Raw genomic sequence first — 144179 nt, 5'->3', positions numbered from 1 at the left:
ATTGGCCCAATTTCCTTCAGAAATCTTTATGTGCAACTTGCTCAATGATAGTAACACATTGTTTAACTGCACATGGGTCACAATAAAATCAGAAAGGCATTCTATTTATGGTTTAGCCATTAATGAAAAGGATAGGAAAAATGCAATATCTGAATCCATCTCAATCTCTGCTGGTCCTCTCCCTTTTGAGTTTTGGAAGCCCAATGCTATTGATGGCTCTAAATTACCATCCTTTAGAATGCAAAGAAATGATCAAAAGACTCCAGAAATTACTTCACTTGCCTGCAACACTGCCTGACATTCTGCCAACTCTTCTTGAATATTCTCTTCTGCTGTGTTCCGGGCTCGTTCTTCTATCTGTACTCGCTGTCTCAGGGTAAACATATCGCAGCGGTAAAGCCAAGGCTAAATGTGCAAAAGCTGCCTGCCAAAAAAGGAAGATCATCCAAATTGTACTACTGATGGAATAATGTTGATTGATGGAATATGATTGATCAATCACATTCCATATTTTTCAAAATCCTTTGGGGGAAACTATTAATGAATAGACACTAAGTCAAATGTTCTAATTTTCTCTAGGAAACAGAAAAGATAGTGTAAAATCTTGGACTTTTATCAGTTCTTATCAGCAATCCAGTTTCAAGAGAAAGTCAAGATGTTGTGCATATGTATCTATGTATTTGTATTTCTGTGTTAAACTAGCATGAAATTCATCCATGTTGTAACAAAAAGACAGAAACCAGTTGCTATAATGGTCAAAGGCTCTCAGCTTTGAGATGCGAGGTCCAGTTCTGTCTTTGGCACAAAGTCCAGTTGTGGGCCATTCTTTTTCAATATTAGGAAGAAGGCAATGCAAATCACTTCTGAAAATGTTGTCCCAAAAACCCAACGCCCCTTTTTTTTCATAAGACAACTGGACTTCCTTGGTTTTTCTCCTTTGAACATGTTTAGCTTCTCATCCAAGAAGATTCTTTAGTTCTTGGTTGAGAAACAAAATGTTTTCAAAGGAAAAGAACCAAGAAGGTCTAGTTACCCTTTGAGGAGGAAAAAGAACATTTGGGGCAATCATGACCTGAATCTCCATAGACGTTGCCCAAAAAACTGCATGGACCTGTTTGGGCAGTTTGCCAGGAACTTTGATTGACTAAAAGACACTGATATGAAATATCACCTTTCATGATGACCTGGTCATCTTAAATTATATTAATTGTTTCAGACAGTTTCCCAGGACTCATACCTTTAACTAAGAAAACAATGGTGCCTTCCAACCAATAACGTATTATTGTTTCGTTGTTGGGAAATTGAAATACAAATGTTTCATTTCCCTGCTGAAAAATGTCTAGTGTCACATGCATTTATCCATTGTATGCTTTCTAGTGACACTGTAATGCAATGAAAAAGGAATATAAATCACTTGAGGTCCTCTGGTACATAGGAAAATTTGCCAACCCGGCCAATGTTATTATGGAAGTTGAACTTAAGGCTACAATTATGCAAACATCTTTGATGAAGGGAAATGTTCGTCACTAAGACAATACTCGGGGTGGGCTTCAAAACTACAGCAAGAGGTTCCTCTGCCCAGTTGCTGGGTGGGCATAGCCTAGTTGGCCTCCTCCACCACAGGAGGGGGTGGGCATTTTCACCTTTCCCAGACTCCAGAGGCTTTCCTTGAGGGCAAAAACTGCCTCTCCTGTGCTCCGGAGGCACTCCAGAGGCCAGAAACAGGCCTGTTTCTGGCTTTTTGAAACTTCCAGAAGGCTCATTTCCCTCCTCCCGGAGCCTCTGCACGGGCACTGCACTTATCTTGCATCCAAAATGGGCCATGTGTAAAGTCCTGGGAGAGGTGGGGCAGGGTGGGAGGGGCAAGGTGGGCAGGGCAGGGCAAGGGATGGGATTTGGAGGTTCTCTGAACTGCCCATAATGTTAGCTACAAGTTCTCCTGAACCTGGGCGAACCTGTAGTAGCCCACCCCTGAGTCAATACTGTAGTAGATAGATGTAGTTGAGCCTCAGAACAAATAATGTTCTACAGGTTAGAAAAAGAAGACTCCAAGCTAGACAAGAAGCCAATTATTTTAGAACATCTATCTCAATAAGCATCAGAATATCTTCTGAAAAAGCTAATATGCTATGAATTAGAAAGAATTCAGCTGCATGGACAACAACACTTACCTCCACATCTTGCTCTGTCAGAGATGCCCTGCATTGAAAATACAAAATCATACACAGTAGATATTACTAATATCTGATCTGGCAAAGGTCAAACAACTTAGCAGAGGAAAGGTTCTGTAGCTTCCAACCTGAATAACTTCACCCATGAAGCTGGAGAGAATGCATAAAGACATCCCCCACTATTGCAACCTTGATCTCTGATTTACAGAACCTGTGAGCAAACATATTCAGATTGGTATAGTTCAGAGGGATGTTAAGTGCAAGACGTAACTCAAATATACAAGGGGAAATACCTTGTAAATGATATGGAAAGATTATTTATAATAATTGATACTGATTTCAGAAATGTTGTTGCTAAGGTTGGTACAAGCAATTAAAGGTAAAGGTAAAAAGTCGCCCTTGCACATATGTGCTAGTTGTTCCCGACTCTAGTGGGCAGTGCTCATATCTGTTTCAAAGCCGAAGAGCCAGCGCTGTCCAAAGACGTCTCCATGATCATTTCGCCAGCATGACTAAACATTTAAGGTGCATAGAACGCTGTTATCTTCCCACAAAAGGTTGTCCCTATTTTTTCTACTTGCATTTTACATGCTTTCGAACTGCTATGTTGGTAAAAGCTGGGACAAGTAAGGGGAGCTCACTCCATTATGCGGTGCTAGGGATTCAAAACCGCTGAACTGCCGACCTTTCTGATCAACAAGCTCAGCATCTTACCCATTGAGCCACTGCATCCCACAATTATTGGAGTTCAATTGTGTTTGTTTGGATTTTAAGGCCATTTTAAAGCCATCTAGGAATTACTGGCTTATTTTAGAGAGCTTTCCCTACTCACAAAACAAACAAACAAACAGATAAGCAAGAAGGCCTATGAAAGAGTTCTGTCAGACATGTGGACGGCTCTTACCTATGCAGGCCCAGCCTCTGAAGCACAGAAACCTCCACTTGTGAAGTGTTCAATTCATCTTCAGAAGAATCTGATTCTAGATAAGAAAAGTTTAACAAATAAAGTGGAAACAACACAAATTAGGAACAGATTAGAAAAAAAATAAAGACATTTAGTCATCCCTTGAGATTATTTTGCCAAGAAATTTATTGCAAAGGTATGGCAGGCCAGTAACTGCAGACTGTTCAAAAGCACTTGAAATTTAAGTTACATTCCTGATAAAACAATTTGCCCTAACAGTTCGTGGCCATTTGTTTTTACACAGATTACAGTAAAAATCATTCAGATAGGGCATTAAACTGGATCCTTTTTTCTAGGCTAAATAGCCATTCTACACAGTCTCAGAACATGAATATGGGGTTTGCTTATTTCAATAGAAATTTCAATATATGGTTAACTTGCAGCACTCATAATTCTCGAGATGCACACTTGAAGAAAATTCCTGATGAATATAAAAATGGAGAAAATGCTAATCTTTTGGAGATGGAAAAATTGGAATTGGGGAAGAAAAGGAAGTCAACTAGTCGTTCCTGGAAGGTTAGGAGCATAAATTAAATAGATATACAAAAGGGAAAACAAAATTGGAAGAAACAAAATGAAAGGTAGGGAACTATAGAAAACAAATGGAGGGTGGTGAATTCTGAAAGATATTTGAATATGAAATAAAAATAAGGAGGGGGGGAGAAAATTTGGACAATATGGAAGGGCAACAATGAAAAGAAAGGAGAACACAAGATAAATCTAGCACTCATTCACCAACCTTCGTAGCTGTCACCACTATCTTTGAAACACACTGCTTGGACTCTGCTCCTCTTTGCCAGCTCTTGGGATCCCACCACAGAAAGCTGCAAAGGAACTAGTGTAGTTACAACCAAGTAACAGAAATCTACACACACATTCATTCCTCAACATGGATTAGATCCTCTTAGGGAAATAGAGTTAACTTGGAAAGAAGTACCATGATACCACCCCAACTATACACAGCAGAGTGGGCTGTTATGAATAACACCAGCTGAAGAGAAAACCTTCCTTCATACTTTTTTCATTTAGAACATTGGTTTTGTTTCAAGCCTCACATCATGTTACATTAAGTAAAAGAGATTCTAATTGAATAATATGTTCCAATAAAGTTTTCTCCACCCTGGTATTCTCCATATACATCTTGGATTACGACTCTCAGAATGCCCAGTCAGCCCATCTCCAAGATACTGAACTGAAGGAACATGTTTTGGAAAATACTCTGATGACAATGCATACAGTTCTAAAGCCAAAGCTAAGCCATTCGGGGCCTGATCAATTCCTAGTACTAAAAGCTGGGAAGCCCCTCTTGAAAAAAAGGCAGCAATTGTAAAACCATGCCAGTCTTACTTACTTTGGCTTTGCCATCAGAGTTTTGGCTTCTTTCATTCACCATTCTTTCTGATTCTCCTTCTGAAGTGGCCGTTGTTTCTGAAGGAACAAATACAGAAACATACTCTTCTCTTCTTGCATCTATTGTGTTCACGAGAAAATTTCCCATTCAACCTAAACCCAAAATTTGACAACAGGATTGGCATCATCATTTTGGGCATCTTAGGAACAAGATCTGGATGCTAGAGGACTCAGAATAGAAAATGAGAGAAGTAGCAGGTCCTGACATTTCTCCTTGCTAAGTGGGTTCCTTCCAGAAGGAACAATATGAGTTCTAATATGCAAGTCAAAGATGAGTTATCAGAGTACTTTGGGCCTTTATTCAGAGAATTGACAATGATGATGGGAGAATAGGCTGACAATACATGTATTCTAAAGCAAGTAGAAAATCTTAGTTCAGCTATCTCCTATCTAATGTTTTTGAAACATTTTTTTGAAGTTGGGGTCTGGGCTCCCAGAAATTCCACCTGTTGCAGGGATGGCAGCATAGTATTCTTGAGACTTGATCACAGAAGAGTAATCACACAACTGACAGATAAATATATTGAATCCACAAAATATTTTTTATTTGAAGCAAAGACATATTGAAACAGCAGTAACTTTGTAGCACCACTTGTGAAACTCTATTTGCAGGGGTGACCAACCGTGGCAATTTTAAAACTGGGGAATTCTGGATTTGAAGTCCACAAGTCTTAAGGTTGGCACGATTGGACACCCCTGCTGTAGAGGAATACAGAGATGACCTTGGTGAAGGAACAGATGAGCCTTGAAGGGAAGGCAAATTACAATTCAGTCCTGATAAAGTGGAAAGCATGAGAAAGAGACTCACAATAACCCTGTCTTAGTTTCATTTGGTATAAGATGGGACAGAGAGAAACGCTGACAAGTTTTCAAGGTTCTGTTATTAAATCCTACTGTGATAAAGTAGCTTTCCTGGGATCCTTTTGGTCTCTGTTTCCTGACTTAGCCTAGCTCAAAGCAATGACATAACCTTCCATCTAGCATGGAGAATGTCCAAACCAGTTTTAGCCAAGTGATCAGAGCAAGGCCTTCTGGTGTGAATCTAATGCCTAAGCATAGTACATAAAATTGTGTGCTACAACATCCAACTCTCAACGATTACTTCAGCTTCAACCTCAATAATACATGGGCAAACAATAGATACAAACTCAAGGTAAACCGCTCAAAACTCTATTGTAGAAAATATGACTTCAGCAACACAGTGGTCAACGCCTGAAATGCTCTACCTGACTCCATTGTTAAATCCTCAAACCCCCACAGCTTCAACCTCAAACTGTCTACCGTGGACCTCACCCCATTCCTAAAAGGTCCGTAAAGGAGGCGTGCATAAGAGCACCAACGTGCCTTCCATCCCTGTCCTACTGTCTCCATTTAATTGTACTCATTTCCTTTGTTCACCCCCATGTTTATACTTATATCTGTTATCTTGTACATGTTTGACAAACTAACTAACTAAAATAAATAAATGAACATGCTGTACACGGGGCAGAGGAATAAACAAGGAGGGGTGCTGTTGTTAAAGTGACAGAGAAAAAACAGCCACTGCATCCAGAATAGGTTGTGACATTAAACTGGATCTGTTGCAACTGAGAAATGTTCCAGTGATAGGCCAGAATAGAAGGAAATAAGAATGAAAAGAAAATGTGGGAGCCAGAGTGGGTTGTGTTCTTTCTCCCTTTTAATAGGAGCCAGAAGGGTTCTCTAAGTCCTAGACTTGTGACTGTTCCATTAGATGCAGGGGCATTTGCTCTCTTTGAGATAGTTACATCTGTTGAAAGCTGCTAACTTTGTGTAGTGAAGACCTACCAGCCACTAACGATACCAAGCTCTGATTAATCTTAATAGATCACATAAGGCTAGCACCCCATAAAATTAGGAGACAGCCCCCTTCCCTACCCCAAGGCTGGTCGTTACTCCATCCAATCCATGCCCAAGCTGCTTACCGGCATCCAAAGACAGCACAGGTCCATCCAGATCTCCCAGATGCTGTATCTGCATTTCTCTGCTGAAAGGATAATTAGGCTTGATTAATTACTATGAAGCTTGACCGGCAAGGAGACAGGCTCCTTAATGAAGTGAGCGACCAGTTCCCCAGTTGAGTGTGGAAGTGAAAATTGTATGAAGATTGTCACTCCAGGAGGGATAACCTTGGAATATCTGGCAGGATGTGTGGTCAGAGGGGGCTTCTGACTGAACCCTCTTCTGCAGTGTGATCTAATCATATGGAGTGCAGTAGGCATCCTTCAATCCTTCTTTCCCGCCTAAGCCTCACCATCTCCACAGGCACCGCTTGGCATGGAATCAGCTATTTTACCTCTGCAGAAGCCTGCCATTCTCTTGGCTGGATCAGGCTGGCAGCCAACACTGCAGTCTGCTGTGCCTTTTGCCTCCCTGGTAAATAAACTGAAGGGAACTCCCTGTAAATGTATTCCCCCAAAATCTGTGAGTCACAGAATCACAGAAAATCATCACATTTTAACCCTGCTAACAGCTTCCCAAGCTGACTCTCTTGTCTAATTCAGGAAGGAGGAAAAAGAATTTTTAAAAATCTACAAGGCCATCTGCTGGGGAAGGCTCAGAACTGAGTGGAAAGAATAAGCAAGGAATTGAGTGCAATGGAATACTAAGGGTAAAATTTAGCAATTACCGGTAAAAACAAGACATACCATTGAGCATGTTTATTGCTCAGTACAGTTACCTATGATTTGGAAATCAAATGTTTTTGACTCTATTCTTGGTTCAGCTGGAGAGGGACTACAAATCCCAACATGTTAAGAATGTTGGGAATTATAGTTCAAACATATTCCAGAGGCTACCAACTGGAGGAAGAAAAGTATTGCGAGTTTGCATTGTGGATATGCCACAAGATTCTTCCATTCTCTTTTTCACACAGCTATCCAAGCATGACACTATCAGAGGTGGGGTTCAGCCAGTTCTGTCAGGTTTGGGCAAACCAGTAGTGGTGGCTGTAGGAGGTTCTGCCCATCTGCCCCGACCTAATGCGCCAGCACTGCGCATGTGTAGAAGGTCATGCGCATGTGCAGATGAGGCATGTGCACTCACAGTTGCAAACTGGTAGGAAAGGCAAGTGAATCCCACCTCTGGGCACCATGTAAACTACAGTGAACTTGGCTCAATTAGACAACTTGCAGTGTAATGTGCCATGCAAACTCTGAATAGAATTGATTCATATGTAAGTAAATGATTGATGAAGTCATTGTATGACTAAAATTTCTGATGTTGCATCTCCATATTAATCTTGAAGCCATCTTTGTAGAGGTTCGAGTGAAAAAGAAAACACTGTTTGTTGTTATCTAAGAGTGTACTCCAGAACAGAATAGGACAATTCACCGCAGCCAACTCACCATGGCCAATTTGCCATTTGACAACTAGCTGCAGGAACAATTTAATAATCTAATTTAATTATTTAAAATAATTTGAAAATTATTTTAGTTTTTGTCATTCACATTTCATTTTCTCCCTCCTTTGGCATCCTTTCTTTAATGATTTAAGGAGCCGTGGCAGCACAATGGTTAGAATGCCGTATTGCAGGCTAAGCAGTTTGATTCTCACTGGCTCAAGGTTGACGTAGCTTCCCATCCTTCCAAAGTGGGTAAAATAAGGACCCAGATTGTTGGGGGCCATATGCTGACTCTGTAAACAGCTTAGAGAGGGCTGTAGAGCACTGGGAAGTGGCATATGTCTAAGTGCTATTGCTATTCTATTCCACTATTTCCTCAATATTAGTGTAACTCTATTTCCTGCAGTGAGTTGTCACATAATGAGTTGCCCATGGCAAGTTGTCCTGTAGCAAGTTGGCCACAGATAGTTAGCTGCGGCAAGTTGTGCAGATTTTGTTTGCCCTTTTATCAGCAGCTTCTTTTGTCATTCTGTATCATTCCCCCACCCCTGCTGCCCTTGCAAAACTATAACATTTAATATTTACATTTGGTAATAAAACAAACAGGGGACAGAATCTAAATCAAACTTTCTTAATGAAATTGGGGGAAGAACTGTGGGGAAGAGTGGTCCTCTGTCTAGCACTTCTATAGTCTAAACAGCTCATGCCATTACCAAGGTTTCTACTCCAAATAGCTCTTGAAATCCAGAAAGAAAAAGTAAAAGGGTCTGATACTGCTCAGCTTATTAACACAGAGTCATTAGAGCAGTGGTGGGTTCCGGATCCCATTCCAACCATTACGGTTGGAACAGGCTCAGAATCGCCCACATGGACACTCGCAGCGTGCGCATGTGTTGCAACTGCCAGCAACGCTTTTGCAAGCCTCCGAGACACTCCAGCTGCTCGGTAGAGCGTTGCACAGGCACTGTACGCACCATGCACATGTGCATAAGCGCCAAAGGCTTTAAAGGACAGGTAAGGAGCTTGGGCGGGCAGGTGAGCCCTCCGGAGCACCATACTGGAACGGTACCCGATGCTCCGGGCAGGCTCTGGTACGCCCTTACCGGGGCATACCACCTGCAACCCACCACTGCATTGGAGTCATTGGAGCTAAAACTGCTCCACTTCAACATAATTTCTGGGAGAACAATGAGTATCCCACAAGTGGTTATATCCACCGCCCTTCCCACAACTCCATTGACATGAGTCCTCTACAAAATCCACTTCCACCAGAAGGTCAGAGAAGTTAGGATTACTTTTTATATCTTCTTAATATTTGAAAAGACATTATTTAGGATTACTTTTTATCTACCTATTATTTGAAAAGACATTATTTTCAAAGGCGGCAACTTTATCTTAGGAGGAGGAGGTCCCTTCCACTTTATCTGTGGAAGCTCCCAGGCTGGCATCTCCAGGCAGGGTTGCCAATAAGTACAGGTAGTCCTCAATTTACAACAGTTCAATTAGTTCTGTTCGAAGTTACAACAGCATTGAAAAAAAGTGACTTATGACCATTTTTCAAACTTATGGCAGCTGCAGCATCCCCATTCATTTAACAACCGTGTAACTAACCTAACTTCTACAATGATTTCCTTAACAACTATGGCAAGAAAGGTCATAAAATGGGGCAAAACTCACTTAACATCTGTCTAGCTTATTATATTGCAATATTATATTGCAATAGGAACAGAAATTTGGGGCTGTGTTGTAGTCATAAGTTGAGGACTTAATTTGTCTTAATAAGACAAATGATAAACGAGATGAAATGAACAGTCTACACAGAATGTAGTTTCCTAATAGGCAGTAAATTTGCACTTATTACAAGTGCAAAAAGAATCGAATCGAATAAAATATATATTTTATATATTAGACTATATTAAAATATCATAACTTGTTTTGTTTAGGAGAAGAATAGGCAAAATAACCAAGAAAGGGGACAAGAATGTATGTGGAGACATTATTTCTGGCCATTTTTTGTTAAATACTTCAGGTGGATGAATATCAGCAAGCCTAACGTCAATTCATAGATACTGATGGTGAGATGGTTTCAGTGAGCTACATTGACAAACAGCTCTGCAGACTACATTCAGTTCAGCGCTGATCCACGGAGAAAAGAGAAGTATTTGGGGCCTCCCAACAGAAAACTGCCATCACCTGGAAACTATCCAAAACTGCCTCAACATCAGAGCTTCCCTACATGGCAATTTATTACAGGGCAACAGCTTGACATGCAAATCAGGTCATCGTGCGCAGACAATTTTGGAGCTTTGAAAATGCAGAAGAAATGCTGTAGGGCTTAAGCAACTAGATAAACACAGAAGCCAGATGAAACAAGAGTTGAAATATAAGAATGCAGAGGGCTACATGGAAAAGGGGGAAATGCTTTAAGACAAAGTGAAAGGACTAGGGCAGTTGGGAGTAAATACATTTTTTTTAAAAGCCAGTAAGGTTGATATGCAATGAAAATTCATGTTTATTTCATAATAGGAAAATATTTTCATTCCATTTTTCCAATGTGCTGCATAGTTTAACAACTCATAAACTATGAGATGCAACAGAAACAGCCATCAACATCTTAATTTGTGCCCCTATTTGGAGGCCAAATAGTCCTAGTATCCGAAGCAGCACGGAGGAGAGACCAACAGGAACTCCTTTTGTTTCAGATTAAATTGAGAAGTAAAAAAAAATATTCTGGAAGAAGGCAATGGTAAATTATTTCCATATTGTTGCTGCAACACAGAGGCATCCATGAAGTCACATAGTGAAGCTCAACTGCAAGAAGACTCTATATTGTTTATTGTTGTCCTACTCAGTTTATATTTATATTGTTGCCCTACTCAGCACATACCTCAGGGAGCTGTAATCAGTACAGGGAGTCTTCAGGTTACAATGGCAATTGGGTTGGAAATTGCCATTGCTAAGAGACTCTATAAAGTGCAATTTCACATGTCTGAGTCACTTAGTGATGGCAGTTTTGGCAATCCCAAGTTGCCATTGTTAAGGATGAGCGAGAACCTCATATGACTGTGACTTCCAGGTTCCTGCTGGCTTTCCCATTAACCTTCCTTGTGGGAAGCTGTCAGAGAACATTAGAAACCACAATTATGTGACTGCAGGGGCGCTGCAATGGCTGGAACTCTGAGGACTGATTGTAAGTGCCCCTCATTTAGCACTGTTGTGAGTTAAAATGGTTGCTGAATCAATGAACACAGGCAGAGAACTATCTGTATCAGTAAAATCAATAGAAAACACATAATGGAACAAAATATAAAGAATAATTCAAACATTAAAAGCCAAATCCAGAGTGCTGAAGGAAAAAAAAATCATGCAATGGGTCGTACATTCTCAGAAGCAAGGGGGAGGGAAGGAGGATGTCATAACGTGCAGTCTCGATACTCCAAGACCGCCGTTGACACTTTTGCCACTGGACGGTCCATTGAGACCTAAACTGTCCCATAGAGATGGTGATCAGGAAGATGAAGCCTTGCTGGTCTCAGGGACATCACAAAGTCCCTGATCGACCCAAGGGAAGCGCTTCAAGCTGGTGGTAAACAGGCAGCCCCCAGGCTGATGAAATTGGGACGCTCCGGAAGGAAGGAAGTGAAAAGAGAAAATGAGTCCATCTGGTGAGGTATTTTTTCTATTTTGCAAAAGACTGCTGAAAGAAAATTTTCTTTAAAGCCAAATTAGATCATTAAGCAAAAGTCCTGAGCGGCAAAATTAACTCTAATTTGATTGCCGTGGAAAGCTTTTTTTTCTTTGTAACTATTCTTTGTGGATGGAAGTGCTTGCAATGTTTTTCATGTTTCCTATTAAAGTGAATGGATTGATTTTTTTTTCTTCTGCTTTTTGTTGCTTTATTTTTTGACTTCTGGGTTAAAACCTTCCTTCTTATTTTAACAATTCTTCCTATTACTTGTTATTAAATTTCACTAAAATAAATGTAAAGAACTTTGTTTCCTATAAGCCAGAGATAAATATTGGAAAGTGAAAAGTAGCACATTGCCACTTGGAGGTCAGAGGCTGGGGTTTTTGAAAAAATGTATGTGTTTTCTTTCTTTCTTTGACTTCAATGACTTTGTAGCTGAAGGGTTTGCAACTTGTTTACAAAAACTGATAAAGAGCCAAGGGCAGGAATTGTTTTCACAGGTCCCTTTGAGAACTATTTTGGCAGGGGAAAGAAATGGGGGGGAGGAAACAGAACCCTTCTCCTTTGAAGAGCATAAAATAACTTGTGTTCCAGTCAATCTAAAATAAAAAATAAAAGAGCCCTGGAAGGCTAGAGTGGCAGTGGCTATTAGGTTTGTTTTCTTTCTTTCTTTCTTTCTTTCTTTCTTTCTTTCTTTCTTTCTTTCTTTCTTTCTTTCTTTCTTCTGTTTTGGAAACATGGATCAATATTCAGATGAGGAAACCTTAAAATTCCAAAATATCTTGGATGGAATTCAAAATCTATTGGAAGGATATGGGAGAATTGAGAAGAAGTTGGAAAGACTAATATTCTTCACAGCAAAAGATGATGTAGAAAGCGTGTCGAGTTTTCTGGAATCAATCGACACGCTTTCTACAAGATGTAATGAAGGATGATTCTTTTTTGTGTTTTTGTTCAATTAAAATTCAAACAAATTCAAAAAAAAAAGAAACGAGGAGAAAAACCAGGTCTTCCAAAAGTCATGCATCGAACTGCTGGCAGTCTCAGAATTAGCCTGCAATAGTCCATTCTAATCACTGCACCAACACGGCTCTTACACCTGATTCAGTGCATTTATTTAATAATATGCAAATTCAGATATGTCTTTTTCCCAGGCTTGGTTGATATGGTCCTGAAAGCCAATAGGAGCCTTATACTAGTGCTGCAGTGGTGGAACTGAGTTAATAAAATCCAATCTAACCCATGCATTCACAAAAACAGAAGCCATGTGTGAGCGACTGTGTGCTGTGAATACTATAACACTAATATCAACACACTCACAGGATCCATGCAGAATCTCTGTTTCGTTCAACTTTTTCACTTCTCTCCTCAAAACAATTTTCAGAATCCCTGAAAGTACCATTTACTCTTTTAAGAGTGGCTGACCTGTCATTGACTTACCTCTGGGCAGTCTTTAGGAGCTCCTAGAAGGACTTGAAAGAATGGGGAAAACAAAGGCGAGGGGGCATGAAGATATTTTGAGCGGCACTGCCACCACCACTGCATTCTTGTTTGCTGAGAGTATGAAGTACCTATGAAAAGTTTGCTCCTTCCAGCCTGTTTATCATCACTGTAATGAAGAAGCTCCTTGCTGTGTTGTTCCTTTTAAACCTGTCCCATAAAAAGCAGTTGTAATCCAGACCAGTTATAATCCAGTCTGCATGAGTCAAACCAGAAGCAGCAGGAAAGGAGGGGCCACTAAATACTCTTTTATCTCACTCTTGCTATCTGACTGTCATGCCAGGCTCCGAAGTGCTAACCCCTTTAAGTAAGTAAGGAGTATGATAAAGAGGCATAGGCTTAATTCAGGAAATTGTTATTACCACCCTCAAATTATGCTTTTCAGTCTCCAGAGAAGATCTCTTCCTCTAGAGTCTAGATTCACTCGGGTTTCTCCCACGTTAACCCCAAGTCTGTAAGAATTCTGACTCCCTTTTGACTTCAGAACACAATCTGCATTTGTATATCATATCGTTCAAATTCGATAATGTGAGGAAAAGTGATTCGAATTGATTGAATGACATCTATCTATTATTTTTTTTTAGATTTCTACAGAATATCAAAGAGACATTTGCTACTCAAATAATTCTACCGTACGGTTCAGAAAGTGACATATACAACGTGTCGTTTTAAATCCATAGTGCACAAAATACACTCACCAATAAAAGCAAATAAATCACAAGAAAGGAAGGAAAGCAGAACAGGAACAGTTAAATACGGTATCTACTCACAGTTGTTCTTTCCCCTCAGGCCCAGTCATGCACATTGTTACTTAGCATATTTAAGTGTTTTTTAATGATATTAAGGTCTTTTATTTGGCATAACACGGCATTGCTTGGAGAAAGATATTCTTTATTTCAAAACTCCTTTAAAGAGAGTAAAAAACGAGAGAGGAAAAAAGGCGAAGTTTGTTGATCTTTCTTTGTGCATTACTTTCCCCGCTTGTATATCAAATATTTAAATAGCTGACTTACCCTCAACAGGATTTTGAGTGTCATCAAGCAAAGAGGGTCTAAAGTGTGATGAGCCAAGAGGAACGAATGCTCTCAGAAAGGGTCTTCCTCTTTGTCTAGAGGTACCCAAGGAGAGAAGCCACAGCAACACCGGTCCCTGCTCTGCCCTTAAGCAAAGCTGCCGACTTCGGAAGATCAGGTTCCTCCTGCTCTAAGGCAGATGCTCTACTAACTAGACTCTGCTTCTCTGGAATGCACTTTTTCTGCTGCTGGAGAAGCCCCTTGTTTATAGGAGGGATGACGGCTGTCTTGTAAACACTGCCTGCTTGTGATGGTTTAGCTCTTTCTGGTTGTATGCTAACAGAGGTTAACCTGGAACAAAGAATTAACCCTCTCTCGTGCTGCAGGAAATAAATTCCCCTCGGCTGCTCAAGGCACAAGAGAATATTTTTCCAAGGCTGGGAATACCATGAAAGGAGACCTGTAAAGAACATTACTGTTATTCCTCAAAACTTATCATTTTTGGAATCACATCAACATACTTGAGACATCACAACTGCTGCTGTTTACCCCCAATCAGGGCTTAATAGAGCTCCAATTTAATCATGTTCAACACCCATTGCAAACCTGCTAAAAGGCAACAGCTTATTCCTAAAACATACAAGTATGCCTCTGAGCACTCATTGAATGAGATTGCAAAATTTAGTTGATGAATAATAATGTGATCTAGATTAAATGGGCATCAATTAAAAAAAACAAATGCAGAACTAGCAAAGACTGAGATGGAAAAATGCATTTCTTCTCTTTTTCTAATTCACATAGATGAGAATGCTTCTCCTAATGCTTTTGTGATGTATGTGTGCAGAATCCAAACAAAATATATATACTGCTGGAACTTTTAAAATCAGTAGTATTGCTGTCAATGATATGCACATTTATGCAGATGGGCTCTCCCGACCAGTGCTCTCAAAATTGGTTAGAATATAACTCCCAGGCACAGTAGCTAAGAATGATTTGAGATGTTTCCAAAACAGTACAACATATAATTAATGGACAGGTAGCTTTTCTCTTTTCTTGTGACAATCCTTAGGCAGTTCCAATAGAAAGGAAATTATATAGCCTTTATGATATGTTGACACCAGGAACCAAATATCAAATGCCCATTTCCTGACCTAATTTCACTGGCACTGAGCTATAGCCACACAGCATCTATATTGCTTTCAACAAACTTCCCTGTACTATTTCAATCCTCCCTTAAAGCAGCTTTGCTACTTTTAATCAGACTTAACCTGCAGTGATATCTGGGCACAAAGACCTTCACTGGTTCCCAGATGTCACACACCTAACATTTTAGACTCTTCAGGTGAAGAGTTGAAGCCCTGCAGAATCATCTCAGCAGTTTGGGATGACTAGTCTACTTTTCTTATAGAATCCTGAAATTTACTCATGCTGCTGCCATTTCTGTCATAAGAATGAAGCTTACCACTTTGTGCTTAGGTTGGAAGTACAGTATGAACCTTGAACAGTATGCACTGATCATCACCATGTGACACGAACCCCATTATATGATGCCCTCTGGTGCACCATGAGGATAACAATTAGACTTTTTTTTTTGAAGTTTTTGTAATCATGTAGAGTCCCAGTTTGATTTAAATTTATACTTGAAATGCTCATAAAATCTACTGGGTCTTCAGGAATTGTGCAGACAGTGCAAACTTTATCTCATGCTTTTTAATCAAGGCAAAGTACACATTCTCTCAAGCATTCTGTCCCCCAGTTATCTATCTCTATCCGTTATAATTCTGGAAATCCCTCGAGGCCCGCAGTCTCGGGGGAATAGTCTTAGAGGGCTCGGTTGTGGTTGATCTTTTTTACTTTCTGTGTGGTTGTATATTGGTTTTATTGATGTTTTTAAAAGCTTTTAATGACTTTATATTTTTTAAATGAATTTTTAAGTATATTTGTGATTATTGACTGATGAATTCCATTCAAAATCACTTTTTTATGAGATGAACAGCCATGTAAATGTGAGGAATAAATTTATTTTTCTCTCTTAAGTATTTCCTCAGGAACCATCTCTGGGGAAGCTGGATAGGCAAGAACCATATTTAAACCAGGAGTTAAAAACATATTTGTTCAGTTAAACTGTTCCTGAGGAAAATGATTCAATGCCTCTTTATCTAGTTTTAGGACTTGTATGGAGAATAGATCACATTTTAAGTCACACCTATGCAAAAATGTTGAAAATCCAAAAGGATTCACAAAGATTTAAATATCAGTGTATCTTTCTAGTGTTCACTCTCCCTCTTTTCTCTTTCACAACTTATTTTCCTTTCTCTTTTTCCTGAGATACCCTTGGAACAGAAGATTGCAGGAAAACTGTTTCTTTTATCATGATTTTGAACAGAACTCTTGCAATGGATTTTGAAATAAGAACTAGGGGACACTCAGGAGTGCACTGACAATTCATTTTCAAGGGATATAAGACTGTTCTATCATCACAAAATAAGGGAACTTTCAAATTAACTAACTTGATTTTTGTTGTTTTGCTAGATTTGTTATGAAATACCAATTTCAAGCTTTACTCTTAGTTTCTCAATCTGTGCATGTAATTTTCTTGCTATCTTTTACCAATATCCCCCCCCCCCCCATCAGTGTTATTTCTTCAGTTCCCCAATCTAGTCTACATTTGTGAGCTTCCTTATGGCTTCTCATCCAACTTCTAACCTAATTTGAACTTGTTTCTTCCTATTAGCAGAAATCAGCTAGAGGTTGCCATCTGCCATCACTAAATTAGATACTGCACTTTAAAATATAGTTCTTTATAATTAGCAGAATACAGCAGGCCCAAAATAAGTAGTATTTATAACTTGTTAATTTCTCAGCACATTCTGGCAGAATGGTGCACAATTTTACAAGATCTTCAAGTTAAAATGATGCACCTCAACTCTGAAGACTGTTTCCCTCATAAAGTTTTCTTTGTATGATTCAGTGCTTTTTGGAATGTTTATTTTCTAATGAGTCTATCTGTAAACGCCAGTTCCTTTTATAAAATTAATAGGCCCTGCATTGTAGAAACAAGCAAACCAGACAATCTGGGTTGGGTTCTCAAGTGCCAATACATCCATAATCATAATATGGATATGAGACTTATGAGGTGTTTAGGAAATTTGGAATCGGTGTTAAGGTCGCTCCCCCAAATTACTTATATTTAGGGGTTTCACTGAAAACATACCATTTCCTTCTTTGGACATTCAAGACCTTGCAAAATTCAGAATATTCCAAACAAATTTGAAATGGCTCAAGTACAACTAGCTCAGAAGACCCAGAAATGTTTTGGTTTGAATGTAAGTGTCGTTTCATAGTCAGAATGCCTTGCACTCCCCAACTTCACCCATATAAAGGGCAGGATTCTTTTCCTCTTAAAGTCAACTTCATTCAATTAGATATGATAAATTGTAGCCTGGTGCATTTCAGTAGCCCTGCAACACAATCTCTGCATATAGGAAACTGTCACGTATAATGTAGTAAACAATATACTCATTTTTTTCACATATTTGCCCATTGCATATTCTTTACCTGCAAAGCTTCCAAATCAAATAATGGTCTAATATGGCAAACTGATGTCTTGAAATTTTATTGCTGCTAATGTAAATACCAAGATAAAGTTTATCTCCTTTTCCAGCAAACTGTCTCCTGGAGTAGGCAAAGCTAAAAAACTAGGTTACTCTTTACTGACAGTACAAGCAAAATTGGTCTTGAAGCATCATCTCAAGCTATAATCGAAAAAAATACTAATGAATAGTTTAGTAAATAGCATATGCTTCATATGTAAAACTACCTCTGGCGATCAAAAACTATTTCAGGCCCAATTCAATTTATGGTCTCACCTCATAAAAGCTTTCCATCAGCTGTGATTTGCTTTGTGTACCATGCAAAACAAAAGGTAGGCAACTTGAAGACAAGGCCTGCATGAACCTCCCAAATCCCCTTCTGTGGTTCTTACTGCCAAGGTCAGTTTTTTATTACTTTGAAATGAGAAGTGGTGAAGTATGAATAAGGATTAACTTCCTCCATCCAATGCATACTTTTTCCTACTTTCCAACCTGTTCATTTTTTTCTCTTCCAACATTGGTAAGTATGGCCATCCAAATATTGCCTATCAATCCCTACAAACAAGACTGCTATAATAAAACCCCCTATTCTGGCACTTCAGGTTTTGGAAAATTACTCACTATCATATTGTGAAGCAGGCTTTGGGTTTACGCAACTCATGTTGTCACTTATTTGTACCCCATTTATTTTTACAAATAATCCAAGGCAGTGAATATATCCAACACACCTTTTTCCTCCCATTTCCCCCACAACTGTGTGAAATGTGTTGGACTGAGTGAATCTTTGATAACAAAATATTAAATAAATCAGATATTTTTTACCATATTGGTTCCAATAAAGGAGCTGTACGTGTTCTAATCCACTATGTTTTTCTGCTCACAGCCAACACAATATCTAGTTTGGACATGTGAAGGCACACATTCTTTCATTTATGGGAAAGCAAAATATCAGTAGTTCTTGAGTTATGACCACAATTGAGTCCAAAATTCCAATTGCTAAGCAAGACAGTTAAGTGAGTTTTACCGCATTTTACCATCTTTTTTTGCTAGCTGTTAAGTGAATCTCTGCAGTTAGCAACAGTTGTTCACCAAGTCACAAAGATAATCACATGACCTGGAACACTGCAACTGTCATAAATACTTGCCAGTTGCCAGGCATCTAATTTTGCTCACATGACCACAGGAATGCTGCAATTGACTTAATTTGTGAAAGACAGCACTTTTGTCTAGTGACCATTCAAAATTAAAAATGGCACTTTTTCAGTGCTGTTTTAACTTCAAATGGTCACAAGACAAATGGTATTAAATCAAGGGCATGCATGCTTTCATAAATCCTGAATACATAAATGCCAGTTCACAATATGCCAGCATTTTCTGAAATTTAATTTATCATTTTGAACATGAACATTTCTCAGATTAAGAGGAGTTAAACATTCAGTGATTCCATGTAATGTAATTTTATAAAAATCAAAACACACACTAGTAAATTAGCTCAAAAGAACTGTATTGTTAGCTGAAACATATGTATCTATATAGCCATCAGTATAGGCGCTGGGGCTTCCCCATGGTGCTCTTAATGTACAAGGCACGCACATTTTGCCAATTTTTCTTCAGCAGAGATACAAGGAAGTTGACTGCCAAATGAATGTTGTAGACCAACTCATCCTCAGTCATCTTCACATGACCAACCGCCACAGCAAGACATAGTACCTAGAACACAAAAAAAACACTCAAATGTGTTACAATTGAATAGGAATAGAAATGATTTGTTCTAAAAACAAATCAATCTCAAGTTGGTATGGTTAGGATGTTCCAATTTTCTACAAAACTGGATAGATACAAATAACTGAAGCCTTCAGGAAAACAACTGCAGAGTTTCTGGGAATCTTGTAAATATTTGTAATGAAGAATACAGTATTGTTCTTCTAATACAAAATATGGTACCATTGTGCAAATAATCACTGATATTGAAGAGAAAACCTAATTCAGTAGATGCATTATTTTATTTTATTCATTAAATTTATATGGTGCCATCTCACTCTGCAAAGTGACTCTTTCTCTAGATATTTGTTGAAATATGCTTTCCCCCTTCAGCTAGATAATTTTCTGTGGGCCTGCTTTACTTTAGAAAACACTAGAAACTACCCTCCCCCCCAGTAAAAATACATATTGCCAAATGTAAGGAGTTAAAAAAAATACCTTTTTCATTTGAAACTTGATTGTGGATTTCACTTCATCTACTTTGCCCACCATGTTCTCATTGTGAGTGAGAAGAGAAGGGAACTTGCCAGCCTTGTTCAGTCCTGGCCCCAGGATTCGAGGAATTTGCTTAATCAAGGATTCAGAGGCCAGGAAAGCATCATATTTCTTGGCTGTATAAAATAAAAATACACAATACTGAAAACACTCAAGACTCATCTCAAATATCTGCAAACAGGTATACATGTTAACAATATGGAATGCAGCAATCTAGACTCTTCTGTGTGCTTGTGTATATGGTCTCTTAACTACACACTTTTTTCAAAGATAAAAACAAAAAATGTATTCTGCATGCCCAGCAACATTTCAGATGTGCTTCTCTCAGGCACAAAGAGATTCAATCTGCTCTCGGAATCACCGCATTTTGTTTAGTCAACATAAACACTTCAGTGTTTGTTTGCAAGTTCAGGTGTGTTCTTACATGATCTAGAACAGTGGTTCTTACACTGTTTGACCTATATACTCCTTTTCCTGGTCTTGATATCATTACCCCCCTCCCCACCCACAGAGACTGTTGTTTTAGCTCAGCAATAATTCCAAATTGGGCCCTCAGGATATGCCAAATATTCCCTTAGGAGTAGCTGTAAAGAACCTTGACTATCAGAACAGGAGCCTGTCATAGTAGATACTCCACAACAACTGCTGCAGAAACAGGCATGTAAACAGTTCCAAACCCATCAACACATAGGACAGAAGGAATTTAGATTAGTGGATCCAAGTTTCACTATGCTAGAAGGCGTACGTTTATACTAAGGGGTGCTTTTATATTTCAAGGGAATAGATATGGATGTTGTTCATGTACCAATTGAAACCGTATTCCAATAAAATATTTTAAAACCCAATTAATATTTATTGGGTTCATAACCCACAGCAATCAAGCATCTCTTAATGGCTTAAAAAGAACAAAACAATTTAAATGTTTGTATGACCTACCAACATAAATGCAAACAAATAAAACAAATTAATAAAAATGCCTCAATAGATTAGGTTGTCCAAATCAGTAAAATATTCTCTAGTATAATTTGGTTTTAAATAGCTTCCTTAAGGCCAGTATCAAACTATTTACTGAGGCTACTAAAATAAGGACCAGGTGCTAGACTGCTGGAAATAGTTAACATATATTTGCAGAACTCCTTATAGGATAACATAATTGGAAAGCAATTTACAGCATAATTATTAGAGTACAAAGTTCTTTGAGATCTGGGCTGAAATAAACCACAATGCTAATATGCTTCCCCTTTTGCCACATTACCATAATATGGAGACCTCTGGCTTCATCCCTTTTCAGTCCCAAAAACTCAAATTATATGCCTCTACTTCTTTATTTGCAGTTGTTGGAGGGGGATGGGTGGGAATATATCATATTTTTCACGATTAGCCACAAGAATGTTAAACCAAAGTGCATCTAACATCGTACACAAAAAAGAGAGATAATTCAATTTTATCAGATGTTAAAATCTTGGACATTCTTTTTTATTTTGCTCACCTAGTTTCTTCACTAGCTTTTTGTTCTTATTCAGTTTTTTAAGGGCCTCTATATCCATGTGTGGGATGTCAACGGCCTTGGCTTCATCACAATGCTGCTGATCCCCCAGGACACAGACAGAGAACTTAGGTCTCGGAGCCGACTTGAGCCTGAAAAAGCAAAAAAATCACAATAGCAACCTCCTATCAACAAAACTTATACAAAATAGAACATTCAAGACTGGTGCTGACAAATCTTACCGGACAGCTAGTACTTCTCTGTGCACCAGGATCTACCTCAGGCTTCTTAAAAATGATCGGCAGGGTCAGCACAAGAGCCTCACCATACCTCCCCTCGTGTTTTAAGACCCAGGGTAGGGGTCCGTCCAGCCACACCCGCTGCATTCAGTGAGGTGAACTGAACTACCCTGGCAATTCAGCATTGCACCCAGCTACCACAGATTTTACAAGCCAACAGGCTGTCTGAATGTGAACCAAATTCAAAGGCTTCTAACAGGGAGAAGGGTGCAAGCAGAAGGCTGGGTGGTACAAGAAGAGTGCCAAACCTGACAGTGCCAGAAAAACGCTTGTCCTTTTGTGGGTCATAGTTTTTCAGACTGATCTGCAACTCCACAGTCTCCAAGAACCTAGGTAAAGAAAACAGAATATACATTTGAGTAAAAACTGAGGACAATTGAATGCAGTAGGAGAAAACAATCAGATGGCCTTCAGAAGTTTTGGATTGCAGCCTCTATTCAGATTGCATGCTTATGACTGCATTTAATTGGAGTTCAATCCGAAACATCTAGAGGCCACTGAATACATGAAATGGTATTTCATTTAAGACGAACTTTACTTACTAAAGGAAAGCATTTTGCACAAACATATCAGTACTGAGTAAATTACCTCTTCTATGAATTTTATTTATATACATTTTTTATAAATAGCTCAAGACAGCAAACACCTACTACTTTTTCTTCCTCCTACATGTCCGACAACATCCCTGTGAGATGGGTAGAACTGACAGAGAATGACTGGCCCATTCACCCAGCTGGTTTTTCATGGCTAAAATGGGACTAGAACTCAGTCTCTTGATTTTTAGCCTGATGCCTTAACCACTAGACCAAATTGGCTATTAATTATTCAATTACTCCAAAGAACCTGTTTTCATCATGTAAGGTTATAAAAACTTTTTATTAAAAACTAATAAAAAACCAGTTTTCTGTTCAGTGTAGACACTGTTTTGTTTTCCTATAGGAAAACCAAGCAAAACCATATTTGTAATGTTTACAATAATTTACATCTGCAATTGATTTTAATACTATCCAAGAGAGATGTAATTGAACTATTGTCTTATATTGTTACAGAGAACTTTCCAATATGAGCTGACAATGAGCTTCTTGGAGAACTAAGTAACATCTACTGTTTTTCCAGAAGATTCAGGATTTCAGAGTGGCCATGTGCTGATTCCAGCTCCTGCTAATCTGTATTCATATAGTGACGCAAACACTCCAATCCATGATCAAATGCAGCTCCTTTTTCCTTCCAATTGCAGAGAAATTCTGTCAAATGCTAATCTCACTCTGTGACAAAGGCAGTGACATGCTCCCTGCTGCTATAGCAAACTTTGGTGTTTGGTTTACTCAAATTAACTTTATTTCATAGTCTTCTGAAGTTTTTGCAGTTTTTTTTATTTTTTCCCTTCAAATAATTTACAAATATACATTCTTGTAAATACTATTTACATTTATCTATTAAACATTTATCACTATCTTCTTACAAATATAGAAAATACAGTTGGGCTCACTTTCTTGCCACCCCATACCTCCATCTTGTTTTGCAACAATCCTACTACTCTCTTCTCAACCTCCCTTACTCTACTTCTCTCCTTTCCCTCTCTTTCCCCCACTCCTCTCTTCTTCTCGTTCCCTCTCTCCTACTCTTTCTTCCCTCTCTTATTTCCTCTGCCTTTCCCTTTCTTCCTTTCCCTCCTCATCCTCCCTCCTTTCCGTTGTTGCTTATTTTCTTTCTCTGATGGATTCTCGGGGTGGCATTCCAGTGATCCCAACTTTACATACAAATGTAAATGAAGTTCTGAAGTTCTTACTTGCGGGGCTTTGTCTGACTCCCCTGAAGGACTTCCTTCACAGCTTCATAAAGCGTGTCACGGGAGACCTTGCTGTTGTGGAAAAACGTATCTTAATTTAAACTCATACAGACTTTCAGATTCGTGTCAACGTGTTTCTGGAGACCAAAGAGACGCAAACCCACCCACCCTATATGCTATCTATAGGCAGGCGCTTCCCTTGATATGGCTCTTGACGTTCATATTGGAAGGGAGTAAGTGAATGAAGACAAATTATGCTCTCATGATGCATCAAAGGCTAGTTAACAACCACTACTGTGCAATGTGCTATCGAGAAGAACAATGTCACCCAAGGGAGGTTTATGCAACTTTAATACAGAACCTACTCGCATCCGACTCCATTGCAAAGAGCAGCTTAAAAGCTGCTGTTTTGATTGCTGAATTAATCGCATATCGAAGCAGCCCGTTTCAATGGAAGGCAGATCGGCAGAAACGGCTTTGGATCGTGATCTGAGAATCACGGCATGCGAATATGGCCCTCGGGGATGACTTAACCCGCAAGACCGACGGTCCCTTTCCGTGCCAGGCCTGCCCCGCTGGCTCACCATCCACGATCCCTATTCAACGCCACTCAACTAGACCCCGAGAGGAAGGATGGCGGCGGATTCTATCTAAGGCCTCAGAGCAGATCCACACGTACCTCATCTTGGCGTCTCACTTCAGCTGGAAAAGGACCAGGCCCTCACTTCCGCCGGTATTACAGCGCTCAGTCTCGCGGGATGAGAGATCAGGCGAGCCACGTGATTAGCGGGGTCAGGTTTGGAGCGGGGTTTCTTCTAATCGAGGCCGCCAGGAGGCGGTACTTATGGAGTGACGTGATACATCCCCCTCCCACCCCCGATTGTAAGGAGGTTCGTAGCTAAATATGCTCGCGATCAAGTTCGCAGCCCGCGGTACTTTGGAGCAGGGCAGCTCTCCAACCTTGGCCACTTTAAGACTTGTGGACTTCAACTCCCAGAATTACTCAGCTGAGGAATTCTGGGAGTTGAAGTCCACAAGTCTTAAAGTGGCCAAGGTTGGAGAGCTGTACTTTGGAGACCGAAGAGTGGCGAAGGCTCTCAATGAATTAAGAAATTGTTATTTTCTAAATGCCCTTAACTGGAGAGTTTGAGTTATCCCTTGAATGGATTCTGGATATAACTCCCGGAGTTCAGTCCCCAGAACATCAGCTCATCAGATCCATCCATCCGTCCACTCACCCACCGATCCATCCATCGATGATCACTTCTCATAAACGAGCTTCTGGAGAGGGCAACAATGCTGCAATAATTGACTGCCGAGTTTAAGATGACTAAACCATCTTTGACCTGCATCTTTTCAGATTGTATCATTGGTGAAATGGGAGACATTTAATCCACTTGTTTTGGTTTGCAGGTAGTCCTTGATTTACAACAGTTCATTTAGTGACTGTTCCAAAGTTACAACAGCACTGAAAAAACGTTCTTTATGACCATTTTTCATAGTTATGACTTTCATAAAATCACCATGATCATGTGATCAAAATTCAGATGCTTGGCAACTGGTTCATACTTATGGCTTGTTGTGTCCCAGGATCAGGTGATCACCTTTTGTGACCAACTGCAGTGATGCACTTAACAACTGTGGCAAAATGTGACAAAATTCACTTTAACAAATATCTCACTTAACAGTGATGAAAGAAATGTCCTTCTGGGTTCAGCTCCAAGTGGAGAAAAAGACACTGGAGACATGGAGGCTGCTTGGAAAAATGGTTTATTGTTGGACAGGGCCACATGGCTTGAGCCCTGAACAGAAAAGGTGATCACATACTTCAATGTCGGTGGAGAAGAAGAGAAAGGGCTGAAGGAGGGGCTTGCTAGGCTTTTTATATCCTGTTTAGTCCCACCTCTCTGTTTCCTGTTCCTGTGTAAGAAATGTATTCTGATTGGTTGTCAGACTCCCATGGGGCCATGCAGGGGCTACTCTAGGCTGTTTTGAATCCAGGTATAGATGAGTTCTCAGATGCCATGTGATCAGTTGAGTAAAGTTCCAACATTCCTTCCCCCTGCAGCTGCAGTGGAGAAGTCTTTATTATGTAAAAGGGACTAGCCGGCCTTCTCAATGGCCCAGTGGGGATGGGCAGGAAGCTACAGGCAACTATTCTGTCTTTTAAAACTGTTTCTTTCTTTTCACATCCAGAGAAATATTCTTCCTTTTCAATATTTCCTAGGATATTTCATTTTTCTGGGAGAGGGCTGGATGATAACTTCCCACAACAGAATTTTTGGGTTCAATTGTCGTAAATCGAGGACTAGCTATATTGGTTTTAAGCTTCTAATCCTATCTGGGTTTCTACTGCAATTACGATTGCTTGATTCTCTGTCAGGTGTCTTCTATTACATCAATATCTACTTCTCAATGGTGTCTCAGGGTAGAATAATTGTAGTTCTGGGCTTAATGCTATTATTCTCCCCAGTTGCTACTCCTCTTCTGCTTCCAGGAACATTACATCTTATGCCTAAAATATTGCCAGTAATTTTGCTGACTGATCATAATCCTTATTTTGCTTGCTCCACAGCAACTGCAATCCCTAACACAATCCTAAGAGAAACTTGGGTTATAAAACTGGGTAAAGAACGATTTTATACCTGGACTTTATTCCAGGCCAGTCACAGGTATATTCTGAAATTCCAATGAAACTAAATGAAATTCTTAATCTGCTGCAGTGACTACTTAAAGTATTTATTTAATAGTTTGGATTTTGGTTCTGCCATTCCACTTGATTGGGGATAACCTGGACTACAGTGTATTAATTTTAATTCCAAGATCTTCCAAATTGTTCATTTTCTTTACTGGCCAATGAAACATTTAAGCATCTTATTGCAGAATACTGTATCTAGGAAATAGAAATTTTCATTTTAAAATAAAAGATTAGTAAAAAATTAAATTGACTAAACGAGGACATTCTGAATACTTTAAATAATAATCTTCTAGAATTTGTCAGAAGAATAATTTGGAGTCCCAATTTGAGTTTGGATTGCAGAAGAACAAATCAGAATAAAATCCAGACATGTTATGAGGAAAGGAGATTTATTTATTCCTAAAAGCAAAAAGGTTTGCTTCTGTGAGTAGCAACAGGGAAAATGAGGTACGGAGAGATTGCTTTATGGGGGGACAGGGGCTAGTCCTTGGTGTAGACTTGAGGGATATGAGCGTGTCTACATGTTGATTCTAGTGTGTGACTGTCAAAGGGTCAATCTTAATTTTCTTTCCTTGTGTCTGTCAGTTTGTCTCCGTTGTGTGGATGAGTGTCTGGGCAGCTGATTTGTGGGTTTGGGGAGGAGTGAATGAATGGGTTTGCTGATTAATGTTGCCCAGGTAATTGGTTTTACTAATTATCTGTTAAAATTCTTCCCCACAAAGTAAATTCCAAAGACTACCAAATTAAAAATATTAGCAGATATTTTATAATTTGGAATTTCACAGGATATTGATGACTCTTTTGGATTACTTAGCCTCTGTTCCTGACAATTCTTCCTTATTAAATGTTCAAAGTAACAGAATAACAGAGCTCCCTCAACTTCTGAAGACAAGTTGTTCCACTGGTTAATGGTTCTCACTGTCAGAAAGTTTCTCCTTAATTCCAGGGTGCTTCTCTCCTTGATTTGTTTCCACCATTGCTTCTTGTCCTGCCTTCAAGTGCTCTGGATAATAAGTTGATCCCCTTTTCTTTGTGGCAGCCCCTTAGATATTGGAACACTGCTATCCTGTCACTCCTACTTCTTCTTTCCATTAAACCAGACATCCCCAATTCCTGCAACCTAAGCATTCCTAGAATGCTTAGATGTCCTTGCAAAACCTGTGTGTTAGTAATAACATAATCTCTTGTGGCCTTTTACTTTCTGAATACTCGGAAGCAACTTGCAAAGATAACTATGCATTTCTGTCCACATATTATTAGCGGTAATGACTTTATCTTCTGACATCAAGGAACCTTCCTATATGTTTTTCATTGGCAGTATCAGCAAAGGGCAGGACTTACTGCTTTCCCCATTGAGGCCATCTTAAAGTATACAATTCTAAAAAAGACCTGCAACTCAGCATCTTGATTTGTCTGATATCTCAACTGAAACAACATAGCTGCTTCCAGGTTAAATACAGAATTAAATAAATCCCAATGCAATCTGACAATACCATTTACTTCCTCAATATTTGATAGTTCTACGTTAGGTAATATATCTGCAGTAAACATTTGCTTTCTAGAAACACTCTGAAGGTTCATACCATACTTCTGCAACGAAGCCGGTGTGGCCATTGTATTTTTTGTTCACTCCAAGAATTCAGAAATTTTTTGCCTCGGGTGGTTTGTAATCTGTTTGTACTCTTATACTCCATACTTGTACTGATGAATTTTATTCCTAGCAAAAAGCCATGAGCTTTTTTTCTATATGAACATAACTCTATTCTGCCTCACTAGGAACCTGCAATGCATATGAAAAAGGAGCACGTTCCCGGAATACATGATTCCAATCCATCCCTAGAGGCATCTGCTTGAATAATTGATTTAGTAAAATCATAAAACTTCATTTCTGAAATACTAGTCACACACTACTTCCTGAGTGCAACACTTTGCAAATGTGCACTGTGTCCCATGTTTTCTAGCTTTGATTCAATGCTGTTGTTTTTTGACCCAGCTCTGATTGGCTGGAGTGCATGGATCATCATCTTCCTTGCAGCAATTGATCATTGCCCAGGACAGGGGTTTCATCCTGGACTGCCAGACTGCTATGTTCTCCAGGTTTATCATAAACTTACAGTTGATCTAAGCAGTGGCCTGATAAATGAACTATCCTCGACTTGAAAACTTATCCATTCAACCGTTCTGTCTTCAGCTGGGCATACTTTTAGCTTCTGTTCCGCCTCCCCTTGCTTTCCTAGCTCCTGCCTACAGCAGTGCAAAAATTCCCTTCTCTTCCTTTACATTGCAATTAGGAAAATTGCTAATTTGTTCCTATGAAGTTGCATATTACTAGAGATGTTATTGTATAGGACCGTGATGGTAAACATATGGCACATATGTCACATGTGGCATATGGAGGCCTCTCTGCCGGCACGCGAGCCCCAGCTGAGCTCTATCAAGCATGCGTCACCAACCAGCTGGTTTTTGGGTCTCTGCAAAACACTATACAAGTCATCCATATATATCCAACAGGAACAGGATATGCCTCACAGGAGCAGATAGAGGTAAATCCTAGAGAGGCAGGAATGCACCACTGAATAATGGAAATGGATGCTAGAGAGGAATAAACTGCATACAAGGCCGAGATAACTCCCGTAATAGCGCAGGCATACATGGGGGGGGGATGCGGGGTGTGTGTCCCCCACTCCATTTTTGGTCCCAGGAGGCTTCAGGGAGGCCTGCTAGGCCCAAATGGGGTGTGGGAGAGGCATGCACATATGCTGGGGTACACATTGTATTGGTGTGGGCACATGCACATGCGCTGTCATGCGCATGCACATGCTTTTGGTATGCGAGGACAAAAAGGTTAGCCATCACTGGGATAGGATATCTTCACACAATACCTTGCCCTCTAAGTGAGCTAACTAAATAAATGAAATCTGTGGATTCGTCCACATAGTTTTCAGGAATCAAGTCTGACTCCAAAGTGCATGTGTATACACATTCTCACACATACACAGCAACCACAATATGGCATGCTATGTATGAGAGTTTCTGCAGAATTAAAATTTAAATTCCCCTCAGGGTGCCAAAGCAATCAAATGCCTGCTACTGAAATATCAGTTGGAAGGAAGGGAGGGGTGGTAACTCAAAATTTAAATCATAGTCTATGGAGACATCTACTGGAATGCCCAAAGATAGCAGTGGTGAGGATAAAAATGCAGAAGGGGGATATTCCTATCAATACTTTGTTTTAAAAGGGAATGAATTTGGAAAATGGTACTCTTTGACTTACAATCATTCTTTTATAATCATTTAAAGTTACAACAGCACCGAAAAAAGGGACTTACAACCGGTTTTCTCACAATTATAGTAGCATCCCCATGCTCATGTGATCAGAGTTTGGGTGTTGGCAACCGGCTATGTATTTATGATGGTTGCATTGTCCCAGGCTCATGGGATTACCATTTATAATCTTTTCAACCTGCTTTTGACAAGCAGGTTGGAGACAAGTCAGATTTGCTTAACATCTGCATGATTCACTTAACAAATGCAGTGATTCACTTAACAACTGTAGCACGAAAGGTCATAAAGTGGGGCAAAACTAATTTAGAGCACACATAAGTTATGTCATCTTAGTTCTTTATGTATTATTTAACATTATTCAATAATATTATTGGTAGAAGGAGGTAGAAAAGCTCAGTTACAAAGAAGAAGCTGTGGCTGAAGGCTGGCTACGGAACAGGTCACAAATTACTCATGGATAAGTTTCACCTTAAGTTTAAGTGGAAAAAGAAAGCTAAGCAGTTTCCATATGATATTGAGCATATCCCTACACTTCAGGGGCACCTCCAGGAAGTGCTGTGAATCCTGCATTTCATTGATAAAAAGCCAGAGTAACTTTAGAATTTAAATTAAAGTTGTCAATGATATATATGAAATAAGTCTGCCCAAGATCAAGAAAAAGAAGAAAGCAAACTGGATGTCAGAACAAACCATGGAGATTGCCAAGAAGAGAAGCCAAAGCCAAGAAAGACAATGATCTCAGGAAGGAACTTAACCAAGAATTTAAGAGAGCTGTTAAAAGAGACAAGAAGCAGGGTTACAACTATAATAAAGTCACTGAAGATAGAAACAGACATGTAAAAGCAAGGAAAGTCTTCCAAAAATTCTCTGGTGGTTCCAACCTCAAATTGATATACTGAAAGATGCCAATGGGATGATGGCAAGTGATTCAAAAAGATCAAAGATGGGAGGGTGTACTGAAATTATGTACAGCAATGATGTCAACATCCAAACCACCTTGGATAGGAGCTATTCCTAATTTATAAGAAATTCCAGTACTGAAAGATGAAATTAAATCAACATTCTGATTGTTGCCAGGTTGGAAAGAATACAAGAATTCCCCACTGTACAAGGGAATTTGGAGAATACAGCAAACAAGAGATGGAGAATCAGTAAAGGTTCTAACAAAGCTATCAAGAATACCATGAATCACTAAGAAAAAACCCACAAATATGTCATTAAACAAATCAACCCTAAATGCTCGCTTGAGGCACAAATGACTAGGCTAAAATTGTCATACCTTAGACCAGTGATGGCGAACCTTTTTGGCACCAAGTGTTGAAAAGGGACCGTGCATGTGCTCGCTCGTCTGGGCCGCAATATGGGAGAGGAACTGCCCAGGGGGCATGCAGATGAACTGGAAAATGAACTTCTGGTTTCCGGTGCATGCATGCGCATCGGCCAGCTAGTCTTCTGGTTACTGGAGCGCATGCATGTGCGACGATCAACTGGCCAGTGTGCATACTCACTCTGGAAAATGGAAAACCAGCTCTTCCAGTTTCTAGCACTACCGCACGCACAAAGGCCAGCTGATCATTGCGTGCACATGCATGCCAAAAACCCAGAAGGGGAATGGGCAATGCCACTTTGGGCACACGTGCCATAGGTTTGCCATCATGGCCTTAGACACATGCAAATATATAGCTTTCTTGAAAGATCCATAAAGCTAGAAATGGTGAAAGGAAAGAGAAGAGAATGCTAGAAAAATAGTTTGACTCTATTACAATGTAAAAGTAGCTGCATCATTGGAAGACCCGAAGAACCAGACTGGGGACAGATCACTCTGAAAAAAACTCTGTCTATATGGTCAATAAGAGTTTAGACTGATCTGATGGCACATAGTCAGAGAAAGAGTTAGATAGATGTAGACATAAACATTTATTTTCTGAACAGAGATTCACTCCAATCTCGTCCTGTTACTTGTAGCCCATAAGATAACATCTTGGTCTGAACAGATGCTGCAGATTATAGTCCATATTCTTCTGACTGATTGTGAGATCTGTTTATTAATGAAAACTACAGACCCATCCATCATGATAATCTCCCTTGGGGCTAAAAATTACCTGGAATAACATGCAGTGGGGAAGGGCTCTTTATAAATAACAGGGACTTTGCAAGCAAATTTATCACTATAGAAGTGTTTGGGTTAAGATCACACTGGGTGTATCCATGGGGATTGAATGATTAAGAGTATTTACTGGGCAAGTGAATTGAGGAAACACTTTGCAAGGCTACCTCATTATCACATTTGCTCCTGATTTTGGAGTTTCTAGAGAGGATGATCGCTGTTCTGCACAACATGCAGGTCAAGGACATAATTTTTACCCTTTTAGAACAGAGCTTTGGATTCCCTTCTTGCAACAAGGTGATAGACTAGAACAGCTGTAAGTTCCTCCATCAGCATCTCATGCATCTGGCTGCCAATCAAAATGCCTATGGTTGTTCCACTCTTAGGACTGTCAGTCTGAGGCTACTGGCACTTTTGCAGGGAAACTGCCCACACGATCCATTCAGTGGTGATGAAATGACCACACTGGTGTGCCCTGGAGCATAATGTGTTGTGTAGTACAGTGTAATTCAATGTGGGAAAGAGTAGTTTTTCTTGGTTCTGTTCCTAGGTTGTCTTTTGGCAGAGGGAGCAAACATGACATATCCTCATAGATTTGGCAAGAGAGAAGGGGCAGAAAGCCAAAGGAAGGGAACACAATATTATTTGAAATATTCTGAAGCAGTATTGCTCAGAAGCAAATTCAGCTGTAAGAGTGTCTTGCATCCACTAATTTGCAAGCATATAGTACCTGAACATTTCAATTTTTTTTAGCCTATGGGTTTGAAATAGAAAGCAATAGTACAGCTAGTGAATTTAGACTCTAGACTTAATGTTCCTATGCTTCATGCTCATTTCATGCAGCCCCAGCACCCACTTTATGTCCCCAAGTTCAGTCGTGGGAGTCAATGTTTTTTACTACCGGTTTTGTGGGCGTGGTTTGGTGGACATGGCATGGCATGGTGGGCATGGCAGGGGAAGGGTACTGTAAAATCCCCATTCCCTCCCAATCAGCTGGGACTTGGAGGGAGAGAATAGATGGGGGCAGGGCCAGTCAGAGGTGGTATTTACCGGTTTTCCGAACTACTCAAAATTTCCACTACTGGTTCTCCAGAACTGATCAAAACCTGCTGAATACCACCTCTGCCCAGGTTCCTACAACCTTCTGACTAGTTTCCCAAAGTTAGCAAGCCCAAGAATTTATTTTCAGAGAAGGTGAGCAGTTTTAAGAGATGAAACAAGATGAAACTTTCAGGGGCTTAAAGTACTTGTGATATTCTAAACACTTGGAACACCTTACTCTCCAAATTGAGGTGACTTTTTTTTTAAAAAGGAAGAATTTTTTTGGGAGGAAATTGTTCCTCAAGATTCCAAAGGTACATTTTGGTCCTATTACTACCACCCCATTCATGATCCAAAACTAAAAAAACAACCAGATCCATCAATGTTGGGCCTACCTATTTCAATTGGACCTTTGAGGGCCCTCTGTTTTAGATAAGTTAGTTATTTCAAACTACCTTAACTAGCCTTATTATGCTTGTGGCTCTTCTCTTTTTTGGAACCTTGAACACAAAAGTGTCCACGTAGTGTGGTTTAAAAAAAAGAAGTCAAGATGGCAACCACAAGGCACGCAAAAAAATAGGTAGCACTTTTGGTTACATTGTTGTAGATGCCATCTTGATTTCATCACTCCGTGCAGATACTCTTGCTTTGATGTTTGACACAGATTTTCCTCAGATTTTATCTTTGTTACAAGCTCCCTAACCTGCCTTTGACAAGCTATCAGTATCTTGGTCCTTTTCCTTGTAATACGATCATAAAAATATTGATCTATTTTAAAGCATTATTCTCAGGATGAATTAATTCTTGCAAAGTGTATTGAACACTGAGAGAGCTATATATAATTATTTCTATCACTGATGTGATCATCAGCATCAACACGTCAGTGAACCAGTCAGCATGTGTTAAATTTCATTAGAAAGTAAGAGATGGTTTATATTTGTATCAAATGTCAGTTTTACTGGGATTTGAACCTGGGCTATATTACATACTAGGCAGACTTCTTAGTCATTAGGCCACAGGCTCTTATCCGTTATCAGCGAAGCCAGGGTGAAAGGTATCTATTAGATTTTTGCAACCCCTGGTAAGGCCCAATTATGGGAGGAAGCTAACTGCTTCCATCATCTGTCAATCGGCTCGTCACAAGAGTCCATCACAACAGAAACCCAATATTGCCTTTGTTATATTTGTGGTTTTTTTATTTGTGCTGATAAATAAATAAAGGGAGACTAGTATAGATCTATTTCAAGCTATTTAGCTCTCATCAGCTAGCCATACCCTTACTGGGATTTGAACCTGGGCTATATTACATACTAGGCAGACTTCTTAGCCATTAGGCCACAGGCTCTTATCCGTTATCAGCGAAGCCAGGGTGAAAGGTATCTATTAGATTTTTACAACCCCTGGTAAGCCCCAATTATGGGAGGAAGCTAACTGCTTCCATCATCTGTCAATCGGCTCGTCACAAGAGTCCATCACGACAGAAACCCAATAGTTTTTTTACTGTTGCCTTTGTTATATTTGTATTTTTTTAAATTTGTGCTGATAAATAAATAAAGGGAGACTAGTATAGATCTATTTCAAGCTATTTAGCTCTCATCAGCTAGCCATACCCTTACTGGGATTTGAACCTGGGCTATATTACATACTAGGCAGACTTCTTAGCCATTAGGCCACAGGCTCTTATCCGTTATCAGCGAAGCCAGGGTGAAAGGTATCTATTAGATTTTTACAACCCCTGGTAAGCCCCAATTATGGGAGGAAGCTAACTGCTTCCATCATCTGTCAATCGGCTCATCACAAGAGTCCATCACGACAGAAACCCAATATTTTTACTGTTGCCTTTGTTATATTTGTGTGTGTTTTTTTTAATTTGTGCTGATAAATAAATAAAGGGAGACTAGTATAGATCTATTTCAAGCTATTTAGCTCTCATCAGCTAGCCATACCCTTACTGGGATTTGAACCTGGGCTATATTACATACTAGGCAGACTTCTTAGCCATTAGGCCACAGGCTCTTATCCGTTATCAGCGAAGCCAGGGTGAAAGGTATCTATTAGATTTTTACAACCCCTGGTAAGCCCCAATTATGGGATTATTATTTCATTATTTCAAAGTATTTGAGATATTTGAAATGGGAGTGAATGTGTCTTTCCAGACTACACCATCCAGGAATATTATACTTGTAATCCCATCAGAGAAGGCATCACTTTGGGCAAAGTTCAATCATAACAAACATTGGATGATTAATCTATTTAGAACATGGGAGTTCTCTTTAGATATCACTAGCAAGTGAAGAATACATATGTCCACTCAGATTTAGATACACAATAAAGGTTTTAAATTTATATTGGGAATAAATCCACATATTAGAAGTTGGCATGGAAGGTCATGTCCTTTTCAGCCCCCAATAAATAATTTCCTCCAGACTTCAGAAGGCAGCCACATTTCTGGGACAGAATATTATCTGCTTCCTTCTTTTTACTCTTCTTAGCACCAAAAAAGCAAAAATACTCAGCCTAACATTGGTTTGTTTGTTCCTTTTTATATTGATGTTTCAGTAAAGTTGATGAAAAATAAGAACCACATGATATATGTCACATGCCCAGTATGCATCAAACTACTTCAACATTTTGTAGTAGAGGTTTCATTCCAGATTACGTTAAGTAATTTAAAAGCAGCAACCATACTCATGTTCCTGGGAACTAGAAAATTATGGAATTTGTCTTGAAAGTATGCATTACCTAAGTTCCTATTAATGCATACAATTTGCTTGCTTGCTTGTATATAAAACATATTTCCAAGGCTGTCAGGTTCAGAATTATTCTGGACAGTATACAAAAAAAAATAGTGTAAAAAAAAAAGGCAAGATGCCTCACAATATCAGGGGGAAAAATGATAGCAACCCAAAGAAAACAATAAAAACCATTTTCTCATACAACATTTAGCCTAAAGGAACCTGACAGCCATTTTATCCCAAGGCTTGAGGAAAGTGTCTGGTTTTCAGGACTTGTTTAAGGACAACTAGGATAGAAGCAGTTCAGATTTTAGGGGGATGCTGTTCCAAAGAGAGGGTGCTGCAACAGAGAGGAACATTTCCTAGATCCCATTAAATGGTACTGTTTATCCAATAGGAACCAGATCATGCCAATTATGTAGGATGCATAGAAATCACAGAGACAGATGATCCCTCATATAACCAACCCCTATGCATTGTTGCACTTGATAAGTGATAACTAACACCATTAATTGTACCTGGAAGCTGTTGGTAACCAGTGCAGCTTATGCAGCAGAAATGTTTCCTGGGCATAGGAGATCTGCAGATAACTGAAGCATTCTGGACCAACTGTAATGTTGGGCAGGACTGGGATGGGAATAGTGGCTCACCTTGATCTCTCAGTGTTTTTAAGTATCATCATTCACTGTATCCTTCTGAGCCAGCTTAGAGAATTGAGAAGGGGGACCAAAGTGTTATAATGATATTCTTCCTTTCTTCAGAATCTGTTTCAGTTGGTGTTAGTAGTAGAGGAGAAATTTAACTTTAGACCCTTGGCCTGTTGTGTGGCTCAGGGCTCTACTTTCTTCCTGATCCTCTTTGGCATCTACATGAAGCTGTGGATGACATCATTTGCCAACCTGGGGGGAGGCACCATGACTATATTGAAGATACTCAATTGTACAACTTAGCCCCATGTCACCTAAATGATGCTACAACATTTCTTTATCAGTGTGGCTGGGAAAATCTAGTTAGGGAAAGCGGTCTTCAGCTCAATCTTAGCAGGTCCAAATAAATGTGGATTTTCAAGTCTCCCAGATCTGGAGATTTTCCATCTTTAACTCTGGAGAGTCCCCAGACAGAATTGGTGTTCAATTTGGCAGTCCTCTTAGGCACACAGCTCCTGTTTAAGAAACAAGTGACAGTCATGACTAGGAGGTCCTTTGCATAAATCCATCTTTGGGTATTAATTATGCTCATCTGTGGATTGGAAGACTCTCCTTGCAGTCACTCACATGTTAGTCACCTCCCTTTGAGACTACTGCAGTGCACTGTACATGGAACTCCCCTTGAAGAGCATATGGAAGCTTCACGTGTGCAGAGTGGGGCAACACAGACAATTTTGAGCATGTCATGATACATTTAGGTAATGCAAGAGCCCTGGTGAAACAGTGTTGCAGGTTAACTCTGCCTACAGCCTGTAGTTTGATCCTGATGGGCTCTAGATTGACTTAGCCTTCCATCCTTCCAAGGGCAGTAAAATGAGGACCCGGGTTGTTGTGTCCAATATGCTGACATTTATAAACCACCCAGAGAGTGTTATAAAGCACAGTGGAACAATATATAAGTCTAAGTATTATTGCTACTGCTATAGCACTACATCATGAACTACGTAACTCTTAGTCATGTGATCAAAATTCAGATGCTTAGCAACTGGTTCATATTTATGATGGTTGCAGTGTTCCGGGGTCATACAGTCACCTTTTGCAACCTGAGCAAAGTCAGTTGGGAAGCCAGATTCACTTAACCTTGATACTAATTTAATAACTGCAGTGATTCATTTAACAATTATGGCAAGAAAGGTTGTAAACTACTCATTCAGTGGGACAAAATTCACTAACAAGTGTCTCACATAGCAACAAAAACTTTGGGTTCAATTGTGGTTGTAAATCGAGGACCATCTGGAGAGAGGAATTCCCTCTTCATTATCAGTTTCAACCCTAGAAAACTGAGAGTATATCCCTCTTCAAATAATTGAATTGTGGAAATAATTCCTTAATTAAAAAAAAGAATTCTTAGCTAAAAAGCTCTGTTTCCCTTTAAACAATTTATAACCAGCCAAACCTGAGAAACTGTTGCCAGCAAAGAAATTGTAATGTAAGAAAAGATCGACAAAAGTGCATTTTGGCCAAAAACAAAATGTAATCAACTTGGCAAAAGAAATTAAAAACCTATGCCCATACTTCCCTTCACCACAAAGAGATAATTAGAAAGCATACATATGATAAAACATAACAGAATAACAGAATAAGAAGGGACCTTGGAGGTCAAGCAGGAAATCTTATATAATTTCAGACAAATGGTTGTCCAATCTCTTCTTAATAACCACCAGTGTTGGAGCACTCAAAACTTCTGGAAACAAGTCGTTCCACTGACTAATTGTTCTAACTGTCAGGAAATTTCTCTTTAGTTCCAGGTTACTTCTCTCCTTGATTAATTTCCATCCATTGCTTCTTGTCCTGCCTTCAGGTGCTTTGGATAATAGGCTGACCCTCTTCTTTGTGGCTGCCCCTGAGATATTGGAACACTGCTATCATGTCATCCCTGTTGTTTTTATCTTTAACCCACACACCCAATTCCTGCAACCGTTCTTCATATGTTTTTACCTTCAGTCCTCTAATCATCTTTGTTGCTCTTCTCTGCACTCTTTCTAGAGTCTCAACATCATTTGTTATATCGTGACAACCAAAACTGAATGCCATATTCCAAGTGCAGTCTTAGCAAGGCATTATAGAACAAAACCTACAGTGAGGGGAAAGAACAATTAGGATTGCCCCCTGGTCAAATGGGACAACAGAATGATCATATTCATAGCTAGCTCACACACAAATATGACCACATTCCCAACTCAAACACAAAGAACCATGTTCAAAGCATGTTCAAAGTACCCCATTTCTCGTAGCTACCCCTATGAAATGAACCTCTTTGCTCCCTAGAATAAACAGATCACCTCCTAGCACCATGCCGTGTGTCTTATTTGCGATACTATGGATTGGAAAAGAAACCCAGAAAATTCTTTTAACAGAATGAATAGTACACAGAGAAAAATAATAATTTGTTCTCCATTGTCCCAGAGTACAGGACACAGAACAATGGATTTAATTCACAAAAACCTAAATTGGAACCGAGTGCTAGGAAAACTGTCTAAAAGTAAGAGCAATTCAGCAGTGGAATTAATTATCCAAAGTGGTAGATGTCGATGGAGATTCTCAGACATCCAGGTCATGGTTATCCCAAAGGTGCTTTTCAAGAGGCAAGTGGACTTTCTGGTTTTTCTTTGAACAAACACATTTCTCTTCTCATCCAAGAAGTTTCTTCAGCTTCTTAGTAGTGGATTCCCAGTTCAGAGACTGGATAACCTTGTTTCCAGAATGAAGAGGTTCATGCCTGGAACAAGGGGTTTGGATTTGATGTCCTCACTCTCAAAATCTATTATAATAACCAGGAGTTATGATGTTTCTGGGGAAAGTTGTATTCAACTATGGGTATGGCTTTTTAGGCAGAGGCCATTACAGGGTATTTGTTTAGTGTGTCTTTAAAAATAAAATATGGTTGTAAGGGCCACATTTATGAATTAATAGGAATTAAAAACATTTAACTTTAAGACTGATGGGAGAAACCCACCTCCTTTCCTCTGACCTGGATTGGTAGCTCAAAAATGCCAATGTACCGAGTATGAAGAAGGAACAGCTGCTGAGGCCCTTTTGCTGTCTCAGGAAATCTGACAGCCCTGGGAGCCAGGCTGATGGCTAATTATAAACACATGCTTGGTGTACTTGTGTCTGGGGGAGGGCAACTGCCAGCCCCGCAGCCCTACACTACTCTGAGAAGATTGGGTCAACCGAAGCAAGGGATTCAGAGGGGGCTTGAGCTTCCCTGGGGCTGGGGAAGGGGGCCTAGCTGTGGGGCAAAGAAGAGGCAGAAGAGACAAGAGAAGTCTGGTTCAAGGAGGCAAGAAGGAAAGTTATTATGGAGCCCACATCTGTCCAAGAGGATAGCCTGAAGAAGAAACAGCAGAAGGAAAAGGCTAAGAAAACTGCTCTGGAACTTCCTCCTAGGCCACCCCGCTCTTTGCTGTGCCTCACCCTCAAGAACCCAGTGCGGAAGGCTTGCATTGCCATTGTGGAATGGAAGTATCCTTTGGGGGGAAATGTTGGGGTAGCTTCTGGAATGATTTGTGCTTGGCCTGGGGCCCAACAACCAGGTGTAAACATCTGAAACTTGGAGGAAACAAAGGCAAAGAGGAAAGGCTGAGAAATATTGCCTAACAACGCAGCTCTTTGGTGACCACGATCTATAGAGCAAATTCTGTTTATGTTCTCTAGAAATGCAGGGATGGAGTCAGATTAGGTGTTGGTCTTTGTCTCTTTTAAGACAGGCATCAACAAACAGGGAAGAACTCAAGCATTTATGTTGACCCTGCCTTCAATTGATCCGTAACTCGGGAATGACTATAATAGCATGTGTTTACTGATGTTGTAATTTCTCATTTCTCTAAAGCGGTCATAAATGCTGGTTTTGAAATAGAAGACCTGAATGCAGTCGAGATGGTTAATTTGTCTGTCTCCTCCACTGAATTACGTTGAGTTCAGAAATAGCTTCCTGTCCCTCCTCAACGGATTTTATAACTGAGAGGATATAATAGCCAGGGTCAGAGAATCTTAAGCAGGAAGGTTCTTTACAAAAGCACCAACATTTTCCCTCCTCTAAGGCTGCAGGGTAGTTTTGTTCTGATTCAAAAACTAATTGATCATCGTACAATGTCTTTTTAAAAAAATTCTGTTCAATTTGACTCATTTGCTTGCGTCACATGAGTTATTTTATCCTAGTGTTTGTTGAATGGACAAAGCATTCTGTGATACGGTTTCTTATTCTCTCTTACTCTTTGTGTTGGACTATAATCTGGATAAGATTGATTTGTTCAGACATATTATAAGAAATTTATCTAGACTAAAGTTAGAAGAATAAGGTATATGGGCAGAGGTTTGGATGAGGTGATCTTTCTAGACTCCTGTTGAACATCCTAGTTGTAATCTGAATGTAAAAACAGATTATCAATCAGAAAAATAATCATACTGGTATGAATCATAGAATATAGTGTACACCCAGTAAGCTATTTCAATGAAACAAATGAAATAGGGCAAATATTAATATAGATAATTCTCAATTTATCACAGTTCATTTAGTGACCAAAGTTACAACAGCACTGAAAAAAGTGACTTATGACCATTTTTCACACTTATGACCATTGCAGGATCCCCATGCTTAGATGATCAAAATTCAGATACTTGGCAGCTGATTCATATTTATGATGGTTGCAAGGTTCTGGGATGTGTGATCCCCTTCTGTAACCTGACAACCAAAGTAAATGGGGAAGGCAGATTCACTTTAAAACCATGTTACTTTTAATAAGTGCCATGATTGACTTAACAACTGTGGCAAAAAATGTCATAAAATGGGACAAAACTCAAATGTCTCACTTAGTACATAGATATTTTGGGCTTAATTTTGGTCATAGGTCGAGATCTACCTGTATTACTTAATGGATAGATGAAAGAAAATGAATTTTTATCCTTTCCCTGCGTATACTTGGATAAAAACATGTGGCAAAACAAGCAGACTTTAAATTGTCTCATAATCTGAACACTGAAGCAACTAATTCTACGTGATGCCATGTTTCAGGCATGTGGTATGGTAGAAAAGTGGAGAATTGTTCAGTTCTTCCCTGAAAGAAATATATAAATCTTGGGCCAGCTATGGATAACCAACAGCAAAAATTTTATTCTCCTGGAAAACTGCCGCAAATGATTCTGTAGGAAAGAGATATTAGCAAATTATTGACAAATTAGCTGCAGGTCTTAGACTGCAACTGGGAATGTGAATATATAGATCCAGTTTGGTGAAGTGGTTAAGGCACCAGTCTAAAAAGCAGGAGATTGTGATAGTACTAACCCTTCGGGCATGAAATCAGCTGAGTGATTTGGGTCAGTCACTTTGTTTCAACCTAATCACTTCATAGGGTTGCTGTCATGGGGAAAATAGAAGGAGAAAGGAGTATTAGGTGTGTTAATAACCCTTTGAGTTATTTATCAAAATAATAAAAGCAGGAAATATATAAGTAAACTAGGTTATTTCTTGTTCATATTACACATTCCTTCTTTCCACCCTAGTTCCCTAATCCCTTGAACCAAGTAGAAATACCTCCCTCCAAATCTCAGCCCTATCCTTCTAGTAGTACCATAATGGCCTTCTATGGTCCTGCCCCTCAAATGTTGCCCACCCTTGACTTAGTGTAATGTGCGAACCCACCATATTTCAAATAGTGACTCTGCTAGCGGCTAGAAAGGGACAACAGATCGATGCCATGATAAACTGGTTTGATAATAGCATCTAGGCCAGTTTGAATATGCCAAGACTCATCGGCACTAATGCTGGTCACTATGGTATTCTTTCTTCTTTGTAAAATAATGTTTGCAGATAGGCATACATAAGGGAAAAATTAAATGAGATCTTTCACAGCTAGAGTCATGCATATGACTATCTAAAGTTTACTTCTTGCCTGGCATTGGTAAAATAATAAGTTCAAGGTCTATAATTGTCATTTTCACAGGGATAGATTTGGGACTTGCTGGATACATCTGGAATTTTGAGAGCGTCTGTGATTTTAGAGGGGAAACTCTTAGGCCTTCATGAAATGGCTGTCATGGTAGCAACTATCAGTTATAAAATGCCATCTATATTGGAAGACATTTTGATGAGATTTGTCTTTGTTCATAATTCTAGGCTTCCAGGAAATGCTATTTTTCACTTTACTTCTTTTTTTTTCTAATAATGCCTGTAAGAGCCAATATGGAGCTCTAAAGCAACCTGGGAAATAAAGACGATGCCGGAAGTAAAGTGATGCTTTACTGAAAAGTGAGGGAGAGAAGGTAGCTAGGCCTAAACGAGGAATACATAGCCAGGATACACTGGGGCATGAAGTTTCCTATCTCTGCTAGACTAATTTGAAATGCTTCAAGCCGTTCAAGGGGGCTATGTAAGTATTTTTAAAGTACGGGTAGTCTTCAACTTACGACCACAATGGAGCCCAAAATTTCTGTTGCTAAGCGAGATACTTGTTAAGTGGGTTTTGCTCCATTTTACAACTTTTCTCACCTCATTTGTTAAGTGAATCCCTGCAGTTACTAACATGGTTGTTAAATTAATCTGGCTTCCCCATTGAGTTCACTTTTCAGAAGGTCTCAAAAAATGATTACATGACCCTGGGACACTGCAACCACCATAAATATGAGACAGTTGCCACCCTGATGTGACCATGAGGATGCTGCAAGGGTCATAAGAGTGAAAAATGGTCATTCATAAGTCATTTTTTTCAGTACTGTTCTAACTTTGAATGCTCACTGTTGTAAGTTGAGGACTATGTGTAATATCGATGAACTGATCCTGCTGCATATTTTGATGTAAAGACTGTGGGCAGAAATTTCAGGACTTAACAACAGGGAATTCTAAATGGAAGGCAGTGATGTTTGTCTTTAGGATCAACCAGAAGAGCAGATGCAAATACTATCAGCCTTGAAAAGGCAAGACAATGGCCTGATAAATGTCTTGTCTGGAGCCCTGTCTCAAAGTATTTGTGCATCTCACATACACACACCAGCTTTATATGCCCCCGTTTCTCTCTTTATCACAGCTGCTTGGTGCTTTCACTGTCCATCATTTTACTAATTACTCTTAACACATCTCTTCTCCTAATTTAGCCATATGGATATAGTGCCTAGTCTTCATTCTTCATGCAAGCAATCAGTTTGCAGTGAATGTAGAATCTAATCTTAGAGCTCATTCAGTGGGTACAATATTCCCTCTTTTAAAGGGCGTTACACCCCAATTCCTTTACTTTTGGTCACTGATGGTATGAAATTTGGAATGGGACACCAATTTATAAACTGAGTACTTTTAAATTGAAAATATATATTACATACAGTATGGCAATAATTTTATTGTTCACATTTCATAAGGTTTCTTCTTATGAACTATTTATTTCTTGTGTAATTGAACAATTGCTTCTTCCCCGGGATAATGCAAATGCTATTTCTCACCTTAGTATTTTCAATTTCTGTTTGACTTTCCATGTTTCTCTAAAGTCCAGTTTATGGTGCTGAACTTGGTAAGAATAAATCAGAAAATCTGAGACCAGAACAATAATTTATGTTCTGTATGTTGAGCTATTCATCCATTTGTGGCAATGTCCTTCTAATGCTTATTCCATTCTTCTTCCTTTCTTATTTTTTTGTCAATCAATTCCTTTCCTTGCCATTATTTGTGTTTTATTTAATCAGCATTTTCAGGATTTTCTAGGACATAAATTATTTTCTTATCCTTGAAAGATTAGTTGCTTATTCTTTCTTAGGATCTTTTGTTATTGAAGCATAATATTTCATATTGAGGAAAATATAATATTTCATATTACTTAAAGTAAAAAGTTTTTCAGTTATGACCTTTGCAGATCCCCATAATCATTTGATCAAGATTCATATGTTTGGCACCTGGTTCATATTTAGGACCATTGCTGTCTCCCAAGGTCATATAATCATCATTTGTTACCTTCTAACAAGCAAAGTTAATGGGAAAATCAGATTGACTTAACAATGGATTACTAATTTATCAACTGCAGTGATTCACTTAACAACTATGGCAACAAAGTTGTAAAATGGGGCAAAACTCACTTAACAAATGTCTCACTTAACAAGAGAAATTTTGGGCTCCATTGTGGTTGTAAGTCGAGGACTACTATATATCTCTATCTCTATAAACATATACATTGAAGTTCTTTTGCTTTATTATTTCTCAATTGTAGAAAAAAGGAGAGTTTAACTTTTAAACAATAGCCACCTGGCATTCTGAAGTCAAATTAGTTGGTCATAGTTTCTGTTTCTGAGTGATTTTTGACATTTCTCTTGGATATTAGTTGCCTGCATGGCAACACCACAAGCTGCTATATCTTAGTTTCTCAGAATTTCTCTTTTCATTCTTCATAGGTACAAAAAGCTAAATGACTCTGAGAGCTACCTAGAATTAAATAGTGAAATCTTTTCTTCTGTATCGAAAAGCAGCTATGTAGAGTCATTTTAAATGGAAGGGTTGTGAGGGGGAAAATGCTTATTTACTATGTCATTTCATGTTTTTAACATCATTTTTATCTAGTCGCAATCTGATGCTTAACTATTAATCTATCAGTCATAACCTTCTGGCTGAGATTGTTTGGGGTCATAGTCAAAACATTGGTGGAAAGCAACCACCACATATTATAAATGTGACAACAGCTACTGTATTAAGAAAATTTAGACTCACATTTGAGAACGCACTGAAACCCTATCAGTCACCATTTCATTTATGGTTGGATTCATCTCACTATTTACCATGCATACTTACGTTATTATATACCCAGTCTGTGCATCATGTTGAGTCTCTGGGGTAGGAATGAGTTTTTAACAGTGGTAAAATTCTTTTTTTTTTTACTACCAGTTCTGTGAGCGTGGCTTGGTGGGCATGATAGGGGAAGGATATTGCAAAATCTCCATTCCCACCCCACTCTGGGGCCAGCCAGAGGTGGTATTTGCCAGTTCTCCAAACTACTCAAAATTTCCACTACCAGTTCTCCAGAAGCTGTCATAACATGCTGAATTTCACCCCTGGTTTTTAACCTCTTTGTTGTGGAGATAAATCACATTTATCACTCCTAAAGCCAAGAGTTCTCTCATGACAAGCAGAAAAGGGGAGAGTGAAATGTGTGTGAGAGTAAGAGAGAATTAGAGAAAGCCTTTTGCATCAAATTACATTATATGTATCTCAAAGACCCTCACATGCCTGCAGCTAATAAACTATGTCACAGTCAGAAAATGTTTTATCATAGATTAGAGATGCTTCTGCTCCAGCCAGGAAAGTAACCTTTCCGAGTGTTGCCAGAATAAAGTGTGTTTGGGTTCTAGTGTAGCCAAGGATCACCACACCCCTGAGTGCTAACTAGGGCACTCTTTCCACAGTATCATTTTCACAATAAATTACGTATAATTTAATTTAAAGGTAGTTTAAAACAAAGGCAATTAAGTGCTATAGCTCTTAATTGGATAATCCCTTGCAAACCTAAGCAGGGTAAAACGGGATTATAATTTGGATGGGGGAACCACTAAAAATCTCCCAGCTGTAGACCAGAGTGGGAAGTTCCCAAAACATCCTGGGAGAAATCAGTGGCAACTGACTTATGTATGGTTGCCAAGGAAACAATATGGTTGTGTCCATGAAGTCACCAGCAGTTGCATTCAATTCAAGTTAGTCTTTATTTTTTACCTAAATATGGAAAAAGGGAAGAGTTTTATGCAATAGAATTCAACAGAATATACTGTTATACAGCTTACGACCATAATTGAGCCCAAAATTTATGTTGCTAAGTGAGAAATTTGCTAAGTGAGTTTGCTCCATTTTACAACTTTTCTTGCCTCATTTGTTAAGTGAATCCCTGCAGTTCTTAACTGTTGTTAAGTGAATCTGACTTCCCGATTGACTTTGCTTGTCAGAAGGTCACAAAAGGAGATCACGTGACTCTGGGACATTGGAATTGTCTCTCATAAATGTGAGACAGTTGCCAAGCCTCTGAATGTAAATCACATGACCATGTGGATGCTGGAAAGGTCATAAGTGTGAAAAATGGTCATAAGTCACTTTTTTCAGGGACTTTGAATAGTCACTAAATGAACTGTTGTAAGTCGAGGACTACCTGGAGTTACTTTTTTCTACCTGTGTCTTTTTGCAGTCTACAAATCCTCAATAATTAGTGTTTGTTATCAACCAACATAGTTATAGTCTAATATGCATGCCAGAGTAGACTTTTGAACCCATTCTTTCATCCAAATATTTGAAGTACAGTTCCCAGAATCCTCAGCAAGAATGGCTGACTTAAGTGGTAAGCACTAGGATGTAGACAGACAGACTAACGTATCATTACTGTTTCTATTATTTACTGTTATTCCTATTATTACAGTCTTTGCCACAAACTACACAATCTAACCCAATATTCCTTAACAAGCATCTTTAGGCCCTTTGAAATCATCATCCTATTAACTATCTTTGCCAACTGTATTGCACTGGCTATCTATCTGCCCATGCCTGAAGATGATACCAACAAAATGAATTCCAGACTCGTAAGTCACTCCAATTTCTTTTATTCACCTTTTTTTTAAAAACTGTTAACCTATACATGACTAACCCAGGGGTAGTCAACCTTTTTATACCTACCGCCCACTTTTGTATCACTGTTAGTAGTAAAATTTTCTAACCGCCCACCGGTTCCACAGTAACGGTGATTTATAAAGTAGGGAAGTAACTTTATAAAATTTATAAAGCAGAGTTACAGCAAAACCCTACTGCCCACCATGAAAGCTGGAACGCCCACTAGTGGGCGGTAGGGACCAGGTTGACTACCACTGGTCTAACCTATACAGAGCATGCTAGCTGAGGAATTCTGGGAGTTGAAGTCCACACATCTTAAATTTGCTAAGGTTGAAAAATTTTGCTTAAAGTGTGCTGAAGAATAGACTACTGTATTTCTTTGGAGCAGGGCAAAATAGACTGGTATTTTCTTTTCACTAGCAGAGAAGGAAACAGGTTTAAATCCTGATGTTTGAACTGTATATCTGTAAAAATGAAGGAAAGCTTGGGGGCTTTCTAAAGAATTGTTGTGTTAATTCTCTCATGTCTCATAATAACTAGGGATATTGGTTTCAGACAGCGGTGGGTTTCACATTTTGTTACCACCAGTTTGCCCAGGGCGCACCCACCCACTTCGCACATCTGTGCCAGCTTTACAGGCGCATGTACCCCTTCCATACATGTGCCTGGCTTTTCCGTGCATGTGCCTTGCTCATGTGTGTGCCTTCCGCACATGCACCCAGCATTAAAAACGTGCCTAAATAGGATGGCATAGAGCCGGGGCGGGTGGGTGATTTCCTCTACCAGTTCGGGTGTACCAGTCCAAATTGGCTGAATACCACCTCTGGTTTCATAAAATGTAAGAGTTTGTGTAGTTGTGTGCAAATTTGTAAAAGAGAGGGACATCCCCCTCCTTTTTTATTACGTAGGAGTAAACTATCTAGGTACAAAATGTCTTGCCAAAGATCCATGGGACTTTTTTCTTTTATAGATGGAGGTGGTTTTACTATCTGCAGTAGTGTTCCATCCTTCCTTTGTTCATTAGCATTTGGGAGGAGGTGTGCAGATGCTTTATATAGCTGCTTGCAAAGTTTTTTTTGAATTGCAAAATAGCTATTGTTTTTCATTTGGAAATGTGTTGTGTAGTTTCCCGCTCCTCCTGCTTATCTTCTAATCTTTCCTACTCCGTATAGAACATTTTTCCTAGGTATATACAGAGGGGGAAGTTATCTGTAAATGTAGATTGAAAAAGAGAAACCTGGTTGAATTCTACCAGATGGAGAGATTTAATTTGGGGAATTTAATGAAAGGGAGTCTTGCATTTGGCTTCTCGTGCTGAAAACTACATATCTTTCACTGTCCTTAGCATTAAAATAAGCCTTTATTTTATTTATTTTATTAGAGGGATGCGGTGGCTCAGTGGCTAAGACACTGAGCTTGTTGATCAGAAAGGTTGGCAGTTCAGCGGTTCAAATCCCTAGCGCCGCATAATGTTACTTGTCCCAGCTTCTGCCAACCGCAGTTTGAAAGCAGTTTGAAAGCAGTTTGAAAGCATGTAAAAATGCAAGTAAAAAAATGGGAACCACCTTTGGTGGGAAGGTAACAGCCTGTGAGCTTTCGGCATTTAGTCATGCCAGCCACATGACCACGCAGATGTCTTCGGCCAGCACTGGCTCTTTGGCTTTGAAACGGAAATGAGCATTGCCCACTAGAGTCAGAAACAACTAGCACATATGTGCGAGGGGAACCTTTACCATTATCTTTTTTGTTAAAATAGAGTAGTTGGGTATAATCTTCTGTGCAGTACCGAATACTGTCTTTGCATGAAAGGATGATGCTTTCATATATTTGAGGTGGACTCTTGCTCATGTGGCAATCATGATTTTGAGGCAGGAAAAAGATGCACAGAGCATGTCTAGAATTATCTCCAAATGCTTCTCCCTTGGATCACCCCCTCCCAATAGAATAGAATTCTTTATTGGCCAAGTGTGATTGGACACACAAGGAATTTGTCTTTGGTGCATATGCTCTCAGTAAAAGGAAAAAAAGAAAAAATACATTCATCAAGAATCATAAGATACAACATTTAGTGATAGTCATAGGTTACTAATAGAAATCAAATCATACTAGTAAACAAACAGAACAATATAAATTGTAAAAAATACAAGCAACATGGTTATAGTCATAAGTGGGAGGAGATAGGTAATAGGAAGGATGAGAAGAATAATAGTAATACAGTCTTAGTAAATAGTTTTACAGTGGTGTGGGAATTAGTTGTTTAGCAGAGTGATGGCATTCGGGGAAAAACTGTCCTTGTGTCTAGTTGTTCTGGTGTGCAGTGCCCTATAGTGTCGTTTTGAGGGTAGAAATTGAAACAAGTTATGTCCAGGATGTGAGGGGTCTGTAGATATTTGCACAACCCTCTAATCTAATCTGTACACTAATCTATACAAGGTGTATTCACAGGGCCAGCTATTATAGGTTTTGCTTCAGATATCAGCATATATATATATTGTGACAGAACTCTGGAAGACTTGTATTACAATATTATAATAGAGCAGCCAAAATATTTGGAATGGATATAAGGATGCAATGAAAAACAGTAGAGTAGAAAGTATGTAAGGATCCAAATTCAGGCTGTTATATTGACACATTGAAATGGAAAGATAATGGAAGATTTATCACAATAAAACATTAGATGGGAACAATTGATGATGTTCCATCATCACCTTCATCTCAAAGAAAAAAAGAAAAGAAAGTAAACATAGTGACATAAACCATATTAAACCAGAACTGCAACTCGGTACCGTAATTGCCTGGTTTATGGTCTGTTAATCCATTGCTTATAACTTAGCGCTATGAGGACTTGGCACTTTTTAGGAAGAAAAGATATTTGCATCTGGTGGCAACATCTCAATTTTTTAGAAGCATTGGAATAGGAAAGGGATGAGTAGAGTGACCAGCAATGCTATGTAAGCTATTTAAAGGCACAGTGGGGCTATTTAAAACCTGTCCACCGATTCAGCTGAGAAAGCCAAACTAGGTTTCATGGAGTTCCTGGAAATGCTGATTCAGAGGGTCTAGCAGCTAAGAAGCCATCACAAACTAGAAAAAAATGCCTCTTTACTTGGAAGAGGAAATAGCAGAGAGGTGGGTGGAGGGGACCACAGTCTCATCCTTAACTCTCCCTCATTATTGCCAGATTGTGTCTACTTTCTTCTTTGTTAAAATTCTGGTAACAGTCACTCAGGAGATGATTAGATATGACAAGCATCTTCTCAGCCCTTCTGTTAATTCAAACTGTGGGGTAGTCAAAACTCCTGTATAATTGATTGACTGTTTTAGTAGATATTCCCCCACCACCAGGAATTAGTTCACTAAACTTTTTTATTTGTTTATATTTATTGTCAAATGTATGCAGCCATCCAAAACAAGTGACTTAAGACAGAATACAACAAAGCTAGTTAATTAGTGAATGCTAAACAGCAACCACTATTTTTATTATTATCATTAAAAACATTGCTAGCTATAAAAAGGAAACTAAAAAGAGGAACTGTTGGGCAAATGATTGTTAATAATAACAGAGACACCTCAATAATTCACCTGGAATCTCCAGGACTGATGGCACAATCAGGCCTTGAGACGTCTTCAGAATATCAAAGGTGATGAAACCAACCTGACTTCAAGCGGGAAAGATATTCCATAACAGGTGCAACAGCAGAAAAAGCCGGCTGCCTAGGGCCCACCAAATGTAGCTCACTAGTTGATGGAATCCATGCCCTCTCTTCTGGATCTAAGGAGACAGGTAACTGTAATCGGGGAAGATAACTCTGTCACCTTCATGTTACTCATCAGTGTCAGCTTCAATTTCAAGCTAAAATTTGCCTAACCCTGAAAAAGGCCCTGGATATTCTAAGTGTGTGTGGGGGTGTGTGGTGTGTGTGTGTGTGTGTGTGTGTATTGATTGGGAATTGCAGCTGTAAGAAGCTGAAAGAGTCCTCTGCAGCACTGAGGGGTTGAAAATGGACTTGTTTTGAAGTTAGCCAGCTACTCTTTCCCTGGGTGACATCAGTGGGGGGATATGACCGGTACGCCCCGTACCGGGGCGTACCGGTGCCTGCTGGGAGCACCAGGTACCATTCTGGTACGGTGCTCAGGACGGCCCACCCACCTGCCCGCCCTCCTTATCTGTATTAGAGCCAATCGGGGCTTACGTGCATGCCCATGGAGCATACAGCGCCTGTGTGACGCTCCACCGAGCAGCTGGAACGTCGCGGAGTGTTGTGGACGGTAAGTATGCATGTGCGCACTGTGCACATGCTGTGCGCATGCATGTGGTGGACGTCCGGCCCCGTTGCACTGTACCGGTTGCAACGGGATCTGGAACCCACCACTGGGTGACATCTTCCATATCACAACTTCCTCCATTTCTGCCAGAAATCCACATTGACTCAATACTTTAAAAAAAAAAAACACATGTTGAGACTTTAAGAAAAGTGCAGAGAAGAGCAACAAAAATGACAAGAAATCTGGACTCTAAACTCTATGAAGAACAGCTAAAGGAACTAGGTATGCTTATGTTAAGGAATAGAATATTGAGAGGCAACGTGATAGCAGTCTTCCAATACTTGAAGGGTTGCCACAGGGAAGAAGGCAACCATTTATTTTCCCTATCACCTGAGGTCAGGAGAAGAAGCAATGGATGGAAGTTCGTCAGAGGGAGAGCCAACTTGGAAGTAAGGAGGAATTTCCTGACAGTGACAAAGATTAAACAGGGAACCATTGCTGGAGGTTTTCTAGAAAAGATTAGGTGATCATTTATCCAAGACATTCTGAGGACGCCTCCCTTGGTCATGGGTTGGACTAAAAGACCTCCAAGGTCCCTTCTTACCCTATGATTGAATAGGCACTGGAGTCCATTGGTTTCCCTACAAAATATGCAAAAACAAATTTGATTTCCTACCAAGCATGTTGTGTCTACTTTTTCTGATTTTCTACAACTTCTTGGTGTATGTGTGTGTGTGGGGGGGGCACCGTTTTGGAATGTTTCATGTAGAGATAGTGAAATTTGGAGGAATCTAGGAGATCTTTTTTAAAATTAATATTCTCAGCGCCAGATATGCAAGGGATAGTAGTATAGTGAGCAGATTGGGCAGAATGAATTTTCAGAAATGTTTTAGGGGAGGTTTCTTATAATAGGTATGTGAAATTAGATTACTGCTTTGGGGGAGTAGAGTTTTTCATCTCTATGTTTTATCTAATGGTTGTCTAGAGTTGACTCCTGCAGCCCAGGTCTCCTAGCCTTAAACAGCTCAGATAAATACACCTTTTTAGAACTTAATCATTTAGGAAAACAGAACAATGTTTGTGCCACCAAAATTGCCATTTTGCAACTCCTTTTTCTTCTGTCACAGAAATAAGTTGTATGAGTTATATAGTATTTACATCTCAGAGTTTGATTAAAAACTCAATTTTAGTACAGTGTGTCAGCTGAATTTTGTACTTACTATTTTCTATTCCTATTTTTCATAACTATTCACTATTAATTTGTATCAGAAAATAGTTTACAGTAGGATAGTTCTTTTATTTAGCTGTACTTTAAGGTTGGTATAAAATCATAATGTCATGATTTAAACTGTAAGAACGTACTATACATTGTAGCGGTGCAGTGATTAAAATGCAGTATTGCAGACTAATTCTGCTAACTGCTGACATTTTGATCCTGCCCGGCTCAAGGTTGACTCAACCTTCCATCCTTCCGAGGTTGGTAAAATGAGGAGCCAGTTTGTTGGAGACAATATGCTGATTATTTACTACTTAGAGAGGGCTGTAAAGCACTATGAAGTGGTATCTATATCTAAGGGCTATTGCTGCTGTATATTTATTACTGTCATACATATATGCAACCATAGCATATCGGTATGAGTAAATGTAAATTATTATCACACTATATGAGCTGCTAGATCATTAAACTATCTATCTATCTATCTATCTATCTATCTATCTATCTATCTATCTATCTATCTAGCTATCTAGCTATCTAGCTATCTAGCTATCTAGCTATCTATCATCTATCTATCTATCTATCTATCTATCTATCTATCTATCTATCTATCTATCTATCTATCTATCTACCTACCTACCTACCTACCTACCTACCTACCTACCTACCTACCTACCTACCTACCTACCTACCAGGGGTGGGTTTCTCGCCCCGTTCCAACTGGTTCGGTTGGAACGAGGCCGGCGGCGTCCTCGCGCATGCGCGTGGTGCGCGTGTGCACACGCACAGCGCGCGCATGCGTACTAGCATCTGTGCGATGCTCCAGCTGCTCCTGGAGGATCGCGCAGGCGCTGTATGCGTCCTGCGCATGCGTGGAAGCGCAGAATTCGGCAAAACCGGGTAAGGAGCGGGCGCGTGCGGGCGCAGGGCGGGCCTTCGCCGTTCCCGGAAGTTACTTACTTCCGGGTTCGGCGACCAACCGGATCGCGGGGACCGCCGCGAACCGGTTGAAACCCACCCCTGCTACCTACCTACCTACCTGTGATGTGCTGTGATGTTCACGGCCGGTGAGGCAAGCGGGCAGGACCTCCTCCCCCCACCCCTCCAATCTAGGCAGGGTCCAAGCGGCTCCGTAAAAAGAAAACCTGCCTGCCTCTTGCCTTTGAAGGAGAGGAGGAGGAGGAGGAGGGCACCCCCTTCGGGAGGGGGGTAGGACAAGCTGCGGGGTTCATCTCCCCACCGCATAAGGATCGGAGGGCTCGCCTTGGAGTCTGCCTCTCTGAGCGCGCACTCGCTCGCTCGCTATAGCTGGGGGAGGGGGGCAGTGGGGGGCTTTAAGCCAAGCGTCTGAACGCAAGAAATGAATAATCTCCTCGAGCAGCCTCGCACACCAGAAGCACCGAGGAGGGGCAGCAGCAGCTGGCATTGGCAGAGCCCCCTGCCTCCGCCCACCCTTGCGCACCAGGATTTTCCTTGTGGCATTTCGCCTCCCCGCCACCAGCTGGAATAGTGCGCGTGCACGCGCCATCCACCCCCCTCACCCCAGCTGCACCTGAGGAGAGGGGGGAAAGCCAAGTAGAGCCCCCCTTCCCACGCAAAGCCCTCTTAAAGCAGAGAACAAGCCTGCTCTATGACGGACAGGCGCACTGGCACTTTAAAGTGCATGCTGCCACCCCGCTGTATGGCCAGGGCAGCGGCATGCTCTTTAAAGTGCCAGCATGCCTCCTGGCCACAAACCAGGACATGTTTTGCTGTATGGCAGGCAAAACATGTCCTGGCTTGTGGCCAGGAGGCACATTGGTACTTTAAAGTGCATGCCGCCGCCCCGGCCATATAGCGGGGCGGCGGCATGCACTTTAAAGTGCCAGCGTGCCTCCCAGCCACAAACCAAGACATGTTTCACTCTATGGCAGGCCGAGGCGGCATGGCTTAAAAAAGTAAAAAAATAAATGTACCAGCCTGCGCACCAGCAGAGGCAGGTAAAACACACACACACACTAAAAACAAATTACAATTACTTACATTACAAATAATTTTGAATTCCTCCCTCCTGCCCCCTCCCTCTGACCCACATACCTTCCAGCTATGTCAGAGGATTTCAACTCTCCTCTTGTCTGCCAGGATGAAAATGCAAAAAGAAAAATGCAAGATTTGGTCTAGCCAGGGCCAGGCAGGCTAGGATAGTTGCTGCTAGAGTCACCACGTGAATGACTCTGCTTAACTGTTTATAAAAAGCCTCTAAACAAAGTGCCCTCTGCAGGAGGAGGTGGGAGAATCACATGCCTCCTTTGCATAAGGAATTTTTCTCCTTTTAACCCTTGCTTAACTCTGAGCAAGGATTAAAAGGCAAAAAATTCCTTATGCAAAGGACGGCCATAGTTCTCTCGCCTCCCCCTACAGTTAGCACTAAGCAGACTCAGAGTCACTGTGACTCTGGAGTCTGGCAGCAACTACCTTAGCCTTTTTAATTATTTTACAATTTCTTTTCTTTTCCTCATGACACTGGTGAGGCCCCGCCTCCCCTGCCTCCCCTGACTGCACGTCCCTGCTACCTACCTACCTACCTACCTACCTACCTACCTACCTACCTACCTTCCTGCCTGCCTGCCTGCCTGCCTGCCTGCCTGCCTGTCTGTCTGTCTGTCTGTCTGTCTGTCTGTAAGGTAATACAAGATGCCCTGGCTATGTTCTCATATCATATAAAACCAACATTCTCTAGTATGGTAATTAAAACATTTTTCTTCCACTTTCTGTTAATTGCTCTTTACTATTTTATCCTTACATTGTATTATCTTAACTATACTAAACAAAATTTGTCAGTGTGGATGACAGAAATGGAAGCAAAGACTTCTGTTTGCAACTACATTGGAGAAATGCAAAGCCTTGACATTCAGCTTATTCAAATGTGACTTCCAAACAGGGTCTTTGTTGATTTGCAAATAACTGCTAATAATAAACAAGAGCATTTGCAATTGTTTTCCATGGGAGAAAGCTAAATCAGCAATGTATTTTCCAATGTATTAAAAAAAGAAATATTTGCCATTATGTAATAGCAATAGAACAATACGTACTATGGCATTTATAAAAGGACAGATCCACAGATGAAACCAAAGACGGGCCTGGAGCTATATTCAATGTACTGCATTCAATCTTAACAGTTCTCATGTGCTATAATTAAAAAAATATATACAAGGAATTAGGATTTCAGCAACATAACTTTAATACATTATATAAATACAGCACAGGTGCTCTGGCTAACATTACGGGTTGGTTTAGATTCTTATGAAAATAAACTGGCCCAGGCAAAGAACTTGGATAGCTGGTTTCTGGAGACCTTAAAAAAGGTACTGATAAGATTGAGTGAATCCAGAAATGGGCAACAGAAATGGTGCAAGGTCTGAGGGACAAAACATATCTGGAGAGATTGGAGGAATTGAATATGTACAGCCTGGAGAACAGAAGGGAAGGAATGACCTGATTGAATCCTTTAACTGTAAGGGTATGAATAAAGTTCTAGAAGGCAGTATTTTCAATATTAAGCAAAAATCAAGAGCATGTGGGCATAACCTCAAACCAACAGGAGAGGAGTTCAAAAGTAATGTTAGAACATATGACTTCACAGAAATAATAGTGGAATCTTGGAATCAACTTTCAACGGAGGTAGTGGGTCATTCATCAATAACTGGGTTTAAACATGGTTGGGACAAACACATACCCGTCAACTGACAAAGACTGGGAAATAAAACTTTAAAATGAAAAATAAAAAAGATAAATAATAATTGCAACAATATTTGTAACACCATCTAGCATCCCCATCTGCCTATCCTAAGTCCTTGGGAAGGACTTGATAAGCAAACAAAATGCCAAATCCAGTTTGAACATCTGGCTGACTGTGATGAACCCTAATAAATAAAAATAAATTAATTAATTAAAAACCCACAAAAGAGTCTCATGGATTAGTGGTGGGTTCCACCCAGTATGGCCCGGTATGGCCGTACCGGTAGTAGCTGGGAGCAGCTGACAGCATACCGGTACAGTGGCTTGTTTGGCTCACCCACCCGCCCACGTTCCATACTTGTTTTTAAAGCAACCGGCCAATTGCGCATGCACACATAGTGTGCAGTGCCTGCTGAGCTCCGATAAGCAACTGGGTGTTGCAGGGGCAGTGGAGTGCACCTGCATGCGCAGTTCGTGCACGAAGAGGATGCACGGCCCCATGAGCAGCATACCAGTAGTAACAGGGAAGGAACCCACCACTGCCATGGACCACTAGGTCTTTTTCTAGTGTCAGTTTTCTGTGTTTCTATTTAAAAGACACAAGCTTATGTCTGTTAAGGTCAAAACAATGACTGATGCCACTTATAGAGAAATAAGGTGATTTTTTCAAGCAGCATAGTATACAAGCAATCTAAATGAAACTATAATGTATACCACTAATATTGTATATCTTTCCCCTCTTTTTTTCTATATCTTGCAGGAGAAGCTCGAATACTTCTTCCTGATAGTATTTGCCATAGAGGCAATGCTAAAGATAATTGCCTATGGGTTTCTATTCCATGCAGATGCTTACCTCCGAACTGGCTGGAATGTCCTGGATTTTACGATAGTCTTTTTGGGGTAAACAAAGTCATTTTATTCAAGTCTCTCTGTGGTGGAGGGAAAACCTAGTAAAGTAAAATTATTTGAATGAAATTTATTTTTGAAAATTTGCATAGTGCACTGTAAGTTACTAACAAACAATTTAATTGTTATATACCTGTACTGAACTGTATTCCAGTATTTTTTGTTGTTGTCTGTGGTTTGATTTTTTAGTATTTGCTTCTTTATAGCTTATTATTGTCAACCAGGGCCAGTTTGGTGAGTGTCAGAAACTGGGAGACTGAGAATTCTAATCCCACCTTAGACCCAGAGATGACATTGGGTCAGTCCCCTTCTTTCAGCTCTAGGAGAGCCTCCTTCTGATATCTTGCCAAGAAAATTGCAGAGATTTGTCTAGGCAGTTGCCAGGGGTCAACATTGACTTGAAGGCACACCCACATTCATTATTTAATGTACATTTGTGTGTGTGTGTGTGTGTGTGTGTCTGTGTCTGTGTCTGTGTGTGTCTGTCTGTGTCTGTGTCTGTATGTATTTCTGTGTCTGTGTGTTGATCAAAGATCTATCTATCTATCTATCTATCTATCTATCTATCTATCTATCTATCTATCTATCGCTTTGTGTGTGTTTGTGTGTGTGTGTGTTCATTCCAGCATAACTCTGGAACACATTCAGCAAGTTCAACCAAACTAGGTACACAGATGAATAACTCTGTGGAAAAAAATACTGTAGGGGTAAGACACCTCTAACACCCCTCGGGGTGTGTGTTCTGTTAAGATACAGCCTTTTGTGCCTTAAAATGATTTCTACTGTACTGCCGTAAAATGGCTTCTACTGTACAGCGCAGTGAAGCTGCCATGGTAACGGCTTCACAGTACTGCATAAGGGGGCTCCCCCTGTAAGGGGGAAAATGCTACATTAGAAATTATGTTTGGTCTGGACATTTTCCCCCTATAAATAAATCCAGGAATAGCATGTTGCTTTAGTAGATAACTTTGAATTTGAGCAAGGGAGCAATCTAGTGAATCATATAGCACAAATGTGTAGCAATTGTGGGTCAGCTGAATCCTATGGGAACTTATTTTCCCCCTACTTAATGATTTCCAATCTGGAGATTCTTGCCATCATTGGAGAACAGCAACCCTCCCCATCCATTGACGCTGGGAGCTGCTGCAGTACAAAATTATCCCAAACCATCATTTTTCTCTGACTCAAAGCAAAAAAAAAAAACCCTTATATCCAGTATATACATTCTGTATTCAGTCTGTTATCAGTACACTACAAAGATGGATACAGGAGGTCATTTCCTGTACGAGTCATTTAGCTTACCGCAGGACGCAAACAATAAAAAGCTACCTTTTTTCCAATAAAGCCACTATCAAAAGGAAAACATATTAAAGTACTCACACAGGAACAGAGAGCAAACTATATATTTTTGCTGTGCAGTTTTCTACTGGGTCAATGAAAGCCATTTTTGCCACTTCATCAAAATGACCTTCGGTTGGACAAGATCTGCTAACCCATGTGACACGACGTAGAAAAACCTCATTAAGCAGCTACAATTTTTCAAAGGAAAAGATAAAAGCAAAATTCTATTGCTTCCACTGGAGGAAAATGTTTTCATCCATATAGCCCAACTTTTAATTTTTTAGCTTCCTCTGGTGAATTCTACGTTATTCGCACCTTGTACCTTTTCACTCTCCATTTCTTCTGAAGGGTCTTCACAGTGATCTTGGAGAAAATCAGTTTGATGGAGAATGCGCTCCTTAGCGGGCAAGGTGGCTTTGATGTCAAAGCTCTAAGGGCATTTCGAGTCCTGCGGCCATTACGTCTGGTGTCAGGGATACCAAGTGAGTAAAATGTCCTTGGTATTTGATAAATGAGTAGGAAGCTAAAGCAATGAAAGGATACAATTCCTGTGAGTCATTTGACCCATAGGTCAACTGAGAAATAATATATTAATATAAATACATTGCCACTTGAACTTATTCCTGGAAATTAGGAGGCAATAGATGTAGCCCAAGGGAGATAGTGTTAAAACTGTGCCATTTTCTTATTGCATTCATGTACTGCTGTATTCAATAAAAGTCTAGTCTTGCAGGCTAAAATGAGAATTAGCTGTTGAAAAGTTGTTGTGAGACTCTGAAATATGATTGATTGATTGAATTTATTTGCACCCATCTCTGGGAGGCTGTGTTCAGTAGTTTTAAGAGTTAGCAAGCAGAGGAAGAAACCAATAATCAAGTGGCATCTTATTCATGACATAAGATTGCATAATGGGGGCCAGGATTGGACAATATTACCTTACACTAGAATTGAAATATGTTAAATTTTGGAGAACATACTGACTTAAAGATGTTCTATTTCAATGTGTTTCAGTGAGTGTGAAAGATGGGAGCTCTGCTCCAGAAACATATAGTGAATGAAAACTGGTTTAAGATGTTTTCAGAAGAGAACAGGTTCAGGTCTCATAGCAATAGATCTGTTGTATCTGTTGCTATGAGATTTAGCATATCATCTTGTATTAGTTACCACAGAGCATGTTGCAGGGCATAACATTTAAAGTTATCAATTGGGGTCATATAACAAAATACGATAGTAACTGTAACAACCTGTTCTCTTCCTTCCTTTAGGTCTGCAAGTAGTACTGAACTCCATTATCAAGGCCATGTTGCCACTATTCCATATTACTGTGCTTGTCGTTTTCATGCTGATTATCTATGCCATAATGGGCCAGGATCTCTTCAAGGGCAAAATGCACAAGACCTGCTATTACAATGGGACAGGTATGGAATGTGCTGCTTAATGTAATCATAATAAATTAAATAAAAGTAATATGTGGATCGACCCCTCTGATTTTGGTGTGTCTGCATGAAGATAAGTGTGAAATTACTACCTCTGAAACTCAGTTTCAGTTAGAACTAGAGACTAAACACATATTGAGATGCATGGATACAAAGAGGAATGAGCCATTCTTCATAGAGTCTTATATTTGATTTTCTGTTTCCTTCCTCAGATATCTTGGCCACCGTGGAACATGTAAAGCCAGCTCCATGTTCTACCTCAGGCCATGGACGCCCCTGCATTATTCCTGGATCTGTGTGCAGGGGACCATGGGCAGGTCCCAACCATGGCATCACTCACTTTGATAACTTTGGGTTTTCTATGCTGACTGTCTTCCAATGTATCTCCATGGAAGGGTGGACTGAAGTTCTTTACTGGGTAGGCTGAGCATGAATAATATTTGTCTAGGCCAGATTGGTCGTGTTGCAGGTTGCCTCCAGAAGTTGTAAATGTTCCAACACTGGAAGTTTTAAAGAAGAGATTGGATAACCATTTGTCTGAAGTGGTGTAGGGTTTCCTGCCTAAGCAGTGGGTTGGACTAGAAGACCTCCAAGGTATTTTCCAACTCTGTTATTCTATTCTATTCTATTCTATTCTATTCTATTCTATTCTATTCTAATCATAGGATATCAAACTGTGGGATAAGGTTATTGGATAACCCTGAACTTTGCATCTTCAGTTTGAGAAGTAAATGACCCCCTCCCCTCCCCAGGGGTGGGTTCCGGCTTCTGTTACTGCCAGTTTGCTTAGGGATGCACTGCATGTGCATGCTTGATGTGTGCTATGCACGCATGCACAGTAGTAAAAAGAAGATAGAACCGGTTCAGGGGCTTGGCCAGCTGAGTTACTACCTACTCAGCCAAACTGACCTCTGTCCCTCACCCAAAGTTGCATATGACTTGAGCTACTTTCATACATTAGCTACAATAATTCCTGGCTGTAAAAAAAAACCAATAATGAAAAATGAGCCACAATTCAGTTTACTGAGGTTCTGTGGTTGCCTTCCTCTAACTCATGTCTTCTAATTTTGTGGTAAAAGTAGGAAGAAGAAGGAGTTATTTATAAATAATAATAATAATAATAATAAAGGCAGGATTTTTTTTTAAAAAATCTCTCTTTTGCTTGATTTGTCTCCTCATACGTTTCCTGGAAAGGTAGTAGAGATTTTTCAAAGGTGAGAATAATGATGATTTTAGTAAAACAGCATCTACTATTCTGTTTTGTTTTAGGTGAATGATGCCATTGGGAATGCATGGCCTTGGATCTACTTTGTCAGCCTCATCTTACTTGGGTCCTTTTTCATACTTAACCTCATTCTGGGCGTGCTCAGTGGGTAAGCAATTTTCAGAAATGAGACCAATTTTTAGAAGCAATCTTTTCTGACACATTTCTCACAAGCTGCTTTTTTTTTCTTAATGCTTTTTGACCAGAAATAGATGGACATAGCGAATCCATTCCCAGAAAAAAAAATATTTAAATTCTACTTGTAAGTTGGTAAAATTACCCCAATGTCCTTTCAATCTGAGTCAGTTGATGGGGCAGGGGGCATTGTGCTTAAATGAATGGCTCAAAAAAGCAGTCCTTTTTTTTAATGTTCAAAGTTGGCCTCACAACAGGAAAGGATGCTTTATTAAGTCCTCATTTTTTGTGATTCTTTTTTTAAATGTTATTATCTCAAAGAATGTAAATGGTCAAGATCTCTCTAAAGTTTCTGAAGAGACTTGTCTCCGCTTACTTCTGTATTTATAACTTAGCAGTACTGACATGAAAATCAGATTGAAAATTTCAAATGAAAGGAAAGCTCTTGAAATGAAAATGTAGGCCCACAGGTTATCTAATTATTATAAGGATGGGAAATCTAAAAGTTCTGGTTTGATCATGGAATATTCTCCACACAAGTAAAAGTGGGGAATTTTCATTATATGTTTTGAATCTAAAATGCAATGACTTGCCTAAGGGTGTCCCTTGCTCATGGGCTTAACTGCTATGCTAAGTATTGCTAGTGCTCATCTGAGTTTATTCCAGGGAGTTCACCAAAGAGCGTGAGAAAGCTAAATCAAGAGGTACCTTCCAGAAACTGAGGGAGAAGCAGCAATTGGAAGAGGATATGAAAGGCTACATGGACTGGATCGTTCATGCAGAAGTCATGGACAGTGACCGGACACACGGTGAAGGTGCTCTGTTCTTTCAGCAGGATTGCCCAACTAGTTTTGTACTATATATTTTATGAACCAGAGCATTCTGCAATGGAGCTTCTAATTATAGGAGCTTCCAGAACAAGCTGCTTGGTTAAAGAGGCTAACTAGGCAGCATAACCATTCTGAAACGCAGAAAAAATGGGATATTGGAAAAGGATACAAAATGAATTACAAAAACACAGCTTAAATTATGGCATTTTCAAATATCCATGCTTGCTTTTTAAGTGAACTATTGCTGTCATCATGAAGCTGATCATTATTATGATCAGGGGTGGGTTCCTATACCAGTTTGTACTAGTTCGCAGCATATGCATGCTGTGCATTGCTCATAAATATCAGTTGAATGTAAATTGCTCTGTGCATGCCCAGAAACATGCTGGCAATGGCAGAAGATACCGGGGAACTGATTCGGGGGTGTGGCCAGCCTGGGTTGCTGCCGGTTCTGTGACCCAAGCCAAATCACCGCTACCAGTTCAGCCAAACTGGGCTGAACTGGGAGCAACCACCTCTGATTATGATAGATAGATAGATAGATAGATAGATAGATAGATAGATAGATAGATAGATAGATAGACAGACAGACAGACAGACAGACAGACAGACAGACAGACAGACATAGATTATAAAAATCATCAGTATGTATATTCAACAGAGTTGCTGAACTCTGCAATATTTGTTAACATCAATTTCTACATCTGTAAATAAACTTTGTGGTAACATTATCTATAGCTCCATTAATTAATTTGCAAACATCATACCTGTGTTTAAATTTCATAGGAATGAGGTCATCAGATGAAGGTGGGTCAGAGACAGACAGCCTATATGAGATTGAAGGCATGAATAAATGGATCCTCTTCTTGTAAGTAGAGCCATTAAAATTTAAGCAAATTCATGTTCTGTAGTTCAGTGTTACATAAATCAATCATTTTGAAGGACTCTCTAACTTAATCTCTGGAAAACCATTACCTGTGGAAATTTGCATATCATTTGGTGAAGAAGTAAATGGTACAGTTTGCAATCCAACATACTTGAATGATAGTAGTGTAGAGAAGTATGATTTAAAAGTTTTCTATTAATAACAGGGGCAAGTACTATAATACATATTTGAAACTTGACGCCATAGCACACCGACTAAAAAAAATTGATTCTCCTAACAATGTTTCTCAATCTTAGCGAGTTTACATCATGTGGACTTCAACTCCCAGAATTCCCTAGCCAGCATATGCTGATTGAGGAATTCTGGAAATTGAAGTCCACACGTCTTAAAGTTGCCAAGGTTAAGAAACACTGCAAAGATCTGGAATTCAGATGTCTTTGCTTTACAGGGTTCCATTGTAGAGACTGGTTTGAGGAAATAGATCTAACTGCCCTTATCTTTTAAATCTCTTCTAGTCGGCACTGGCGACGATGGAACCGTCTTTTTCGCAGAAAATGCCGTGAAATTGTTAAGTCAAATTTTTTCTATTGGGCAGTGATCTTGATTGTCGGTTTGAATACTATCTCCATAGCTACCGAGCATCATCATCAACCTGATTGGCTGACTCATGCTCAAGGTGAGCTGAGCATTTAGTTTCTCAGTACTTTTCATGTTGTGATTAAAAGCAGGTAAGTGTGACATTGTCTGTTCAAACTTTAACTTCTCATGAAATTCTATTTTTCCCCAATGAACTGGCCTCATATCTATTAGCAACCATATTCTCATAACACTTTTGATTTGTTTGCTGTTCCATCACCAGTTGCAATGTCTTCTTATCTTAAAATAAATCTTCTTGTCTCTACTTCTCCATCCTCTTGTGCTTTTGGCCAAAAGAAATGATACATGAAGTTTCATGTGTCTCTTTCTATGATGAGAAGCATGGGATTACTCTTCAATGAACTCTAGCTCTTCTCCTCAATCTCCAAAGAATAACCGGTGGGAGGGGGAGTCTGCACAGAGCTGTCAAAATAACAGTGAGCAGAGCATCAATCATATCATCATGAGTGTCATTGTGACTTTGTTTTGGCTCTGTGGACTTGAGCCTTTGAGGAACACCTGATGGCCAGAACATATCCTTTCCATTCATCACTAGTAAAGCTTTTCTGCTTACAGATGTGGCTAACCGAGTACTTCTGGCCCTCTTTGCGGTGGAGATGATTCTGAAGATGTATGCCCTGGGCCTCCGTCAGTACTTCATGTCTATCTTCAACCGCTTTGATTGCCTTGTGGTGTGCACTGGGATCTTGGAGCTCATCCTGATAGAGATCACTTCCATGAGCCCCCTGGGCATCTCTGTCTTGCGATGCATTCGACTGCTGAGACTCTTGAAGATAACTAAGTGAGTTTCCTCTCTGGGAGAAGCAGAGCACTGTTGAAAAACATCCCATTCATATATTATAGTTATTTATAAAAGTATTTCCTTGGGCTAGTCCCATAAGTCTTTTTTTAAAAAAAAACATGAAGTCAGAATGCACAAGGGTTTTCCATTTAGAGGGCACTTTCAGTGTGTACGTCATATTGCGATCCCTTAGCCCTCAATGCTAAAAGCTACATTTCTGGAGTAAATAGATCAATATATTATAACAAGGAAAACTAGATAGATAGAAGATAGAGAGACAGACAGATAGACAGACAGATGATAGATAGATAGATAGATAGATAGATAGATAGATAGATAGATAGATAGATAGATGATAGATAAATAGAGTTTCCTTGTTATAATATATAGATCTATTTATTCCAGAAATGTGCGGGTGTATACATACATACATATATACATACCCTAGACTTTTAATTAGGAACAGCAGCATAAACTTTCTAAGAAATAACATATTTCTAAGAAATTTTGTGCTTCAATATCCTTAACATTGAAAATTGTCCATGTTACTCCTCTCTTCTCAAGTCACCTTAAATATGTGCTGAGCTTTGATTTGTCTGGCCGTATAAAATTCAAGAGTATAGTCAGATCCAACATGGCAGTGATGAAAAGATATATGGCAACTAAGGTGTTAGATGTGCATCTTTGTAGTCAAAAGTGTTCAGCATGCCTGGATGCTTCAGAGAGAGAGCGGGGGAGGAAGAGAGAGAGGGGGAGGGAGAGAGATTTCCTTCTGATCCCTAAGTCCTTGCCCATGTATACCTATATTTTAGAACTTGTGTACTCCAAAAAATTGATTCATATTGATCCACCTAATAGAGTGAAAGGAAAACAGTTCTTCACACAATAAAAATGATTTCGGAGAATTCATTGCCATAAGATGCAACTGTGGTGGCTGCTAAATTTGATTGTGTTTTTTTTAAAGAAAGATTATTATGACTTGTTTTAAAAAAAGAAAAAATGATTTTCTTTACAGCCGAGAGTCAGAACAGTGATCTCAGTTGCTGCATTTATTCTTCAGGCATCCTGACCAGGGAAGATGATTACAGCATCTTTCATCTCAGTTGAGATGAAACTAATAAAATAAATATTGAGAGAAGTGTCTTAATTTTGATTCACTTGCTGCTTTATTATTACTGTTGTTATTTAAACATGTTGTTAGAATTTAATTTATCATTAATTAATTTTAATTAATTTGTTAATTTTATTTTTATGCTTCTTGTTTTATGATAAAGTATCTTTATTATCTGGGTCAGACACATAATTGAAAAGATCCCTAGTGATTAAACAGTGATTAATTCTGCCATCCAGTCCATTCCAACCTATCAAAATGTGGGGCTTATTGTTATGGCTGATATTGGATTATGGTATTTGCCCCTTCCCTCATGACAGGTAGCCTTAGATACCCATCCATCTCTACTAGGTTCCAAGGAAGGTGGTGATAGGAGGTATCAGACAAAAATAGCCTGTACTTACTGTGCTATGCTAAGGGGTTACACTGAATATATTCCGTTCCATCTGTTAAAATTGCTACAATCTTGGATGGCCATCCTCAACTGTGAAGTCACCAAATGAGAGAACTTGCGATTCGTTTTTCTATGAACAAATACGCTGTTAGTGGTAAGTGTAATACTACGGATCATCCTCAACTTACAACCATTCATTTAGTGACTGTTTGAAGTTATGACATTGAAAAAAGTGATTCTTGTCTGTTTTTCACACTTACGATGTTGCAGCATTCTTGTGATCATGGGCTCAGAATCCAGATGCTTGACAACTGGCATGTATTTGTGATGGTTGCAGTGTCCTGTGGTCATGTGATCACCTTTTGCAATCTTCTGACATGAAAAGTCAAGAGGGAAAGCCAGATTCACTTAACAACTGTGTTAACTAATTTAATGACTGCAGTGATTCACTTAACAACTGTGGCAGGAGAGTTTGTAAAATGGGGCAAAACTCACTTGTCTTTCTTAGTAATAGAAATTTTGGGGTCAGTTGTCGTAAGTCGAGGACTATCTGTAGTTGATCAGAACAGTAATTTAGATCTTACTCTTCTAGATTCCTATCTTTGCTAGATAACTTGACTGATTTGCATACACTCCACACTTTCTCTGATGTGATAATGAATTTTATAATCTTTCTCTTTTTCTCTAGGTATTGGACCTCGCTGAACAACCTAGTGGCTTCTCTGTTGAATTCTGTGCGCTCCATTGCCTCTCTCCTCACCCTCCTCTTCCTTTTCATGGTCATCTTTGCCCTCTTAGGGATGCAGCTTTTTGGAGGGCGATTTGATTTTGATGATACGGAAATACGACGCAGCACCTTTGATAACTTCCCCCAGGCTCTCATCAGTGTCTTCCAGGTACAGCTGAAGTCAAGGTTGTTTAGACAAAGAATCAATTTCTGAAATAAATGTGATGTCTAAGTGGGTAAATTATCAGGAAAGTAGGTTGTGGGATAATTTCTGAATGAGTAGGACATTTGTCAGAGTGTGTGTGAGTGAGTGAGTGAGTGAGAGAGAGAGAGAGGTGAGAGGGGGGGAGAGAGAAAGAGAAGGCGAGAGAGAAGGTGGAAGAGAGTGAGTGAGAATGAAGGTGGGAGGAAGGGAAGAAGGGAGGGAGAGAGACAGAAAGCAAAATGTGGCTACAATACATATGGTGTTTCTGGACAATCATAAGCCTTGATTGATATTAGTCCCCTCATTCCTCTCTGCCTTCCTTTGTTTTTCTTGGTGAAGAAAGAAAAAGTGGGAATTCAATTGGCCACTATGCAGGAGGGAGCAAAGGACTAGTAACAAATAGTGCTTGACGATAGGAAAGAGTGAAGAAATTCAGCAGCTGGGAGGTGGGACAAGGTGGGAGTTTCCCAACAATGAGAAATCATTTCTCCTAAATCCCAGAGGAAATGTGGCTGAACTCATAATTAATCGGTTCAATTACCCAGGTTCCAACATGCTGAAGGAGATTTAGACATTCACTCTTGTTTGAAAGCCAAGTATTTCTACATGATTTCTGATGCTTTCAAAATATTTTGTCTCTTCCTAGGTCCTGACTGCAGAAGACTGGACCTCTATCATGTACAATGGGATTATGTCTTATGGAGGGCCTGTCTATCCTGGTGTGCTGGTCTGCATTTATTTTATTGTTCTCTTTGTATGTGGGAATTGTATCCTTTCTTTAAACAGTGTTCATAGATTTAAATACTTGACTAGTGATGGACTGTAAGGCAGTGGTGTGATTCAATTAGTCTAACAACCAGTTTGCAGATGGCACGCTTTGGTTCATTTTGTATTCTTACAAAACATTGCCATAAAATGCAATGCAGTAATGCCCTCCTAAAAATATAGTGACCCCTAACATAAATAGGAGATCCTCAGTTACTCGGAAAGATAGGTTACCATCTTCTATTTTATGCAAGTTAGTGATTCCATATGGAAGCAGGAGGTGCATAGAAAAGTTGCAAAGAATGTATAATTGTATCATGGGTAGAAGCTGGCTGGGGAATTCTGAAGACCACCCATCTTAAAATTGCCAAAGTTGAAAAATAATGTTTTAGCATGTTCAATAGTTTCAAATACTGATGGGAGTTTGATCATTGGAGGAAGAAAGGTCTCTATTACATATAATCATGATTTCATTTTCATTATCTGATTTGGTTCTGCACACTGGCTGGTTGAATATCAGCTGTCTCTTTCTTTTGCCCTTATATACACAGTTGCTAAAATGTGGATGTTACATATCCCCCTCTCCCCCCGCTGACAGACTGCAAGAGGTTTCCACCAAGGTCATCTGTTCTGGTGGGAACAGAGATTGAATCTCATTGGTCAAGAGGTCTGACAGATCCCTTTAAAAGGGGATGCTGCCCGACCATTCTCCAGCCGGATGTTTACTTGACTTGAAATAAAGAGCTGTTGTTTACTGAAGCCTTTTGTGCCTCCTTTACCCGATCTAACACTGGCAATGAGGATGGGATTGGAAGGCAACTAGGCAAACAAAGAGAGCAAAGCCTTGCAAGTACATCCAGCTCGGAGCATCCCATGAGACATCGAGCTAGCCATCACTGAACACCCAGAGAGAACCAGAATGGCCATGCATGCCTCACCAACTCCGTACAACCCAGCTACAGAACACTGGGAATCATACATGGTCCGATTCAAGTGTCTCTTGGAAGTGAACAATCTCATGGGCATTCCAGAAGCCCGGAAAAAGAATTTGTTCCTAGGATACTGTGGTCGGAAAGTATTCGAGATGGCAAAAAACCTCTCAGAACTGACCCCACTACAAGCAGTTTCCTGGTCTGCACTACAACTAACGCTGAAGACCCACTACACGCCGAAACCATCCAAAACTGTTCGTCGGTACCAGTTCAACATCCAGAACCAAAAGGAGGGCGAATCAATCAACGAATACGTGGCGGCACTCTGAAAAGCCACAGCCCACTGTGAGTTCCGTGAACTGGATGACCTGATTCTAGATCGCATAATTTTGGGGGTGTGAGATCTCAATCTGCAGAGAAGGCTTCTAGCTAGATCCAACCTCTCCCTGCAGATATCACTAGATGAAGCTAGAGCATCTGAATCAGCAGCCCAATCAGTGGAGACCATCCAGCGCTGCATCGCACCTCCAGACGCATGGAAAAGTACCCGCGTCCACCACGAGACCACAGAGCCTGAGAGTAAGGAGAATGCATGTGCAGTAGCTGAACAAAGCCGGCACGAAAATTCAACTCACAAATTCTGCCCTGTGCCAACTGTGGAGGAGACCATGTCCAATCATCCTGCCGTTTCCACAAAGCCATTTGCCAGCGATGCGAGCGGAAAGGACACATCGTCAAGGTGTGCCGCAGCGATTTTCCTGCGATTGCAGGACACCCCAAGGGGGGCCAAAACCGCAAACAGTGACCCAAATCAGGGGCTTGGCAGAAGTACCCACGGGGTTCAGAGGGAGATGATAGAATCGCCAACCTCACTTCTGCCATATAAAGCCGCCCTGGGCGCACAAAAAAGCTGAATGTCACTGTTCCAGTTAGACATATCTGTACCATTCGCCCCAAAAAGCTGAAAGTCACTGTCCGCATCGAGGACTCTCCATGTGAAATGGAGATGGACACTGGGTCATCACTGACCATAATTCCATGGTCAGTCCTGAAGCAAACGATCCCCAAGATACAAAAGAGACACCTCAGAAACCCCGACGTCTGCCTACGCAACTATCAGGGGAACCAGGTTCCCATTGTGGGCCAAGGCACCTTCCGGGTAAGCCACAATAAATTCTGCAAAAAACTCCCCGTGATGGTGGTCAGAGACGACCTTCAGAGCCTGCTGGGGCTTGATTGGTTCCAAGCTCTGGGAATGGAAGTGACCGGAGTCAACTCTGTGGAGGAGGACAACACTGAAGCTGCTGCTGAAGCCGCTGCTGAAGCCATTTTTAAGGAGTTCAAGGACGTCTTCGGCACCGGTCTGGGTGAGTACAAAGGAACCCTCATTTCCTTTAGTTTAGACCCCGCAATAGCCCCAATTAGGCTTAAGCCCAGGAGAGTACCTTTCGCTCTCCGGCCAAAAATTGACAAATTGATAAGCTTGTGAGCCAGGGGATTTTAGAACCAGTCAATCATGCACGCTGGGAGACACTTATTGTGACACCTGTCAAACCTGACGGGTCTGTACGTATCTGTGCAGACTATACATGCACAATCAATAACGTGCTACAACAACCCTGTACCTGTTGTACAACACCTACTACATTCCCTCGGCCCGGGAAAAACCTTTGCAAAATTAGATATGGCACAGGCATACCAACAATTGCCAGTAGATGGCACTACCATGGAGGCCCAAACCATTGGAACACACAGGGGTGCATTCAAATGCAACCGCCTGCAATTCGGTATTAGTATCGCCCCCGGACTGTTCCAAAGCGTAATGGAATGACTTTTGCAGGGGATTCCAGGAGTCGTCCCCTATTTCAATGACATTTTGGTATCGGCCGCAAATGACGCGAAACTTTAAAAATGCGTACGAACAGTTTTGGCTAGAATCAGAGACAAGGGCCTCTGCCTTAATAAAGAAAAATGTAAAATCAATGTACCAAAAGTACATTGATCAATGGGTCTGGGATTCACCCAACCTCACAAAATATTAAAGCCATTAAGGAAGCCCCCACACCTCGCAGTCAGACCGAACTACAGGCGTTCCTCAGGCTCCTTAATTTCTACAGCGTCTTTCTCAAACAGAAAGCGACAGTTGCTGAACCACTACATTGCTTCCTAGCCAAGAACACGAAGTGGTCCTGGGGCAAAACTGAGGCCACCGCATTCGCCGCCGTAAAAAGACTCTTATCAGCAGACTTGTTCCTAGTACAATACAGCCAGACCCTGCCTTTGGTGTTGACCTGTGACGCTTCCCCTTTCGGTGTCGGTGCAGTCCTTAGCCACTGTGTGCCAAATGGTGCCCAAGCCCCCATTGCATTTTACTCCAGGACATTATCCGCCGCTGAGCAGAACTACAGCCAACTGGACCACGAGGCTTTGGCTGCAGTAGCCGGAGTTAAAAGATTCCTCGAGTACCTCTATGGCCGGGATTTCAAACTGATCACAGACCACAAGCTGTTGCTAGGTTTGCTGGCTGAGGACCACTCCACCCTGGTATCACTATCTCCCCAGATGACCAGATGGACAATATTTCTGGTAGCCTATTCCTACCACCTCATCCACTGACCGGGCGCCAAGTTGGGGCACGTGGATGCCTTGAGCCGTTGTCCATTGCCCAAAGTTCTCACTGACTCCACCCCCAAGACATTGGTCCTCCTCATTGACTGCCTGGAAACCGGACCTGTCTCATCCAGTGATGTTGCACACCACTCAGCAAAGGACCCCATAATAAAACAAATTTTGAACTGGGTGTGCAGAAGGTGGCCCAAGGGGCCTGTTGGGACTGAATTCAAGATGCATTTTTCCAAGCGGGATGAATTGTCGGTTATTAACGGTTGTTTGTTGGGGGGGACAGGCTAGTCATTCCCAAACAATTGCGCATAGCAGTCCTTGAAGCACTGCACGTAGGGCATTCAGGGATTGTTAAAACGAACTCTCTAACAAGGAGTTATGTTTGGTGGCCTAACATGGACAGGAACATACAAGAATGGGTAGCTACATGCATGCCCTGTCAGGAGTCCAGACCAGCTCCCACAGAAGCACCTGCCAAGAAATGGGAGCACCCGCAAGCATCATGGTCCAGAATATACATTGACTTCACTGGACCAGTCCATGGCCAAACCTTCTTCATAGTCGTGGACGCATATTCTAAATGGTTAGAAGTAGACTTGATGAATTCCACTACAGCGGAATCAGTCATCAAGGTACTACGGAAACTATTCTCCATGCATGGCCTCCCCGATGTATTAGTCTCCAACAATGGGCCCCAATTCATGGCCATGACATTCGAAACATTCTTAGCAGCTCAGGGAATCAGACATGCCCTGGTTGCGCCATTCCATCCGGCCTCCAATGGCCAGGCAGAACGAATGGTAAGATCCGCAAAGGAAGCCCTCAATAGGATGGCCCCTGGCGATTGGCAGACACTAATTGATCACTACTTACTCATTCAACACATCACACCCAGTGCTAACACTGGAAGAAGCCCCGCTGAACTCCTCATGGGCTGCCACCTTAGGTCTCACCTAGACTGGCTACATCCAAATTATTCCACCTCAACACCCCCTGCTCCACCAGCAAAGTCAGGTCTTTCTCCATAGGGTATTTGGTATATGTACACTATTAAACTGGGGGAATGTTATGGATTCCCATAACTATAATTGGAATTACCAGTCCTCGATCGTACACAGTAAAACTTGAAAATGGTAGAAATTGGAGAAGGCATATTGACCAACTCCGTAGCTGCTTGTCTAACTCAGTGCTTAGACAACCCAACATAACTCCTGCACAAACTGAAAGAAGCTATACACAAAATAGCAGTCCTGAGGAAAGCCTGAGAATATCGGAAGACTTATCTGACTTTGATGCAGGCCCATGGTGAGCTCTGAGCGAATCAACGCCAGAAGCTCAGCCGCGGCCTGTGAGAAGTTCCAGGTGGTTCTACCAGGTGGGTCTGCAGGAGCAACAGGTCCATCCGACTTGTGCGAAGGAAACACCAGAATTGATTTGCGCAGGTCAGGCAGAGCTACGCAAAAGCCCCCTACCTACGTGACTATGTCACTAGTTAGATTGTTCCATCCTAGAGGGGAGGGGTGTTAGATATTCCCCCCACTGACAGACTGCAAGAGGTTTCCACCAAGGTCCTCTGTTCCGGCAGGAACAGAGATTGAATCTCATTGGTCAAGAGGTCTGACAGATCCCTTTAAAAGGGGATGTGCCCAACCATTCTCCAGCCGGATGTTTACTTGACTTGCAATAAAGAGCTGTTGTTTACTTTTGTGCCTCCTTTACACGATCAAACATTTGAATTGGTTTTTTTTTGCTTTGTTTATTGTTTTGTCCACAACCATGCCAGGCATCACTTCAGGAGTGTATACGAATAATATTTTTGGATTTATTAATTTCCTTTCATTATCAAGTCTGTTCTACTATTCTGATATAAAAAGAAAGCATTAAAAAATATTCTAAGAAGTATATTATCTTTATAGTCACGTGAAATAATATCCCTACTATAGAGACAGATAAAGGACTTAGTCTCAATATTTTTATTTATTTATGTACTTCATTTTATCCCTTCCCTTCTTTCCTTGGGGAGTTCAAAGTGGCGTATAATGGAATCTCGCTTTATGTTATCTGTGAAACATGTTGGACTGGGATAGCGTGATTGCCCCAAAGTCGGCTAGGAAACTCCCTGGTCAGGTTGTCTACTTGAAGTCTGGTCCCAGTGCAGCACCTTAATCACTATATAATGCTGGCCCTGCTATTCATCTACATCAAGGGTGTCAAACTCAAGACCGCAGGCTGGATCCGACCTGCAGGGTGCTTACATCTGGCCCACAGGGCCACCCTGGAAACAGCGAATCACTGGTCCGCAGTGTCTCTGCCAGTGAAAATGGAGCTCCCGGGCTCTGTTTTCAGTCATGATGGCCTCCTGAAATCATGTACCAGCAAAAATGGAGCTCGGGAAGGCTGCGCAAGCTGGCCACGTCCTCCTCGCCACACACACCCAGCCCGCCCCCAGGTCAAACACAACCCTGATGCTGTCCTCAATGAAATTGAGTTTGACACCCCTGATATACATCTTTAAATGTTGCTAAATACACCATAGGTAAGGTGGGACCATATCCCACCTTAGTCTTATTGAGTTTTATATTTTTATTGAGTTATAAAGTAGTAAATAGAAAAGCAGTGGGGGAGAAAGGGGGAAAGAGAAGTGAGAAAAATAAGGAAAAGAAAAAGAAGCACTGACTTCCAATTGTCTCTGTTACGGTAAAATAAGTGTTAGTGTTAGATAAAAAAAAAGTTAGGTCACCTTGTCTTCTATGGATATAGGAGAAATTTAAACTGTTTAAAATCAATAAATAGACAAGAATTTATTTGGCCATTAATGAACTCTTAGTGTCTCTTTCTGCCCAGTAAGTCTGAGTTGAATTCAGATGAGTAGCAAATGCTTTTCCTCACCTGAGAATGCCTCACCCAAGGGATGGCCTTGTCTATTCACAGTTTTGACAAAAGGAACAATATCACACATTTTGCAATAATGGCCATATGTCCATTGCCTAAGCCCTGATTTTCGATGATATCAGAAAATTGGCTAGGTATAACCTGTTTTCAAGTGACACTTTCAGAGAATGATAGAAGTCTTGATCCATCATTTCTGTATGAGGTAAATCCACACTGTAAAATTCCTTAGCTTTTCTCCCCTCCCTATGTTAGATATCTTGCTCAATGTCTTTCTGGCTATTGCTGTGGACAACCTGGCTGAGGCAGAAACGTTAACATCTGCTCAGAAAGCCAAAGCTGAAGAGAAGATGTGGAAGAAAATGAACAGGTCAGTTCTTCCTTCTGATGCTGTTCCTGACATTCATACCTTTGGGGTTCTAGACTGCTCTCTGTCAACTGTTGTAACTTTAAGCTTCTTTAATATGCCTCCCCTACCCCATTCTACCTGGCTTCTCTTCCCTTTCTCCTTGCTGTTTTGGTTCTTTTCTGTAGAGGTTATCCTGAGAAATCTGAAGAAGAAAAGCTATTGTTGGCCAAGAAGCTGGAACAGAAAGCAAAGGGAGAAGGAATTCCCACCACAGCTAAGGTCAGACAAGGATGGCAGCTACCAGTGCTGCATTTCAGTTCTTTAACCATTGCTTTGGTTTTTTTAGGTATTTGCATCCCGCTTTTGAAGAGAAATGTTCTTTTTTTTAAAAAAAAAGAACAGACATTATTGTTAAATGCAACTCATTTCTTCTAATGATCAAATTTTCTAAGATCACACACATTTACCATATTTTTCAGACTATAAGATGCACTAGATTATAATGAAGAGGTAATTTTTTTAAAAAAAGGTTTTTGCCCTCCCCGGCCCCCAGGAGCACTCGGCAAGCCTCCCAAACCCTCTGCAGGCCCTGTTTTTTGTGAAAAACAGGGCATACAGAAAGTTTGAGATCCCTGGAGCCCGGGGAGAGCAAAAAAGCCATCGGGGGTTTGGGAGGCAAAAACTGGGCCCATTTTTTTTAGAAAACGGGCCCGTTTTTCACAAACATGATTCGTGCAGAGGGTTTGGGAGGCCTGTAGAATGCTCCTGGGGGCTGGAGAGGGCAAAAATTAGCAAAAAGCAAGGCGTGCAGAGAATTTGGGAGGCCTGCAGTGTGCTCCTGGGGGTTTGGGAGGGCAAAAACACCCTCATTTTTGTGAAAAATGGGCCATTTTTTGCTTGCTTTGCCCTCCCCAGCCCCCAGGAGCGCTCTACAGGCCTCCCACACCCTCCGTGGATCCATTTTTTTGAAAAACAAGATGCATGGGGTGGTGTTTCAGGAGCCCAAAAATGGCTGAATTCATTGTATAAGACGCACCAACATTTCCACCCTCTTTCAGGGAGGAGAGAAAGGTGCGTTTTATACTCTGAAAAATATGGTACCTAGTTTTCATTCCTTTTCAGTTAAATCCATTGTCATTTGATTATAGTTTGTTTAATAATACTGAGGCTGCCTCTGTCTGTCTGTTTGTCTCCCTCTCTCCCTCCATATATATATATAATTTACCTCCTAGATTTTTTTTCAGAGCCAATTCAGCTCTACATATTTTTTTCCAGTCTGTTCCAGACTTTAGGAGACATTATCCACAGGGCAGGGAATAAAAACAAGACTCATCTGATGTTGGGAATGTTAAGGGCAGTTTGTGAAAGCCATTCCTGTATCTTAACGAAGTGTAACACTGAGAAAGCTTGCAAGACTTATTTTCAAGTTACCACTCCCATCAGATGAATTTTCCTGGGAAATAAATTCCTTGGGGATTGAATTACCCTCTTGTTTTTGATACTAATCATTTGAATAATGCTATGACTGAGAACAGTAAATGAGAGTATGCTGGTCTTAAGGACAAAAGGATCCTATCTGGGTCGGTCACCAGGCCCAGTGGTTTTGTCTTCTGAGCTTTTGGAGTCATACTGGAGCCCATCTTATATGGTGCCTGAAGTCCTCATTCAGTGTTTCTCCAAAGAAGCTGACTATTTTACGTCAAGGGTGACAAAACATCATTAATAAAAGATAGATTGGTTCCAAAATGGGTGTGATATGCATTTGCTATTTCATTCCAGTGACAGTATTCTGGAGGGCACATTCACACCTAGAAGTCCCTTTACTTTTTATTAAAAAGCATGCACCTTTTATTGCAGAATTTCCCAAAATTTGAGGTGTACCTCCCTCCTATTGTTACTATAAATCCACCTTTCCCAGCTTTTCCTTGCATTGTTTTCATTATTCATTTGTGTTTATTTTAGTGTTTACTGGATTTTTAAGAGAGGCGTATCATTAAGATTTCAGTAAAGGGGCATGTGATGAAAAAAAAAATTAGGAACCCCTGGTTTGTGTAATAAAATGTTATTCAATAGCAATAGCAGTTAGACTTATATACCGCTTCATAGGGCTTTCAGCCCTCTCTAAGCGGTTTACAGAGTCAGCATATTGCCCCCAACAACAATCCAGGTCCTCATTTTACCCACCTCGGAAGGATGGAAGGCTGAGTCAACCCTGAGCCGGTGAGATTTGAACAGCCGAACTGTAGAACTGCAGTCAGCTGAAGTAGCCTGCAGTGCTGCATTTAACCACTGCGCCATCTCTAACCACTGCGCCATCTCGGCTTTATTCAATAAAACAACTATCCAAAGTTATATAACAAAGACATATATAAACCAAGCCATATGGTGATTTCACAAATGAGTTCATATGTGTATAAAGCAGACCTGGATGCCATTTCAATTGCATTCATTTAGATATACAGTTGCTTGTCAATCAATCCTCTTTTTTTTGCTCTGCTTTTAGTCTCAGCCAAGTAGTTCAGCAATATTGTAACAGAGTTGCCGCACTTAATTTTCTTTTTCATTTTTTTTCTTGCTTAGTTAAAAGTGGATGAGTTTGAATCAAATGTCAATGAAATCAAGGACCCATACCCTTCTGCAGACTTCCCAGGTAGGAAGATTTCAGGGCCATTTATTTTTTGCCAATTCATCACATATTGAATTAAAGAGAAGGAAAGTATTTGTATTAAGTATATTATCTAACATGGCAATTAGTGTTCTTGAGCCTTAGCAGGACCTAAGACCGGAAAGAACATGGTTGTTGGAACAGTACAAAAATAAGGAGCTTTTTAAAAATCTACAATTAGTTACTAGCAGAAAAAATGTGAACATTAAGTTTTTCTGTAACTATTTTCCTACAGGTGATGATGAGGAAGATGAACCTGAAATCCCCCTGAGTCCTAGGCCACGTCCCCTAGCTGAGCTGCAGTTAAAGGAAAAAGCAGTGCCCATGCCTGAAGCAAGTTCATTCTTCATCTTTAGCCCAACGAACAAGTATGCCTCCTTCCTTCCTTCCTTCCTTCCTTCCTTCCTTCCTTCCTTCCTTCCTTCCTTTCATCCTTCCTCCCTCCCTCCCTCCCTCCCTCCCTCCCTCCCCCTTCCCTATTTCCTCCCTCCCTCCCACATTCCTTCTTTTCTTCCTTCTTCTTAACAAGCTTATTGGTCTTCCAACTCTATGAATAATAATCAAAGCTATAGCTGTAACCATTAAAAGTACTGAAATGGGAGAACTGAATGCCTTGTAAGATGTTTACTTCTCAGATGATAGTTTAATTTTCACATTTTTGATGTTTTTCTGTCAAAAATGGATAGAGTGTAAGTTCTGGAGACAGAAATAATAATGGTGCAATATCTTTCATCTCAGTATTACCCAGATGGTAAGAATTATGTTAAAAATATGCTATCTATTACTGAACAGCTTGGAGGTCTTAGCATGACAGTTTCTCTGCCTCTTATACAACAGGGCAACTTAGCCAGTCAGATCTAATGTCTGAAACAGCTCAGGAATTTCTGGATGATCATCTGATTAATTTTGGCCTATTTGTATGAAGATACTTCTTTGCTGGTATGACCAATCTCCTTTCAGCCTTTCCAATCTCTAGCATCAAAGGCTGGCCTCTGAGTGAATTCCTATCTAATATCCATCATATCATTGGCTCAGAGCAGAAGAATACGGTTTAACATATGTAACTGTGAACCTTGAATTTTTAGTGGATCAGGTTAATAAATTCTCAGTCACAATAATGTAAAATGGATTGAAGTATGTTATGGTTTTTAATACAACAATCAAAGCATGGCTTCCGCTTTGTATTTATTCTTTTATGTATGTAGTTACTTATTTACTGACTTAAAAATCTTGAGCACTTCACAGAAAAAAACCCACACACAGAATAATAAAAAATATAGCAATAAAAAAAACAATAAAAGATTGCACAAATCAGGCAACAAACAAGCAAATCCATATTACCCGAGGAAGGAGGCTTCAATCATCCTTCCCACAAAGGCCTGGGTGAAGAGCCTGGTCTTCAAGGTTCTCTGAAATACCTGCGGGGCAGGGATCAACTGGATTTCAGAGAGAGGTTTAGTCACTTCTACAAGGGTCATTGTTACATACTGACAATCAGTATAGTAGTTTCCACCAAGGTCCTCTGTTCCGGTGAGAACAGTATTCAAATCTGATTGGTCGAAGGGTCTGACAGCTCCCTATAAAAGGGTTGCTGCCAGACAGAGTCTTTGCTGGATTGTACATAGTTATCATTTAATAGAGAGCTGTTGTTGCTGAAGCCTGAGTCTGCCTCATCCATTCACCCGATCTAACAGTCATAATCTTATGTGAATCATAGGAAGAGAGCAGCCATTTATTGGTAGTTAATGTTGTTAATCGAACACGGAATTGTAATACTGTACAACTCTGGTTCCTGTTTAAGAAAATTGTAAGTCAGAACAGCTCCCATTGTAATTCCATTTCTGAACTGAATCAAAATACAAGTAAAATATCAGGTGGCTGCCCCAAGGCCATCATTTAATTTTTGGCCAAATAACAAATACAAATGAAATAAATTGCAATCTGGTAAACATTCCTCCCTGTTTAATAGTCACAAATTAAATCTTATCTAGTACTCTGTTTCCCTGAAAATAAGACCTCCCCAGATAATAAGCTCAATCGGGCTTTTCAGTGCATGTGTTAAAATAAGCCCTCCCCGAAAATATTGCAACACCGCAGCAGCCATGAGGTGACCACGCTCACCAGCTCCTGCACTTCAAAAATAATAAGACCACCCCCAAAATAAGACCAAGCGCTTATTTTGGGGGTCAAAAGAAAATAAGACCCTGTCTTATTTTCGGGGAAACACAGTAATATAAGGGAGGCAGGGAGGCAACTTCCAGCCTCTAAGATCCTCTTTTGAAGGCTCCAGAGCTGCCTCTGACTGAACTCCCAGGAAACACCAAAATGATAGTGCAAGCTTTAAGGGAATTCAAAGGACAGTAAGCCAGAAAGAAGCATAAAATCCAAGGCCTATCTATATGCATGTTGTGGCCCTACCTGTTAGTGACACGGACCCCACCATTTCCTTGTAAGTAAATTGTCTGCTCTTAGCATGTTCCTCTTCCTCTGTTCATATATGATCAGAATACCAGCTTAAGCAATATATATTTACTTCTCTTTCTCCCCATGTCTTACTCTTTCTAGGATCCGGGTGTTGTGCCATAGAATTGTCAATGCCACCTGGTTCACCAACTTTATCCTCCTCTTCATCCTGCTCAGCAGCATCTCATTGGCAGCAGAAGATCCAATTCGAGCAGACTCATTCAGGAATCAGGTAAAAAGCTATAACACTTTTTTTACTATAACCGGTAGCATGGTAAATGTGGCTGATTACAGACTATCTTTCTTCAGCCTGGTACTCTCCAATGGTTTGTGATAGCAATCCCAAGAATGCTGTCTTGGAATTAGAGAAGTTATAATCTCATCACACTACAACTTGGAGAACATCAGGTTGGGTAAGATTGACCCAGACAGAGCCATGAAATACGTGCATGCATTGTAGCTTCCTCTTGAGTCCCCTCCATGATGCTGAACTTAACTGGTATTCTACTGAAGGATGCTTCAGTTGAAGAACAATGCTGTTGTGAAAATTATTGTCCCCATTGCCAACAGCTATCCTGCCACTGCTTCAGGTCACTGTATCGCTTGATTTGCCTCCAAATGACTGGGTAACAAAGCAGAGCAAATTGTATATACCTTAAGGCACCCTTGGATAATATTGGAATAAGGGAGAAAACACTACTTTAACAATTGTGCAGCTAAAGATATGTATGGCCTAGGGATGAGACAAAGGCAAGAATATGGGAACATAGCACTTAGAAGTTGTACATTTATGGTGGGATTACGTGCAAGCAGTGAATTGCACTATGTAGATTGGTAGCAATGAAAGCCACTTGTCAAAGCAAATAAGAAGACAAAATAGATCAAAATAAGAGACAGTTTTGCATGTATGAACTGCCATTAGATATATAGGTAATGATAGCAATTTCTGCTATCAAACATAGACACTTTTAATTCTGTGTATCATATTCTCACTAACGTAAAGCATGTTTAAAATCATTTTGTTTCCAAGATAAACTGAGTTATAAAATATATGAATTATCTAATTGCTTAAAAAGAAAAAATTAGGGAGGTACTTAACAAACCAATAAGCACCTATCATTGCAAAAAAGAAAAAAGAAAATAACACATGTAAAATAAAAAAAATATTCACCTTCATGAATTTAGTTTAAGATGTCTGAACATTTAAAAAAAACATTCAGGCAGCAAAGCTTGACATTACTGATGGAAAAGTGTCCACTAATAGTCATTATATAGTTAATATGATAGCCCTCTCAGGTCCTTGTTTCTACATTGCAGGCTTTATAGAAACTGCATCATAATTAAGCTTTGTTTTATACCTCATTCAAGATCTAACAAATTTGTTTTACGTAAGTAGAAATGTTGATATTTTTATCTGTTGCCAATTCATTTCATTTTTTTCCCTAGAGTTTAGTGTGAGTATTGGGAGAATTCCAACTGCATTTATTGACAAAAATAATTTTTTGTTTCTTTGTGGGGGGTCCTGTCCAGATTCTATCATATTTTGATATTGGCTTCACCTCTGTATTTACGGTGGAAATTATTCTAAAGGTGAGTTGACTTGTTCTCTTTCAAAATAATATTGGAAGGATTGGATATTTCTTGATTCAGTTTCTATGGCTGCCCATCTCAAATAAGTCCTCCTGGGCAGTGAACAATGAACCATAATACAAACACAATACCAAAAAATAAATATCTGTAGCAGCCAATAAAAATCATGACTGTAGATATTAATATAAACATGAAACAGAGTCCTTAACACTCTGGGCGAATAGCCAGGTCTACAAGGACTTACAAAAGACCAGTAAGGTCGAAATTGTTTCAAAGCTGGGTTGCGGTTAGGGGGTAGAGAAGGCATACCTCCTAGTCACTGCCAGTGGACATGCTTTGGCTGAAAGAACCCAGAGCATGCCATCCTGCTGGATTGGATTGGATTGGATGGGTAGAAACAACTAGAAGAAGATAATACCTTACATACCTTAGGTAACCTAATCCCAAGCCATGAAGGAATTTAAGATGACAACCAGCACCCTCAATAGCACCCAAAATACATTGAAAATCAATGAAGTTCACAATGTAATGTGTTACATGTGTTGAATATCTGATACAATTTTTTACCTATGCAACTGCATTCCCCATGACTGGAAGCTTCTGAATGCTCTTCCATGTAGAGCACATTGCAATAATTCAGATGGGAGGTCATGAACATGAATGAATGTGAGCAGAGTCTCTCGGTCCAGGAATGTGCATGACTATCACACAATCTAAAGGTGTGCAAGGCCATCCTAGCCATAGCTGCCACCTGCTTTTCTAGCAGGAGCTGTCAGTCCAAAAGGACCCGATTGTGCAATGGATCCATCTCAAGAAATGCCACCCCATCTAGGACCAAATGTGGAAAACCCTTGCACCAGAACACCCAAGTATCCAAAGCCTTGCTTGGGTTAAGCATTGGGATATCCATTGTGCCCCATCCAGGCCATTACAGCCTTCAGGCACTGGGACAGGACATCAACAGCATCCCTGATGGGGTGATGACATACAGCTGGGTATCATCAGCATATTGATGCTACCTCACTTCAGACCATTGGAACTCCTTGCTCAGTAGCCTTATGTAGATATTAAATGGCCTTGTGTAGATATTAAATGGAAGAGAAGACCAAGCACTGTGGCCCCTCACAAATGGAGGGCTGGACTTTTCACTGCCATCAACACTTTGTTTGTTATTAATTACAAACACAGTTACCTTCTAGTCTTAATTACTTTCTTGAGTTTATTTCAATCTCTGATTTCTGCTTCATTTTGTGTAACAGTAGATAGTCTTCCAAAATATCATCTTAATTTCAGATAGAAAAAGAAACACAATGCTAGATTTATCAAAGCTAATTGAATCTTCTTGTTTCCTACAGATGACTACTTATGGTGCATTTCTTCACAAAGGATCTTTCTGTCGTAATTCTTTCAACATTCTAGATTTGCTTGTAGTTGTTGTGTCACTCATCTCTATGAGACTTGAGTAAGTGGATCATAGACAGGCAAGGCTTTCAATAGATCACTCAGAGATTTCTTGTAGACCATGCACCATTTATAGTAATCCAATAACTCAGGAAAGTAATATGGGATTGGTTATATGAATATTTGTAAAGTACATTTGTTTGGTTACCAGAGGGTTTGACAAGATAGTATCTTCTCGATATTTTGGAGCAACTTCTACCACTAGTAGATAGCATGGCAAATGGCAAGAGATTGTGAGAGATTTAGTTGAGCACACCTGAAGGGCACCAAGCCACTTACTGCTGCACTATAAGGATTACTTTGAATATAAAATGTAGAATATTAAAATATATTTCTGAAAATGCAAAATGTATTTATTATTTTATGCAAACATGTTAATCACAGCTCATTAACTGAGATGTTCATGACTTGGAGAGTGATGTTCCTTAATAGCAATATTCACAGCCAATGTCGGTCAAAATATTGACAGTCAGAAAGTTATCTTTATCCTTCCTTTCAGCCAGAAAAAAAGAAATCAAAATGAAAACTAGGGGTATATTTAGCTCTGACAGTTTAATCCAATTGACTGCTGATTGGGCAAAGACTTGAAAACTTCACAGATGTACTTTTTGTCTTTTGTTTCCTGCTTACACAAATTTCCTCCAAAGGTTTCTCTTAGTTACAGTGGCTGATTGTAGTAGCTGGTGAATAGAAGAGGTATTACAGTTTGAACAATGTTTTTGGATTCTTTTATTCCTAGAGTCGGGAACGACTAGCACATATATGCGAGGGGAACCTTCACCTTTATCTTTAGCTAGTCTAGGCTGAGACCTCTGGAGATGGCATTTGAATATTACAGGTTATCGTTCCTATATTGTCCCTGTCTTGCTACTTAAAGCTGATAGTTAGTCTGTTTTCATCTGAAATCAGGTATAAAATTGGCAAGACAGGAACCAGTCCTGCTCAGACCAGCAGCTCTGTTGTGTAAACACAGAGCAGGTGCACTCCAATATCAAGGCTGAGAAATAAATGGCCAGAAGTTGATGCAAAAGTGTGGGAGAAAAAGTATTAAGAACAACTTGGTCTCCAATTCTACATGAGACGAATGAAGGCAAATATATGGGGTCCCAGGATAATGTTGCAGGTTCCAATCTGGGTTGGTCACCGAAATCAGAGGGTCAGTCCTAGTAACCAACCCAGATTGGATTCGTCTATATGGAAATTTATTTCTGTGTTCTAAAGTAGGTAGATCTTGTGCATGTACTTCTTTCTTTTCTACAACAAAGCTACTTACTATTTGCCACATCATTCCCTGAAGGTTTTCACTATTATCTAATTCGTGAAAGCAGAGCTGAGTTTTGAGGTGGGGTGGGTGGGAAATGTTATGGATGTATAGCTAAGCTTGGCCTGAAGCATGTTTTTATGGAATTCTCTTCTGATGAGTATTCACAAGGCATGCTGGGAATTAGGTAGCCACATAGAATTGTCTGACCTCCCTTCCAATTCTGGGAGTGACCCAAACGCTTCCTAAAAATAACGTCAAGGTCATATCTTCCTAAGCACACAGTATCTTTGACAGCAGGACTGTGAATGTAACCACAAAGCTTGCAAAAGCATAGTAAAGTATCTTCCCCATTTCCTGCAAACAGGTCCAGTACCATCTCAGTGGTGAAAATCTTGAGGGTGCTCAGAGTGCTGAGACCATTGAGAGCTATTAACAGAGCAAAGGGACTGAAGGTAAGCATCACCCTGACATAAACAGGGAGAAAGTGTTGTATGTCCATATTTCTAAGTCTTGAATGCCATTTATAAGCTAGTAGAATGCGTGGCATACATTTACACCTGTGGTAGGATTCAATTTTTTTTGCTACCGGTTCTGTGGGCATGGCTTGGTGGGCATGGCAGGGGAAGTATACTGCAAAATCTCCATTCCCTCCCGATCAGTTGAGACTCGGTAGGCAGAGAATATATGGGGGTGGGGCCAGTCAGAGATGGTATTTACCAGTTCTCAGAACTACTCAAAATTTCCACTACCAGTTCTCCAGAAGTGATCAGAACCTACTGAATACCACCCCTGATTTACACCTTACCTAAACTGACAAACTCCAGATATCTGGAACTGTGAATATCAGATTTATAAGTCTCTTAATGGCTGCTGGGATATTGGATGATTGGACAGATAAACTAAAACAATCTCTCTCTTTCTCTCTCTCACTCCCCCCCCCCCAATTTCCCCCTCTCTCTCTAGCATGTGGTCCAGTGTGTTTTTGTGGCTATTAAGACCATCGGCAACATTGTTCTTGTCACCTTCTTGCTACAGTTCATGTTTGCTTGCATTGCAGTGCAGCTTTTCAAGGTGAAAGTGTTTCTAAGAATTCATTCCCATTTTGTCCTGTCCCATAGGCATGCAATGTGGACCTGTTGGCAATAACTGGGTAGCTGGGTGGGGGGGTTTTTGGTGGGGGGTGTATGGTTTTTAAAAAACTTTTTTGGACATCACTGATTCAGGTTGCTGACTCAATAATCCTGTTTTCCTGAGTTTCTGCCGCTTGTTGACCAACCAACTGGTTGACCAACCGCACTCAACATGTAGTCCACAATGGAACTGCATCTACATGGAGGGAAGTATGCAGTGGAGTACCCCAAGACTCTGTTTTAGGTCCAGTACTCTTCAACATCTTCATCAATGATTTGGATGAGGGAATAAATTGGGAACTCATCAAATTTGCAGATGACACCAAGCTGGCAGGAGTAGCCAACATTCCAGAAGACAGGCTTAAGATACAGAAACTTGACAAACTTGAACATTGGGCACTAGCTAATAAAATGAAATCCAATGGTGAAAAGAATAAGGTTCTACATTTAGGCAAGAAAAACAAAATGCACAGGTACAGTATAGGTGGTACCTTGCTCAATAGTAGTAACTGTGAGAGGGATCTTGGAATCCTAGTGGGCAACCATTTAAATATGAGCCAACAGTGTGCAGCAGCTGCCAAAAAGCCAACACAGTTCTAGGCTCCATAAACAGAGGGATAGAATCAAGATCACGCGAAGTGTTAATACCACTTTATAATGCCTTGGTAAGGCCAGACTTGGAATACTGCATTCAGTTTTGGTCGCCACAATGTAGAAAACATGTGGAGACTCTAGAAAGAGCACAGAGAAGAGCAACAAAGATGATTAGAGGACTGGAAACTAAAACATATGAAGAATGGTTGTCGAAACTGGGTGTGTCTAGTTTAATGAAAAGAAGGACTAGGGGAGACATGATAGCAGTGTTTCAATATCTCAGGGGTTGCCACAAAGAAGAGGGAGTCAAACTATTCTCCAAGGCACCTGAGGGTAGAACAAGAAGCAATGGGTGGAAACTAATCAAGGAGAGAAGCAACTTAGATCTGAGGGGAAATTTCCTGACAGTTAGAACAATTAATCAGTGGAACAGCTTGCCTCCAGAAGTTGTGAATGCCCCAACACTGGAAGTCTTTAAGAAGATATTGGATAACCATTTGTCTGAAATGGTATAGGGTTTCCTGCCTAGGCAGGGGGTTGGACTAGAAGACCTCCAAGGTCCCTTCCAACTCTGCTATTGTATTGCATTGTCTAAGTGTGATGCCTTCCAGAAGTACTGGGATTACAATTTTCCTATCCATACTCACCTTGGAACAGAATACAAGGGATAACTTTGATCTGAAGCATACGTAACTAGACAGGACAGCTGAAGACATGAAAGAGCAGCTGATGTTTATTAATCATATGTATACAGCTGCCCAACTCACAAAATCTGGTTCTGCTCAGTGTACAATAATAAATAACAATACATTTTTAAAAACGGGCATCTAAAAATATAAAAATCAAAATTAAAAATATATACAAATCCCAAGGAGGAAAAGAATGAATACATTCAGCCTCAATACTGGAGCTATCTAAACAGGTCTCCAGTTGCTGGGACCCCGAGACCAGACTAATGGCAAAAATAGGCCTTGAGGGACTTCTGGAACATCAAACATGGAGCTGATCTATTACTGGTATGGAATAGAATGTTCTAGAAGACAAGGATCATGGCAGAGATAACCTGCCACCTGGGACTCGCCAAATGTAGGTCTCTGGCAGATGGTATCCATAGTATGCTCTTTCTGCTGGGCTGGAATGATATAATTGGGGAGAGGCAGTCCTTCAGATAACCTGGTCCCATGTCATGAAGACTTTATAGGTTAAAACCAGCACCCTGAATTGGACGTGAAACAAACTGGCAGCCAATGCAGCTCAAAGAGCAAAGGTATAATATGTGCTGTTCTAGGAGCATACATAACAATCCACATGCTAATAGTTAGCCTGCAAATGCTAATGCTTAGAGATCTACTAAAATAATATTAGCACATTAGGTATTCCCCATCCCCACCACCCATCCAGTTGTAGATAAGACTGGGAGGATATTAGCCTCTTTCAGTGCTATTACTATTTGGTATGGCAGCAAGGTCAAAAAACCGTAAACTCTTTTAGGAAACAGGAATTGTTTCCACCTCCTCTTCAAGAACAGAAACCCATCTTTGATCCATTTGTAGTGGGAGATGCTCATTTTTAAGACAAGTCAAATCTAGTATAATCTGGGAAACACTATAACTCTATAATGTAAGACCAACACAATTAATAATTATTTTTGTTTCTGTTTTAAATATAGGGGAAGTTCTACAGCTGTACAGATCCAACTAAGATAACCGAAGCAGAATGCAGGTCTGCCTCCCTTTGGTTGTGTATTATTCTTTTCTTCACTTTAGAAACATATCGATACAGCACGAGTCTTTCCTGGAGGTCAGATTCAAGGAGATTGTCAGTGCAAAGGATCTGGACTAGCCATTAAGTTGCAGCACAGAAGATTCGTTCAAGTCTATATACAAGTATCTAGCCAACTAAAGTTCAACACTAAACTGGTGCCAAATAAGGGTCAACAGAATTCAGGAGGGGTTGGATTTGGGTCATTTGTGGGAACAAATGAGATTTGGATTTTAAAGTCTGATAAACATTCCTCCTATTCCTTAAGCTCTTAGAAAACATCTAAAGAGAAGTCCAATAAAAATACACAAATGGTTAGAAAAGATGATAGGGAAACATGTTATTTTTTTAAACCTGAACTGTTTTTATTAGGCATATTACCAGAAAAACCTGATAAGCACAGTATATATTTAATATTGCATATATTAACAGCAGTGAGGATTATATTCGCACAATATTGGAAAAATAAAAAACACTATGAGACGAAGAGATAATTAGGAAGATACTAGATTGTGCAGAAATGGATAGATTTACAGTGAAAATTAAACTGAAAGAAGATAAAGACTATTATCAAACAGGCAATTTATTTTACCAGTGGTTGGGAAAAAAGGGGTGGAGAGTAAGAATGTAATTTGTATTGGTAAGCAAATTAAATATCCAGACAACACGATGTGTATTAAGCATGAACAAATCTAAACAATAGAAAATTAATAAAATTTATAAAAAATATAAAAATAAAGAGCAACCCAAATTATTATTATTATATACTTTATTCATTAAACATGAAACTCAACCAACTGAACATTCAAAAATTATTATTATCATTAATAATAATAATAATAATTGTTCTTATACAACAAAACAAATACAATGTAGGCTAATAACCATCTGAATTTTCTCTAAACTAATAACATATATTTTCTTAATCTTTCATAATGGATGTTCAGTAGCTAGTTTTTATTGTCCAGTGCACTTGTAGATGGCAGAAGCCATCTTTATGCTGTTTCTTGCATTGTGATATTAAGAAAATATAAAATATTAATTGAACCATGAATCAATTAGCCATAAGTGATCGACTGAAAGAAAAAAAAATCCTTACAATATTGAAGGCCAAAAATAAGCAGCTTGCTCAACAGAATTGAAATTAAGGTTGCAATATTGCACCTATTTAATTGGAAATATAGCCCTTGAACAAAATTGCTTACAGTATTTCTAAGTAGGCATCACTTAATGATGTAGGCTGTCTGTAGCTAATATGTGGATTCTCATCCCAGGGGACACTTCATTGAATATGTTGATGCTGATCCAACACAGGTTGTGGAAAAAGCAAGGTGGTGGCTGCACAATGATTTCCATTTTGACAATGTCTTGTCAGCTATGATGTCTCTCTTCACTGTATCCACCTTTGAAGGATGGCCTAAGTGAGTACAGAATTCACTATTGAGAAAGAGTGTGTATAATATGTGTGCATATTGGTGGTGGTGGTGGTGGATTTCCTAGGAATATTTAGACTAGTCATCTCCATCAGCTGAAGTCTAGTCCATCAAAATGTACTAGACTTCAGCTCTGTGAATTCCCAGTGCCCATGATATAGTCCCATCAGCTGTGGAAAACTAATTTAATGGAATCCTATGAAAGGCCACTGTTTCCTTTTGTCCTAGCTATTATTGTATAAGCAAAATGGCACAGAAATGGAACAGAAAGGGGAAGCTTTGGGCACTGTTGTGGTCCCCTGGGGGCCTGGGACCTGGCAGCAGAGTAGGACAGTGAGGAGGGTGGGGAGGAACATGGATCAGTCCTGGAGCCTGGGGAAAGCTCAGACGAGGGCTCCAGAGCCTCCGGAGTCTGACATCAGCAAGGCAGAAGAACAATGGGAGCCTGTTCCCAGTGTGCGCATGCGCAGCGCTGCCAGAAGGCAAGAACAATTAAGAAAACAGGGTTGTCTTGGGAGAAAGGCTTGGAGATGATTGGCCCCTCCCATAAGACATAAAAAAGGAGCTAACGGGATGTGAGACTTTGCAGGAAGCAATTAGTTCATCTGGTCGGTTCAACATTTGAGAAGTTCTATTTGACTCTGTGCTAAGTTTTGCCTTGCAAAACTAATTGGCAATTAGGTTTCTGGCAGCATTTCAAGGGAGATAAGGTGGGTACATATCAACATTCTCCTGAATGACTGTGGCAACTCGAACAGACATCTGTTGGAATCTTCACAGACTATTTGTGAAGCCTTATGGGCTGTGAGTGATCACAATTCAAAGCTATAGCTGTAACCATTAAAAGTACTGAAATGGGAGAACTGAATGCCTTATAAGATGTTTACTTCTCAAATGATAGTTTATAAATAAAAGAGGGTTTGGGGGACTAAGATTGTGATTAATGCTTTCTCGGGAAGCCTGGGTCAGAACAGGCACATCATTAACTATCTTATCAGCAGTGTGTACAAATTGCTGTTTGGGGCATTTACTTAAGCATAGAAATTATATTATTTGTTATTATCATAACCAATAAGATAATTGGAATAAAGGCTATCATATTATGGTTTGATCATTGAACAGTATGTGCTATTTTCCTCCACAGTACTGTTTTGGAAAATTATGTGTTACAGGTGTACATATATTCACCATTAAATTAATTGTTTAGAAACCCTTTAAGATTGAATTTTTTGAAAGCTCAATTATTTACATCGATTAATTTGGAATCTCTATCCTTTCTTTTCCAGATTATTGTATAAAGCAATTGATACACACACTGAAGACATGGGCCCTATATACAACTATCGTATGGGCATTGCTATCTTCTTCATAATCTATCTCATTCTCATTGCCTTTTTTATGATGAACATCTTTGTAGGTTTCATCATTGTAACTTTCCAAGAGCAGGGTGAAACTGAGTACAAAGACTGTGAGCTGAACAAAAACCAGGTATGGCAAGTTTATCTATTGGGCAGAACTGATGTGACAAGTCCTAGATTTTAGGTTGCGCATATCAAAGGTAGGGGGCAGATTTGTGTGACCATCCCAAAAGTGCAAGGCTAATGCTGAGATTGAGGCGAGAAATATAAATATCCATTTCTAATCACAATAATGTTAAAATGGCAGAACATCGTGACAATAATGCACAAGCCTCCTCTTTTGTATGTGTGTGTAACATCACATACAGGTACTTAGGGGACAATGTTTGCCTTGTGGTGTCATGTGACATCAACAGTTGGAAAGATATTAGTTGGGCATAGTTCAAAATTAGGTGCTGGAGTTTGCATTCTGAATATAGTAGTGTTACACCATTCAGTCAGAAATTTTGTATATTGCAAACTTTGAAATTGCACAAAGAAAATTTCTGCTGTATTTGATGTGAATAGGAGGATTAAAGAAGGATCTGAGCACAGCAGCTCTGTGCAGTCTGTAACTTTTCTTATTCAAGCAGGAAGGAAAATTTGGTTGGATATGATGAAATAAACTCTAAAATGTGTGGCCAGCTCATCTTCTTGCCCTGAATATTTGCTTTTGTTCTTCTATTAGACTACTAACGGGGCTGCATAAGATATTTTCATGGTTTCTGGTTCATTCATTTATTTATTCAGTTTACTGAACATATGTGAAAAGAAGGCAATCCTAATTTTAAAATAAGTACTGTCCACGTGAGGTCAATGCACAGGCATACACCACATACATGTTAAGCCTGTGTATTGTTTAGTTTCCTTATTTTGTCAATGTCCTTATAATGCTAACTCTAGCTGAAATGAATCCTAACCCTCCCCACCCCCTCGTACGTGTGACACATTTGAAGATGTGCATGCTACAATGGGGTAGGGGGAACAAAAATACATTCATATTAATTGAATGTATATTTGTTGATTACATTAAAATAAGGCATTTCATTTATAAGTGAACTAAAAGAGATAGAAGAGAGAATTTGTGGCTCAGGATTGAACTGTGGGTTTCTTGGTGCTTTCTGAGCTTGGTTATTTTCTTATAGATGTTTCATTACCAAACTAGATAACATTATTAGTTCATTAGGAACTAATGTCCATTTGCATACTATACACAAGATGTTCATTCCAATGCAATCCAAATTCATACAGTTTTAGAAATGCCCACACATGTTCTCTTTCCAGAAAAGAAGACGAAAAGAAGAATAAACATGGGCATCATATTGCCCATGTTTTGGAAGCTCAAGGAAGTTAGTGTGAGGGTCTCCATATGAGAGAATACCACTGTGATGTGGTGATCAAGAACTTGCACTAGGAACAGAGAGATGCAAGTTCAAATACCCCCTCAGCCATGGAAACTCATTGGGTGACTTTGGGCTAGTCATTCTTTCTCTCAGTCCAACTCACCTCACAGGTCTGATATCATGAGGATAAAATGCAGGTAGTCCTCGACTTGCAAAAGTTCATTTAATGACCGTTCAAAGTTGCAATGGCACTGAAAAAAGGGACGTATGATCATTTTTCACACTTACAACCTTTGTAGTATCTCCATAATCATATGATCAAAATTTAGATGATTGGTAATTGACTCATATTTATGACAGTTGCAGTGTCCCAGGGTCATGTGATCACTTCTAAGGACACTTGATGAGCAAAGTCAATGGGGAAGCCAGATTCACTTAACAACTGGGTTACTAACTTAAAACTGCAGTGATTCACTTTACAACCGATGTAAGAAAGGTCATAAATTGGGGCAAAACTCACTTAACAAATGTCTCACTTAACAACATAAATTTTGGGCTGAATTGTGGCCAGAAGTCGAGGACTACCTGTAAAGGGTGATTCTCATGCTCTTGTGTAAAAGATGGGATATAACTCTTAACAAATACATATGTACACCTAGTAAATAAATAGATAAATAAATAAATAACATTCTGACAGCTATTTGTTGGAAAGCAATCTGTTTAAGCATTGTATTTATGAAGAGAACAAGCCACAATAAACACTTGGCATTGCTGATCAATCTCAGAAAGTTGAAGCAAGTATAGTAAGTAAATACAGCCTGTTCCTTTCTTGCCTTGCTTCTCATTTCAGCGCCAATGTGTCCAGTATGCCCTCAAAGCACGGCCTCTGCGATGCTACATTCCCAAGAACCCTTATCAATACCAGATCTGGTATTTGGTGACCTCCTCCTACTTTGAGTACCTCATGTTTTTCCTGATCACACTGAACACCATCTGCTTGGGCATGCAGGTATGGAAGCCAAGAACTCCTCTTCAGCTGGGGAGTGGTGGTGGCAGTTGTGGGAACTATGAAGTTTTGGAACAAACCTGCCTGCTGAAGGAAAGCTGAAACACAGGATTCATCTACATGCCCACTCGTTTTACCTTGAATATGCCTTTCTGGCCATGCTCTAAAGACATGTCCACATGATGCAACATTTATCTCATCCCAGCCAATAGCTGAGAGCACCTAACTTATTTATCTGCTTTGAAGTTAAAGTGATGTATTTTCCATCTTTCCCTTACACAAACCTTGTTAATTGCAAGGCACTTCAGCTGAAACTGTGGCACTGATGATGGGGTCAAAGACTGTTATTTGCCCAGTGTTCTCTTGGTCACTTTCCATATTCTTCATTCCTAATCCTGCAGTCTGTGAGGTTTAATTTTCTGAAGAGAAAGTCTGTGGACAAAATTTCACTGTTTGCATTTGTTAAATGTGTCCATCAAAAGCATTACTATGTATCACACATCATTATATCACACACACAAACTCTTCATCTATTTGTTGCTTTCTACAAAATGACCAGAGCAGTAGTTTTTCATTGCCATTCTAGCAATAGGAATAGCAGACAATAAATAAGATATAGGGCAAGGAGATGTTAGAAGAAAAGAGGAGAATCCATCTAGTATCATCTAACTATTTTCAGACAGAGTAAGCAAGAAAACAAAGAAAAAGCAAGGCAAATGATTCTGTCTTTAATGAAAAGCTTTATTCTTCAAAAAAAGCCCATGTTTTCTAAATAGTCTGCTTTTCAACTATCTCTACAGCATTATAAGCAATCAGAGATGATGAACCAGCTCTCAGATGTCCTCAACGTGGTTTTCACCCTCCTCTTTACTATTGAGATGATTCTTAAACTGATAGCTTTCAAAGCAAAGGTGAGTGTGAATCAATGCATCACAACTTCTATCAGAAAGCCAGCCTGACCTTGATTTGGATAATACAGGCCATCTTCAGTGAGGATGGTCCTAAAGGAACAACTTATGCGGGCTATATATCTGTTACTTGTTTTAATAAGGTCACAAGTTTCAACAATAAGCCAAAAGGCTCAACACTGATTCTTGAACTGAAAATCTTTCAGAAAAGGTTTCTACCTTTTCCAGTTTAATCTATTTACTGTATTTGGAGTTTACATTCTTCTTTCTTTTCCAGGGATACTTTGGGGACCCCTGGAATGTCTTTGATTTTCTCATAGTTGTCGGCAGCATCATTGATGTCATCCTGAGTCAGATTGATGTAAGTGCTCTGAGGATAATTGTATGGAAAGAAACAAGGAGTCGGAATGACTTGTTAGACTGAAGGGAAGGGGAATAATGACTGTCACTACAAGGCAGCCACAGCTTCCCAGCTTCCCACAGATGTCATGAGTGCTGCATGTTCAAATACTGCTTCTAAATCACAGCAATTGTCAATCATTTTCAGTTTCTTCTGGTGGGAGATAGTAATCGTTGCCATTTGCTAGTTGATGGGTTGCAGATCCCTTAGTTAGAGTTTGAGTAGGTCATGTTCTGCAAACCTCAGATAACTTTCAAGATTCATCTTAAGGCAACTTGTTCTTGATTTTTTTACTGATCAATGACTGATATATCATAGCCAGGGGACACCACTTCTCCTATAGCATCTGTGTGGTCTCTAAACCTTGAGCTTCAATAAATTATACATACATGGTAATTGTGATATGAAATTCCTCTTGAGATGGTTTGCCTCATGGTACTGGCAGATAATTTCTACCCTGTGGCCATGGCAACCATATGTCATCTGCTTATGATATGTGCTTCTACTGCATCTGTCTTTATGGCAAGATATACACGCATAATTTGGGCTTTTTGCATACATGTGCATGGACGCTATGATATATAAACAAGCATATTAAAAAATATTCTATAAGTGGAATTGTATATGCATTTTCCAACACTGAATATGCGTATAAAGGAGAGAAAGCGCATAGCTTTGGATGAAAAATGTCTTCATGTGCCTTTGGCTCCATTGCTATTGTTTACAGCTATGGTTAGCTATCACTTTAGAAACAAGATTAGAAGTATGAAAATCTACAATATTACTCATCAGTAGTATTTGTGTTTTATTCAGAATTACTCAAATCATTACAAACTTACACTGCAATTTGTTTTCTTTCATATACACCAGTCCCTATAAAAAATTATTATATTTCTTTATAGTCCAAATTTGCATTATCACCAGTTCCAAAGTTTTATAAATCACCAACACAAAGATCAACCTGTCTTAGAATTTTTCTTCTCAAATCTAAACATGAAGAGCTAAGGGAAAGATTATACATCAGAAGTCACCACTGAATTTTTCTCTTTTTCCCCTTATCATGGGTACATTTCTTAATCTGGAGACTCCTGAGTTTTTATCTACCAAATGTACAGACTTTAACTCTTTCAATATGCTTCCACTACACATGATATGACTCATTAAAACATTTGGGAAATAGACATAGAAAGTTAACATTAAAAAAGAATCAAAATCAGTGAAATTTAGAGGGGGAATCTGGCAATTGCCTGGTGAGTATTCTCTTGCTTTGGGAATCTGTAGTTTTCTTCACCATCAGGGATGGAAATTCTTCTTGTCCCTATTTCATCCTTCTTATGTTACACGGAAATACTTTTTACTGAACTGTGATGAGTTGTAAATTGTACATTGTAAAAAGATCATCGTTCTCATAAAACATCAACTTGATATACTTCCATGCTGATTGCTTTGCATATTCTTGGTTGATAAAAAAGGAAAAATATATTTAGAACTTCTGTTTAGCTTCCCAAAACATTGTATCTTTGGTTTTCAAACCAAATTAATATGCTTTTCTTTTATTCTTCTTCATATAGTAGTCCCTTTGTCTCATTTAGTTGTATGTTGATGTTGAGTACATTCTGTGTTTCATAATTTTTTTAGATTGTCTAATATCATTCATATTTGATAGTATTATGTTCAGAAACAAATGATGAATACATTAAGGTTCATATCTATGGACCTAGGAATCATATATTCATTGTTCAAATAAGGTTTATTCCCAGTAAAAGAGAAAGAACATGTCAGAATATTGCTCCATCAAATGTGATCATATGTAGCAGGCTTAAAGCACAAATATTAGACTAATATCAGAATTTTCAGATGCTACACCAAGCATAGTTATAAACCACAGCTTAAATACTTTTCAAAATTTGGCTAAAATTTACAGGTGCCATTCAGTCAAATTAGTTTCTTTATTGCAGACAAAGACAAATCTTTATACACAGAGAATATCTATCTAATCAATACATAATAATCAAGGTCTATATAAATTTATATTCCAAGTTTTATATTCTAAGATTTTTATCTTCCACAATTCTATGTTAATGGATCCTGGTAGTTCTGTTGGTGGTCTTGGAAGGCACCTGATCTATGCTGACATAACTTTTATTTTAGTCTGAGAACTGTAGGGGTTTGACCTTGTAAAGTGCCAGCCATATAAGGAGATGCATAATGGCTTCTAGCAGGAAGCCAGCCTGACAAGGAAATATTAAAATATCTGCATGCAGATACTGATCAGTGCTGGAATGAACATACAGTCATGAAAAGAAACTTGTCACAGAGCATCTTGCTAATTTTTATACAAAGACAGTTCTGTCCTTTATCTGTTCAATTGTTGTATTATTTTTATGGATTAGAACTATTATTTTCAGAACTCAGTAAGAAGAGAGACATTCTGAGAATCATATCTTTCTGAAAACCTGACCATGATAAGCCATAATAGGACAGAACATAGAGCCCAATTTCTTTTGGAAGTACCCAACACATGACTATATTTGAAATTTAATTCACTTGTTGTCTCTTGGCAGTTTGGCCATAGATAATAATGTGTCATAGACAGTTATAGGCATCTAATCTTGGAAGAAATATATCTTATATAAATATTCAAAGAAGTTGCTTGATTTCTTTTAGTTTTATCCAATTATCTTAGATTTCTACATTCTGTTAAAAACATGACTAGCTTAATACACTTCATGTCATTGTTTTTTATTCATTATTGTCCAGTCCTTTCCTCCTTCCTCCTTTCTACCTCTACATCTCATTGTAATTCTAATATGATTCTTTCATGATTTCTCTGTGAAACACCAGTCCACCCACCCCTTCATTTCCCATCCCTTACTCTCTCCAAATCATTGTTTCCAACTTCTCTATATATTTTTTTATACTGCACTTGGCTGACTTTGTTATTTTCTTGACAGACAATTCTTGTTTCCAGTGGTGGATTGTACTGCCTAAGCGGTGGCTGTGATGGCGTTGTAAATATCAGCTGCATGACATTGTTGTGGACACCATTTTGTTCCACATTTCCCTTTCCTCCTTTTCTAGATTATTTCTTCTTGCTGTGTGCTGCTGTGTAAAAGTGTGAGTTGCATGCAACTAATGCTCAAAGCAGGTCTGTAGGAAAACAAACTGTGATCCTTTGGAAATAATGCCGATAATGCCGATAAAAGGGAAGTTGTTTGTGGAGCAACAGTTATTGTGGAATCGCTTAAGCACATTGCGGTTTCCTTGGGTGAGGTTCTTTTTCCTACTTTACTTTCTGTGGTGTAAGTATTTACTTATTTATTTATTTATAAAATTTATATAGCCATCTCCTTGTTCACAGCTACTCTAGGGAGCTTACAAATGATGAAAACATAGTATAGAACAAAAATAAAAAACAAAAAACAATACCACCACCATACGCCAACCCTCCACCACCACCCAGGGACAACACACAGTCAAATAAGCCATTTGATGGGCTCCAACCAGGGGTGGGTTCCTGCCAGTTCTAACCTCTTCTATAGAAGAGGTTCCACAAATCTACAGTGCCGTTTAGAACCAGTTCCAGCTCCCTCCCCCCACCCGTCCACACATCATCAAGATGAAGAGCAAGAGGAGGAATTCTGGGAGTTGAAGTCCACAAGTCTTAAAGCTGTCAAGTTTAAACACCCCTGGGGTTTTTTTTCTAAAGGATTAGGGGTGTAAGGGTGTTGTAGCTTGACAGCTTTAAGACTTGCACACTTCAATACCAGAGTTCCTGAGCCAACACTTTGGTTGGTAAGCAAGAGTGTTGTTAAGTGAGTTTCACCACATTTTACAAGTTGGCCACGCCCACCAAGTCACACGGCTGGAAGGCCACTCCCACACAGTCACATAGCCGGCAACCCACTCCCACAAAGCAGGCCACACCTACAGAAGAGGTTCTAAAAAAATTTGAAACCCACCACTGGCTCCAACCCACTCTGGGTTCCCAAGGCCCACTAGCAAAAGTCTTCAGAAAGAGTGTCGAAGTGGGGGGCAGTCTAATTTGGCAAGAGATGCTATTCCAAAGGGATATCCTACTTCTTGGTGACTGACATCTTTCCATATTAATGGATTGCTGCAATGGTGCAATCTCTTTAATTCTCTCCCTGTAAAAGGCTGTGAGAATAATCTTGAGAGACAGGAGTAAGAGCCACAGCCTAGGCAAAGGTCTGCTAAAAAAATCTTGGGTCCAAAGCAGAAATGTGGGTGGAGAAAACACCTCAGTTATTGACTCACCCTAGTTCTCCCTTGTTCTCAGCAAGGGGAGAACTGCAAAATCCAGGGACTGAGGAAAAGCTTTCAGACTTGCAAGATTCTGTCACTGTAACCTTATAATAAAGGTAGTCTTGGTATTCATGGTTTCCTGACCTGGATCACCTTGAAGGGGTGACACTCCTATGAAATATACTGAATCAAATTTATCCCTGCCTACTTTTTTTTCAGCTTCTGTGTGGTTTCTTCAGTTAAGGGTATATACCTTGCTTCAGGGCAAAACAACAAAGATATAAATCTGAGAACTGACTGTTCATCACATCCTTCCCTGATCATAGTTCCTTCTTGTGACACTTTTGGTTTTGAGTCTGTGATGTTCAAACTTTGGAGGATAATGTAAAAAAAAAAAATCATTTAATAGGAAAGTCCTTTCTGGAGGCAATTTAGTCCATAGCAATGCCAGTTCAGCATTAGGCTTGGATAGCCTTTAGAACAATAGATAATACTAGCAACATCTGCATGCAGCCTGCTACATTCTTCCTATCATAATGTGACTTTGATTATCTTATTTAATCAAGCTCACATGATGACAGTCCATAATTCATTCAATCAATCCATAGAAGCTTTCCTTTTTTTGTTCACTTTTCACTATTGTGCAAAAAGTGAAGGTACAGAGGTACATTGGTGTACTTGAAGATGACAACATGCAAAAAAAACCTGGTCAGCATTGGCAGTTCTGTTGCCATGGAGCGGTGATGGTATTGCAGCAATATCCAGTGCTATCACCATCACCTATAATCTTCGGTCCCTAGGTTACAAATAAACAAGGCACAAAGTAATACAAATAAAAGTTTAGTGTTGGTATAGAAAGAAAAGATGAATAGAAAGATAAAAAGATAAAAATAGAAAAATAGAAAGAATAAGAACATATATTTCATTATCTAGCTCATATAAACCTATTTCCTTTGGACATGGACTGCTACCAAAGCAATGATATTAAATAATGTAATATCTGTGCTTATTGGTCAGGATCAATGTAATTTTACTGGGGGGGGGGGGAATCCCAGCACTTAATACTGCTAAAATGGACATTTAAACAGAGCTGCTAAAATTCATAAAAACAGCTACTGTATTTTTAATGTAAAAAAGGTCAGGAAAAAAACCACTTGAACTGTTATGACTTCCCCACCAAAAAGAACTTTCCAACTACTGAATTATCTCTGTAAATAGTTCAGTAGTTGGAAAGTTGTTTTTGGTAGGGAAACCATAACAGTTCAATATATGGATCCTAATGTTTCTTGGGAAAAAATATTACATTTACAACTATGTATGCACTGGTTAAGTTTATGATAATATCAGGTTTTCCAATAATCAAATCATTTGGTGTTTCCTGTCATGTGTATATTTCCTTTCTGACAAATTGAATCTATTCCTCTAGACTTCAATGACTTTCTTTGTTTCATTACAAGCCAGTAGTCCATCAGTATTAATCCATGGTGGAATTGCTGGGCTTAGCACTAAATATAATAATAGTGGCATGAATCTCCATCCTGTATTCCAGCCCCTATGTGTCAGCATGAAATCAACCATCTAGTTTTATCCAGTCCCTTAGTTTAGCATGTTGTTGGTCCTGAACCTTTACCTCTACTTGTGTTGCAACCATTGCTGTGTTCATTACCACGAAATATATTCACAGACCAAGCCACTGGCAGTCCAAGGAGCCTACAACAATGGAGACACATCACAGGTAAATGCTGTTTTATTGGTTATTTTAAATACTTACATACTGTCCGTATGTGTCCAATGTGCTTTACAAAAATGAAATACAGATGAAGAGCAAGTTAAAGAATAATATGGAAGAGTTAATGTGATTTTATGAAAAGCTGCATGAGGTAAATAAAAATAATGAGGAAAAATAAAATGGTGATAGCTTGGCCCTGAATAGATAATAATAATAGTTTCATAATAGTATTAAATAAATTAATATATTAGAATACTGGAGCTCTGATAAGTGGCTTATATTAGAAAAGCAAACAAAGCCATTATGAAAGAATTCCAGTGATTCCTGTGTATCAAGTACACATCCCATTTATCATGAAACTAAGGTTCAAATTGCTCTGCCTCTTGTGACATTGTGATGCAATGGTCTGGAAGCCACTTTCTTTGGACAGAAGGGATGATTTCCAACTGGCTTTTGGTACTGAAATGATCCAACAGCTCTTAATCTGTGATCATATAAGATCCTGCTCTCATATCTTTTCTGGAAAGAGACTTTTTTTAGTGCAGTTGTTCCAAACAAGTGGTATACCATAACTGAGATACAAAATTGTATAGGTAGAACACACATGAATCATTCAGACTTTGAAAACTTTCCTTAAATGATAAATACAATAGTAGGATTTCTGTAAACATTATAATGTCCCTTAGGCAAAAAATGACATTTTATATCCTTGTTGGTGAGATCTAGATTCTCTCAAGTAAAAACTTGTGGGGCTTAAAATACAAAAAACAGAATTACTGCCTTAGTTCTGCTTGTTGTCACTCTGAGGCTAAGGACATTTGGAGAATAGCTTCCAAATATGACTTCAGTCCCTTGATAAATTAGTATATAGGAGATATTCCTTCAGATACTTGGGTCCTATTCTATTTTGTAGTTTGTTGAATGCATGCAAAAATTCAAGCATAACGGAAATGATCAAGCTAGATGAAACAAGGTGAGATATTCTCAATGAAAGTATCAGTAGCCAATGGATCTTTGATAGCTCCAGTGAGTCTGGTTGATTGAGGCTTTCCTATATTGAAATATATATTAAACAAATGTTGGCCCAGTCACAGTGTTTTATGCATTTTACTGAATACATACACCCAGTACATAGTGCTAAGTTATAAGCCTTGGTTTACAAACCACAGTGGCTGGGTTCACACAACACATACACACACACGTCACTGTAAATGATGATGATGATGATGATGAAAGTTTATTTATATGCCGCCTTTTCCCTGGGGGGACTCAGGGCGGCTTACAACTCAAGGGGGGGGGGGAAACAGACATTTAACACATGAGAACAATACATAATTAAAAAACACAACATTCATACCATTCGGGTGGGTTACAGTCTTTAGCCCCAGGCCTGACGGGATAGCCAGATTTTAAGGGCTGTGCGGAAGGTCTGGAGGGTGGTGAGGGTACGAATCTCCATGGGGAGATCGTTCCAAAGGGTCGGAGCTACTACCGAGAAGGCTCTCCTCCACGTGGTTGCCAGTCGACACTGACCGGCAGATGGAACCCGGAGGAGGCCTAATCTATGTGATCTAATTGGTCGCGTGGAGGTGATTGGCAGTAGGCGGTCTCTCAAGTACCCAGATCCACTACCATGAAGGGCTTTATGGGTGACAAGTAGCACCTTGAAGCGTACCCGGAGATCGACAGGTAGCCAGTGCAGCTCGCGGAGGATAGGTGTTATGTGGGTGAACCGAGGTGCACCCACAATCGCTCGCGCGGCCGCATTCTGGACTAGCTGAAGTCGCCGGATACTCTTCAAGGGCAGCCCCATGTAGAGCACATTGCAGTACTCCAGCCTAGAGGTCACAAGGGCACGAGTGACTGTTGTGAGGGCCTCCCGGTTCAGGTAGGGGCGCAACTGGTGCACCAGGCGAACCTGGGCAAATGCCCCCCTGGTCACAGCTGACAAATGGTGGTCAAATCCTTTTTTGAGGGAAGTGTCTGAATTTTTCTAGAGCCTCTAATTTAATTTTGTAGTCTTGAACTTCTGCAAGGATGGGGAGTTGGAAATTCTGCCAAAAACAAATAATCTAAAAGATGAATACACATCTGTGTCCTTCAAAGAGTCAAAAGTCTTTGAAGATGAACTTACTGATATTCCCATGGATTCCCCCTATGATTTTTTTTGTTTGTTAAGTCAAGGGCTGAAAGTCATTCTACATCCTCATCTACAGCATATAAAGCTTTAAAGCAGGATTGGGAAACATTCCTTGTGCCTGGAGTCAAGATGTACATAGGGCCAAAATAGGTGGTAGGTAGGTCTAGAAGAGTAAAACTGAGAAAATTAACATCTCTCCTCTCTTAGAAATATCATGTCAACCTCTTTTCTGCAATTAAACAGTAGATTGTAGCTCTCTTATTTTAGGAAACCCTAGTGAATACAAGAGAGTCCTTCAGTGAATAAAGTTTACTTCCTTCTGTCTGCTTCTTTCACTGCAAGAGATGCGTTCTTTCCACAGGTTCCTGCCATAGATCCTGATGACAGCGGTCGTATCTCCATCACTTTTTTCCGGCTTTTCAGGATCCTAAGGCTGGTAAAATTACTGAGCCGAGCAGAAGGCATTAGAAATTTACTCTGGACATTTCTCAAATCCTTCCAGGTAAGTACGTCTTACTGGATGTGCTAGCTTATATCTAAGCGAAGGAAAAATCCTGGAAAATGGGAATGGACTGGGTGAAGTGGAAATATATATAGCACTTCAATACCTTCCAACCCATAGCTCATCTGCAGTTGTGGATGACCCTCAGATTCTTCTCTACTTTATCCCCAGGCACTACCTCATGTGGCCTTGCTGATTGTAATGTTGTTCTTCATCTATGCTGTGATTGGGATGCAGGTAAGCAATGCAAGAAAATACATCTAAATCAGAGTGTCAAACTCATGTCATCACGGCGGCATCACATGACGTATTGGAACTCCCCACCACCACCTTCGGTAAACCAGCCGTGGGTGTGGCCAGCACATGACTCATCCGGCCCATGGGCCGGGAGTTTGACCGCCCTGATCTAAATGGAAAGAGACATACCTTAATGTAATTACCTTACTTGGATGCCTTTCTTACTCTCAAACTCTATTCCCCCAAAACGTAAGTTGAAAAGTATTGTGAAGACTGCATGCCATTCCTGGTGCTAGAAAAAAATGACTTACAACCAGTCATCATGCTTATGACCATCATAGCATCCCCATGGTCATGGAATCAAAATGTACGGTCTTCCCAGGGAGCTTCCAATAAGCAAATGAATGGAGGAAGCTGGAATTGTCTTATTTATTTATTTGATTTCTATTTAATGATTACATAATTTAATGATTGCAGTGATTAATGTGGGCCATGGCAATAAAAGGTCATACAATTGGGTATGACTCAGTTAATAGTTGCCTCACTTAGCACTAGTGAGGTTACTCTTGCTTAGAATATTCTTCAATAGGACTTAGGATATTTTCAAATGGGGACTCCTAGCATAATTCTTGGATATTTATTTCTACCCTTCCGCACCCCCCCAATGGTATTTTGGTGAAAGGAAAAAGAACAGAACAATATAGGAGAGTTACAAAGGGAAGAGAATCCCTTTGTTTCAGAAACATCTATATGATATGTGATAGAAACATCTTCTGGAAGCACTTGCTGTTTCTTAATGGAGGATTGCAAACAACAAATTTACTTCCCTGAAAAAATTCAAAGAAAAGGGATGCTTCCATGCATGGCTTTTACCATAAATGGAACCTCTCAAGCGGCACAGGTTTATTATATTCTACCTACAGCACTCCCTTGTTTTTACTGCTTTTGCTTTCTCTTTTCCCCTTACTACAAAAAATATTGTTCAAGTTGGAAAAGGTGGACCAGGTGTTTAAATCAGGAAGATGGCAAAAGAAGCGCTCCACCTAAATTAAATAGCTTAAGTAGAATCCAGTATGAGCAAAGCAAATAGGAGTGGTTACACGCTTCAAAGTTTTGCAGATAAGCCTCTGACAACAGCATGTTCATTTATAGATGTTTGGGAAAATTGCACTGGTAGATGGAACTCAAATAAACCGGAACAACCACTTTCAGACTTTCCCACAAGCAGTGTTGATGCTGTTCAGGTCTGTATTATTTAAGCTTATTTGGTTTATAGCTGGGGCGCCACATTATCTTGCATAGCCTTTCCTCCCTTCTTATTGGTGGCATCTCCTCTCTTGACAGAAGATCCTTTAAGATCCAAAAAATACACATATCATCTTCAAAAACATAGTCCTGTGTACATTTTCTATAGCTATCAAGGTTGATGTTAAAGTTAGCACAAACGTGTGGTTTAAATATGATGTTTGAATAAAACAATTCCTGTTTAAGGGATTAATTTTCAACAGTACTATTTCTTACACTTTTCAATGCCACTAACCCAGCTAAATGAATACTTTGGTTTCCCGGTGTTCTGTGATAGTGAACCTGCCAATTGGTGGGAAAAAATAATGATTTAAATAACAACTGTTCCCAATATAGTGGGAGGAATGGGCAGTAAACTCAACAGTAGTTGAAGCAGGAGGCTAGAACTAGGAGACTGGGAGTACTAGTTCTGCCTTAGGTTTGAAAGCCAGCTGTGTGACTTTGTGCCAATCACCATCTCTTAGTCCAACTCCACAGAGTTGTGATTGTGGAGAAAATAGAAGGAGGAAGGCATATTGTGTTTGTTTGCCACTTTGAGTTATCTATAAAAGTAATAAAGGAAGGAGACAGACAGATGTAGATATAGGTATAGGTATAGATAGATGATAGATACAATTATCCCAAATACTCTTGAGTTATTATTTTTTCAATTTCTTCTAAAACATTTGACCAATGAATAAGTAAATGAGAACTGCTATTGGAAAGGGTAGTATGTATGGATGTGATTATAATTCCTGCAGCTCAATCTAGAAAAAACTCTGATTGATACTACCGGTATGTACTTTTTAAAAATGTTAATTACATCTATGAATTATTTTTATAATCCTTCTGGATTAGGTTCAGGTATAATATTTTGCCTTGCCTTAATTTCCCTTTTTCTTTAGGTGTGCCACAGGTGAGGCCTGGCAGGAGGTCCTATTAGGTGCCAGCTATGGCAAGTTATGTGACCCTGAGTCTGATTATGCTCCTGGAGAAGAATACACCTGTGGCTCAGGCTTTGCTTATTTCTACTTTGTAAGCTTTTACATGATCTGTGCATTCCTGGTATGTTTTTTTTTCCTCCCTTCTTTCTTATATCAGGCTCTTATATTGTGTGCATCCAACATATATTTGCAATATATAGATAAATGGGATGTCATCAGAACAGGAACTAAATGTAACAGGTGGAGTTCGTTCAGTTATTGAGTTATTCACAATTGAGGAAGAAAAATATTTGGATATGAAAAATAGATTGAAAGGAAGACAGTACATCTATAATCTTTATAATAATATTGTACAGAAAGATTAATAATTTAAGTGTGATATGCAATGAAATGGTACAGCATTTAATGCCCCTGATCAATCCAACCAATGTTCAGTTCAGTATTCATCCCATTCTCCCTTTTGCTCTCCAGGTTTCCATGCCACATCCTCTCCCAAACAGACATTCCACAACCCGCTTGTTTCTGAGCATTCTCATTCTTATTGAGCTGTTTAAGTTTGTTTCTTTTTCTACAGTTTTCCCACTACTTTTGCAAAGCTCAGGGTTTCTTCCAGAACACAAATACCTCCCTTTAACCATGTTAGTTACTTAGCCACCAGAACTTAATTCTTAAGTTCACATTTAGTGTATAAGTTTCTACCCCCTTCCCTGCGCCATGATGCATTTGAGGAGATCAGGCTGACTAGATTCCAGTACACTAATGAGATTTGACCTTTTGGCCTACAATTCACATTTCTGGGGATTACACTGTAACATATTAATGAAATGTACATTAGGGTCCTCAGTGCTCTCTGAACTTTCTTCCTTTCTTGCAGACGTTTCATTATCCAAACTAGATAACATCATCAGTGCTGGGTGCAGTTTGTTTTTTCTTTTCCCAGCATGTCTATGGGATGTATTCTAGAGTAGCATCGACATGTTACCTATTTTGGCTAATGAAACGTCTGCAAGAAAACAAGCAAGTTCAGAGAGCACCAAGGACCCCTCATGTCAATCCTGAGCTACAAATATTCTCCTTTATTAGAAATGTACATTACTTTAACTTCAAGGGTCTTTTTGTGTCTGTCATGTGAGGGTAGGTGAATTGGCTATACTTTCCAATGCTAGAATGCAACGATTGTAAGGTTTGTGCCAAATCAAGTATTAAGGGTGAAACCAAGACCAGAAACCGACTACGTGGCACTCCTCCCCTCCCCCTCCAAACAAGGGAAGTTTTATGGAAGTGATGTATGTGATATAGGCATTGTTCATCATTTCAGGACAGATTTTTTTCTTTGTTTCATTCTGTTTCAACATCTGCAAAAACTATTTGACCAGAGGTAGAATAATATATTTGTAGATCATGGCAGCTATTGCTACCATAGTGTCTTTCTCAACTATTTCTGAGACATGAAAAACAGGCTATTTTTTCCCCAGACTACCCCAGCCACTGCACATAGCTCATTTCATTAAAAATGATGGCAAGCTGTTAAGATGCTTCCATAAATTAATGTTAGGAACTGTTGACCACCAGTCTCTAGAGCTCTTCATGGTCTATGATCCTCAACTTCACTGAAATGTAAACTTGATTAAACTGACCATAGAACCAAGGAATATTAGGTCACAAATATCAAGATTAATTGACTTCCTTTGGTTGTGAAGGACGATTGGAGGCCAACTCTGGAGTAAAAAAAGGAGGGAAGTTTGCTTACCTTCATTCCTTTTATAAAGCTTAAGGAGATTAGCAAAGTCTTGCTTCTGTCTATTTTATTAGTTCAAATAATGTTCACAATAGCAATAGCAATTAGACTTATATACCACTCCATAGTGCTTTACAGCCTTCTCTAAGCGGTTTACAGAGTCAACATATTGCCCCCCAGTAATCTGGATCTTCATTTTACTGACCTCAGAAGGATGGAAGGCGGAGTCAATCTTGAGCCCGTCAGGATCAAACTCACTTTTAGAAAAGGCCAAGTGGATGAAGCCAAGTGGATGAAGTGATGCAGTTTGGTCTGTTGATTCTGGTTGCAGAATCAGACTTGTGCAACGGGGGCACCACTTCCCTGATACTATACATTTGTGGTTTAGAAAGATGCTTTTCTCCCTTTGCAACAATTAGAGGAAAGCTACTATTAGAAAGAGAAAGAAACTTGCGATCTATGTTCTTAAAGCTCATTTCAACTGATAAATCCAAAAACAGGATACATGTCTGTCTTGGGAAAAGTGGGCTTTTTAAATTCTCTCTTGATGTCACTTACATTCTTTGATAGAGTAATTAGAGGCATTTAAGAAATGAAAAGTTGAGGATTGTTGTATTAAATTTTGATTTGTGTTCATAAGAACACCCTTTTATAATGATCTTTTTTTTTGCTTATGTCCTAATTACTACCTTAGTTGGTGTCTATCTTGTGAAACCATCCAGATACATGAAAGCCAGAATTTATGGAAATATTATTTTATTGCCTGAGAAAATCAGACAGTTAGTTTTTATAGCACAGTCAAGAGTTTAATACTATGAATCCCTCTGATGTCAAATAAAATCTCTGGATGGTGCTTAGGCTCCATTGTCTTCTATCAACTTTCACCTAAAATGTGCCAATGCATTTCTCCTTAGATTATCAATCTCTTTGTTGCTGTCATCATGGATAATTTTGACTACCTCACACGGGATTGGTCCATCTTAGGTCCCCACCACCTGGATGAATTCAAAAAAATCTGGGCAGAATATGATCCTGAAGCCACGTGAGAAACTCTCTATTGGTAGATTGCCGTGAATAGCTCCACTGAAAATTATAAAGCAAGCTCAGTGATTTGGGTTTTTAAAAAATGTTATCTAAAACAAGCATGTTCACTTATGCATCTAGAAAAGGAGAAAGGTGATACTTTTGCTTTGCTTTCAGTCTTTTTCAACCTAAATGGAGAACACTAATCACAAGACACTTTCTTGAAATACATGTTCATTTATTTGCAAGTGTATTTATAACAGGAATATTAGAGGGATATAATAAAATACGATAACATAATCTAATTATGATGTAGCCTTATACTCTAATATAGATATTAGTGGGCTGAATTTCCTATTTTTGTTTTGAGCATTGACTGCAGCCTATATTTCTAAAGCAGGAGTGTCAAACTCATTGATTAGGTTATTGTTTTCTGCTTGATTGTTTCTCTGCAGTTAATCCCTGCTTCTCTGGGTATAGGCTACCAGGAAGAATGTGCTCTGGCTTTTTTGTTTCTTTCTTGATGTTTTTAATAAAAAAAAAGCTTAGAGCACATCAAGGATTCCACAGTTCAATCATGAGCTACATATATACTATTCTGTTGGTTTCCTGTTAAAAATGAATGGAGCATCTGTTAGATATCCCCCACACCACTGACAGTGGTTTCCACCAAGGTCCTCTGTTCCGGCGGGAACAGAGGTTTAATCCCATTGGTCAAAGAGTCTGACAGATCCCTTTAAAAGGGGCTGCTGTCCAACCCTTCCTCACTGGATGTGTACCTGACTTGCAATAAAGAGCTGTTGTTACTGAAGCCTTTGTGTGCCTATCCTTTACCCGATCTAACACTGGCGACGAAGGTGGGACTGGAAGGCAACTAGGCAAACAAAAAGAGCAAAAGAGATCCTGCAAGTACATCCAGCCCGGAGTTTCCTGTGCGGCATCGAGCAAGCCATCACTGAGCAGTGAAATTGAATCAGGATGGCTATGAAAGCCCCACCAACTCTGTATGATCCAGTCACTGAGCACTGGGAATCGTACATGCTATGATTCGATTGTTTCCTTGAGGCAAACGACCTCACGTGTGTTCCCGAAGGCCGTAAGAAGAACATGTTCCTCAGTTACTGTGGCCGGGAAGTGTTCAAAATGGCGAAAAACCTCTCGGAACTGACACCGCTCCAAGCAGTGTCCTGATCTGCACTACAACAGACACTGAAGACTCACTACACGCCCAAGCCGTCCAAATATGTTTGCCGGCACAAATGTAACATCCGAAACCAGATGGAAGGCGAATCAATCAATGAGTATGTGGTGGCACTCCAGAAAGCCACAGTGTACTGCGAGTTACGAGACCTGGATGAGCTGATTCTGGACCACATACAAGACATTACCCCCCAGAGGAGGCTACTTGTTAAATCTAACCTCACTCTGCAGATCGCACTGGACGAGGCTAGGGCATCTGAATCAGCTGCTGAATTGACTGAGACTCAATCGAGGAGGACGATAGCTACCGCATGCGCAGTAGCTGCACCAAGCCAGTGCGAAAATACAATTTCGCAAGTTCCGCCCTGTGCCAGCTGTGGAGGAGACCATGCCCAACCATCCTGCCGATTCCGCAAAGCAACTTTCCAGCTGTATGAACGGAAGGGGCACATCACCAAGGTGTGCTGCAGTGATTTCCCTACCGCCACCAGGCAGCCCAAAAATACCCAAAGCCTTCAACAGAGGCCAAAACCAGGGGCCTGGTACTTACCCACGGCAGTCTGAAGGTGACAATAGAGTTGCCTATCATACATCAGTAACACAAGTCCGCTTTAGGCACCCCAGAAAGCTGAAAGTCACTGTCCTCATCGAGGACTCTCCATGCGAGATGGAGATCAACGCCAGGTCGACACTGACCATAATGCCATGGTCAGTCCTCAAGCAAGATTCCGAAGCTACAGAAGTGGCACCTCCGAAACCCTGACATCCGCCTCCGTGATTACCAGGGAAACCGGGTCCCCATCGTGGGCCAGGGCACCTTCTGGGTGAACTACAAATACTTCTGTGAAAACCTCCCTGTGACGGTGGTCAGCGGCAACCTTCAGAGCCTCCTGGGGCTTGATTGGTTCCAAGCTTTGGGGATGGAGGTGACCGGAATCAACTCCGTGATGGACGATGGCGCTGAAGTCATCTTTAAGGAGTTAATGGAAGTCTTTGGCACCGATCTGGGTAAGTACAAGGGAACCCCAAATTTCTTTTACCTGGGACCCCACTATAGCCCCAATCAGGCTAAAACCCAGGAGAGTAGCTTTTGCTCTCAGTCCTAAATTTGACAAAGAAATTGACAGGTTCCTGAGCCAGGGCATCCTAGAGCCAATCGATCACGCACGCTGGGAGACTCCTATTGTAACACCCGTCAAATCTGACAGGCTGTCCACATCTGTGCAGACTATAAGTGCACAATAAATAAGGTGTTACAACAAAGCGCCTACCCTGTACTCATTGTACAGCATCTATTACATTCGCTTAGCCCAGGAAAAGTCTTTGCAAAATTGTACATGGTGCAGGCATACCAACAATTGTCAGTAGATGGTGCTACCGTGGAGGCCCAAACCATTGTGATGCACAAGGGTGCATTCAAATGCCACCACCTGCAATTTGGAATTAGTATCACCCTGGGACTGTTCCAAAGCATCATGGAACGGCTTTTGCAAGGGATTCCAGGAGTCGTCCCCTATTTCTACGACATCTTGGTATCGGCTGCAAATGAGGTGCAACTTTTAAAACGCGTTCAAACAGTTTTGGCCAGAATTAGAGACAAGGGTCTCTGCCTTAAAAAAGAAGAATGTCAGATTAATGTACCAAAGGTTGAATTCCTCGGGTACCTGATCGATGGGTCTGGAATCCATCTGGCCTCACAAAAAATTAAAGCTATTCAGGATGCCCCCACACCTCGCAATCAGACCAAACTGCAGGCGTTCCTTGGACTCCTTAATTTCTACAGGGTCTTTCTCAAATAGAAAGCCACCGTTGCTGAACCATTACATCACCTCCTCGCCAAGAACACGAAGTGGTCCTGGGGCAAAGCCGAGACTGCCACATTTGCCGCAGTAAAATGACTCCTGTCAGTCGATTCCTTCCTAGTCCAATAGAGCCAGACCCTACCGTTGGTGTTAACCTGTGACGCTTCCCCTTTTGGTGTCGGCGCTGTCCTCAGCCACTGCATGCCTAACGGAACTGAAGCCCCTATTGCATTTTACTCCAGAACCTTGCCCACCACAGAGCGGAACTACAGCCAATTGGACCACGAGGCTTTGGCTGCAGTGGCCGGAGTAAAAAGGTTCCACGAATATCTTTATGACCGGGATTTTGAACTGATTACGGACCACAAACCATTGTTGGGGTTACTGGCTAGGGATCGCCCCACCCCGGTATCATTATTCCCCCACATGACCAGGTGGACTATTTTCCTGGCTGCCTACTCCTACCATCTCATTCAGCACTTTAGGGCATGCGGATGCCTTGAGCCACTGCCCATTGCCTGAAGTTCTCGCTGACCCCACCCCCAAGATGCCGGTCCTTCTCATTGACTGCCTGGAAACCGGACCCGTCTCATCCAGTGACGTTGCACGCCACTCTGCAAAAGACTCCACAATAAAACAAATTTTGAACTGGGTATGGAGGGGGTGGCCCAAGGGGCCTGTGGAGCTGATTTCAAAATGTATTTTGCCAAACGTGATGAGTTGTCGATTGTTAACGGGTGTTTGCTGTGGGGGGACCGGGTAGTTATTCCCACCAAACTGTGCATTGCAGTATTAGAAGCTTTACACATAGGGCATCATGCCATTCGAGACTTTCCTAGCATCTCAGGGAATCAGGCATGCCCTGGTCGCGCCATTCCATCAGGCCTCCAATGGCCAGGTGGAGAGAATGGTGAGCTCTGCAAAAGAGGCCCTCGCTAGGATGGGCCCAGGTGATTGGCAAACACGGATTGACCATTATTTACTGATCCAACACATCACACCCAGTGCCCCCATTGGGAGAAGCCCCTCCGAACTTCTCATGGGGCACCGTCTAAGGTCACACTTAGACCAGTTACATCCAAATTATTCTACCTTATCACCCCCAGACTCCATAAGCAAGATTCGATCTTTTACCATAGGAGATTCAGTCTACACCCACAACTACACCGGGGGAACACTGTGGATTCCTGCCACAGTAATAGGCATTACCGGCCCTCGATCATATCTGGTAGAGCTCGAGGACAGTAGAAATTGGAGAAGGCATATTGACCAACTCCATAGCTGCATTTCCAACTCCACGCTTAAACAACCAATGGTAACTCCTGCACGAGCTAGCCAAAGCCCTATGCAAACAGAACAAAATAACAATCCTTCTACGTCCAACTCAAGCCCGAGAGTATCGGAAGACTTATCTGATTTTGATGCAAGCCCGCAGCGAGCTTAAGGAAGTTAACTCCAGAAGCTCCAGCCGCGGCCTGTGAAAAATTCCAGGAGTTTCCACCAGCCAGACTTGCGGAGTGAACAAGTCCGTCCGACTTGTCCAAGGGAACCACTCCTACTGAACTGCGCAGGTCAGGCAGAGTTACACAAAAGCCCACCTACCTGCGTGACTACGTCACCAGTTGGGTTGTTCTATCCTAGAGGGGAGGGGTGTTAGATTTCCCCCCCCCCCCACACTGACAGTGATTTCCACCAAGTTCCTCTGTTTTGGTGGGAATAGAGGTTTAATCCCATTGGTCAAAGGGTCTGACAGATCCCTTTAAAAGAGGCTGCTGTCCGACCCTTCCTCATTGGATGTGTACCTGACTTGCAATAAAGAGCTCTTGTTACTGAAGCCTTTGTGTGCCTATCCTTTACCGGATCTAACAGCATCCATCAACAACTTTGCTAATCAATGTTTTAAAGATATTGAACAATAAATTTAAAATGACTAGCTGTTCTGGAGACAGAGAAAGTCCTGATTATTACTTTGCTGCATTAGATGTAAAAATGGATTTTCCAAGAATAGGTATCATCAAGGACCATTCATGGAATTATAGGTGTTCAATATCCTTTGATAAATATTTTTTCTTAAGAGTTATCTTTCACAAGTTATATTTTATATAAAAAGCATGTGTTTATCATACGGCAACATGCTTAAAGTGCTGAAAAGATTTTACTGCTTGAGGCACACAAGAGATTGTTCTCCCCCAAATCTGTATCTTAAATAGGTTAACTATTTCAACATGAGATAGTGTCTTCTATAATATCTAACACAAGCTAGTGTAAAAGCCTGACTGTATAAATCTGTCCACCATAGAGGAGCAAACAAGAGGCTGTCACTATTACTCCCAACATTCATGCCTTAATGGGATTGTCTGATTTTTCCTTCTGTTAGGCAATCTTGCAAAGAAACTGAGTTTAGTCATGATCTTCCACTGAAAGTTAAGATTTCAAACTCATGTTTTGTCAGTGATATGAAGATACTGTCTGGGGCAACATATTTTCTAAATATTTTCTAAATATTTTCTAAATATTATTTTCTAAATATTATTTTCTAAATATTATTTGCTAAATATTATTTGCTAAATATTATTTGCTAAATATTATTTGCTAAATATTATTTGCTAAATATTTGCTAAATGTTAAAGCATACTTTATTATGCTAAAGTATGCCTTGTTTAGCCATGATTTACTGACCAAATCACTATTGGCTTGATTTGTACCTTATGCAAGCCATAAACTCTGGTCTGCAAACTGTAACAACAGGGTCTGCATCAAATGCTGATCCAAACAAACCATGTTGTGGCTTTGTGGGTTGTTTGAAGCAAATAATGACCTTTCTCAACCTGCTTATATTGTTTTATTTGCATATCGCAATGAGACTTGTAAAGAGTGTCAATCTACAAGGCTTGAAAGGAATTGAGTTTGTATAGCTAATTTCCCAGTTTTGATTTGCTCCACAGGGAAAATTAGCAGCTTCTTCCAGGAATGTTTTATCACACATGCTGCGGGTCATGGACGATGCTAGCTGATCAAACACATAAAACCAAAATGTGTGCTGATTCACTTTGATTTTTTAAAAAATGCCAAAGGGACATTAAATTGTGGCCTCTGCCTTCTGAATTAGGGATCAAAGTTCTATTTTTGCATCAGATGTATAAAATATGACTATGTTTGGTTTTGCCTCAGGGGCCGAATTAAGCATCTAGATGTGGTGACTCTGTTGAGACGAATCCAGCCTCCCCTGGGATTTGGGAAATTTTGTCCGCACCGTGTGGCTTGCAAGGTAATTGGCTAACAGACAATGTTTTCTTATAGATGCTATGTAGACCCCATTTCATTTCTGTTGTTACCCCAAATGGCACTGTAGTCGCCATAGGAAAGACTGGTGCTCCATTCTGTTTCTTAGTGTCCAATAAGTAATGAATATTAAAATGAATATGAGCATCAGTCCCAAAGCTTGGAAGACAGAAGCTTTGATCCCGATGACTGACCCAGATTATTAAAATTTTGTTAGTATATGTAAAAGCTGCAATCACATATCATACAAAACTAGGTTTTTTTTTAACCATGGTTTATTGAGTGAATTAAAAATATATCAGATTGTGAAATAATACTACAGTATGTGTAAATCCAACCATAATGTTTTGTCTTTCTGGCATATATTTTTGTGTGTTTTGCAGCGCCTAGTGGGCATGAATATGCCGCTGAACAGTGATGGCACAGTTACTTTCAATGCCACACTCTTTGCTCTGGTGAGAACTGCTCTCAAGATCAAGACAGAAGGTAAAAGTGGAAACTGCCAATGTTATGTCATGAATAATTTCACTGCATTTTCTCGTTATTATTTCATGAATGGAAAAGAACATTAATCACCTTATATACCAATAGAAAAATAGCTGACATAAAATCCATTACTGCACAATTACATAAGGCCAACAGTAGATGCTATAAATCAATAATAATTAATACCTTTCTAGTGCATTTAATCACAAGACCTCAACGAGTCAAGACTTCATCTGTCGTAAATTACAATAAGTAGTTTCAGTAGGGATATGTGCCAACACACGGCTGCTAGAGCTCTAGGGCTTTAAAGAGCCTGAGTTTTCAAAAAACAAATACTAGCAAGTTCATCCATGACTAGGATTATAGAAGATTTGAACCACCCTAATATTTAAATTGATCTTTAGTTGCAGCCTTATTTAAGTAAAACAAGCCACCCATTGCCATTGAAAGTTGGTTGGCCTCTAAATTTAAATAAATAAAGAAATTTGATATAAAATGCTAAATCATGAAACAGCCACATGCTAGTGGCAGAGAAGATATAGGGACACTTTGTTTCCAATGCTTCCAAAGTTTGGATATTCATTATTGGTAAAGAAAACCAGAGTTAGCCATGATAAAGGACTTTGAAACTTTATCTGCATTTTGAGTCATGTAATTCTGTATGAAAGAGCACATATACCAGGGTTGGGTTTCAACCGGTTCGCGGCGGTCCCTGCGATCCGGTTGGTCGTCGAACCCGGAAGTAAGTAACTTCCGGGAACGGCGAAGGGCCCCCCCCGCGCCCGCTCCTTACCCGGTTTTGCCGAATTCTGCGCTTCCACACATGCGCAGGACGCATACAGCGCCTGCGCGATCCTCCAGGAGCAGCTGGAGCATCGCACAGATGCTAGTACGCATGCGTGCGCTGTGCGTGTGCGCGAGGACGCCGCCGGCCTCGTTCCAACCGAACCGGTTGGAACGGGGCGAGAAACCCACCCCTGACATATACATAACTTTTTGTTCAAGGTTTTTCAAGCTCTATTTATCATAGTGTAGGGTTTCCTGCTTGGGAGCAGGATTGGACTAGCTGACTTGCAAGTCCCTTCCAACTCTGTTATTCTGTTATTCTGGTTTGATTTAGTTAAGCTACAATTGAACTCTGAATATTAAGCTATGTACTGGTATAAATCATTTTGTATGATGGGTGCTTTGTAGGCAACTTTGAGAAAGCCAATGAAGAACTGAGGATGATTATTAAAAAAATCTGGAAGAGAACCAGCATGAAGCTTTTAGATCAAGTCATTCCACCAATTGGAGGTGAGTCCTCAGACTATCAAAAGACTTTTGATCTTCATTTACATTTCTGGTGCTTGTGAAGAAGCTTTTGACTGATCTACTTATAAATTCTCATAAAATTTCATGTCTAGAAAGTAGCTTGGTACATGAATTAATATGTACTGTGCATCTCTTACATGATTACAATGCCTTAATTTGTATATATTCTTCTAGATGATGAAGTTACTGTGGGAAAGTTTTATGCCACTTTCCTCATCCAGGAGCACTTCAGAAAATTTATTAAGCACCAGGAAGAATATTATGGATATCGACCTAAGAAAAATGCTGTTGAAATCCAGGTAAATGGGAAACTGGTATGAGAAATACTGCATATTTTCATAACTTCTTAACAAGCAGAAATATTTCAACCTACAGTGGAGTGAGGGCTAGTGAAAATTTCTCTGTTCTGGCACTGGGCTTAAATTTGTATCCTAGGATATGTGCATGAATTATATGTACATATATGTTTTGAAGCTCTTTTAAGAGCTACTGTATGTACTAATATCTTTGAGAAATGTATTATGATTTCTTATCAATCTATCTTATTTCCTCTAACGGCTTATAATCAAGTCTTTCTTCAACACTATATGTTTGCTCGGTTCCACCACAAAACCGCGGTAGACTAAAGCGCGTGTGACTAAAGCGCGGTGACAAAACCGCACCGTCAAAACCGTGTGACTATAGCGCCGACAACAGCGCGCCGACAGAAGCGCGCTGTAACATAACCCTAAAAATAACCCTAAACCTAACCCTAAACCTAACGCTAAATCTACCCTAAACCTACCCTAAACCTACCCCTAAACCTAACCCTAAACCTAACCCTAAACCTTACCTTAAGTTAAATTGTGGTTCTGTCGGCGCGCTGTTGTCGGCTCGCTGTTGTGGGTGCGCTTTTGACCTCGCGGTTTTAGCGCCGCGGTGTTGTCGGCGTGCTTTTGACGTTCGCGGTTATGTCGTGCCACGTGTTTGCTCTGGTCTGAAATTGACCCTCCTTTAGGCAACATGTACTATACAGTATATGTGAGTCTATACAAACCTGAGCAAAGTGTGACGTATCATAATATTCTTAATTCCCTATCTACGTGGAGAAGGAATAAGTTATAAAACAATTTTGCTTTATTCCAAAGTTCTGATTTATGGTTTTATATATATAGCCAATCTGTCTTTAAATAAGTTCTAGAATTTGTGTTTCGCATGCTTAGCAATTGATTTAGAGCAGTATTAAGCAAACTAGATGCTCAGATATCTACTCATATTATCCCTTAACTGATATAAATAATGCAATGAGACTGTGTAGAGCTATTGGGAATCCAGAAAACCAAAGAAATAGTATTTCAGACTGATCTTGCTACATTGTAAAGAGCCTTAAAAACAATAATCAACATAACTGGGTTTAGAGCCAAGAGCTGGTGTTATTCTGCAGTCGTGTGATTTGTCCCGTCAGCAGTTGAATTACTGCTTTCTACCCCAATTGCTTTCTATCTTGTTGAGCCATGCTCAGAACTAGCAACAACACATTAGTTGCAGTGGTGTATTAACCATTAAGCAGACTAAGCCCGTGCTTAGGGCACCAGGCCCAAGGGGGCACTACAAAGTTGAGAAAGAAAAACAAAACTCAATGAAGATTTATACAGTATATACAAAGGAGGGGGGCACCAAGATTTGTCAGTGCTAGGGCACCAGTGAGCCTTAATCCGCCACTGACTGATTGCATTACATTTGTCCAATTGAGAGGGGATCAGGAGAATAAGATTGGGAGGAGAAAGTTAATAATTCTTGGAGGATATATAGTATCCGCTCCATCCCTTTCCCATTTTGGTATGAATGGGTCCTTCCAATGCTAAAAGATTCCACTTCACTTCTCATAAGGCTGGCTTAAGGACCATTGAAGAGGAAGCTGCTCCTGAGATCAAAAGAGCAATCTCTGGGGATCTGACTGCAGAGGAGGAACTTGAAAGAGCCATGATAGAGGCAGCGATGGAGGAAGGCATCTACAGGGTGAGTATAAGAACAGAAGGGATTAAGTGTATGGCAGATTTAAGAACAGATCTATTCTTTAATTAAAGCGGTCCCTTCTATCTACAAATTGCAGCAAACTGTATTTTTGCTGCTGTGACCTTTGCTTTCTTACAGATCATTCCCTCTTTCACTTTTGCCTTCATCCCCACATTAAAATCATTCATTGTCCAGAACATATACAGTTTCCTTGGTTATAAGCATCAGAATTATAAAGGACAGAAGGGCCTTTGCTCTATTTCTAAACTAGCTGGTAACCTGGAGTTGTCCAGGTATTTATTTATAGGGGGGAAATGTCCGGACCAAACATAATTTCTAATGTAGGATTTTCTCCCTTACCAGAGGGAGCCCCCTTGTGGAGTACCGTGAATCTGTTACCATGGCAACTCCACTGTGCTGTACAGTAGAAGCCATTTTACAGCAGTATAGTGGAAGCCATTTTAAGGCGCAACAGGCTATATCTTAACAGAACACATACACTGAGGGGTGTTAGGGGTGTCTTACCCACTACAATATTTGTTTCCAGAGAGTAAGTCATCTGTGTACCCAGTTTAGGGTACACACACACACACACACACACACACTTCATTCTGAAGAATAGAGAAGAGAAGGCTTCATGCTGTAAGCCAGTGGTAGTCAACCTTTTTCTACCTACCGCCCACTAATGGATCTTTCTTGATGGAAAAATTTCCTTACCGCCCACCAGTTTTTGCACAAGTGCAGAATATTTTTTAGAAAGGAGGGTGTTTTTTTTAAAAAAAAGAAATGTACGTACATTTATCTTTTTATTTCTACTTTATGCATGCTTATAATGTTTTTAACTTTATAAAGTTTAATTAGAAAACAATAAAGTAAATTGAAATTAGCTTTACTAGTGATTAATGAGATCTTTGAGGCTGATGCTGCAAGACTAAATATTTGATATCTGGTTCGATTTTCGTAAGGAACACTGTATTAGGTGCCAATTTTTATTAAGTGTCACCATAAAAAAAAATTCCTTTTCCTGCCTTCTTATTCTTTTACCTTTCTTATAGTATTTCACTATATCAAGGATCTCTTTTTCTCTTTTTAAATTTTCTCCTTCCTTTACTTATTTCTTTCTTTTATATTATAAGATAACAAAACTTAATTTATGAGCCAGAGTAAACACTGCTTACTCTCCTCCTTTATTTTATCCCCTTTTCTCTATTTTTCTTCCTTTTTTTGTTAATTTTTTTATCTTTTCCTTTTTATCTTCTTTTTTTTTTACCTTCCTTAGGGCAATGTACAAAAGTAAGGCTGAGCTAGTTAGCCCACTTATTATTATTAGCCAACAACAATTCCCTCCTACCTATAACTTTTCTTCTCCTATTTTGCAACTGCTCTGTTCGGCTTCTGCCTGTCCCTGTTATCCCCTCCTCCCCTTTCCCTTCCCACGTGTTTGCTTCTCCTATTTTCCAACTGCGCACGTTGGTTTATTGATGCGCCTGGCCACTCGCCCAAAAGGAGGTTTTAACCTCTGAACTCCCTACTGCCCACCTGGAATCCCAAAACGCCCAATAGTGGGCGGTAGGGACCAGGTTGACGACCCATGCTGTAAGCAATCCTTCTGAGGTAAATGAATATCTTTTTGCAAAATATTCAGATGCATGCATACTTAACAGTACACAACAGAGGTTTAGTAAACCTACCTAACCTGAACACTCCTTATGTATGGATGCATACATGCACATCCTTCTTTGAAGTTAATAGAAAAAAAGCACATTTTTTCTGCATCAACTTCATTTTTGGTTACACTAAAATATGACTAAGAAAGAAAATCCTGACATAAATTTAAATGATTATTAAAGTACTGCATTATATTTTATTAGCAACACAATTTGCAATTCAGGAGGATCATCAAAGATCTATCAATAAATTCTTCATAAGCCCCTACTGGACTGGTCATATTGATATTGAAGTTTTGATTATATAATTCTATTTTTATTAATTCATAAACTTTGTAGATCACCTAGAAGACTTAACTGACGAGACCATAAAATGCCACACAAAATCATAAAGAAATTTACCAAATTGTTTACTTCAATTTTATCTCCTAAGATAACATATCTTTCTCCACTGTGGATGCAATTGCATAATTTAAAGTCATCATCATCCAATCCTATAGCTTGAAAGATCTGATACAGGCTTAAAGGAAGGTAAGGGTGATTCTGCAAATTCTGAGACTCACTTTGCTCAATCACTCATATCAAAGTTGGAGAATTTTTCAATTTTCCTTGCAAAGTTGACAGGGTGAAGTTAGCTATTGCTGTTAAATTCTTTATTTGCACTTTTCACACCCGTTTGGTCTCTTTGTTCTAAATATAGTTTTTCTATATTGAAAATTCCAAGTAGCTTCAGAGTGTAAAATTTAAACCTGGGTCTCCCCGTAAGGTTGACCTCCTATCACAGCACTGCATCATTTCTCAGAAATAGGCAAAAAGAAAACACTTCGATTTCACAATTGTGAAATGGGTATGAAGAAGCAACTTTTCTTTTAATCATTTTAAATATACCATGGAACTTGTTTTTTGCTGAGCCCAACAACAGATGCATACAATGTGATAGGAAAAAAATTATACACAAGTTGTGAATCTCAACGAATTTTGTATCATGCTAAAAAAATTCCAAGTAGCATATTTAAAAGTGACCATGACTCTTCAAAAGTTCAGCAAGGTGAAAGGTGCACCTGGAATCACTTGGCTTTATTCTACAATTTTGCTCAAAATTGTTCTCTGTTGTTACTGACAAAAATTATTCACCACAAATTTGAAATTGATAAATTGAACTTTCAGGCAGTGAAATGATATGAAGGAACACACACACACACACACACACACACACACACACACACACACACACACACATGCTGGTCTTGTTGTATTTGGGTCTTTTCCAGTGTAAGATTGAGATTGTCTTGGCAACGTTTCGGTGAGGTCTCACTCACCATCCTCATCCCCAACAAGACCAGCATACCTACACCCGTGAAAATCTATGAAAACATATATATTATATATGTTATTTACATATTATATATGTAAACATTAAAACACCTTTAATATAACATGTAGCTTGAGCCTTAGCTTACCAGAAGTGTAATTTCTTAAGTTTCTTCAGTTTCAGCTTCTTCAGTTCTCTGTTGCTGAAACACAAAATGGCTTTAGGAAAAACAAGGTGACTATCTTCGCCCTTTCTCTCTTAAATTCAGAGAACAGGGGGCTTGTTTGGCCAAGTTGAGAACTTCATCGAGCCCAGCAGCCCCCTTCCACCACACATGGCAAACCAAAGACCTCTGCAGTTCACCGAGATGGGTAGTGAAGAATTAGATTCCCCAGTATTCATTGAGGACTTTCCACCTGCAAAAGGCACCAATGTGAACAACAGCAACAGTAATGCTAACAACAATGCAACAATACGGTAAGAATTAAAGTTGGGATAAAAAAAATGGGAACAGTAGTTAGGATCAGGATTCAAAATTGGATAGTAATGCTCATTTCAGAATATTTATTTATTTATTTATTTATTTATTTATTTATTTATTTATTTAAAGCTTTTATATGCCGCCCAATCCCAAAGGACTCCAGGCGGCTTACAAGAAAATATAAAAAACATAACAACAATATAATTTAAAACAACAGTCATCCCTCATAAATTCATTCTAGTTGGGGCCGGACCTCAACAGTGAGGTCAACAGCCCCAGGCCTGCCGGAACAGCCAAGTTTTTACGGCTTTCCTGAAGGCCATCAGAGTGGGTATGGTCCGGATTTCCAGGGGGAGCTGATTCCAAAGAGTCGGAGCAGCCACCGAGAAGGCTCTCCTCCGAGGGCCCGCCAGCCGATATTGTTTGGCCGACGGCACCCGAAGGAGGCCCAATCTATGGGATCTTACTGGTCGCTGGGAGGTATGTGTCAACAGGCGGTCTTGAAGGTATCCTGGCCCTAAGCCATGTAGGGCTTTAAAGGTGATAACCAACACCTTGAATTGAGTCCAGAGACCAATAGGTAGCCAGTGCAGCTCACGGAGGATAGGTGTAACGTGGGTGTACCTCGGCACACCCACTCTCACCTGCGTGGCCGCATTCTGAACTAACTGCAGTCTCCGAACGCTTTTCAAGGGTAGCCCCATGTAGAGCTCGTTACAATAATCCAGCCTCAAGGTGACAAGGGCATGAGTGACCGTTCGAAGCGCATCCCGATCCAAATAGGGCTGCAATTGGTGCACCAGACGAACTTGGGCAAAAGCCCCCCTGGTCACAGCCGACAGATGATGTTCCAATTTCAGCTGCAAATCCAGGAGGACTCCCAAATTGCGAGTCCTCTCTGAGGGGCATAAATTTTCTCCACCCAGGGTTAAGGATGGACTGTCCAAACAGTCCTTCGGGGGCAACATCCAAAGCCACTCAGCCTTATCGGGATTGAGCACAAGTTTGTTCGCCCCCATCCAGACCCTAACAGCCTCCAGACATCAGCACATCACGTCCACCACTTCACTGAGCTGGCAAGGGGCAGAAAGATATAATTGAGTATCATCAGCATATTGATGATACTTTACCCCATGCTGTCGCATGATCTCACCCAGAGGCTTCATGTAGATGTTAAATAGGAGGGGGGACAGGACCGAATCCTGCGGCACACCACACTCGAGGGGCTTAGGGGTCGACCTCTGCCCCCGACCAACACCGACTGCGACCTGTCAGAGAGGTAAGAGGAGAACCACCGTAATATGGTGCCTCTCACTCCCACCTCCCCCTAACCTCCCCCAGGCGTCGCAGAAAGATACCATGGTCGATGGTATTGAAAGCCGCTGAGAGATCAAGAAGCACGAGGATAAAGGAATATCCTCTATCCCTGGCCCACCAGAGATCATCGGTCAGGGCAACCAAAGCAGTTTCCGTGCTGTACCTGGGCCTGAAACCAGATTGAAAGGAGTCTAGATAATCCGTTTCATTCAAGGTCCGTCGGAGTTGAAGCGCCACCACCTTCTCAACAACCTTCCCTAAAAAAGGAAAGTTGGAGAAGGGATGATAGTTTTTCAAAACAGCTGGGTCCAGGGAAGGCTTCTTGAGGAGGGGTCTCACCACTGCTTCCTTTAATGGTTGCGGGAAAAACCCCTCCTGCAAAGATGCGTTGATAATCATCTGGAGCCAGCCTTGTGTCACCTCTCTGCTGGCCGAAACCAGCCAGGAGGGGCACGGGTCCAATAAACAGGTGGAGGCACTCATTGCTCCCATGGCCTTGTCCACTTCCTCAGGGGTGACAAATTCAAACTCATCCCCAAAAATCTGATTAAGACTAGCCCTCGGCATCTCGGCTGGCATTGCCCAAACGGAGTCCAGGTCTGTCTGAATCTGAGTGATTTTATCCGACAGAAACTGAACAAACTCCTCAGCTCTTCCCTGCAAGGGTTCCCCCACCTCCTCATCTTTCAGGAGGGAGCAGGTCACCCTAAACAGGGCGGCTGGGCGAGATTCCGTGGACGCAATAAGAGCGGAAAAATGTGCACATTTTGCTGCCCGTATCGCCACTAGATAAGTCCTAATAAAGGCTCTTAATAGTGATCGATCAGACTCAGAGTTACTAGCCCTCCAACGTCGCTCTAGGCGTCTCTTTTGGCGCTTCATCTCCCGGAGTTCCTCGGTAAACCAAGGTGCCCTCCTGGATCTGCTGCCACGGAGAGGCCTCAAAGGCGCAATCCGATCCAATGCTCCAGCCGCCTCACTATTCCAGGCAGCGACCAAAGACTCAGCCGGATTGCGGACAAGGGAGTCAGGTATCTCTCCAAGCTCCCTCTAAAATCCCTCTGGGTCCATTAGGCATCTGGGGCGGAACCACTTAATCGGCTCCACCTCCCTGCAATGGGGGGTAGTGTCCTGAAGTCAAGCCTCAGCAAGGAATGATCTGACCATGACAAGGGCAAGGTCTCTATTCCCCTTAAATCAAGATCACGTCTCCACTGCCCCGAGAGAAATACAAGGTCAAGCATGTGTCCTGCCATATGAGTCGGACCCTGAACTACCTGGGTCAGGTCCATGGTTGTCATGGAAGCCATGAACTCCTGTGCCCTATCTGAGCGTTCACCGAGAGACGGCAGATTAAAGTCCCCCAATACCATAAGTCTGGGGAACTCTACCGCCAACCTGGCTACTGCCTCTAGTAGTACAGGCAGGGCTGTCATGACGCTGGGAGCTGGGAGGCAGGTACGTCAACAGCAAGCTCAATTGAACCCTTAGGTCCAACTTCAAGAGGAGAGACTCACACCTCACAATCTCTGGGGCAGGGATCCTGCAAGGAACTAACGACATTTGGACGATAACTGCTACTCCCCCACCCCTTCCTGGTGTCGTGGTTGGTGGAGCACCTAAAACCCATCTGGGCACATTTCTGAGAGGGGAACACCCCCCTCCTGGCCCAGCCAGGTTTCGGTTATACATGCCAGGTCTGGAATAAATAATTAGGTGGAACCTGGAATGTTTTAAAGGTGTCCTTTTCCAAGCCATACAGGATGAAACAGAACAACAGCCTAACAGATTATGTAAAAGAAAAATAATGTTTTATGAAAAGGACTCCGCATTTACTACAAAAGATATAAATCAGGTTGCCTTAACCAATATTTCCAGGAATCATTTCCAGACATTATAGGTTAGCTTAATGCTCTCTCTGTCTGTCTTTGGAGTCTGCATATGTTCTATGGCTGGTTACAAAGACTAAAGTTCATCACCAAAGATTTATGGCCAAACTCAATTAGGGCAGTTCCTATTAGGGACTAGTAATTAATTAAAGAACACAAAGTAGGAAAAATAGTTCTGGGAACAAAAGGATATAAACAGTGGAACAGAAGGATCTCTTCTGACACTATTGCTTCATTTATTTTTTTAAATTGGGATTAGCAATGAAGTGGCCAAAACTGTTGATGATTTCAAATTATTATTATATTATTAAAGCCAAAAGAAACAACAAAAGCATTCCAAAAATATTTTTTCAGACTGTGGAAGTTATTGTACAATTATAACAACTATTTTAGTTCAGTATAAATAGATGTAAACTGATGTCATATGATTGTGCAGTTCTTACCATGGTTTCACCTGAATTCAGCCATTCATAGTCAGTTTCTGGTAATCAGATTTTAAGGCACCATCATGTTTTGTAAACTGGTAAATCACAAATGGGCAACTTTGCATCAATTATCATAGATATACAAGAAAACAAATGATAAAATGGAAACGACCATCAGTATCTGATAGGGTCCCAGAAGAGTTTTCCAGTATCCCAGGATAGTTTGTTACATTTCACTTAAAAGCATTATCAAATGATCACTAATTAGTTGGTTTGAATAGCATACTAGGATTTAATCATCAGTGTTTTGTTTCACAGGATGACATATGAGAATGAATTGAATGACCAGAAGATGTTACCGCCATCTCCTCATTCATCTCACCTCAGTGAGTTCTGCCAACCCTCCTTCTGTGTGATACACTCTTTCTTGTCCAAATGATGAAAGACTGCCCAAACCAGGAGATTTCCACTACAGGATTAGTCTCAAATTCTCTTGTTTTTGTGGCTGGAAGATAATTGTTGCTGTAACAAAATGATCCGCATAATGCATATATTTACATATTTCTAGAACAAGAGTTATTAGCCTAATAAAAACATTATGTCATTTACTTGTAATTTAGCTATGTATCCCTATTATCATTACATCTTTTTTTTTTGTTTTCTACTTTCCCCAAGTCAAACAATGTTCTATTCAAAATGAAAAGCAACAAGACAAAATGAGCAAATTATCAGCAAACAATGTCAGGTGCTCTTCAAAGCGACAATTTTCTACTCAACAGGTAAATGTAAACTCAGATTGTTTAAGTTTTTTCACACTTGATTAACTTATCCACATTTAACTAGAAAAGAGACTTTCAATTTTATCAGCAATTGACCATAATGGATATGTGAGTAGTTACTTCACTAGAATATTTTTACTTTGCTCAGATGTAGCTTTTTCACAATAAAGAGAAAGTAATAGAATTTATATAGTATCGTATTACCCACCATTACTTTCTCTATAATGAAGGTTTTATAAAGCTGCTTTTAGCAAAGTGTCCCTTATAATACCTGTTAAAGATTACTATTTGCAGTTTTAGTCCACGTTATTGCTTACTGTTAAGTGAAGAGTAACATAATATTACCACTTAAACAGACATTCTGAATTGCCCATAATTTTCAGTTTTTCATCTGACTTAAAGAAATATTCTTTCTGAGTAGCAAAAAAGCAATGTTTCACCATATAAAAATGAAACTATGAAACATAATGGGAGAAAATATTAGAGGAGTAACTAAAAATAAGAATTTAGACTCTTATAACAAGATATTTTTCTATTGCATTGAACAGGTTGCAGTAAAAGGAGCATAAGCTCCGAGCATTTTTGTGTATATCTGGGAAGTATAAACAAAGTATTTTTTCCATATATATTTTTCATACATTGTTTATAACTCAGCAACTTGAACCACAATGCCACATTTAAAGGGATGGGGGGAATAGTTACACATTGCATTTTTCAGGGTTTTTCTTAAACTATGGCAGTGAAGTCAAAGGATTTCCATGCAGATAGTTTCATTTTTTTAATCTACAATTTCTCAAGAACATTGTCACTCAAGATGCAGATCATGGTGAAGTTTTATCATCTACACGCAACAGTGGAGAAAGCACTTCAAGGAACCCAGAAGCCCCAACTCCAGCCACTCTTCAATTCATTCAAGAGGTACATCAGTGTGCAAATAGTTGGGGTCTGTATAAGATTAAGGATATACAGTGAATAGGAATATAATGATTGGGTTCATGCATTACACTAAGCCATAATTTGCTCATCTGTTGCTTATTAAATAAACCATAACTGGTTAAGTTCACCCAGATTTTAAACCCTGACAAGCTGCAGTGCCTGACTCTGAATAACAGATTGAGATATAAACTATTGTGTATGAATCACAGTAGGTGGGATCTAGTTTAGAAATGACAAATGAGGTAGGATTGGTTTAAAATGTCAATAATTTTGAAGCAGCTCTACCTTGATTAATTTTTTTAAAGTAGCTACCAGTATGTCATGCCATATAAAACCTCAAATACATTTTATTCAAGAGCAGACAGAGTTGGATTAAAAAGCCCCAGCTCATTCTTATATTCAGGGGCATTGAGGAGGGAAATTGCATAGGATTTATTAAATAATCTGTTAAAATTATGGAATTTTAATATGCAACAGTTCCTTCATTAAGCATAAATTGATGGCAGGGGAAGCTGGTGGTTTTTTTTTTCTTTTTCCAAGATCATAACTTGAGAGAACATAACTTGAGAGAACATAACTTGAGAGACAGAGATTCTTCCCCATTTGCTTCACCAATCTTTAGACCAATATTTCTCAATTTGTGTGGACTTCAACTCCCAGAATTCCCCAGGCATTGCACACATCTTAAAGTTGCTGAGGTTGAGAAACACTAGTCTAGACAAAAACTATGAGCAGGCATGAATAGGTATGTCAGTATCAAAGTGAACATATTCCAATTGTGTTTTTCTATGACTCTTATGCTAAACTGTAGAATTGTGAGGTTTTCAGAGCTGGTTTATATTGGAATCACTGTTTGAGAATGTGAGCATGAATACAGCACTTCTCTACAATTCATTAAAAGCATGACAACTTTTCCCCAGATTGTGTGGCTACTTTAAGAGAGACTCTGCTGCACTTATGTGATGTGGTGCTGCAGCAGTAGTGAAATTCAAATTGTTTACTACTGGTCCTGTGGGCGTGGCTTGGTGGGCATGGTGTGGCTTGGTGGGTGTGGCTTGGTAGGCATGGCAGGGAAGGATACTGCAAAATCTCCATTCCCACCCCACTCTGGGGCCAACCAGAGGTGGCATTTGCCCGTTCTCTGAACTACTCAAAATTTCCGCTACCAGTTCTCCAGAACCTGCTGGATTTCACCCGTGTGCTGCAATCATGTATTCTGAACCACCTGTCTTGAACTGAATCTGAAATATTGCACAGCCTCCTTAATAGGTATTATAGGAATCACCTGGAGGACACCAGATCAACCTAGCTAAGATATTGATTGAAAATTCCTGGAAGCTTTCCAAATACCTAAGGAAGCTCTATGTTTTATGAATTCGGTTTCCCTTCAAAAGGCTGACTAAAAGTCAAGATTGACTTTTATGAATCCCAGGGAACCACCCGAAAACTATCCTATAAAGGATAAGATTCCTGATATATTTTAGTAAATGAAATCTATGTTTTATTTTGAACTGAAACTGACTCGTTCTGATTTAGTGCTGCTGAATTCTTTAATAAATGAACAGAACCAGGTTGGGAGTTGATCTATCCTTCTGCCTGGCCTGCAGAGTGGTCTTATCCATATAATGGCTGCTAGGGTATATGCTGCCTTAGTTATAAATCTCATGAGTACTGTGGTGGCATTTAATTGTTTTCTGAAATATATGACAAAAAAATCCTATTTTATGGAATGGAAGTATAGATGCCTCCGATTGTTAAAAAAAGGTTGGATTTTGAAATATTTCTGTCTCATAAAGGTTTTTCTATATTTTTAAAATTGATATAACAGGACAGTTGCAGTCTGCCATTGCTCTTAATTTTTTTCTAATCCATAAACAAAGGAGAATTCTTCCTGATCACAGGACAGCATTCAGCCTTCCATGGTTATTGTGAAGTACTACTGGGGGAGGTGGGATTCTGGGAGTTGAAGGGGCATGCTGCCTGGGGAATTTGGGGGGGTTGAAGTCCACACATTTTTAAGTTGCCAGGTTTGAAAAACACTGGTTTAAAGTAAAAATTGCCCTTTTTGTAAGCCAACATTGGTTGTCTCTTTTTCTTTCACTTCCCAAACACTCAATTCTGCTAGTAAAGAGATGCAAATTGGATTTACACATCATATTAATACATAATAGTAAGCCTTTGGGGGAGGGGGCTTAGCATGTATTAACACAGGCATTGTAGTGAACTCAAGAAATCAAATTAAAATTAATCTGATACATTTGCTATACAACATGATATGCAGTAACAGAGGAATAAGAAATGATTATTTGGTTGTAGATAAATAATATGTATATAATTAAATACAATGTTATCATATGAGGATGCTTACAGAAAGATTTTTTTTCTTTTTTTACTAAGTATAAATATTAAAAAAGAAACCATATTGAAAAAATGGAGAGGGAATTGGAAAATGCGCCCAAGGAGAATAATTAACTGAAGCGCTAATGAGAGAGTTTAACATTTGGGGTGCTTAACAATATATAACTATGTAAAATTAGTATTAGTTAAGCGGGAAACTTGAATCCGGCTCACACTTTGTCAAAAAAATAGGCTTTTTGGGTGTGTGTGTCAAACAATGGAATTTTGAAATACGTATACCATTAAAAAGAGGATGTATGTAAAATTATAATTATGAAAGATGTTTATTGGAATGTAATTATCAATACCAGCAAATATTAAATGTTGTGCTCAGATGCTGGAATACATCATGTAAATTAATTGGAGAGAGTGGAAAGGAAAGGTAGAGGGAAGGAGGAAGAGAGGAGACAGGAGAGAGGGAAATAGAAGGGGGAAGAGAAGTAGAGAAAGGAGTGGAAAGAGGAGAGAGGAGAGAGGAAAGGGAAGTAGAGAAGAGAAGGATGGCAGAGGGAAGAAAGGAGGTAGGGAGGAGGAGAGAGGGAGAGGAGATAGGGTACAATATGGTGTATTGAAAACAGAAGAGCAAATGATAGCTGTTCTGGGTCGAGAGAATGGTATAATAATGGACAATACAAAATAATTTCTGTTCAGATGTAATGCTATACTTGTGGTTATATGCATGAAATTAAAATAAAATAAAAAACTTTTTCAAGAAATCAAATTAAGAGTTAGAATAATATTACAGTATTAATAACATACAGTATCAACCTTGTCAACTCTCAGACTTCCTCTCCTCTATGTATTCAAAATGAACAGTGATTAATTTTATATGTATTTATATGTTAGGTTGTAGATATATACATATATATGTATATAGGATAGCCATATGTGTGTTATGTATGTGTACACTTTTGAGAGTAGGCAACAGAATTTCATTTTTAATGTGTGCCAGAGTGCCCAGAGGAAAAAAATGACAATAAAGGTTATCTTATTTTATTGTAAGCCAGGCACTAGTAAATGCTGTAGTTGCAAATCCTTGCTTGGGGGAAGATTTGATTTGTAGCTAGTCCTCATTTAACAACCACTTTTTCAGTGATGGTTACATCACGTTGCAACTTACAACAACGTTGAATGTATTTGCACCTTTTCTTTGTAATTGTGGCTGTCATAGTAGCCCTGCAGTCATGATGGTGATTCAGACTCTTGTTAATTGGCTTGCAATTTTGACAGCCACAGCTTTCCAGTCAAGTGATGGTCACTTGACTGGATCTTGGCGATCTTCAGTGTTAGCTTCAAAAAAGAAAAATCAATGGGCAGGAAGTCATGATCGGGCCTAATGATTGCATGGGATTCACTTAACAATGGCAACCAGAACTGCCACCACCGCTGTTGTAAGTAGGCATGTCATGTGATATGCTTTACAACTGCATTGCTTAGCAATTAAGTTACTGATCCTAATTGCGTTTGTTAATTGAGGACTACGTTCAGATGATCTCAAAGATACCTTCCAGCAGTAGGATACTTTGAAATACCTGAGAAGATATAGGCCATTCTCATTCATTCGCCATGGTGGCAGTGGTTAGAGTGCAGTAGTGCAGGCTACTTCAGCTGCCTGCCGGCTGCCTGCAATTTGACAATTCAGATCTCACCAGGTTCAAGGTTGACTCAGCCTTCCATCCTTCTGACTTGGGTAAAATGAGGACCCATATTGTTGGGGGGCCATATGCTGACTCTGATTTAATTTTATTTTACCCAAACGCTAATCCTTTCCCCCCTCTTCAATGCAGGCACTGGCCTCTGAGGGACTTTGTTTCCTAGCTAAAGATGATTCTTTTCTGAAGCTGACAAGAAATGAGATGGTTGCAGCCTTCCAAGCAGAACTGACAGATGTGGAAGACACAGCTGCCATGCTGTTGGAGAGACAGAAAAGCTCAGCTTCATCTCTATAAAGGGCCTATAACATGGCCTTTCCACTGGGTTTTTTTTTTGGCAGTATTGCTCTATAGTGGTAGCCACTTTTGTTGTTTTGGGGTGATTACCATGAAAACGCTACACAATCTGCTCATGGTGGCCTGATTGATTTCCAGCCTGATAGGCAAGAGAAGAGATAGCAGATGGAAAAGGGAGAGGTTTTTTTGGCTGCCTTAGGAGAGATTTTAAGAATGGATTCCTAGAGAGATTTGCACAGGTGAAGAGAGAATCTCTTGCTCGTCCAGGTCTCATAACATCTATAGCCTGTAATTTAGATGGATTATTACATACTTCCAAAGTATTGTAACATTTCTTCCCTTTGGCAGTTTGCAAGGATTCTGAAAAATGCCTTTAAATTATATTGGAGAAAATGGAGAAAAAGAAAAAATGATTAAAAAATAACACTTTTAATAAACAGAAAGTGCCCAAATGGTTTTTTTTATACATTTGAATTTTCATTGATATATTTTAAACTTCAAAAGATTTGAATGTAGTTTAAATGGTTGTTACAAACAGTGAAATTGAGAGACTGATCAGTTTGCTTGCTTGGTTTTTGTTTTTTTAGAAAAATGGTGTACATAGACATTCATTCATACAATCCAATATAGGGAAGAAGAATTTTACTGCTTATTTATATTAAATCTCCAAGCTGTTATAAAGCCATTGACAAAATATATGGTATTTTCCCCAGTACAAGGTACTTCAATTTTGAAGCATGTGTCTCAACATTTAAATTACACTTTATACATTTTACATTATGTATGAATTTGGACTTTTATCTCATTTTATTCCTAGGGTTCATAATAGTTTGCAATTTTGGGACTCCATTGAAATTTTAGAAATTAAAGACCTTTAAATTAAAACATTCATACTTTAAAAGATTACATGTAATTTCCAAATCTATATTTAGAAAGTTGTTCAACTTTGCTCCAACTATAGTGAGTTAGGAAATCTGTAAATTTAAATTCCAACTCTTTACATTATAGAATTCAGATCTTTAAATAACTGCATATTCTTGGTTTATATTTTGTTGTTCAGATTGTGTTATATTAGGTTTATCCAGTTTCTATAAACTTTTTAAAAATCACATTCTGCTTTAATAGTAGCAGCTTAATCTGCTATAATTTTAGCATATGAAAGATGGAATATCAATGATAAATTTATAACTTTTTAAATCTTCTGATTGCTTTACATAAATGAAATGGCTATGAAAGGCAATTTTTTTTCTCATCAGTTAGCACCTCTGCTGTAAAAGCAGCCAAAAATAGCTAAATCCCTTTACAAGGCAGCCAAAGCTATTGCTTAGCTGTAGCTTTCTGTCAGTGCACCTGCCACGTCATCTTCACCTCCTTTATATATTAAGAATCCAATCCCTGCAGCCAGCTTGTCCCAGAACAGGTTTCCTCTCAAGGTTAATAGATATTCAAATGAGAAATTATGCATCCCAGGAGAGGTATTGAATCAACAGAGCCTAGCTGCTCTCTGGGTTTTTATTTGTTAACTCGTAAAAGGAGAATGGATAAAGGGATGCTTATGAAAAAGGGGGTTGGGATTGTTAAAGCAAATCCTTTTCTCTCTGGAGGCCAAACTCTGATTACAGTCTGCTTGAGCTACTGGAAACCCTGGAGCAATAAGCAACCATCTCTCCAGCTGTCCAAGGAATCATTTCCATGTCAAAGCATTTAATTATAAATTAGAGTTACAAAGGGAGGAACTTGGCTAGAAGGGACCTCAGTAGCAGGAGTTGCTTTGCTGTTTTATTGCCATGGGGCAGTTTTTAAAATGCATGCAGAGGCTTCACTTCTGGGCTTGCACCATTATTGCCCTTTGTCTTATTGTAGCTCTGTTCTTCTTTTATATACCGTTATTGTTTTTCACCAGGCAAAAGGCGAAAGAAGAACACAGGAATAATTTAAGAATAAATAATGTAAAGACGACCAAATATTTATTTAAGTCAATTTATATGGGGGCCCAGCTCATTCTCAGTGACTCCAGGCCCCTTACAAATAATTGCAGGACTTGCTCATAAGTCTGCTTGTTTTCAGGCAAGTGTATTTCTGCTTATTTTTTCTAATAGCAGTTTCAAGGTTTTTTTTTAAGGCTCATTATGGACTGGGGTCAGATGGGGATAAGCAAGAAGGCCTGAAAATACATTTTAAAAATGTTCATCACCATATTCGTGTTACCCATCTGATTTATCCCTCTTTTTCTTTGTCAATAAAGAATTAAATTTAGTCCATGACAATATCTGGGTTAACATACTAGCAGAACTAAGTATAAATCAAGACAGATGGGAAAAGTTACTTCAGTCTGATAGGGAGGCAAGGTTCTGTTTCTTAGCACAGAGGTTCTATGTTGGGGCAAATTACAAATATGCAAATGACATGGTTTATGGATTTCTGTCAGTCATGGCATCAATACATAATCATGCCATTTGCATTATGGTGTCATAGTGCAAATGGTATATGTTGAGTTCATCATGGTTTGTTACAGCTCAACCCTGGGCTACATTCTCTTATATCAATTGTGAATTAACAGTGATACTAATAGGTTTCTATGACTAAAGTACAATATGCAAACATTCATAATTTTTTGCTTCTAAAGGAAGTGGTCTTTGGTGAAGCTCAACCCAAATTGCTCTGTATCATCATGACTCCTCATATTTGATACATTTCTAAAAGTCAATGTTACTTTTCTTCAGTCTGGCTTTTGATTTTCTACACTACTGTATAAGGTAAAAACTATGGTTGTCTAACCACTTCATTCCATGGAAAGTAATATCCTTTTATGACAAATCACTCAAAACCAACTGTGACTGCAGGGCCATTACAATTAGCACACTCCTGCTATAGGACTTTTTCTGTATGGTTTTCTTTCAAATGCTCCTGTTCCATTATAGGATCCCCTGAATCTATTGATGCCTTAGTCACTGGTTGTACTAGTTTGGATGCATTAAGAAAAACACTTAGAAAATCAATACAATACAGAGGTGGATATGCATGTCAGAGTAAGAATCAATTTCTCAACTCTAATTTCTACAAGAAGCTTTTAATAATTACTATCAAATAAAGAGCTATGTCTTTTGAGTTGAGGGAAAGATTGGAAATGGGTTCCTTTGTAAATTCATTGAATAAACAATCAGTCACATCTTATGTCAAGGTAAATGACAATGAAATTTCCACGTATGACTTATTAAAATAATTCTTTCTCCCAGGCCGCTAGGCATTTTCCTTTGAGATAATTCTTATGGACAGCAATTTAGATAAGCAGGTTTTTGATGTATTTGAACAGACATCATTGTAACACACTGGAAGACAAATCAATGTGTAGTTGACTTAGAAGAGTCTTTCCAAGTCTGGTGTCCTGCAGATACGCCCAGCCTGAGTTGGAAATTCATGATATTGTAATCCCAATATCAATCTGTAGCCATAGCTAGATTTGACTTACTTTAAGATTAAGTCTAGCATGTTTTCAGACCCCAGAACAGGAGTTCTCCTTTTGCTTTCATATATACCAATCACTTCTCACCTGGCTTTGTTTTTATTTCTCACAAGCCCTCAGCATGGTGTGCATACATGAGCAGTAGACATAAAAGCCTGCAAGGCAAGATTCAGTCTTTATCCCCAATTACTATATGCCCCCCCTTTTTAAAAAAGGAAGTGCCAGATGGCTATCACAAAGACAATTCAGATACCAGTCAAAAAGGGGAATAAACAGAAACAATAGCTAATTATTAATTGCTTTGTCATCTGATGTGCCTTGGATAATTTACCCTTGATTAATGTTGATCGTTTAGCCATTTAGTTGCTTCCAATTTTTTAATGACACAATGGAGAACACTTCAGCAGGATTAATGTCAAGCCACGCTTTATATTGTAATTAATATCTTTATTGAGAAGCTGACATGCTATGAATAATCTCAGGTGTGTCTTGGTCCTCCAAGTTATGGTTGTCCCAAAAGTGCTTTTTCAAGAGGCAACTGGACTTTCTGGTTTTATTTTGAAGATATTTTGCTTCGTACCCAAGAAGTTTCTTCAACTGAAAAAGCCTCTTGGATGAGAAGCAAAACATCTTGGAAGAAAAACAAAGTCCAGTTACCTCTTGAAAAAGCATCTTTGGTATAATCTCAGATGTGTGTGCATGAAGCAGAAGCCTCAGTAAGCATGAATTGGCACCTCTTTTAGCTTCCTATGTGCAATTATTAAACTTATTTAATATGTTGTTTGAATTTCAGTTAACCTCTGTGTTGTCTAACTAAAAGTTAGACTATTGGTTTAATATGGCAGTACGTTTGAGTGCAAACATGTTAAGCCTGAACTCTCATTCAAAAAATTGTCTCATGAGGACAACTTTGGATTATTTGTATGAACTCACTGAGGTTTCTTGTGTATGTAATATGAAGACAACAAAAAAGAACAGTGTCCTATTGCTCCATAAGGGTAAGTAATTCTGCATTCAAAACTAGCATCCTCAAAAAGAACCAACCAATTGGCTTGTATCAATCTATGCAAAAAATATAAATCTACCAAGCTGCACAGTTTTTACCATCTGTGCTTGACAGTACACTGGCAAACCCATTATATAAGTATAGTCTTATACTAATAAAATGTTTCTAAAGAATCTTATAATTTATTGAACCAAATATGATGGGCAGTTATTGGCAATTAACTTGAATATGAACATTTTCTTTTTCTGCATGATCCCCCTCTATTAAATTGAACACTGGTCCTAGAAGATAACATAAGTAATTTGCAGCAATACAAACCACATACAAGATTTTAAAAATGTAAGAAAAAAATTCATTTGCATAATGATCAGCATAAAATCCATAAGCAACATATCCAGTACTGATGTTACAATCTATGTCGTTCACTAATAACAGTGAACAGTGCATGTGTGCGTGTGTGTGTGTGTGTGTATTTGTCTGTGTGTTTAATGCCTTCGAGTCAGTGTTGATTCCTGGCAATTGCCTGGACAGGTCATTTTAGAAATAAATTTGCCACTGCCTTCTTTCTAGAACTGAGAGAGAGTTGTCCAAGGTCACCCAATTGGTTTTATGCCTAAGGCAGAACTAGAACTCACAGTCTCCCACTTTCTAAACGGTTACCTTAATCACTACCTCAAATTGGCTATCTAACAGCCCATTGCAAATGTTATTATTTTGCATATAATTCACCCTCACCCTAAACACTCTGATTACATATTAAACCAAGTATATGCAAGATCATTAACTCAAATAAATTCCTAGAAAAATGTTTGACAGAAGGTTAGACATTAGTTGGTGATACCAGGAGTATATGCAGGGTGTGGTCAAGAAAAGTCAAGGTGGAAGCTACAATGATTAAAGCTCTGCCAAATTTTATGTGCCTCCCTTAAAAAATGAGCTGAGCTCTTTACTTATTTTTCATCACGCTTTGCAGACATCCATGGACGTATCAGAAAATGCCCAAGGACAGTGGTCTGGTTGATTTTTTTTCTATTGAGTTTACTATTAAATAGGAGGAGCAAGGTTTGATATGTTAATATAAAAAAGATTTACTGGTAAGTATTGGTAGAAAAGAAATGCAATTCACTGATTAAGCTGTTGCTTAGAGAAACACAACCAGATTTGTTTTAATTCAATCAATACAGCTACTTAGAACAAATTATTTATAGCACCTTCTAAAATAGAAATCCATCATCCAGTCTTTAACATTTAATCACACCCTTTTTTCCCATACCCTTTCTCCCCCATAATGAATTGAAGGAGATAAATGGCATGTAGACTTTGGCAGGGTTGCCAAAACTTAAACTGGAAAACATAAATGTATTTCTGACGGAACTGGGATGAGGCAGCCTATTATTTCCATAATTTAACACTCTGTTCACCTCCCTGCTATTGTGATGTGTGCCTCTTTTATTACAATAATGCTGAACTCAGGGAGCCCTATTCCAAATCCTTTTCTGTCTAGGGACCCTGTTCACCCAGCATCCCGAATCATAAACTGGGCAACACAAACTTGAAGCTTGTACAGATGCAACTTATAGAATTAGTTTATGGTTATGTGAACCCAGAAAAAGTTGGTTAATTGCATTAAGCTAATGCTTATATACAGTCCGCTCTCTGTGGAAATGGGGATTGTCTTCTTTTGCTTTACTTAATTCAGTATACTTATCACAGCTATCTGTGAAAAGAATGCTCCTTTCCCAGTCACTGAGAGTAAGGGAAGACTGCTAAAATCATGGCTATGACTGAATGGATAAAGTTCACACCACATGCTAAACCACATGAGTGAGACTTTTGTGAAAACTCAGCTATTGAGGTATGTAAACTGCATTTTATTTTATGATAAGGTGTTTGCTGAGGGCTGCACTTTATATTTTATGAGAAAGTGAAGGTCACAGTGAGTAAGGTGACATGAAAACTGGGTAGGATGTGAAAGAGAATCTTGCAATGTTTTTTTTTACTTATACATATTAAGTGACTACACTATAAAGGGCTGGGTTTACACAACCTTGTCATACTGTTTTTTTTTTAATGACGATCTTGTATAAATGCAGCCAGGTATAGCTTATTTAATGATTAGAAACAAAATGAAATTTAACATGAATACTCCAGCAGAACCAAATCAATTGTATGGCTCAGTGTGTTGTGTGAACCAGGTCTTTTGTTTTTTAAAGATTTTTTGGTTTCCAAAACTAGGCTGCAAAAATCCTTAAAATGGCAACAAAGAATGCTAACTCTTTGCTGCCATCTAATGTTCACTTAGATTTCTGCAATCCATTTATGAAATAGGACACAGGACCTAAAATTATGTGTTTCCTGTTTCAAAATGGCAAGGAACAATGTCAATGATTTTACATAACTGAAGCTACAGGAAGATGTTAGAATTTTAAGATGCCCTCTCCAGTTTATGACTTAGAATGTTATTTCCACTGATATCTAGAGAGAAAAACACACAAGGCAAAGCTTCCTGATTACAAGACCTGAATAATAGCTGACTGATGTACACATGCAGGTTGCAGTGTCTCATATTTGGTGGTTTTTGTTGTGAATGTCTGAACATCCTCACCTAACTTTTTTGCACACTACAAAGGGTTGAACTAGACTAGCATTTCCCAATTGAACAAGTTTGAGAAGCAATTCTAAGTTCCCAGAACTCTTCGTAATGGCCATGCTGGCTGGAGAATTCTGGGAATTGAAGTCCACAAGTCTTAGAGTTGCCAAGTCTTTGGACCTCTGACCTAGAATCTCAATCTTAAACTAATGGAGGCTAACATAGACCACAACATGGTTTTCAGCTATAAGCAAGGAGCAACTGTAGCAACAGAATCTTTACATCCATGCATATGCCGATATTGACTATAATTACACAACAGAGTTTACTGATACAGCTATATTTTAGCCTAATCTGTTGCACAAACCCTAATCTCCACATTAGATGAAAATTCCCATCAAAGGCAAACCAGGGCCTGCGATAATCACACAATGCACCAAACCCAGTTAGCCAACTCCGCCTAATATGAGAAACCCGGCCTCTGTAACGTATGGCGTCATTCAAATGAACCCTTGGTTCAGCGACTACCACAACCACAAAAGCCCATCTTCCATCTCTGTGCAAAACGCTACATGCTCACAGGCGATCTCTGTGGCAATTTAGCTTACAAGCTCTTTACTCTCTTCCGGGAATAGATATATTTTCCTCTTTTCTAGAGCTGGCCGGCTAGAAGGAACGGAAGCGATTCACGAGATCGTGCAATATAACGTGCAATATATCGCCAAGCCTCTGGACCCTTAACTTCTGAAGCCCGCCCAAACGCGAGACCTTTTCCCTCTTTCCCTCGTGTCTCCCCGCACGCTGCCCACCGCCCCAACTCGTCTCAAGTCCCTCCCCCACCTTTTGAGTTGACGGGGGGTGGGTGGGCGTGACCGCCTCCGCGTCCTGACGCCCCTCCTTCCGCCTCCCTCCTCTTCTCTACCCCCCCTTTTCCCAAGCCTCTCCGCCCGCTCGACTTCTCCCTCGGTCGGTCGCCGCTAATTTCTCCTCCGCAGTCCCGCTGCTGCTGCTGCTGCTGCCGCCGCGGCGGCGGGCGGGATGGGAAGCGGGGACGCTGCCTAAGCTTTCTCCCGCTCGGGGCTGCCTTCTCTCTCTCTCTCTCTCTCTCTCTCTCTCTCTCTCTCTCCTGGAGGGGACGAGCGTCCGCGCTCCCCGAGAGAAGCTCAGCAGCATGCCCTCCTCCTGCGACTCCAGCAGCCTCCGCGCCTCCTGCTCCTAGCCGAGTCGCAACCTCTCCTTGGCCCCGGCCCCACCGAGCTCCATGGTGGTTGAGGGGCAGCGCTCTCCTGCGGTGCGGGGCGACGGTGGCGAGGGAGGGAAGAGAAGAAAAAAAAGAAGGGAATGGCCGCCCAGGGTGACAGCTGCAGCGTCAAGGTGGCCGTGAGGTGAGGTGGGGACAGGAGGGGTTTTTCAGTGGGTAACTTTCCATTGCAGGTGAATGCAAAGAACGAACAAAAGGAGCCCCAGTCCAGCAGCTGCTGCTGCTGCTGCTTTCCCTCCCCGTTCCAAGCCGGCCCGTTCTTTGCAAACCGGGTCCCCCCCCCTCTTCCCCCCATTGGCAAAGATGCGCGGCTCTTGCAGGGCGACTTGTGCGTTTCGCTGGGGTGGAGGGCGGGGAAGTGAGGCTGCCTTGCTGCGCTTGGAGCTGCGGACTCGGGGTTTTGCTGGCCGTCAGGAGGAAGAGTGTGGCACGGCCCCTGATGGAGAAAGAGGGGCTCGCGCTCCTCCCCCAGGCTTAGGGGGAGGCTGAGCCCTGTCGCTGCCAAGGCGGAGAAGTTGCCTCTCGTTCCCTTTATCTCTGCGTGTCTAACCTACGCCGGTGGGCATTGTGCCTCTTTGTTAGAGCTGCAGAGAGGTTGACCCAGAGCGAAACTCCCCTGTCCAATTGCTGGACCTGTCTGGGTGCTGAGGCGGCTAATAATCTCATGCACACAAAAAATGTTGGTAACTAGACAGACCCATCTCTTTGGCCCTCTGCTTCTTCCCTACTCTACAGAAGCAGATTTTGTGCTGTTTCCCTTAAGAAGGTACAAAGAATGAGGTTTTAGTATTTCTTTAGTATTCTTTTGGAAGAATAGCAGAATCTCTCTCCCTCCCTCCCCCCCCCCAATCAGACAGCAGCTAAAGCAAGAGAAACAAGGAAATCCTGTATTTCACATTTGCTCTGTTTTTCTGCCTTTCCTTTCTGTCATGTGTGTGACTGTTCATTCCATTTTTCTTCATTATTATTGTTTCTGATGAAGCCCTTGCTGTCAGATTTCCATGTGGGCCAACAGTTAATTCCTTTCCCTTGTTAGCTTCTGTTTCCTTTGGCTGGCAATTAATTTTTCCTCTGTCAGTTTTTGTGCTTTCATCCATCATATGTGGTGACTGATAGCTCCTCCATTAGGGTGGGGTTGGGGGCCTATCTGGTTATGCAGTGCCCTGGATAAATAGCATCAACAACGTTGTTTCACGTTCATCCCTCTTTCCCTTTCCCTTGCCTAATTTTGCAACTCCCTGCATTTCGTTTGTGCAGGTAAAGTCAGCACAAGTGCTTTTTCTCTCTTCACCTGAAGCCTGGCATTTTTTTCCAGTTGCAGGGAAAGGGTGGTGTTAATGCAGAGGCATATTTCCCATGGTGCTTTCCTTTTTGTGTTACTCTTAGCCACGGAGGATACAATCTCCTTTGTGTGTTCATGCACACTTGAGCTTTGATTTAAAACAATCAGGAAAGTGCATGTAATATAATTTCTATTTGATTTGAATAAGGAGCAATGCTTTATGAAGCGAAGAGAGAGTCTGTTTCTGAGGCAGTGTTTTGAAATGATACTGTTGTCTGCCATTCTGTAGGGTGAACTGGTCATTTGTTGAGTTGGTGGAGATGGGTTTGGAAAGGGGCTTTGTCCCAAAAATACTAGATTTAGCAGACATATTAGGGTTGCCATTTTGGCAACAGTTTGTTTCTCTGCTGAAAAGGAAGCACACTTTGTACAAAATGCCCAGTTCACACGAGGCCAGCACTACAGATACTCTTCACTAGGTGGTGCATATCTTCTGTCTGTTAGTGTTTTGTACCTGAAGTGCTGGACCAATCTTTTTTTTAACCTGGAAATATAAAAATGTATTCTTTGCTATTGTGACTATTTTATTGCCACAGAAGGTTTTTAAATATTGGTTGCAAGGCAAAAGCCAACACCTTTTGTTTTTTAGTGGTCCATGCTTCCCATCAAGCCAGCTTATTCTAAATGAGCTCTTCTAGAAATGTTGGACTGTACCAAAATTCCCTGCTGGCATTATCCTTAGCAAGAACATATTGCTTGTTCTGGTTGGGAATTATTAAAATTATCAGAAATTGGGCCCAAAAATTCTGGAAGATGCTCAGTTGGAAAGGCATTCTAAAGAGCAATCTAGGTTTGAGTGTTGTGAAAAACAAGTACTTGCCCCACCTAACTTTCCTTTCTAATGTATCTTTAATATATATGCTGGCTCAAAAATCAGAAATAAAAAGCTGAGACAAAGGCAGAAGGAAAGAACTGTTGCTCATTAAACAATCCTCTTCCTTCCAAATGTATGTTCAGTAGGAGATTCTGTGCCAGAGATCATCTTCAGTGGAAACTAATCTGTTGAAAACTACACAAAAAGCGAGATTATAGCATTGCAACTGCAAACAGTCGCTAAATGAGGTAGTCGCTATATGAAGACTACCTATAGAGGAAATGTAACAAAGCTGAGCAGGGCCAGCCAGGAGTGGGATTTGGGGGTTCTCCAAACTGCACAGAATCTTAGCTAGAGGTTCTCCCGAACCCCTGCGAACCCCAGCAGCCCACCCCTAGAACTAGTCTTCCATTAGCACGGAGTACTGCAATGTGGGAGCAGTCACCAATAAAACTCTCTTGTCTATTCCTGTCAGATAGGCCATTGGCACTAGTGGGTTTAAAGGAGGTACCTGTAGGTAGGCTCATAAGAGAGATAATGGTCTTTTAAACAGGAGAACCAATTACTTGGGACAGAACATGTGGGCTGTGTACAGTCCTGCTCTCCCAGAAAAACCCTGTCCTTTTGCTGCCAAATTTTGTAGATGTAATTCCTTGTAACATTTAATTGTGTATTTGGGAGGGCATTTATTTTTTTCAATGACCATTGTTGCTGTTGTTATTATTAATTTGGCCTTCCTTATTTGCTGGAGTGTGGCTCATGGCATACCACTCAAAGTCAAGCATGATCTTCAGTTTGAAAAAGATCAAATTTCTTTTCAGCTTAATGGGTAAACAAATGGAAACATCTTATGGAACTTGGTTTTTATGATGATAACAGCAGAAAAGACATCCATCAAATACCTCTGATGGAAGAATGGATGATGGAGTGGGTGGAATTGGCAGAGATGTTGAAATTGATAGTCTTGAAGAAGAAGAAAAGACTGGGAAATTTTGTTTTTACTTGGAAATCATTATTTGAGTTTTTGCAAGAAAATGAAAGAAATGAAAAGCTGGTTTTGGTACTTGATGAATAGCATTGTATGAGATTATCAAAATAATGTAGACAAATATTAATTTGGAATAGGAGTTCATTGTTTTCTTATATCTTTATCTATACCAATGAAACTTAGAAGTCATTCTTTTTCTATTTTCTTTACTTTTTTCCTTTTGTTTTTTCTGTTTACTGTTATTCCTTTTTCCTTTTCCAACAGTCTATCTTTTAATTTTGTATCTTTTTTTGAAATTGGGAAGAGACCACGTGACCAAGATAGGTTTAAAATGATAGTTGGAATATACTGATAATTAGTAATAATATACACAGAACTAATACACAGTGAAAGCAGCCTCTCTCTAACTAGTCATAATAATAATTTGGTACTGCCATTCTGGACCAGGTACAGTTTCTGGACACACAGAGTTTGTTACAGGAAAACTCAGACAAAATTAAAGCATGTGCATAGTTAGAGCAAATAAGCAAACAATGTGTGCTTTTGCAAATGACATTTCTTTTCCTAAGAAATTCAGGATTTTATTATTTTCTTTGAAATATCCAGGTTTATACATTTATGGTTCAAAAGGAAATTTAAAACATTTACTTAATGTATTTTCCAATCAGTTAGTATGGACTGTTAGTAGTTCTAGACTTCAGGGTGGCTATGTGGTGTAGAGTTTTTCTTTCAGTTTTAGAAATGCAGTCAATTATGCAGATCTATGCCAGCTATCCTGATTTGCATAATGTAGATAGATTTTCATGGTAGTCTATAATGTTGCACAGGGGGGAAGCAACAGGAAAAGAGGAGTCAGAGGACATATATGTGTTATTTCAGCTGCAGTTCCTTTAAACTTTCTTACTGCAGGACATGAGGGTATGTGGGTGGGGGAAATGTCAAAAACTTAACAAGTGTTTTGAATGCTGCAGTCATCATATAATTAAGAGGGGGAACTGAGGTGAGGGGGGAAGATCAATCAAATGGAAGTGTATGAGCAAACTATTGGGGCCTTCAGCAATAAGCAGGAAATGAGGGGAAGAGTGAACTATCTTTGCCTGATACCTCCCCCCACCCTGCTGGTGCTTGTGCAATTCTTCTGCTATAAGCACATCTTTTGTCAGAGTGGTGTATGTCCCCTCTACATTGACTGAATCCAAGAGGGCTATTTTTTCCCTTTTGCAGTGTTAGCAATATTAGAACCTGAAGTGAGTGGCAGAGAGTAATGGGAAGGGGTTGATTTTAAGAGCAATTTAAGACTATAATGCAAACTTGCATCCTGCCAAAACAATGTCAAAAGCAAACCACTGCTACTTTCTTCTCTCCCTCTCTTCCCTCCATTGGAGCTGATCATTGGAATTGGCCATATTCTTCTAACAGTGCACTTAGTGGAGTAGATTTCTATAAGTACAAATTATCAATAGGAACGGACTTCAGAAATCCTTCATGTGCTGAATCAGTGTTTCTTAATTTTAACAACCTGAAGATATGTAGACTTCCAGAATTCCTCAGTCAGCATGGACTTCATCGTCAATAGAATGCTGGGAGTGGAAGTCTACACATCTGAAAGTTGCCAAGGTTGAAAAACACTGCTCTGAATTCATCCTTTTAGTTATAGCTAAAATGTGAAAGGACAGAATGGCTTTGTAGTTTGGAATTTTGCAATTTGGTTTCTGGTACTTTGAGTTTTCAGGGATGTCTTAGGTACTTGCTATACTAGACAAGGTAAAACATCCAAAGTGTTTTGGAATTTCCTTTGCTAAGGGCACAACTAAAGCATTTCAACTGTTCTTCACTGCAAGCACCCTTCCCCCCCCCCCCTTGCTCTTTTCTGTATGGGTAAAACAAATTAAAGAATTCACTGCCATAGCATCTGTTCCTTTCCCTTTCAGTCTGGCCTGATACATATGGAAATATATGGTATACTAGTTAAGAATGAAGATATGATGCGTACAGACTCAAGCTACACATGGAATCCATTGCTTAACTCTGGTATTTCTCAGCAATCACTCCTATATAGAGTTCAGGATTGAGAAAACTGGTATATATCTTGGGCTAAGCCATGGCTTATTAAACCATA

The 144179-nt window shown here is 39.9% G+C and overlaps 3 protein-coding genes across 3 annotated transcripts in view; 1 reads left to right on the top strand and 2 right to left on the bottom strand.

Annotated features, from left to right (window-relative positions):
- LOC116509018 (lymphoid-restricted membrane protein-like) overlaps positions 1 to 7910 on the bottom strand; it is a 19550-nt gene extending 11640 nt beyond the window's left edge. Inside the window, exons 1-6 of the mRNA XM_032217896.1 lie at positions 6489 to 7910; positions 4487 to 4563; positions 3875 to 3959; positions 3076 to 3151; positions 2172 to 2199; positions 279 to 424 (exon numbers count right to left, since the gene is read on the bottom strand). Coding sequence (XP_032073787.1) covers positions 279 to 424; positions 2172 to 2199; positions 3076 to 3151; positions 3875 to 3959; positions 4487 to 4563; positions 6489 to 6543 — 467 coding nt within the window. The 5' untranslated portion in view covers positions 6544 to 7910. The remainder of the gene's footprint in view (positions 1 to 278; positions 425 to 2171; positions 2200 to 3075; positions 3152 to 3874; positions 3960 to 4486; positions 4564 to 6488) is intronic.
- An 11273-nt stretch (positions 7911 to 19183) lies between these two features.
- RPL10A (ribosomal protein L10a) lies at positions 19184 to 24304 on the bottom strand. Its single transcript, XM_032218684.1, has 6 exons — positions 24210 to 24304; positions 23531 to 23602; positions 21990 to 22070; positions 21446 to 21594; positions 19900 to 20072; positions 19184 to 19410 (listed from the first exon to the last, which is right to left on the bottom strand). The coding sequence occupies exons 1-6, from the start codon at positions 24212 to 24214 to the stop codon at positions 19240 to 19242; spliced, it is 651 nt and encodes a 216-aa protein (XP_032074575.1). The 5' UTR covers positions 24215 to 24304; the 3' UTR covers positions 19184 to 19239.
- Positions 24305 to 39404: 15100 nt separating this feature from the next.
- CACNA1S (calcium voltage-gated channel subunit alpha1 S) lies at positions 39405 to 130596 on the top strand. The gene is made up of 44 exons (XM_032217895.1): positions 39405 to 39568; positions 46525 to 46630; positions 56618 to 56757; positions 58453 to 58586; positions 59370 to 59522; positions 59753 to 59958; positions 60810 to 60913; positions 61606 to 61754; positions 62556 to 62637; positions 63171 to 63331; positions 63868 to 64093; positions 66287 to 66494; positions 67177 to 67297; positions 73994 to 74108; positions 74273 to 74366; positions 76668 to 76737; positions 76988 to 77120; positions 79318 to 79447; positions 80746 to 80805; positions 82161 to 82267; positions 83895 to 83982; positions 84494 to 84601; positions 86924 to 86976; positions 88290 to 88436; positions 89735 to 89936; positions 92039 to 92197; positions 92995 to 93105; positions 93380 to 93463; positions 99453 to 99503; positions 101999 to 102139; positions 102311 to 102376; positions 103529 to 103620; positions 104566 to 104725; positions 107257 to 107384; positions 113539 to 113635; positions 114033 to 114135; positions 115330 to 115431; positions 115624 to 115748; positions 117319 to 117447; positions 120692 to 120900; positions 124854 to 124921; positions 125211 to 125314; positions 126113 to 126232; positions 130435 to 130596. Exons 1-44 carry the CDS (start codon positions 39405 to 39407, stop codon positions 130594 to 130596), a joined length of 5472 nt encoding a protein of 1823 aa, XP_032073786.1.
- The last annotated feature ends 13583 nt before the right edge of the window (positions 130597 to 144179 follow it).

This window comes from Thamnophis elegans, chromosome 5 (assembly GCF_009769535.1).
Source record: "Thamnophis elegans isolate rThaEle1 chromosome 5, rThaEle1.pri, whole genome shotgun sequence".
Taxonomy (NCBI): Eukaryota; Metazoa; Chordata; class Lepidosauria; order Squamata; family Colubridae; genus Thamnophis; species Thamnophis elegans.
This window is presented reverse-complemented; position numbering and strand designations above follow the sequence as displayed.

What these genes read in the sequence shown, in the direction of transcription:
- RPL10A (XM_032218684.1), bottom strand. An exon ending in AGTCAGACAAAGCCCCGCAA is followed by an intron (nt 22,071 to 23,530) that starts GTAAGAACTTCA and finishes TTCTTTACCTAG; the next exon opens with GTTCTTGGAGACTGTGGAGT. An exon ending in AAAGCTAGTGAAGAAACTAG is followed by an intron (nt 20,073 to 21,445) that starts GTGAGCAAAATA and finishes TATTTTATACAG; the next exon opens with CCAAGAAATATGATGCTTTC.
- CACNA1S (XM_032217895.1), top strand. Translation starts at nt 39,405, where the DNA reads ATGGAGCCCACATCTGTCCAAGAGGATAGCCTGAAGAAGAAACAGCAG. An exon ending in ATGCTGTGATTGGGATGCAG is followed by an intron (nt 102,377 to 103,528) that starts GTAAGCAATGCA and finishes GTTCATTTATAG; the next exon opens with ATGTTTGGGAAAATTGCACT. An exon ending in AGTCATTCCACCAATTGGAG is followed by an intron (nt 115,432 to 115,623) that starts GTGAGTCCTCAG and finishes ATATTCTTCTAG; the next exon opens with ATGATGAAGTTACTGTGGGA.